Raw genomic sequence first — 139,720 nt, forward strand, 5'->3', positions numbered from 1 at the left:
AGGAGGCACTCAGCGAGGCTCGCAGCGGCAGCGCCCACGCCCGGGGGTGACCGAGGCCCGCGCCTCCGGCCAGCTGAGCCCAGCTGCGGCCCCGCCCCCGCCCCCAGCTTGGCCCCGCCCCCCGCGCGCCGCGGTTGGCTGCAGCTCGCGGCCGCCGATTGGCCGGCGCGGCCCCGGCGCGGGCCCCGATTGGCTGTGACGCGCGGCCGGGCGCGGCCCCCGGCGCCGGGCGGTCATTGGGCGGCGTGATCTCGCCGCGCGCCGCGGCCCCGCCGCCGCTGCCCGAGCGCCCCGGGCGGGCCGCAGACTGACCATGGCGGGCACCGAAGAGCTGCCGGTTCGCCTGGCGGAGCTCGACGAGGACGAGGCGGCGGCCTCCCGGCGCGGGGACACGCAGCACGCCGGGGCCCGCGAGCTGGCCGCGCTCTACTCCCCAGGTAGGTCGGGCCCCGCGGCCCGCGGCCTGCTGCCGCGGCCGGCGACCCGGGCCCTGGACGCAAGCTCCGCCCTCGGGCCCATGCAGACCCCCAGCCCCGGCATCTGGCGGGCAGGCTGCGCCCGGATTCCGGGGCCCTCCCCGGCCGTCCCCGGCCCTCCCCAGCCCCGGGAGAGAGGAGCTGCCGCCCGGCGCGCCCCGCGTGCCCCGCGTCTGCTGTCCCAGCCCAGGGCGCCGGCGGCCGAGAGCGGCTCCGGATGCAGAGTCTGCCCCCCGAGGCCCGCGCCAGGACAGCCCGCAGCTGCAGCCCTGACCGGCGGGCTTGTCCTGCCTCCCCGGCCGCGACGGGGTCTTCCCCCCGGGTCTGGCACCTTCGGCCCCGAACTCCCTCTACCGCAGTTGAGGGGCCCGCTGCTGCCTTCTCCCAAAGCTCCATAGCTTCGGGGGCCACCGGATCCCCGGGTCCCCAGGCCCTATCCCCTCCCTGAGAAGACCTCATCCAGGAATCTGGGGGGGGCGGGGCGCATAGTTCTGGGCCTGACACCCGCCCCCGCCGCAGGCCCCAGCTCCAGCCCCGGCCCCGCCCGGTGCGCGCAGGTCAGCAACTGGCCAGCCCTCGGGGAGGCGCAGCCTTGGCACTGCCCGCAGGCCACAGTGTGGACCCTCGCTCGCGGCTCGCCCCCCCCCCCCCGCACTCCCTCCTCCTGCTCCTCCTACCGTGTTCCAGCCTGCCGGGCTGCCCCCGCACGACTCCCACTGAGCCCCGGATTCTCCTGGCTTTGGGGGGCCGGGATCCCCCTGCCCCCGTGTGTGCCATCGCACGGGCCTCGCGTGTCCCACGTGCCAGTATCTGCCGTGGGCTCCCCACCCACCGAGGGCGGTGGTCTGGGTCTGAGGGCCGCCTCTTCCTGAACAGCTGTCCGTGGCCCCTCACTCTCTGCCTTTGAACCTTCGCTCTCCAGGGACCTTTCCAGCCCTGCAGTTGCAGGCTCTGTATGCGTCTTTTAAAACTGATCCTGGGTGCCTGCTCCCCCTGCCAGTGCCCGCTGCCAGTTCTGTGGACTTGGAACCTTCTGCTGACCATGTCGTGGGTTGGGTGGGCATGTTGACTGCCCCCAGCTGTGTGGCGGGGGCCAAGCCCCCTCCACTCTCTGAACCTCGGTTTCCTCCCCTCTGAAATGGGCACAGGTGTTTCCCCTCGGCATTGGGGAAATTTGTGGGTGGGTACAAAGGGTACTCCCTATTGTTGACCCAGTGACCTGAACTTAGCCGTGTGCTGAGTTGCCTTACCTCTCTGGCCTCAGACTCCCCATCTGGGAATGGCAGGTAAGGACTAAAACCTTTCGTGCCCAGCTCTGCCTACCGTCCTGTGCAGGTTCCCTGCGGCCCCAGGGGCCTGTCTCCCCACCCTGCCCTGCTGGCCTCCGGCCTGGCCCTGGCTTCCCAGGGGCCTGACTCAAGCCTCCTGGTGCCCCAGACCTGCGGCCACACTGCTTTGTGGCTCCTGCGTCCTTGGGGAGTACCTGGCCTCTCTGGGCCTGCCCTGTGTGGCCTCCCTTCCAGCTGCTGTGCGGGGTTCTGGGTCACAGTGGCAAATGAGACAGAGGCTGGAACTGATGTTTTAGAGGAGAGACAGGCAGTAACCCCACTAAACAAGTGCTATGAGGAAACCTGACAGTAGGGAAGTGAAATGTTGGGGGAAGCATGCATGACAGTTTGGGCATGGGGGGCAGGGAGGACCTCACACAGCAGGTAACATCTCAGCAGAGGCCAAAGGTGGTGGCGCCGAGGGATGGTTGAGCAAGGATCCACCCAGGCGAGAAGCCGTGGCATAGGCAAAGGCCCTGGGGTGCCAGTGAGCCTGGCGTGTTTGGGGCAGTAGGAGGCTGGGGTGGCGTGAGCGGGGGCAGAGTGGGAGAAGTTCTTGGGTTCCAGGAGTGAATTCTTGCAATTCCTGGGGCCCTAGTTTGGCACCCTAACAGCTGACAGCAGTGGTTGACATTTATTGAGTGCTGAGTAAGTGCTGGGCATCTTCCCCCCATACTCTTATTTCATCCTCAGTACGGCATTCTCCCTACTTGGCTCTATTTTTCCCCCTAAGCAACTGTCACCTTCTAGCACATTGCAGAATTTATTTTCTATTGTTTATTGTCAGTTCCTCGGCTCCATGAGGCAGAGATTGTTTTGTTTGTTTTTTAATGTTTTTATTGAGAAATATTCACATACATACGGTCCATTCACAATATGCAGTCAGTGGCTCACAATATCATCACATGGCTGTGTATTCATCAAAGTAGTCATTTTTAGAACTTTATATCACTCCAGAAAAAGAAATAAAAAGAAAGAAAAATCCCATACATCTCATGCCCTTACCCCTCCCGCTCACTGACCACTAGTATTACAATATATCCAATTTTTTTTTACCCCTTACCCCCCCCAATTTATTAATCACTTTTTGTCATTTTTTCACTTATCTGTCCATACCCTGGATAAAGAGAGTGCCGGCCACAAGGATTTCACAATCACATGGTCATGTTGTAAAAGCTCAATAGTTATACAATTGTCTTCAAGGAACATGGCTCCTGGAACACAGCTCAATAGTTTCAGGTACTTCCCTCCAGCCTCTCCAATACACCATAAACTAAAAAGAGATATTTATATAATGCATTAACCTCCAGGATAGCTTCTCGACTGTTTGACATCTCTCAGCCACTGGACACTTTATTTTGCCTCATTCTCCTTTTGGTCAAGAAGGCTTTCTCAATCTTTAATGCTGGGTCCCGGCTCATCCCTGGGAGTTCTGTCCCATGTTGCCAGGGAGATTTACACCCCTGGGAGCCATGTCCCACGTAGCAGGAGGGCAGCGTGTTCACCTGCCAAGTTGGCTTAGAGATAGAGGCCACATCTGAGCAACAAAAGAGGTTCTCTGAGGGTGACCTTTAGGCATAATTATAAGTAGACTTGGCTTCTCCTCTGAAGGAATAAGTTTCATAGGGGCAAACTCCAAGATTGAGGGCTCAGCCTATAGCCGTGGTTGTTCCCAACTGCTTGTGAGAATATCAGAAATTCCCCAGGTGGGAAATTGAGTATTTCATGAAGAAGAGATTTTGCCTGTTTTTCTCACCACTGTGTCTCCAGCACCTAGAACAGGTCCTGTCATACAGTACTTGCTCAGTAAATATCTGTTGAATGAGTACAGTGGAAAAGGGTCTGAAATTATAGTGATGCTCTTTTTTGCAGTCAGTCTTGTTGTTTGGGGCCTGCATTGATGTGTATGGGGCGGGGGGATCTTAAACGTTCTACACACGGGGGTCGTGAAGGAACCCTTAGGACTGAGGACAGGTCATGGCAGGCATGGGGCCGGGCACAGGTGGACGGGGAGTTTTCTCATATTAACTCATCTAACAGAGAAGGACACCAAGGCCCCTCCCAGCCCCTCGTCGCCAGCCCCTGCCTGCATCCATCCTGACACTGTCACTGCCAGGATCAGGCCGGCATCTGTCCAGTGCTCACCAGGAAGGGCAGCAGGGCCAGGGCCACGTGGTACATGGTGCCCATCTTAGTTAGGACATTTCCTGGAGCATAGAGAGGTACCTGGCCGCAGTCACCCAGCCTGTCAGCAGGATGGCCAGGGCTGGCCCCTGGCGAGGGTGGGCCAGGTTCCTTGTCAGTCACTGCCCTGGGGGTGCTGCAGGAGGGGACAGCGGCTCTGAATGGGGGCAGCATGTGAAGGTCCAGCGGCAGAGGTCAGGGAACAGGAGAGGAGGGGATTGTGGGGAGGGAGAGGAGGGTCCCGGGGACTGTGGGGGGCCACACAGCCAGCTCTGCTCCAGTTCTGCGGCAGTGCCCCCCCCCTTCCCACCCCCACCGAGTGCCTGGGTTGGTGGTTGCCTGCCTTGGCCTTCAGTCTTGCCAGCGGGTAGCGGGTGCTGGTGAGGGGCACTGACCTCCCACCTGCCCCTGGTGCAGGGATGGAGCCTGAGGGGTCCTGGAGCCGGTTGCCCACCTACCCTGGCCAGCCATGGATGCCCCCTGCATGGGGAAGGCAGAGGGCGTTAAGGGTGCTGGGCTGGGGTCCCAGCCTGGACTCCCCAACCGAACCTGGCTTCAGAGCCCCCCATGGCCCAGCCACCATCTAGACCTTCCTGGCCAGGCCTGGTCCCCACACGCTGGGCCTGCCCCAGCCCGTCCCCTTGCCCGGACTTCCCTGTCTCACGTCCCACTGGGTCATGTTCTTTCTTTTCTGTCTCTCCTTATCTCCCTCAGTGTCTCACTGTCTCTGTTTGCACCTGGGTTTTTCTCTCCCTCTGCCTCGCTGTTATTTCTCCTCTATGGTCTCTTTTATCTCTGTCTCCCTTTGTCTCTGTTTCTCCTCCTCTCTCTAATTCCTGCTTCCCTCGTCTCCGTTTGTCTGTCTCTGACTCTCTCTGGCCCCTGCACTCACTACCCCCACCCCCCCAGACCCCCCTAGGCTGAGCCCCGGTTCCCCTAGGGGCCTTTGGCTGCAGGGGGAGGTCCTGGGCCTAATGCCTTTGGCTGTGTCCTCAGAGGAGCCCAGAGACCAGAGACCTGAGGCCTGGACTGGCCTCCGCACCCCTGTGATCCCTGTGACCCCAGAGTGCCCCAGGCCACCAGGGGCTGTCACCCTGCAGCGCAGCCCAGGAGTGACCTCTCCCCTCCAAGATCCCCTGGCCGAGGGCAGCCCTGGTGCTGGGCCTCATGCGATGCCCTCCTTGGGCCGCGGTCTGCCCATCCTAGAGAGACCATCTGGCCTCCCGACCCCACAGAGCTGAGCCGTGACTTTGGGCAGAGCGCATCACCTCCAGGGAGTGGGCCCATGGCCGCCCGCTAAGTCTGTGTGAGGGGTGTGGACCCTGCGCGGCCCTGCTTGGAGGACGCCCCTCGGTCAGCACAAGAACCCGGAGAGGAGCTGAGTGAGATGGACTCCATCTGAGGAGCATCCTCCCGGGTGGGGTGAACTGCCGTCTCTGGAGGCAGGACCAGTCCCGACTGTGAGCCCCCGGCCCAGACACGCAGCTCTGCCTCTCATTGCCACACCTCGGTTTCCTTGTCTGGGCACCGGGTTTCCTCCTCACGGGCTACGAACCAGGTGAGCGCTCGGGCCTTGGGCAGGAAATCTTGGATGGCCTAGTAGTCGCACCAGGCTGCCTTCCGGGGGCCCCTAGCACCCCTTGTTCTCAGGGGAGCCAGGAATTGGATGTGGTTTTAAACTGTGGCTCACTGTTAAAATCTGAGAGCAGAGCCTGCCCAAGGGAGCCAGTGTGCACTTCTGTGGGCGCCGGCGCTGCCTGCATGTTGGTCCTGGGCTGGGTGGTGGGCAGCGGGCTGCGGCTGTGGGGAGGGCTCGCCTGCCTCCTGCCGCTGCCCCTCCCCGCCCGCCCAGCAGCCTCCGGGCTTTGTGCCTCTGGCCTCAGGACCTGGCCACAACCGGAAGCAGAAAGGGGAAGGCCTGGTGACCTGGCAGGGGCTGTTGGGGTGGAAGGGCAGCATGGCTCACAATAGGCCCCTGCGCGGGAGCAGACAGCAGAGGCTCAGTCCAGAGCCCCCTCTGTGCATCAGAGTCCCTGCCGGCCCTGAGGTTAGGGCCGAGCCTGCAGCACTGCTGCCCTCCGCGGCTCGGTCCCTTTGTGGGCAAGGGGGCAGCGGGCAGTGTTGTGGTTCAGGGTAGGGTGGGGAGCAGCCTCCTATGTCTGCAGCTGCTGCCACCACCTGGACAAAACCTTCTCCCTCTCTGGGCCTCAGTTTCCCTATCGGGAAAAATGGGGACCCCGGTATTTCCTTTCCGAAGTGCTCTGATGAAGGGCGCCCAGAGATGAAGCCCAGGGTTGGTTTCTGTGGGGCTGTGATTGGGAATTCTTCTGTCACTCCACAAACATTACTTGAGCACCAACTGTGTACCAGGCCTCTGGTGAGTGAGCCTGATGTGTTTGGCACCCCTGCTCTCACTTTGGGGCAGCAGGAGGTAGACGTGACACAGGCAGTGACAGGCGTGTGGAAGGGGTCGGAGGAGGCACCCTGGACAGCTGCTTGGGAGTGGGCGTGTCCAGGTGGGGGTGTGCAGGAGAGGGGTCAGTGCGCAAGGCTCGGGCTGTGCATGGCGGACCCAGCACCCACCACGCCCTGGAGCCGGGAGAGGAGGCCCCTCGGTCAGCCTCAGTCTTGGGGGTGGCCGGGCTGCACTGTTTAAGATGAAACCCGGCTCCTGACCCGAGTCATCGAAGCAGTAAAGTGGTGGGAAAGGGCCCCGAGGCAGCAGGTCAGGTTGGGCAAGAGCAGGCCCTCAGAGCCAGACCCTCTGCCGTGGGATCCTGGTCTGTTACCGACTAGTTCCTTGACCCTCAGTTTTCTCATCTGCAAAAGGGGGATGGCATCACTGGCACCTAGTCACGTGCTCAGTAGGTGTAAAGACAATGCCGTTAAAGTGTCTTCCCTGCTGTTGGGACCAGCTGCCTGGCAAGTGGCATTCCCAGGGCCCAGACCCAGGGGAGACCTGCTCGAGCAGCACCCACATGGTGCTTTTATTTCCTTTAATTTTAATTTAAAATGTAGAAAGAACAAAATTGTAATATGGTGGTACATTTATAGATTCTAAATTCAAGAGAGTAAGTGAAAAGCCAGTCTCGACTTTATAGTCTTTTTCTTTTTTTTTTTTTTCCTTTTTAACCTAAGTGGCTGTAATTTGGCATTTGGCCTTTGTGCTTACCCGGATCTCTGACCATCCCTCCATATCCACACATAGGCAGCTGCAGAGATGGGCTGGATCATAACTAATTTGGCCGATCCCCCTGCGATGGACACCTAGGTTGCTTCCATTGCTTCGACACCTCAGACATAGCTGCAGTGAATAAGCTTGTCTGTCTTCTCTGTGCTTACTACAGATGTGAGTCCACATCTAAACAGATTGCACAACCAAACCCAGACTTCTGACTTCTCTTGAGAATCTGCAGGTGTGGCCTCCATGGCCCTCGCTCCCCGCCAGGCAAAGCAGCTGGAACACAGGGGCGCCTGCAGCAGGGAGCCCCCTGCCCCGGCCTTGCCTAGCTCACTCTTGGTCACCTGCCCAGCCCCTGGAGAGCTGAGGCCCTCTGTCTGCCCCTTGCAGAGGCCTGAAGTGGGGCCCAGGCCCTGCCTCTCCTGAATTCCTGACTCAGCCCTGAGCCCTGACAGGCCTGACGCCCTAGGATGAAAGGCTGTTTCATAGCTCCAACCTCAGATGATTACCCAGGAAAGGCAACAGGTGAGACCATGAAAGATTGAGATGAAAAAAAGAACCTTATGAAAGTTCCCCAAGTGTCTGCAGGGAGAGCCCAAAGGGGCCGACAGAGTCTGATCCTGTCTGCAAAGATTTGGGTCCTCCCGGCTGGGCCCACGGGCTGCTGACCTGGCCAGTTACCACAGCCCCACCTGGAGGACCAGCACTTGCTCCACCCCTGCACTCCCTGTCTTGGAGTATTATATAGTTTTTGAGCAAGGGGCCTGCGTTTTCGTTTTGCAGGACCTGCGCATTCTGTAGCTGGTCCTGGGTGTGTGGCCTTGGGCAGGCCCCTTCCCTTCTCAGACCTCCGGGACCTCAGTATGAAATGGGTGGGTGGACTCCCCTCCCCCCCTCTCCCCCCTCTTCCTGCCCCTCCCCTCCCCCCTCTCCCCCTCTCCCCCTCCACTCTCCCCCAACGAGTCTGATGTGGAAGGTTGTAGGCCTGGCCTACGCACTGGCGCTGCAGACTCGACCGTGGCCCACGTGCCATCGAGGGCCCCAGCTCTGCCCACTCCAGCCCCCAGACCCTGCCCCACCACCCTGCACTGACCTCTCACCTCCTCCCTGCAGGCAAGCGTGTCCAGGAGTGGTGCTGTGTGGTCTTGTGCTTCGGCCTCATCACCTACAACTTCGTCCACCTCCTGCTGCTGGCCTGCTGGGAGCACACACCCCTCGTCATGCTGGGCGTCAGTGAGTGCCCGCCACCCCGCCGCCTGCCTCGGTTCCTGTAGTGGCTAAGGCTGGTGTCTGTACAACGCTGGTGGCTACTTGTGCATGTGTGCATATGCATGTATGTATGCATATTTGTGCTTGCACAGGTGTATCTGTGCTTGTACGTGTGTGTATCTGCTTGCACATGTGTATGGGCGTGGGCGTATCTGTGCTTGCTTGGTGTGTGCTTGCAGGGTGATGACGTGGGAACCCTGCCTCCCTGAATCATTCGGTGGTACTGACAGAAAGGACAGTTTCAGTCATTTGGACCCAAACCTGGACAGTGTCCTCAGTTTCTCTTTTCCTCATATTCCAAATCGCTCCTCAGCAAACTGGTGACTCTGCTTTCAAAATGCATCCAGAATCCAACCTCTTTTCCCTGCCTCCAGCATCCGAGGCAGGTCTAGCCACCATCCTGTGCCCTGGAGCTGGTGCAGGGGCTTCCTCTAGGGGCCTAGCCTCCACCCTCCACCCTCCTGTCCAGCTGTCCATCCTCCATATGCAGCCATTCTTCCAAGTCAGGCCACATCGCGCCCCTGCTCGGGCCCCCCTTGCTAAAGCGGATACCGAGCAGTGGGCTGGCTCAGACATCAGGTTGAGGGGCGCGCAGTTTTGAAGCTGGGAGAAGTGCGGACGAGGCACCATTGAGGAGATGCTTCTCCTGAAGACACGTGCTGGGCTGCTGCAGGCCTGGCCGCGGTCACCTGGCAGTGCGTGCAGCCCTCTCTCCTCTGTTCCCGTGACGTCCATCTTCTTGCTTCCTGTGCCTTATCTGTCTGACTTTCAGTCTTATAAAGGAGTCCAGTGATGGGCTTAAGGCCCCCTTCATTCTGCTGACCACACCATAACTGAAGGAACCTTACAAAAAAACCTTGCTGACAAGGGGCCACGCCCACAGGAGTGGGTGGGCTTTAAGGACACGTTTTTCTGGGCATACATAGCTCCAAACCACCACGGCCCATGAGGTCCTACACGGTCTGGCCCCTGCTTCCCCTCAGACCTTACCTCCTTCCACTCCTCCCTGGCTCACCTCTCACCCACCACCCTGGTGTCCTTGCTGTCTCCAGCACATGCTGTGGGTATAGTCCCACCTCAGGGCCTGTGCATACATCTTCTCTCTACCTGGGAAGTTCTTCCTGCAGACAAGCACCTGGTTCCCTCCCTCATCCCATTTTCCTCAAAGGTCACCTCCTCAGGGAAGCCCTCCTGATTGCCCTCAAAAGACAGCAGTGCAGTCCTGCACTCTCCCTTAGCCCTGCTTTGCTCTGCAGTGCATTCCTTCCTGTATTGCCTGTCTCCTCCACTCTGTCAGCTCCCTGGGGCAGACATTTTCATCTTGTTTTGTTCACTGCTGTGTCCCCAGCACCAAGCACAAGGCCTGGCACATAGTAAGTGCTTAGTGAACATTTTTCAAATTGGCAAATGAATGAATGAGCTACAGTCTATGAGAACTACTGAGTGCCAGTCCAGATGAGGAAACTGAGTCTAGGGGAGAGGAAGGAAGTGACACACTCCGAATCACCCCTCACGCCAGAGTACAGTGCAGTGTCTCCGCCCCCAGGCCTAGGGTGACTCAGTTTCCTTCCCCTCTGCTCCCACCTGCCCTCCCTGTCCTGGGCTCCCTGGCTAAGGCGCAGCGGTGCCCTCCACCCGCCCAGCCCTCCCTGGGGGTTCAGCCCCACAGTCTCTGTAAAGCCTCTGGCCGCCTGAGCTGTCTGCAGGCTGCGGAGCCAGCTGCAGGGTAGTGGGCATGTGCTGGGGGCTGGACCGGCTGGAGGGGACAGAGGTGACCTCCGTGGTGCCGGTCCAGGGCGGGAGGGCAGACAGGGGCCTTGGGGCCTCATCTGCGGTGGACGCGGGCAGGTCTGCAGCCCTCACTCAGTCCCGGCCTGCTTCCTGGCTGTGTGGCCTTGGGCAAGTGTCATTGCATCTCTGAACCCTGTTTCCCATGCCTGTAGAGTGAGGGTGCTGCAGCACCTGCCTCCTGGGCCGTGGCAAGAGCAAACGCAGGTGACGTGTACGTGCCAAGTGCCCAGGGGCTACTGGATAGTGGAGAGGGGACGCTATCGCCAGGCCACCGTGGTTCCTTTCACAGCGGGTACTGTGAGCACCTGTGTGTGCTGCGCCCTGTGCTGTGAATGCTCTGCTCCCCTTGGCAGCCCCCAAGGAGGGTCCAGCTACCATTCTGTGAGGCTAGTGGTGCCCGTAGCCCTCAAGCAGAATCTGGGGTCACAGGTCTGGTTCTGCCTGGCTTCCAGCCAGCAACTCCCCACCAGGGGCAGTTAAGGGTTGAGGAGCGGGGTGGGGGCGTAGGAGCATCCAGACCCTGCTGCTTCCTGGGTGGGGTCTGAGCCTCCAGCCCCCAGCCCAGGAGATCCTGCCTGTGGCCTCAGGTACCCTCCTCCACACCTTTGCCACTGGGCTGATAAGAACTGGCAGTTTCCTGATAGTGGTGTTTGCATAGTCCCTAATCCATTTCAGTAACTACTCTGATTTGTGTGTCAACTCTCAGGGCTCAGGGCGCAGTGCCAGCTGGCAGAGCCCTTTCCTTGCCCGCCACCCCCTCCCACAGGCTCCATGCCCCAGTGAAGGCGAGTCCTGAGAGGTGCCCACTGGATAAATGCAGACACACATGACACACTGCTGAGAAGGGACAGCAGGGAAGGTGTCTGCAAGAAGGTGACCCCTGAAGAGAGGAGGGAAGAAGCCACAGATACGGCGGGAGGTGGGGGTAGGGGTGGGCCCAGGCATGTACAAAGGCCCTGTGGCTGGAGAAAATGGACCAGAGGAAAGAACGGCTGGTGGCAATGCAGAGAGGCAGTGGGGGCAGACTCTGGGCCTTGCGGCCATGGTCTGGACTTGGGGTTTGAGCCTTCGTGCCCCAGTAGTCAGATATTTCTCACAAAGCTGACGTCACCTGATGGGGGCAAGGAGGGGCTGGCAGGGGTGACTGCAGCAATCCCGCTGGCCAGGGTAGGCCGGGCGTGGTGAAAATTGTCACATTCTGGGGGCACGCTGAAGCATGGGCCACCAGCGTGTGCTGCCGGCCTGGATGTGGGGTGGGGGGCAGCGGAGCTGCGATCCTAGGCACTTGGTGACAGGAAGACACGATAGAACTGGAGGGGTGCAGGAGGGGCAGGCTTGAGAGGAGGTGGGTGACTCGCCTGCTAGGGCACCCAGAGATGGTGCCCAGGGAGTTGGAGTTGTGAGGAGTCAGGAGCAACCGGCGGAGGTGGCAGCCCTTCGGTTTGGGTGTAGAGACCAGGCCTGAGGCCCTGAGGCTGACCGGTGCCCAGGGGCTGAGTGTGCTGGTGCTGCCTGCTGGGGCGACAAGAAGAGCCTGCAGAGAAGCTGAGGCAGACACCGCAGAGGTGGGGTGGACCGTGGGGCTCGCGGGGCTGGGGGAGGCTGTGTTCCCCGAGGCCTGTGGGACAGCGGGGGCAGCCCCAGGTCTGGCCACATGGAAGTCGTTAGTGACCTTGACGAGGACAGTGTCACAGTGAGTGGGCGAGTGGGCAACAGATGCTCTGCGTGCGCTCCGCCCGGGAATATGGCGGAGGGATGGTGCCCTGCTGCGTGCGCTCCGCCCGGGGAGAGCGGAGGGTGGGCAGGCGGAGGGGCCTCCGCCGGCAGAGGGGCCCGGGGTGGGCACAGCGGGCCAAGGGGCCGAGCCTGGTGGCCCTGGCGTGTGCTGAGTCCCCCTGCACCTTTCTCCCTGAGGCCTGGTGTGCAGCCACGACAGTCCCCACACACCGAGCCCGCAGCTGTCCTGGCCTCTGGGCCCCTTTAACATCCAGCCCCTTCCTGAGAGCCGGGGCACTCATCCTGCTAACGCAGGTCCCAGGGGCAGGATGGAGGCCTCCTGGCAGCCTACCTGGGCCTGTTAGGGCCCACGCCCACGGGTAGGAGCGAGGGTTTTCAGGGCCCATAGCTGGACTTGAACCCAGAGCTCGGCCTCGCAGTGTCTGCTTCTGTGTGGCAGCCCCTCCCCAGCCCCACACCCGCCGTCCAGGAGGCCAGTGTCCAGGCAAGTCCCCGCCCGCACGGGTGACCAGGCTGCAGCTGCCCCAGGAGACACCACGCCAGCCTCTGCCCCGGAACCAGGACAAAGGAGCTCTGTCTGCGTCCCCACCCCCACCCCCTGCCCCTGGCAGCAGGCCTGGCCGCAGCCTGGAGCTGCACTCTGGAGCCACCCTCACAGGCCCGCCAGGCCCTTTCTCCCCACCTCACCCAGTGCCTGGCCCCGGTCCAGAGCACCCACCCCAGCAGGTGACAAGGCTGGGCACAGACCGGGGCAGGGGGGGTGACCTTAACCCCTCAGGCGACCACACTGGACCCTTACGGTGTCCCGGGGACCGCACGGGGCCTGTGGCTGCACCCACCCCTCCGTGACCGCCTGCAGCAGCTCTGCCTGGTTGGGTCCCCTGAGGGCCACAGTGGTGCTCTGCGGTCACTCGTCACCCTCGGCCTCGCCCCTGCAGCCCGTGACTGTGGTGGACCTTACCTCTGAGTCCGTTTCCTCTGGAAGGACGCCACGCAGAGGGACCTGCTAAAGGCTGTGGCTTAATTGAGAGTTCCCCGGCTCTTCCTTGGTGTCCCTCCAGGGTCCAGGGCAAGTTGCCTTTGGCCGTCCTGTGGCCCTGGGCTCCGCTGGACAGTGGCTGTCCCTTGAGTGTCCCTTGTTTCTGGTGGCCACGGCTGTGGGGCTTGGGGTGGGTGCCCTGTAGCTGCCTCACTGTTGGGGTACACCTGTGTTCTCATGACCAGTTCAGGGGGGCAGTGCCGCTCTTGTCACATTCTCGGGGCTGCTGTCGCGCCAGGTCACTGTCGGCGTTGCCTGTGTGAGAGTAAGAAGGAGTGGGCAGCTGGGTCACGTGGCTTCTGTGCGACTCCAGAAGCCAAGCAAAAGAAGCCACACTCAGAAGAGCACATGCTATATGGACCTTGTATGTGGAGTTCTGGAGTAGGTGAAGCTCATTCATAGTGACAGAATGGATCGTATGTTCTGGAGCAGGGCTGGGGAGGCGGGGGCCTGGAAATGTTCTAGAGCAGGGCTGGGGAGGCGGGGGCCTGGAAATGTTCTAGAGCAGGGGTTGGCAAACTGGAGTCTGAGGACCAAAAATACTTGTAAACAAAGCATGTGTCCTGTCTGTGTCCGCTTTTGTGCTATAATGCTGACTTGAATAGTTTCTGCAGAGATCATGTCTCATAGAGCCCGGAATATTTACTAACTGACCCTTTAAAAAGTTTGCTGGTCTCCGTATCCTACACAGGTGTAGAATCTGTCTTGACTGGGGCAGGGGATAAACAGGTGTGTCCACATGCAGATGGCACCGCCTGCTCACTTCAGCTGATTCCTTTGCCATCCTCGATACCCGATCACAATGTAAAGTGCACCGAGATTGGGGAGGTGACCAGGCTTGAGCAAGTCTCTCTGAGTGCCCAGTTCTCTGGGAGCAGGGAATCCAGGACTCTGAGCCCCCGTGGTCTCCAGTCACTTCTCATCTGTAGAGGGCCCAGCGTGGGCAAAGGGCTTGCTCCGGGTCACACGGCAGGAAGGTGGGGAGGGGGCTCCCAGCTCGCCATCTGGCTCCTGGTCTTCTCAGGAGATACAAGGCAGTGTGTGCACAGCATCCCATGGTATGCAGCAGGTGCTCTCTTAATGCTCCCGGGACATACTGACATACACTAAAGGGTGTGAAAGGGTGCCGGTTTGGGGGCAGGTAGGTAGATGCACTGTCGTGCTGTGCAAGTGTGGCTGCTGCAGGGTGACGAGTGCTAAGAGGAAGCACCTGCCGGGAGCCAGCATTAGCCAGGGCTGGGGGTGGGTGACGTGTGCCCTGAGCTAGAAGGCCTGAATGTGCAGGTGCTTGCAGGTGGCTGGGCCCCCGCCCTCACCCACTCTGGCTGCTCCCACACCTGGCACCTAGAGGACAGGTGCTGTGGGGCCTGGGCAGGGGCGCGTGCGCTCAGCTCAGCATCAGCTGCACCCGTCCGCAGGGACCCAGGCACTCCCCTTGCCTCCGCTCAAGAGCCCAGCTCCCCAGGAGCATCCAGGGCCTTCTTTTATGGTTTCTGCAGCACCCTGAGACCCTGGCCCCTGTCACCCAGCCACTGAGGACCTCAGCAGGATACAGAGAGCCCTTTGGTGGCCCAGAGTTCACGCAGGGAAACTGAGTCTGGGGGAGGGGAAGGGGCTTGCTAGTGGCAGGCCTTGCTCAGGCGGCCTTTGTCCTCTACCCTGGGCAGCCCTGGGGCTGGGCGCACAGTAGGTCCTTGCTGCTGTTGCTGCTGCTGTGGTCAGTTAAGGAGTGAATAGTCAGGCCGCTGGAATGGGTCCTGTGGGCTTACTCTGCGCCAGGTGCGGTACTTGGTGTTCTCCTTTCGTTGAGCACATTGCTTCCTGGACCCCTACTGTGTGCCAGAAGCGGGGGGGGGGGGGGGTTATACAGCCACAAACAGCAGCCCAAACTCCTTCTCCTTGCAGAGCTGAGAGCTGACACCCTTGTCTGGGGAGGGGAGTTTGGAGAAAAATGAAGGGGAGGAAATAGGAGCTGCGGTGGGGGTCACAGGGGCTGCCGTTGGAGAGCAGGTGCCAGGGAAGGACCTGCGGGAAGACACGAGGGACTGAGCTGTGCGCACGGGATGGCAGATGCAGAGCCCCCGACACGTGGGGGTGAGCCCATGGGGGAGAGTGACAGAAGACGCAGTGGGGGTCAGCCTTAGGCAGCCCGTGCACCGCTCTGCCTCAGTTTCCCCGTGTGTCCCACGGGGACGGTGCATCCTGGTGGGTTAGGTTTGGACCCCAAGACTGTTGGGCAGCCCGGCCCTGCCGCGTGGTGGCTATGTGGCCTGAGCCCAGGTGTTTCTGCACTTGCGGCCTGCATCTGCGTGGGGAGTGGGAGTAGAGCCGCCTTCCTGACGCAGGTGAGACCGAGCCGTCAGGCCTGTGTCCGGCACTGAGAAACCGCCCTGTAAATGGGAACCACTGTTTCTTTTGCTTGTTTGTTTTTTCTCCTTTACTCTGTTAATATGGTGAATTATACTGATTTTTAAAAAATATTTTTATTTAAGAAAACAAGCAATAATCTTAGAATACCACAAACAGGTATCTCCGCTTAACCACAGGCATATTTAAATAAAATATCTAATCATTGTCAAACGCCTGTTTATACAATATGCTTCATAAACCAATTTAAAGCTAGGAAGGAAAAAAATCTATAAATATAGATATCATAATTACTTAAACTCTAAATATTAAACAGTATCTTAAATACCATTTGATTAACTATCAAAACTGAGTGCATGGGTGGGCCACGGTGGCTCAGTGGCAGGGTTCTCACCCTGCCATGCTGGAGACTAGGTTCGATTCCCAGTGCCTGCCCATGCAAAAAAATAAAAACTGAGTGCATTCTCGAAATGTCAAGTGAAAAGTTATTATAAATATCAACTTTGCTATAGTAGTGAGCTGTTACTAAATATTTTCAAATTTTTGATTTCAGGAATTTATTTTATCTAATAATACTCTAACTGCCTATAGTTTTTTAAACCATTTTTTAGTTGTAAAATATAATATGTGTATGTATATACCACATTTTGTTTATCCACTTGTCTGTTGATGGGCACCTGGATTGTTTCCATCTCTTGGCAATTGTAAATAGTGTCGCTGTGAACATGGGTGTGCAAATGTCTGTTCATGTCACTGCCCTCAACTCTCCTGGGTATATACACCGAGTATTGGTATTGCTGGGTCATAGGGCAACTCGATATTTAGTTTTCTGAGGAATCGCCAAACCGACTTCCACAGCGGCTGCACCATTACACATTCCCACCAACAGTGGATAAATGTTCCAATTTCTCCACATCCTCTCCAACATTTAGAGTTTCCTGTTTGTTTAATAGCAGCCGTTCCTATAGGTGTGAGGTGACATCTCCCTTATAGCCCGTGAAGATGAGCAGCTGTTCACGTGCTTTTAGCCATCTGTGTTTGCTCTTCAGAAAAATCCCTGTTCATCTCCTCTGCCCATTTTATATTGGGTTTTTGTTCTTTTGTTGGTGAGCTGTATAATTTCTTTATGGACACAGGATATCAATCCTTTATCTGATACATGGTTTCCAAATATTTTCTCCCATTGAGTTGGCTGCCTCTTGACCTTTCTAACAAAGTCCTTTGAGGCACAGAAGCTTTGATCTTAAGGAGTTCCCATTGGTCTATCTTTTTGTTCACAGTTTGTGCCTTAGGTGTCAAGTTTAAGAAGCCACCTCCTATTACTAGACCTTGAAGATGTTTCCTACATTTTTTTCTAGTAATTTTATGGTACTGGCTCTAACATTTAGGTTTTTAATCCATTTTTAATTAATTTGTATATAGGATGTAAGGTAGGGGTGCTCTTTCATTCTTTAGGCTATTGAAATCCAGTTCTCCCATGCCCATTTATTGAAAAGACTATACTCTCAGTTCAGTGGATTTCGTGGCCTTATCAATAATCAAATGTCCATAAATTTGGTGGCCAATCTCTGAACTCTCGATTTTGTTCCCCTGTTCAGTCATTCTGTCTTTGTGTCAGTACCATGCTGTTTGACCACTGTGACTTTACAGTCAGGAAGTGATACACCTCCCAGTTCACTCTTCTTTTTCAGGATATCTTTAGCTACTCGGGGTCTCTTTCCCTTCCATATAAATTTGAGAAGCAGCATTTCCAAGTCTTCAAAGTAGGTTCTTGGGATTTTTATTGGTATTGCATTGTATCTGAAGATCAGTTTGGGTAGGATTGACATCTTCATGATATTGTACCCTCCTTTCCATGAGCATGGAATCTTTCCATCTATTTAGGTCATTTTTAATTTCTTTTAGCAGTGTTTTATAATTTTCTGTGTATAATTCCTTGACATGCCTGGTGAGGCTTATTCCTAGATAGCTAATTCTTCTGCTCACTGTTCTGAATGCAACTTTTTCCTTAGTTGTCACCTCAGATAGGTCATCGTTTGTATATAGAGCATTCCTGATTCCTGTACATTAATCTTGTATCCCGCCACTGTGCTGACTTGGTTTATTAGCTCAAGTAGCTTTGTTGTAGATTTATTTCTCAGGGTTTTCTAAGTATAGGATCATGTCAACTGCAAATAATCAAAGTTTTACTTCTTCCTTTCCTATCTGGATGCCTTTTATTCCTTTCTCTTATCTAATTGCTCCAGCGAGTACTTCCAGTACAGTGTTGAATAATAGTGGTGACGGTGGGCACCCACATCTTGTCCTCAGTCTCAAGGGGAATGCTTTCAGTTTCACTGTGAAGTATGATGCTAGCTGTGGGTTTTTCATGTATGCCCGTTATGACATTGAGAAAGAGTCCTTCAATTCCTAACTTTTAAAGTGTTTTTACCACGAAAGAATACTGAATTTTGTTGAATGCTTTTTCAGCATCAGTTGTTATGATCATGTGATTTTTCCCTTTCAATTTGTTAACATGCTTTATTACATTGATTTTCTTATGTTGAACCACCCGTGCATTCCTGGTATAAATCCCACTTGGTTGTGATGTGTAATTCTTTTTATTTGGTATTGGATATGATTTGCTAGTATTTTGTAAGGATTTTCACATCTGTGTTCATTAGGGAGATTGGTCTGTAGTTTTCTTTTCTTGTATCACCTTTATCTGATTTTGGTATTAGAGTAATGTTAGCTTCATAAAATGAGCTAGGTAGTGTTCCTTTTTCCTCAATTTTTGGAAATTGGCATTAGTTCTTTGGAAATGTTTGATAAAATTCTCCTGTGAAGTCTTCTGGTCCTGTGCCTTTTCTCTGGGGAAAGATTTTTTGACAACTGATTGGATCTTGTTATTTGTAATTGGTTTGCTGAGATCTTCTGTTTCTTCTCAAGTCGGTATAGGTAATTCATGTGTTTCTAGGAATTTTCATCTACATTGTCTAGTTTGTTGGCATATAGTTGTTCGTAATATTCTCATGATTTTTACAATTTCTTCATGATCTGTGGTAATGACCCCCCTCTCATTTCTGATTTTATTTGTGTTCTCTCTGATTTTTTCTTCATTAGCCTAGCTAAGGAGCCATCAATTTTATTGATTTTCTCAAATAACCAACTTTTAGTTTTGTTGCTTCTTTCTATTTTTTATTGTTCTCCAGTTTGTTTATTTCTGCTTTAGTCTTTATTATTTCTCTTCTTTATCTTCTTTGGGGTTAGTTTCCTGTTTTTTCTCTAAATTCTCCAGGTAAGCAGTTAAATCCTCAAGTTTTGCTCATTCTAGTTTTTTGATACAGACATTTAGAGCAATAAATTTCCCTCTCAGTAGAGCTTTTGCCACATCCCATAAGTTTTGATATGTTGTATTGTCATTTTCATTTGTCTCCAGGTATTTACTGATTTCTCCAGCAATTTCTTCCTTAATCCCCTGATTATTTAAGAGTATGTTGTTTAATCTCCATTTATTTGTGAAAGCTCTGGTTCTTTGGGGATTATTAATGTCCAACTTTATTCTGTTATGATCAGAGAAAGTGCTTTGGATAATTTCATTCTTACTGAATTTTTAGAGACCCAGTTTGTGCCCCAGCATATGAGCTGTCCTGGGGAACGTTCCATGTGTGAGAGAAGAGTGTGTGTCCTGGTGTTCGGGGATCTAATTATCACGACATATCTATTAGAGCTAATCCATTTACCCTGTTGTTCAGATTCTCTGTTTCCTTGTTGATCCTGTGTGGGTGTTCTGTCTTCAGAGGAGAGTGGTGTAATGGAGTCTCCACTGTACTGGTGATTTGTCTGTAGCTCCCTTCAGTTTTTCCAGTATGTGCCTCATGTACGTTGGAGCTCTTTGATTGGGAGCATACACGTTTGTGATTATTTCTTCCTGGTGAATTGTCCCTTTTATTAATATGTAGTGTCCTTCTTTGTCTCTTATGACAGCTTTACATTTAAAGTCTGTTTTGTTTTGTCTGGCATTAGCATAGCTACTCCTGCTTTCTTTTGTTTACAACTTACTAAGAAGATCTCTTTCCATCCTTTCACTTCCAGTCTGTGTCCTTGAGTCTAAGCTGTGTCTCTTGTAAACAGCATATAAATGGATGAGGTTTTTCATCCATTCTACCAGTCTGTATCTTTCAATTGATGAGTTTAGTCCACTAACATGCAAAGTAATTACTGTAAAAGCAGTTCTTGTCCTTTAGTTTTTGTCAGATCTGTATATGATTTTCCTTCTCTCCTTTCTTTAAATTACCTTTCCTCATATTCTTCAATTCCGTGCCCTTCTCCAGACCTCCCTCTCCTGTCTTTTATACCAGCCGACAGGGCTCCCTTTTAGTATTCTTGTAGGGCTAGCCTCTTGTTCACCATTCTCTCAATCTTTCTTTATCTTTGAGGATTTTAGTCTCTCCCTCCACTTGGAAGGATAGCTCGGCTAGAGGAAGACTTTTTTTTTTTTTTTTAATTAAAAAATAAACAAAATAAAACAACATACATAATCAGTAATTCACAATATCATCACTTAGTTGCATATTCATCATTTCTTAGAACATTTGCATTAATTCAGAAAAAGAAACAAAAAGACAATAGAAAAAGAAATAAAACGAACACAGGAAAGAAAAAAAAAAAGATTATACCTATCATACCCCTTACCCCTTGCCTTCATTGATCACCAGCATTTCAAACTAAATTTATTTCAACATTTGTTCCCCCTATTATTTATTTTTATTCCATATGTTCTACTCATCTGCTGACAAGGTATATAAAAGGAGCATCAGACACAAGGTTTTTACAATCACACAGTCACATTGTGACAGCTGTAGCATTATTCAATCATCCTCAAGAAACATGGCTACTGGAACACAGCTCTACATTTTCAGGCAGTTCCCTCCAGCCTCTCCATTACATCTTGAATAACAAGATGATATCTACTTGATGCATAAGAATAACCTCCAGGATAACCTCTCAACTCTGTTTGGAATCTCTCAGCCATTGACACTTTGTCTCATTTCCCTCTTCCCCCTTTTGGTCAAGAAGGTTTTCTCAATCCCTTGATGCTGAGTCTCAGCTCATTCTAGGGTTTTTCTCAATCCCTTGATGCTGAGTCTCAGCTCATTCCAAGATCTCTGTCCCACGTTGCCAGGAAGGTCCACACCCCTGGGAGTCATGTCCCACTTAGAGAGGGGTAGGGTGGTGAGACTGCTCGTTGTGTTGGCTGGAAAGAGGGGCCACATCTGAGCAACAAAAGAGGCTCTCTTGGGGGTGACTCTTAGGCCCAAATTTTAAGTAGACTTGACCTATTCTTTGCAGGGTTAAGTTTCATGTGAAGAAACCCCAAGACTGGGGGCTCTGCCTATAGTTTTGGTTGTCCACACTGTTTGTGAGAATATCAAGAATTCAACTTGGGGAAGTTGAATTTCTCCCCATTCTCACCACTCCCCGAAGGGGGCTTTGAAGATACTTTTCCACTCACTGATCGAATCACTCTGGGATTCATCGGGGCATCACTCTGGACAAACCAACAAAATCTCAGGTCCTACCTGAGATTCCAAGTACTTATGGCGTTCAATCAAACTATCTACATAAGTTATATTAGGAAATGCACTAGTCAAAATATAAATTTTGTAACAAATAAACATTTTTTACTTTAGTCTCACACAGAAGGTGACATTTTAAAATATTAATACCATCTATTTTCAGTACCCTGCAATAATGACATTCCTTTGTTCTTCCTCATGCAAAAACATTTTTAAAATTGTACCTTGTACATTTCACTATGGAGGAAGAATTCTTGGCTGGAAGCCTTTCTCCTTCAGGATCTTGAATACATCACACCACTGCCTTCTTCCCTCCGTGGTGCCTGCTGACCGTCTGAGGTCGGTCTTGCGTGTCTCCCCTCGTGTGCAGTGACCGCTTTTCTCATGCTGCCGTCGGGACTTGGTTTCTCTTCAGCACCTGACGGTCTGATTAGCAGGTGCCTGCAAGTGGGCCTGCTCGGAGTTATTCTATTTGCAGTTCGCTCGGCCTCCTTGAAGTGCATGTTCATGTCTTTCATAAGGGTTTGGGAGTTTTCTCCAACTGTATCTTCAAGTAACTTTCCCAACCCTTTATCTGCTCTTCTCCTTCTGGGACACCAGTGATTCTTACATTTGTGTGCCTCTCGTCGTTCATCGTTTCCCTAAGGTCCAGTTGCATTTTTCCATCATTCTTGCCATTTGTTCTTTTGTTCGCCCTAGTTCAGCTGTTCTGTCTTCTAGCTCGCTTCTTCTTCCTTCTGCTTCTTTGGATCTGCTATCGGGTGTCTCCAGTATATTTTTAATTTGGTCTACTGTATCTTTCATTTCTGTGAGATCTGCCATTTTTCTGTTTAACCTAATGAATTCTTTATGGTCTTCTAGTGTCTTTTTTGTTTTTCTCTTGTGTCTTCTTGCTATCCTTTATTTCTTTATAAATATTCTTGAGCAGTTGTTCCATGTTCTGTGCCCTCTCTGGAATTTTGATTTGGTCACTTGGGTGGCCATTTCTGCTTGGATCTTCATGTGTGATTTTCTGTTGTGTTTGAGGCGTTTGATTATATCAATGTGGTTGTTTTGCAAGTTGGTTTCCTTCACTGTCTAAAGTTCTGTATTTACTTGGTTTTTGCTGAATGTTTCCTTTTGCACTTTGTTGGTTATTCTCCACTAAATTAAGGTCTGGATCTTATGTTGGGGATAAAATCCAACTTAAGGGTCTATTAGAAGATAGGGTGGGTGCACAGGTACTGCAGTGGCAGAATTGCTGCCCTCCACGGGGAGACCCAAGCCTGACTCCCAACCGTGCGCACGCACACAAACACACATGCACACACACAGAGGACAAAGAAAAGAAGCGACAATAATAATGTAATAAAAACATGAAACACAAAAACAAGAACAACAAAATACACCTCAACAGATGTAGGCCCCAGAATCAAAAGGAGACATCCCAGGATATATACTGGGAGTGAAGTCAAGCTCGTGTCCCCCAAAGGGAGAGAAAATTTAAGGGAAAAATAGTAATACTAATAATACAAGTAAATGAAATGGGGTAATATGTGAAATAAAAAATAGAAAATAAAGAATAAAATGTAGTTATACTAAATGTCTATAAAACAAAAATTAAAGGTGTAGGCAGATAAAAAACTGAAGTCCTGCCTGCACTGAGCCCTGCCCCCCAGCAGGCGGTGACCGCGAGGCTCCTCCTCCCACAGGCCCCCCCTCCCGTCTCGTGCAGCCAACTTGCGCTCAGTGCCTCTGGCCAGCAGGCGGCGCACCCGAGTCTCCTCCTCTCAGCCCCGCCCCTCCTGGCTGAGGCCACCGCAGGTCGCGTGCTCAGCAGGGGGGCTGCTCTGCCCTGGGCTGGGGTGTGGGGTGGGGGGTGTGTTGGCCCGTCTCTGCCAGGGGCACTGGGCAGCTGACCAGCGCCTGGGGGATCACCTGATCCACAGCACCTGTGGGCCAGCTGTTCCTGCACCAGCCTGGTCCTCACTCCCTGCCCACTCCATCCCCCCCTCCCCGAGGCTGGGCCCCCTGGTGGATGATCAGCCCACCTCCGGTCTCCCCACGGGTGCTGTGCACTACGCAGGGAGGTTCCCTTGCCGGCAGCTGGTCAGCTCCCTCCCATCTCCACCTCCAGGTGTACCGCAGCCCACCCAGGGGACCCGGGCCACCGATCCCCTCGCTCTCCCTGTCCGATCCTGCCAATGCCCTCCCCCCCAAAACTGCCTAAAGACCCTCCTGGTTTACTCACAACCCCAGACCACAGTCCCCGTCACTTTCTCCCTGAGCCCTGTCTTGTTTCAGGGAGCAGGACTGAACTCCACTCCGCTCTGTCCTCTTCCTGGAAGTCTCACCACTGTTTCTTTTTTAATCATTTTCATTCCTGTATTACAAGAGGAAGCTGGAGCCAGAGAGCTTAAGTCACCTGCCCACTGTCAAACAGCTCATGCGTGACAGAGCTGGAATTTGAACCCAGACCCGACAACACTTGACCTCTGCATTATACTGACCCCACACACGAGTGAGGTGTTGGGGCCTGTGAGGGGACCCAGGAACCAGCACTCCACTGCCCCTCCAGTTTAGAACCAGCTGAGAACAGACAAGGAAAGGGGGCCGAATGATCACACTTACTGCTGATGAAAGCCAGGTCTGGAGTCTGGCTTCTCTCTGGAGGTGGTCACTTCTGGACACCAAGATCAGAGGGACAACCATTTCCATCCAGTCCCTGGCAGCCCCAGAGCTGCCCCAGTGTTGGGGACTGGAGAGGAGGGTGAACTGGTGGGCAGGCCCCACCGAGCTGAGCTGGCCCGTTTATTCTCTCCAGACCCCAAGGGGATGTGCCTGCATCTCCTGGGATAGAGTATGAAGAGGGGCAGGCTGAGGTCAGGAGTCCCCTTACAGGGAAGGAAATGTCTCCAGTAGAGAAGAGGTACCCGTAGGGAGTGGATGAGCGAGTGAGTGAGGCACTCCACGAATGAGCAACTCCCCAATCACAGGCCAGGGTGGCAGGGGCCTTCCACGTGCCCCCACCCCCACTCACCCTCTTCCTGCCCACAGTTACAGGGGCTTTCGTTGCTGACTTCCTGTCTGGCCTGGTGCACTGGGCTGCCGACACCTGGGGCTCTGTGGAGCTGCCCATCGTGGGGAAGGTGCGTATGTCGACCCACCCCCTGACCTCGGGTGACCCTATTCCTCTCTGAGGATTCTCCCTGTTTGAAAGGTGGGACCATCATCCCAGCTCACCCTACTCCCGAGATCGGAATGGGAATCCCCCAGGATTCTCCAGAAGCAAAAGCATCCAACCTGGGTGATAGAGAGATTTGGCATGTGCCTGTCTCTCCAGAAGCCCTGGAATGGGGGGGTCAGGTCTTGCTCTCTGCCTCCCGGCTTCTCCTCACCGTTTAATTAATTGTATTTTATCTTGTATTGCTCAGACTTTTTTGGGTTGTGGCAGAAAATCCAGTGTAAACTGGCTTAGTCAACAAGGGAATTGACTCAGGGAGATTGAAATTCAGGCCTGGCCTGATCCCAGTAGACTTGCCTCCATGCCTGGCCCCACCCGCCCGAGACCTCCACCCACCCAGTCAGCCACTCCAGGGGAAAGAGAACTCTCTCCTGTCGTTACAGCCCAAGTGCCAGGGCTCATCCCTATTGCCCACAGCCGGGTCATAAGGGCAGAAGGCCCCAGCTGGCCAGGCCTCAGTCACCCATTCACCCCTCAGCTGGGCTGGGGTCAGCAGGCAGGCCCTGCTGTGCTGCAAGGAGACTGTCCCTGAGCCCCCCAGCCCCTGGGGAGACCAAGGTCCTGAAGGGCCCCTGGCGAGGTCCTCACCGCCCATCCCCTGCTACAGCCACCAGACCCTGATGGTGGTGTGGGGTCGGGACCATGGCAGTGGCTCAGGAGCCCCAAGTGACCCCCAGCCCACTCCCGCTGCAGGCGTTCATCCGGCCCTTCCGGGAGCATCACCTTGACCCCACGGCCATCACACGACACGACTTCATCGAGACCAACGGGGACAACTGCCTGGTGACACTGCTGCCGCTGCTCAACATGGCCTACAAGTTCCGCACCCAGAGCCCTGGTGAGGCGGGGGTGGCGGGGCCCTGGGGACAGGCGCCTTGGGTTTCACAGAAATTTCATTTCATATAGATTGAGCCTATTTAACATAGATGTCCAGTTTCTCTTAAATCCCTTCTGGCCACTCTAGGTCCCTGCTCTCACCTGGCTTTACTGGCCTGAGCTGAGCTGCCCTCCAGGGACCGCAGCCCCGCACTCCCCGCCGCCCCCCACCCAGCCTGCCTGGCCTTGAGGCCGAGGCTCTGGACTCGGTCCCAATTGCAACCTTGGCCCTGCCTGTTTTGGAGGGGGGTGTCCTCACAACTAGGCACTTTATCTCTGCACCCATCTGTGAGTCCTTCCTTTGTGCCAGATGCTTTCTAGCAGCTGGACACCTCGTGGGGGTGGGTATGATGGGCGTCTGTCCTGCAGCCTAGAGCCAGTAGCTGCTGAAGCTGCCCGGAGCAGAACCCTGGCTCCAGCTGCAGGTTTCAGTGCTGCGGCCCCAGGCCAGGCTGACACGGACCCCACCCCATAGCCAGACCCTGCTCTTCCCCTCCCCTCCCCGGCCTGCTCCCCGCCACTCCATCAAACATCTGTCCTGAAGGGAGACCCCCTTGGTACATCGTGCATGTGTACTCCACTCAGGCTCTGCTTCTGGCAGACAGCATTCCTGATTTGCCAGTGAGAAACTGAGCCTCCAGAGAGGCAGTGTCACGAGCCCAGTGCACACAGCTGGTGCCCAGCCCCATCCTTAGCCATGACTTGTGCTTCGCCCACTGTCTGCCTGCCGAGCAGAAGGGGATCTGGAGGCCTTGAGGGGGTCGCAGCTTGCTTGGGGCACGTGACGTGGAGGCTGGGCGCTGGGTGCTGCCCGGGGCAGGGGCGAGCAGGTGAAGTCCCACCCCATCTCATGGCGGCACCGGCCTGTCCCCTCCCTGCAGAAGCCCTCAGGCAGCTGTACCCCTGGGAGTGCTTCGTCTTCTGCCTCGTCATCTTCGGCACCTTCACCAACCAGATCCACAAGTGGTCGCACACGTACTTTGGGCTGCCGCGCTGGGTCACCATCCTGCAGGACTGGCACATCATCCTGCCGCGCAGGCACCACCGCATCCACCATGTCTCGCCTCACGAGACCTACTTCTGCATCACCACAGGTGTGGCCACGGGCTGGCATGGGATGGGCAGCTCCCGCCCGCGCAGCTTCCTCAGGGTCAAGAGGGCAGAGAGCGGTCACAGAAGGAAGCTGCCGCCCTTGCCTTCCTGGAAGGCTGTGCCAGCATTTCCTGCATGCTGGCTGCTCTAGGTGCCGAGGCCGCAGCGGTAGACAACCCCCAAACACACTCGCCCTGCTCTGGGAACCCGTGATTCCACCCAGCGGTGTGCTCGATCACCTGCTGTGTGCCCGATCACCTGCTGTGTGCCAGCACAGCTCTGGGCTTAGGATACAGCTGTGCACAGGACAGGCAAAAGCCCCTATTCCTGTGGTGCTCACTTTCTAGTGGGGAAGAAAATGGAGAAAAGCTCATCGGTGGAGCAAACTGCCATGGAGAAGACAGCAGGGAAAGGGAGGAGAGAGTGGAAGGGGTTCACCCTTTTAAATAGCGTGGTCAGGGAAGGCCTCACTGGGCAGAGACCTGAAGGAGGTGAGGGAGAGTCAGGCAGCTCTCTGCAGGGAGAACATTCCAGCAGTGTGGACAGTGGTACAAAAGCCCTGAGGCCAGAACACACATGCGTCAGGTGATGAGGTGCAAGGCCAGTGTGGCTGGAGGAAAGGGAGTGAAGAAGTAGAGCTGACAAAGTCCAGGTGTGACAAATACAGCAGAAGAAAACAAAGCAGGGTGAGGGCCAGACAGCGGAGTGTCAGGAGCAGCTGTTTATATAAGGTCAGAAATCAGAAAGAAATGTGGGCAGGGCCCTGCAGATAAATGGGGACTGATCTGTCCAGGCACTGGGGGGGCAGCAAGTGCAAAGGTCTTGGGGCAGGAACCTGCCTGGCACAGCCTTGGCCAGTAAGGACACCCGTGTGCCAGTGGCAGTGACTGGGCCAGGGCCAAGCTGTGAAAAGGTGAGCAGGTACTCCAGGGCCAGCTGATTTCTTCCAAGGTTAAGTATGATGGAGGTGCTGTCCAGTCAGACTTAAGCTCTGAGTATCAGTTCCTCTGTGTGGGCGTTTAGGAAACCCACCTAAACCTGCATGTCACTTTCCTCATCCACAAAATGGGCAGTAGCTCCCTTCTCACATCCTCCCTTCACAGGTTGTGGGGGAATGGCAAGATGGCAAATGCAAGTGCTTCGTTTGTAGTGAGCACTTGGTGAGTTCAGTGCTTTTTTTTTTTTCCCCAAGTCTTTCTGGAGGCAGAGCTGGGAGGCACAAAAAAAAAAGATTCTGCATATCCTGAAGTCCTACTCCTAGAAGGGGTTAGAATTTAGGCTACTTAGGACATTGGTTAACCAGTCAGGGAGGACTGGGTTCAAACCCTGGTTTGGCCACCCAGCAAGTGCAAGACTCTGCTCTGAGCCTCAGTTTTCTCATGTGGAAAATGGGGCTGATACTAGCATCTGCCTCGTGGTGGGGGTGGGGTTTTAATATGGGTTAAATACGATTGTTGGCTCTATTTATTGAACACCTACTATGTGCCAGGCACTGTTCCAGGCACCAGGATAAGGCGGTGAAACAACAGTGGTGCTCCCACCCATATGTTGTGTTGGGTGTCAGCGAGGGCAGCAGAGTGAATGGAAATGGTTACAGGTTACGATAAAGGCCATAAGAAAATAAGAGTGCAGAAATTGGGGGTGCCTCAGTAAGTTAAACAGAACTACCATATAACCCGGCAATTCCACTCCTAGATACAAACCCAAAGAAATTGAAAACAGGGACTCACACAGATATGTGCACACAATGGTCACAGCAGCATGTTTCATAACAGCCAAAAGGTGGAAACAACCCAAGTGTCCATCAGTGGCTGAATAGATAAACAGATGTAGCCTATATCAACAATGGAATACTCTTCAGCCGTAAAAAGGAATGAATTTTGGATACATATGACGGTGTGGGTGAATCTTGAAATTAAAAATTAAGTAAAATAAGTCAGACACAAAAGAACCAATGCTGTATGATCCCACTTATATAAATTAACTAGACTAAGCAAATTCAGAGACAGAAAATAGATTATAGAGGTGACAGGTTGGCAGGAGGGGGAATGACGATTTGTGCATAATGGGTAGTTTCTGTTGGGGGTGATGAGAAAGCTTTGGTGATGGTGGCACCACCTGTGAATGCCACTGAATTGTACAATTAAATAGTCAAAAAGGGAAGTTTGTGTTCTATATATTTTATCACAGTACCATCATAATGAATGAATGAGCGAATGTGACATGACAGGCCTCCCATCACTTAAGGGTGCAACTTAGACAGGTGGCCGGGATGGCATCCCACATAGAAAGTGAATGCCTAGGGATGAAGGCATGTCTCGGAGCAGCCCTGAGCCTGCTGGTGGGGGGGCCCCACCCCCAGATTCATTGGTCGGGTCCCCATGCACCCATTCTGCAGGCCTGCTCCCCTTCGACCCCAACCCGGCCACGGCCAGCTTCTCGCCAGTCCCCTTGACTGCCACCCCGTTCTCCTGCAGGCTGGCTCAACTACCCTCTCGAGAAGATTGGCTTCTGGCGGCGCCTCGAGGACATCATCCAGGGCTTGACGGGCGAGAAGCCTCGGGCAGACGACATGAAGTGGGCTCAGAAGATCAAATAACCCCTCTGAGCCTGCCACCTCCTTGCCCGCCTTCCCCAGCCCTTGAAACCGAAGCCATCTGCCAAATCCCAGCATCCTTACTGCTGCTCCCTCCAGGTGGAGAGCTGCCTCCTGGGCTGGGCCTGGGGACCCCCATCCTGCCCCTCGTGATACAGAATACTTGAGCCACTGATTTTCCAGTTCCTTTTTTCATTTTCTTCCCTCTGCCCCTCCCCAGCCACTTGAGCTGCTGTCTGCCAAGCCTCTGAGTCTGCAGGAAAGGAGCCTCGCCCTGCCACCCACCCCTTGGGCAAAATGGAAGCTTGCCCATTCCCTGTACCCCTGCTGTCCACTGCCCCAGCAGGCAGTCCTTCGGCGTGGCTGGTGTTGGAGCCTCTGAATCATGTCCCTCTGTTCTGGAGGGTCTGGAGAGCCCTCCACATAGTGGGGTGCCTGCAGAGGGCCCGGGCGGCTAGATGGCCCTTCTTTGCCTCCATCTCAGCCTGTCAGCTCAGCAAGGGCTCCAGGGCCAGTGGCCAGCAGAGGCCGGGTCTCCTGCCCAAGCCTGGACCCCCCTGCTCCCTGCCCGTCTGCCCACATGGTTCCAGCCCCTGCTGATGCTTCCAACCTGAGGACACCCTTACAGGGCACAGCCCCTGCCAGGGCACTTAAGCATTTGTAAGGGAAGAGTCTCCCCTCTGGCCAGGGGTGTCAGGAAAGGAAGAAGAGTGAGGCTTTTTTGATTTGGTTTTTTTTTTTCAAAGGTGCTTGCTTGTTTAATGTAAATAGAAAGCCTTAATATCTTTTCGGTATCATGGAGTAATATTTTAATGTCATGTTTTGGATGTAATAATATATTTATAACAAAGCAGCAAGAGTCTACCTAACCTCAGCTGCCTTGTGGTGTTTCAGGTTGGCCCTAGTGGGGATGGGGTCGGTGAAGGAGCCCAAGCCGAGGTCCCACCCCAGTGCACTCCGGGCACCCCTACCCGCCCCTGTGCAGGGTTCAGGAGGGGGCTCTGGCCACTTGAGACATTAAATTGATGTTGATACCTGCTTCAAACACTTCCAGAGGGGACTCCACTTTGGTGGGGGAGGCCTTCGCACAGGAGCTTGTGATGATGAGACTAGTGAAGTCCAGTCCCTGTCCGTCAGTTTGCTCAGCAAATGTACACTGGCCGCTCACGTGTGCCAGGCTCTGGTCTGGATGTGGGAGTCCGGCAGTGAACAAAGCACAAGGATCTGCCCTGGGGGAGGCTGACCTGTGGGGAGAGAGAAACAATAAACTAAATAAATGCACCTGAAAAGTCAGATGGTGATTTGTAAAGAAAATCAAATAGAATGGAACCACCTCAGAAAAGCAGGCTGAGGGCTGCTGTAGCAGACTGGTCAGGGAGGACCTCTCCTAGGAGGTGACATTTGGGCTAAGACCGGGAGGAGAAAGAGATTGGGCCAGCAGGGGAAAGGACTCTGATAAGAGGCTGGTGCAGATCCGACACTGGAGCAAGCCTGGGGACTTGAGAGATGGCCAGGCAGTCAGTGTGGCTAGAACAGCAAGGGGCACATGGGAGGAAATGAGTTTGGAAAAGTAAGGGCTTGTTTTCTAGAACCTCTGGGCTGGGGGGAGTGGGCGGGGCCACTGACAATCACTGAACCTAATCTTAGGCATCTATTACGTTTTGGCTGAAATAGTGATTCAGTAGTGAACATGGACATATCACAATCGCATCTGGTCTGGGCTAGATCATTTCTGCAATATTAGGAAAAAAAAGCTTGTTGGGGGCAAGGAAATGATAAAAACTTTCAATCACTGATAAAACTTTCTTTTAGTGTGGCCTATAAACATTTTCCTTAAAGTTTGTCAACCACTTGATTTGACAATTTTAAGATTTGTAAATAATATAAGCAGAGGTCAGTAGCTAAAATGATTTTATTAGTTTGTGTAACTGAAAAGTCCAAAGGTGGTTGTGCCCTAAGTTTTGGCAGGACTCAGAGCTCATTCACATGATCAGCAGAGCTCGGTCTGACTAGCTTTGCTTTTCAGTTTTCTAAACTGAGACTCAGCATTGGACTGTGCGGCTATCTCAGTGGAAGGAGTCTTCCCTCCCCACAGCTGCCGCAAAAGTCTCAGAACAACCTCTCATTGGCTTGGATTGGGCCTTCTGCCTATCTCTGAACAATCACCCTGACCAGGGGGTGGGGCAATCTGATGGGCCAGGCTTCAGCCGTCCACTCCTGGTGGTGCCTGAGGATGGGATCAGCCCTTCCCAAGCCACGTGGCTGAGGGGAGGGAGGGATGGCTCCCAAAAGAAAAATGGAAGTGCAGTTTCCAAAAGAAGTCCGTGGAGGATGGAGCAGACAGCCACACTTTTCAGAGGCACCCATTTCCTGCCCCCAAGCCCTGCCCCAGGGGATCCTCTGGCCAATGTCATGCCAGTTCCTCTGGAGCCAGGGAGAAAGCTCAGGCCCAGAGAAGTATTGTGACTTGCCCAAGGTCCCGCAGCTAGTGACAGCAGAGCCTCAAACCTGAATTTCAGCATCTCTAGTCCTGAGACCCATGGGCTGGAAAAATACTTTACAAAACTGGAAGGAGGTGTTAAGTCCCTAGCAGGCAAGGGAAAATGCTACTACCAACTGAACAGGTACCATGTTCTGAGAGCTCCAAGGGCCACGGCGCAGCAGCTCCCACCGCAGCTCTGAGAGGTGGGAATTAGACCTGTTTGCAGATGGGGAAACTGAGGCACTGAGCAGTCACATAACACGCCCAGGATCAAACATCTGGTAGTGGCAGAGCGGGGATGTGAGCCCAGGGCTGACCTAGAGCCCCTGCATTCTAACATTTGCGCCACCACACCCATGGAGAAGGTGGGGTGACTGATGTCGACTCTGAGGGAACAGCACATGTGGGCTGAGAAATGGCAGCTGAGCTGGGGACTGGCATGGCCTGGGACATCAGTCCCCAACTGGCAACTGCTGCAGAAATCAGGATTTTAAAAATAGTGGCTCCATTTATAAAACATACTGTGGACAAAACCCATGCTGGTTGGCCTGGTTTTAGGTGGGTTTGTGCTGCTGTCTGTTGGTAAGCGGGGCAAACAGCTGGTTTCCAGCTCCACTGGGACTATCATGCAACCCCCTGGTGCCCCACTCTTCCTTAAAGGGGGTCTGGGCACATGCCCCAGGAAATGTGCCCCCACTTTAACCCCTAACCCCCTTCTGATAAACCTGAAAATTTCAAGCATCCATTTTAAACATTATCTTGTGATTAGCAGGCATAAGGTAAAGAATAAGAATCAAACGATACAAAAGGGTCTGGGGCAGGGGCCAGCCAACTATGGCCAGTGCAGCAAATCTGGCCCATCTGTTTTTCTCTGGCCCACAAGCATTTTAAAATGCTTGAAAAACAGAGACGATTCCCTGACACATGAAGAGCACATGAAATTAAAATTTCAGTGTATCTGTCAATAAGGTTTTACTGGCGCATAGCAATGCCCATTCCCATTTGCGTGGTCAGTGACAGAGCTGAGCAGTGGCAGCGGAGACCCAGGGGCCTGTGAAGCCTAGCACATTTACCATCTGGCCCAGTACAGAAAAGGTGCGAGAGTGAAGAGCAGGTTTCTCTTGCACCCATGTTCCCAAGCTCCCTGTCCCCTTCCCCAGAGGCCATGATTGCAACAAGACCTGGCAAGTTCCCTTTATAGAGACACAGACACGTCTCTCTGACCCTCCCCAACTCTGACAGAAAAGGTAGGATGTTATACATACAGTTCTGTATCTTGCCCCTTTTCTTTTCATATAATATATTTTGGAGATAGTTTTCTATCAATCGTCAGAAAAGCCTTCCTTATTCTTTTTAACAGCTGCATAGCATTCCAACATTGGGATGGACCATCAATTTTTAATCGGTTCAGGGCTGATTCCTAACAATGAATTGCTGATCAAAGGTGTGTGTTTTAAACTTTGATACCTCCTTCCCAATCCTCTTCTACAAGGGTTGTGCCAATTTATACTCTCACAACAACTTTTGAGAGTGCCTGTTACCTCACACCCTTGCCAACAGAGTACATTATCGAATGTTCTGTTCTCTGCCAATCTGATAGGTGGTTTTAATTTGCATTTCTCTTAGCGAATTACAGGGAATCTAAGATATCATCCATTGTAAGATGCATCCTGATTCCAGAGATGTTTGAATGTAAAACTTAGATTCAATGAAATACAATACGTAGAATGAGATTGGGTGTGTCTTATCATGAGCTTAAAAGGCATTTGGATCTCTATCTCAAATCCCAGCTCTGCCACTTATAAACTGTGTTACTTTGGCAAGTTACTTATCCTGTTTGTGCCTCAGTTTCCTTATCTGTAAAATAGGGATAATAATGGTACCTACCTCATAGGATTGTTGTGAAGATAAAATGAATTAATATGTACAAAATACTATGTGCCTAGAACATAGTAAATGCTCAATAAATGTTTGCTATGATTATTGCTTTCTTTTGGGTTCATTTTTTTCTTGACAAAAATGCAAGAGCTCTTTATAAATGAAGGAAACTCATCCGTTTTGTCATTCTCCTGCCCTGTATCCCTAGTTTTTATTCCCTTTTTTCCTGACCATAAAAGTACAAAATTCAAACATTACAGAAATAAATTGTATAGGAAGAAGAAAACAGAAACAAACCAGATAGCACCATGACCCCTACCCATCCACTCCTAACCCTTTTAGGTAGCATATTTTAGCAACTACGTAAAGGATCTACCTTTATATAAAATATCTACACATCGCACATGAAAATCACAATTGTGCCTAATGCTGTAGTGCATGGCTCACGTGGGGTCCATGGGTCCATGTATGTGTCAAAACAGCACCAGCCAATGTGTCATGCCCACTGTCAACCACAGACTCCTCCCAGGGATTCTATGATCCATTTTCTGGTGGTCTGTGGCCCTTCCTGTCAACAATTTGTCAGCTTTACTTTCAATAGTTTTTATTATACAGGCTATAGCAGGAGGGTTTTTTTTTTCCCTTAACTATAAGTAAAAGTACAGCCATAACATTATAGGATGCAGTCCACACCTTGCTACCCAAAGTATGGTCTGTCAATCGGAGAGGCATCCCCTGGGGGATTGTTACAAATGCCGAATCCCAGTGCCATCCCTGGAAGTCGGACATCAGATTCCGCATGTGGCTGTTCAAAGCTGTATGTACCCCAGAAAAAAAATGTTCTTAAATTTAATCCATTCCTGTGTGTGAACCTGTTCTAAGTGAGGTTACTTAACTAAAGTGTGATCTGCCTCACTCAGGATGGGTTTAATCCTATCCTGGAGTCCTTTACACAAGAATGAAATACAGACAGAGAAAGCCACGGAAGCAAGAAGCTGAAATCAAGGAAACCTGAAGGAGAAGGGAGAGCCCAGGAGATGCCACCCTGTGCCTTGCCATGTGACAGAGAAGCCAAGGATTGCTAGCAGCCGGTCTTCAGGAAGAAAGCAACATCTTGAGGATGCCTTGATTTGAACATTTTTCCTGGCCTCAAATCTGAACAAACATATTTCCACTGTTTAACACAGCCGTTTCCTGTTTGCTTTAAGCAGCCTACGAAACTAAAACAGCATTTCAGCAAGATCTCTAGTAATCAGAGTTTGAGAAGCATTGCTTTAAAAATTAAGATATAGATCTTATAAACTATATTGAATATTATGTAGACTACAAATACAAATATGTTGAAAGGTTTTACATTTTGAATATACTTTTTCAAACGCCTTTCGTAGCCTGGGCGTTTTCCTACCTTTTTGAGATTAGAGTTTTTGAATGAACACCATGGAACAATCCAGGTAAATTTACATCTCTTGGCTGGACTCCTGCACCAGCTTCTTGAATCTGTTAAGTGTACTTTTTGCTGTCAGTAACAGAGACCTACCTCTAAGAACAGCTAAAGCAACAGTTGTTATTTCATGTCTTAAGAAGTCTGTAGGTAGGTAGTCTCAGGATTCCTTCAGTAGCTCATACCATCCAGGACCTAACTCTCGCCATCCTTCTGTGCTGGCATCTTTGGTGTGCTAGCTTTTTTGGCATTAGGCATGTGCATCAGCATCGTACCATGGCTGCCACAGCTCTGACCATCACAACCTCATATGGTCATTAGAAGGAAAAGGGACAAAAAGGCTCTCTCCCTAGCTAGTATTAAGGGGAGAGAAACTTTCTAAACATCCCCCTCCCTGGCTAATTGGCCAGAACAGGGACACAGGCACACCACTGGACAAATCACTGGCAAAAGGAAACAGCAGTCCCCATGACTGGCTTGACCAAATCATGATTCACACCTAGCATCACACCCGTTTCTGAGCAATACTAGGTTTGGCAGCCAACAGCGTCTGTCACACCTCCCCTCCAGAGTGCCCCATCCGTCTCCTTGAGACAGCCAGGCTGCACTTTCTAAAAATGCAAACCTGCCCATGTCCTGCTTAAAACCTCTGACGTCCACCTGCCTCACAGGGAAAACGGCAGGTAGGACAGGGTTAAGGGACATGAGTTCTAACCTGATTTTACCCCCTTTCTTTGTTGTGTGACCCTAGGAGAGGCATTTAACTCGCCCCAACCTCAGTTTCCTCGCCTGAAAAACGGAGACTAACGTCTTTATAGTGACTTTGCAACGGTCACTGAGGATAAAACAAAAGGAGGCTAAAAGGCGCTAATACTCACATAGCCCCTACTCCGTGCGGGCACTTCCTAAATCCCTCAGTTCTAGTGATGTCTCACTCATCCCAGCAACCCGATAAAGCAGGGCTCTTGCCCCAGCCGCTGGCGCCACGAGCGCTGACGCTGAGCGGGGCCGAGCGGAGCCGGGCGGGGCCGCGGGCGGATGCGGGGTTGGGCCGTGGGGGGTGCGGGGTGGGGCCGCAGGGGCCTGCCGCCGAGCGCAGGGGGAGGGCCGGGCGGGGTGCCGGCCGGGAGCAGCCGCGGGCGGGTGCGGGCCGGCCGGGCGGGGCACCACAACCCCCAGCGTGCGCCGGCCAGCACCCGGGGAGGCCTCTTCCGCGTGGGCTGGTCGCTACTCCAGGCAGGCTCGTGGGGTTCCGGGGCAACACTTCGCTTTACTGTCAGTTTACCGCACGAAAAGGCGGATACTATTGTCCCCCTTTTCAGAAGGCGGAACCGAAGTCAGGACAGGTAAGTCCCACAGCAGAGCGCGCGGCGGGGGAGGGCTGCCCCGCGGCCATTTCCCTCCAGAAGACGCTACCACGACCCAGAGTCCAGCGCAGGGATCTCCTCCAGGCAGCCCCGCGATACACGGATGAACGTCAGGGCGCATCACGCGTGGCCCTCAGAGAGCCGATTATAGCTTAGACCTGGCTAGAGAGACCAGGGCAGGCTCCCTGCGGCCGTGCGGCGCCCGCGTTCCTGAGACAGAGAGGGGACGGCACAGGCAGGGGCCCTAAGGAGGGAGGGGCACGTCGGGGTCCAGGTTTCGAGAAGCCCACAGCAGCTCTGGGATGCGGACAGGGCCGCCAGGGCCTCGCGGGCAGCTTGGCCGTCCAAGCTGATCCACGCCGGAGCTGGTGGACTCTGCAAGGTTCCAACAGGCCCCTTTCCTCCTGATGACTGTCCCTGCTGGACGATTAAGTCCATGGTTCCTCAGTTTGGAGGTCTGCATTTTACCCAGGAGAAACGGGGAGCCACTGAGGCTTTAGAAGGGTGTTTTGAGCAGATCTGTCATGGAGAACGGCCCGTGGGGGCAAGAGCGGAAGCCTCTGCGGCCATCAAATCAGAGACAAGGGCCGCCTGCCCCGAGTGGGAGAAGGGGATGGAGTTGAGAGACGCTTCCGAGGCATTCCTGTCAGAACAAGGCGGTGCAGGGGCGCGCCTGGCCAGCGCTTCCAGCTTCTCTGCCCCCCCCCCCCGTCCTTCGTCTCCCGGGTTTAAGATGCGGACCTTGAGCCCGTCCCTTCTCCCCTGTCAGTCCAGTCTTCAGATCCGGATAAGAGCCCATGGGACTCTTGGATTTAACTTGTGTCCAGGCCTTTGCTGTTTCCTCTACCCCTTCTCACCTGCAGGTTCGGATGAAACGCGACCGCCTCTGGGGGCCCTCCGTGACCACCCCTGCCGCCCCTTCTCTGATTTACTCTCCTTTCGATCATAGCCATGATAAGAAAAAATGTCCTTTCCTATTTAGTTGTCTCTCTGTGGATCTCCTCTGACTAGAACGTAAGCCTTTAAGAGCGGGAACTTACTTCTTCAGGGATGTTCGTCCACCCCGGTGCCTGGCACAGCGCCTGGTACACAGTAGGTGCTTACTAACTATGTCTGAAGGCGTGGATGGGCGACTGCTTTCCCTGCCCGCTCCATGCCCCTTCAAGCCGGCCGCGGCCAGCAGCGGCTGTGGGTGCGACCCTCCGCGCGCCTGGCGCTGTCACAGAACCCGGCGACGCGGCCGCTGGAGGCCCTGACAGACCGGGAAAGCCCGGGTGACCGGGGCTGGATTCTGACGCGTTCCCTCTCGAGTCCCAGCACCCTAGCCCTTCTCACCAAGCACCTCGGTGCCTCTCTCGCACCGCGCCCGGAGGGACTCCTCTCCTCGGGTAATTCCTCTCTCAAAACGGAAAGTAAAAACCGTCCCGACAACCCGGCGCAGGGTGCGCGGAGTGGGCCTCAGCGACGGCGTCTGCGCATGCGCGCGCGGTTGCGCATGCGGACCCGGGCCGGGCGGGGGGTGAAGAAGGGGCCGGCCTTCGAGCGACAGCGACGCAAGATGGCAGCCACCACGGGCTCGGGTGAGCGGGGGCGCCGGGCCGCAGCCGCCGGGGCGCGGGGTCGGGCCGGGAACCCGGGACTCACAAAGACCCTTGCAGCCAGGCCAGGGCACTTGCGCTGCCTCCGTCCTCTGGGCGCTGAGGCGGCAACCAGGGCGACCCTACGAGGGAGGCGGAGCAGGCGGTGGCCGGAAGCACGGGCGGGGGCCTGAGGGGCCTGTGGGCGGCGCGGCAAGGCCCAGAGGCTCCCCCGGGCGGCCTGTGGGTCCCTCTGGGAGGAAGGGCCGGGCCCAGCGGCGCTGCTGAGAAACCGGAGTAGGCCGGGGTGAGCCCTGAGGGCACAGCTGGGAAAGCTGGGACTGGCGGCGCCTTGGGAGAGCTCGAGGGGGGTTCTCTAGAGGATGAGCATGCACCCCCAACGCGGCAGGAGCGCCCGACTGGGTGCTGGGAGCCCGGGTGACGAGGGGGCCGTGGGATATTGGTTTTGAGGAGACATCAGAGAAGCCCATCAGGATGGATGGGAGGAGGAAACGGATCTTGAGGGGATGCCTGAGAGGACCGCCCCCATGGGTTAAGGGGCTCCAGTCGGTTTTGGGGATGGGGTTGGCTGAGGAAATCTGCGTGTTGATTAGAAAGGAGGAAGCCAGGGGTCGCTACTTTGGGAGGAGAATAAGGGTATCTCCACAGGATGAGTGAAGGGGAAAATGGAGTCAGATTCCAGAGGGATCTTGTCGGGGTGACTGATAGTGAAATGACCCCATCATTACCAGGCACTTATTCAAAGGGACAGATGGGTTCCTCCGAGTTAGATTTTAGAAGGCAAGCTCTGAATTGGGCAGTTCCTGGAAGCCTCCGATGTTGGGTGAGGGGAACAGGGTGGAAACTAGGGGTGTCTGTGGGAGGGGGAGGGGATCAAGTGAGGGAAGCCCCTCGCAACGGGTAAGAGTGGGAAGAGGTCAGGTTGCAGAGATGTTTCAGAGAAGAAAAATCTCCTCTTTGATTGGACGGTGGGAACATACCTTAGAAGTGCCTGTTTTGCAGAGATTGCCTGCACCTCACTCCCTTCCACCTCTGGATATTGGAGATACATATGTATGTTCAGATGGGAAGTTTCTCAATGGCTGGAGGTGGAAGTTGAGGGGGAGAAACAGATGAAATAGGAGCACCAGGGTAGTTGTTTGGATAAGAAAGGCTGAGCAAACCCCCACTTCTGAATGGACAGCAGAAACAGGGAGTTTTGGGGGGAGGCAGGGGCGGGGGGGGGGGGTCTCCTTCCAGTCTCTAGATAGGTCGAGGGAGACAACACTTATTTTGATACTCAGTTCCCCGTGATGGACCAGAGGCTCAAACTCCAAAAGGTGTGTTTCAGGATTAACACTCTACAGGTTGGACATCAGGGGGTGGGCTCAGCTGGCCTTTGCGGGGGGGTGGGGGGGGCAAGGCGGTGGGTGGAGATTGGCTAGGGGTGATGGCTGATGAAACCAGAGAATCAGATTGGGGAAGAGCAGAGTTTGGGGGAGACAGAGTGTTCCTCTTTTGGTAAGGACAGCAGGCTTGGCCAAGTTCTCCCAGACGGGATGAAGATGGGTAGCCCCTGATGGATGAGGCAGACCCGACCACACTGGAGAAGAGAGTTCGATGCCTGCAGGGACACCAACTTAAAATCCCCAGGCTGTTTAAGGCCACGGTGTTGGGTGAGGGTTGGTGACCAACGAGGAACTGAGTGTGGGCAGCCCGTATTTCTAGGGTGTTGCTCTTCTCTGAAGGTCATCAAGTACCCCAAGAAGCCATCCTATTGTGATTGTTAGGGTGAGGAATTGGAGGTCTGACAAAAGTGATCCACCACAGCCTGCCTTTGACACTCAAAGCAGTGGGTCTGTTTGGAGGATATAGAGACTTCACATTCCTTTCCTAGGCTTTTTTTTTTTTTTTAAGTTTGAACAGTGCTGAGTTAATTCATTTGCTGAGACACTGCCGCAGACACTCCCAGAAGATAGAGGCTGAGTCAGGCCAGTCTTCTGTGGGAAACTTCTCATCAGAAAAACACCCCTGCCAGGTTGCTAGGAACTAGGGGATGGTAGGGCTTATGGCAGCCAGCGTTATGGCGGTATTGCAGCTCAGCCTTCGAGACTGGCTTCCTACAATCCGGTTTAACAGCTTCTTAATTCTGACTTCTTGAGGCCCTACCAATTGAAGAGTGCTTCGTAAATGCTGTAAAGCATTCTCAGTGTCAAGCTAGTGGAATATAAGAGCATTTGGTGTGATTTAAGATAACAGAACAGACTTTAAGGTATCCTAAAATGGACTTTCCAAAACTCCTTTGTTTATTCAACAAGTATTTACTGAGGTCCTTTTATGTCCCATTGCAAGTAATGACAAGATGGATATGGGCCCTGTCCTTGAGTTGCTTCTGTTCTAGTGGGGGAGAAAGGCTTTAAGGGGGAAATAAATAAGATGGTTTCAGATAGCAGTGAGTGCTATAAAGGAGATTGTGTGGTATGATGGCAAACATCTGGAGAAGTTGTTAGGGAATGCTTCTCTGATAAGGTGGAGTTCGAACTAAGGCAGTGATTGAAGGAGTGAACCCTCAGACTGTGCCACAGGCAGGAGAGGAAGTGAGTGCAAAGCCTCTGTGGTAGGAATGAGCTTGGCATGTTGGAAGAACAGGATAAAAGTGTAATATACAAGGGAGGCTTGTTAAGGAGATGAGTTGGAGAGTATATGGCTTTGGATTTTATTGAATACAAGGGGAAGGCATTGAACAGTGCCTTTGAATAGCCATTGAACAATATGAAGCAGGCATTCAGTAAATATTTCGTGAATGAATGAATAAATGAGAGAATGGGAGTCCTAAAAAGCAGAGTTACAAGATCTGACCTGTGCCCTTAGGCAGAGAAAAGAGTACTAAGTGCTAAGAGTGGAAGCAGAAAGATCACAGTTGGGTAAAACCCACTATAAATGAATATAGAGGCCTCTCTGCTTTCAATTATGGCCAAGGGCTCTGAGGCCTTCCTTTAGTCATGTTTAGAACAAGCCCCTTGATTAATTTCTGCCCTGGGTGCCAGGAAACTGCCATGAAGCCTTTGTGTTCCTGTAAGGGCTGCACTTAGTTTTTATGGTCGTGGCTTTCAGCCCTTGGCTACATCACCTTCCCCACCTCCCTTAGATGTGCATTGTGTGATATCTGCATAGCGCCAGAGGGTGGACCGATGAAATGCCCACTAGAATATCTCAGGATGCCAGTACTGTCACAGGTGACCTCCTCCTACCTTGGCCTGGATTGCAGGACTTCAAACAGTGGCCCTGGCTGCCAGATCCTTCCTCTCAGCCAACATCCCACAGACTTCCCTAATAGTTAAACAGAAAGCAAATCCCAGATGCGTAAGCTCTGTCTGGAAAGGGTTTTAAATTTGCGTACAACAGAGTGGACTCATATACACACGTTCAGCTTTATTTCCATGTGGACAATAAAGGTAAAGTAGACTTCCCTTCCATTGAAGATGTTCCCCAGAGAAAGCTAGAGATGGGAGATGAGAAACTATAGTCCTTTAATTTGTCTAAGTTCCCACCTGTCTCCCATATGCCTTGCCTCGCTGACTGTATTGTAGTTAAGTGCCTTTTGTAAACATGGGCCCTGCGTTCTAGAAAACTGCCTCTTATGGTGCTGTTATGAAACAGCAGTCTGCTCCAGTGATGGAGGGGAACTGGCTTTGTTGGGCTAATGCAACCTAGTGTACTCCTAAGGGATTGCCAAGTAATATTGATAATCATGATTTTCTCCTTTGAATTAACTTTAAACCCACCTTCTTCTCCCCATGGCATTTCCTATCCCTTACTCTCTTTCACTTGAATTGTAGCTCTATAGTAATTTGATAAAAGTAGAACATAAAATGAGAAGTCAGAAATCCACTGTTTAATTCTGAAAGTCCATAGTGAAGTGCAAAGCAGCACATTTGGTGAAGTAAACATTTTGATACTATTATTTTATATTACATATAATGCTTTAGTGTTTTTCTAGTACGTTGACTTACATACATTTCATCTCATCTAACTCTCCATAACCCAGTGAGCTGACATCACAGTGTTACTGAAGGGAGAGCCAAAAGCTGGTGAGTGCCTCAGGAGTGGTGACATTCAGACTAGGGCCCAGGTGTTTTGTTTTGTTTTTATTTTATTTTAACATTTGTTCCCCCTATTATTTATCTTTATTCCATATGTTCTACTCGTCTTTTGACAAGGTACTTAAAAGGAGCATCAGACATCAGGTTTTCACAACCACACAATCACACTGTGAAAGCTATATTATTATACAATCATCAAGAAACACGGCTACTGGAACACAGCTCCACATTTTCAGGCAGTTCCCTCCAGCCTCTCCATTTCATTCCCTCCAGCCTCTCCACTACATTCCCTCCAGCCTCTCCACTACAGGGCCCAGGTGTTTTGACTCCAGTTTCTCCCTGACAGGCGGCAATCCCTTAGGCCTGGATTTTGCCATATGCTCTTCCCTAGGTCTTTGAGCATTTGGTCTTAGGGAGGGGAAGGAAGTAAATGAGAAGCACCTGCCACCTCTTGCAGGCACCCTTTTCCTAGCACCCCGGGTTGTTGTTGATCCCCTTTTGGATAATGCACTGTTCAACACGAATAAGGTCTATTTCTAAGGAAGTTTTCATTTATGCCTTATGTAGATTAACATGTACATTGAGCTTGGGGTTCCTTCATGTCTTGTACAGAGATGATCCTTGTGGTTATTTACATGCAACCCCTTCAAACTCCTTGATAAACTACACTTAAAGGGGCTTACTATATGCTAGATGCTGTGTTAAATGCATTATCTCATTCTTCATATTTGAGACAGGTATAAATTGTTGAAAGTAAGGAAACTGAGGCTCAAAGAGAAGTGGCTTGCCTGAGGATCAGAGCGAGTGAGTTGCAGAGCCAGGGTGCAGAACCATGCCAGTTTTGCTCCAGAATACTTGCTTTTGGCCATTCTTTCAGCCCCTGTTGCCTATTCTCCAGACTATGCATCTCAAGTTTTTCAGCTGTTGGCATGTCTATTAATACATCTGTCTTGGTTGAAGAGGAGTTGGTTTACTCATGAGTAGATAGTAATAATGACCCTTAAGTAGGATTATTTCCCTCATTCCCACATCTACCCCATCAAAAGTCCAGTGTGTGTACCCCCAAAATATATGCCACATCCTCCTCTTCATCTCTATCCATTGTTGTCACCCTAATCTAGTCCAGAACCACCCTCCTCTTGCTTGGAAGGCTGCAAAAGCCTGCTGATTGGTTTTCCTGCTTCTAGTCGTGACCTTTTCCAAACTAATCTCCATGTAGCAGACAGAATGATCTTCTACAGATGGAACACAGAAATTCCCCTGCAGAAAGCTCTTCCAGTCTCTTTTCCATGGCCCCTACCCACCCCGGACCTGCTGTGCAGTCACGTAGACCACGGTACGTGCTTTCCCCATCCTGGGCGTGCTCTGCCCAGAGATCTTCATGTGCCTAGCGGGTTCTTGTCTTTCGGGCCTCAGCTGCTGAGAAAGTCAGGCCTTCTCTGACCACCCAGTTCAGCCTAGTCTCCTCTCTGCCACATCTCCCTATTTGGTTCTCTTCAAAACATTTATCAGGGCGGGCCACAGTGGCTCAGCAGGCAGTTCTTGCCCACCATGCGGAGACCTGGGTTCGAATCCCAGTGCCTGCCCATGTGAAAAAAAGTTTTATCTTTAAAAAAACAAACAAAATAAACACCTAGTTCTACCTGAAAATGTATTTGCTTCCTTGCAAACAAGTGTCTTTCTATTGGGGCTGGATTCTGTTTTGTTCTCTGCTGTATCTCTAGCACCCCACACCTGACATATAGTAGATGCTCAATAAGTATTTGTTGAATGTTGGGATGAGTTAATCCAGAGTCCCACAATTTATTTAGCCAAATACAGAAATTTAAGGTATATGGAGAAACAAAGTATCTGTTAGGGTAAAAGCCTAGCTGTTCAAAGAGGGAAGTTCTTACCCTGATAAGTTGGTATTTATAGAGGTAGTTTAAGGCAGAATTAACTGTCTCCTACCTCAGCTATCCGGGCACACTCCTCATATCTTGTTTTTTTCCTCCATCCTGGTGAGAGAAAATCTAGTTCTTGGCCTTGGTCACTGACCCTAACAATATAGGAACTCAGGGTCTTGTATTCTGTCACCAGCTGTTTGTTATACTGTCTGGATCTGAAAAGAATGACTTTTTGCCACGTGGTTTTCAAACTAGCATATATCAGAATCACTTCCCGGGCTTGTTAGATTACTGGAGCTTGCCCTCCGAGTTTCAGATGCAGTAGGTCTGAGGTGGGCCTGAGAATTGACGTTTCTCACAAGTTCTGAGGTACCGCTAGTACTGCGCAGGTCTGGGCACCACACTCGGTCGCCCACTGCCCTCAGGTACAAGAGCAAAGCTGCTCGTCTCGGCGGCACTAACCACACCTAGGCAGCCAGACTATTCTTGCTGCTTGCCCCGGAATAAAAGTTCACTGCTCCTGACTTTATATCCAATTTCCAGGAACCTCACATCCCGGCACATCATTTTACAGACCTCTTTATTTTAAAAAGTGGGAGCAGCACCAGATTCCTAGCTCTGTTTACTGTCTTCCCTGAGTGGGCAACCAAACCAATTTTAACTAGCAGCTTTTTTTTCAGGAGAGCCATGTGAGATTCTGCCATTTTAAATAAAGACCAGCATGAGGCCAGGCGTTTCCACAATTGGCATCTGTAATAGCTACTGCTTGTGGCCATGATTATCTAAAAACGATGTTTTAAAAGATTTCAAAATCCTTTTTGTACCGCAAATATTTTAATATGTTGCTGTGCTTCAGATTATTATATTAAATACTTTACTGTGACATGGTGTAAAACCCTATCAGATATTCATGCTTTTCCAACTTGGTTGTCATCTTTTCTTTGTAATATCCTGGAGCTGCTGACTTTCCAGTTTTTATTTAACCAAGAGAATAACTGGCTGACTTTTGATACTGACACAGATCCAGGAAAAATCTTTCTGGAAAGAAGAATCCTGAAGTAGCAAGAACAAATATTTTCTTTTAAAAAGCCTTGGACTCCTATGATATTTTAGCATCTTGGTGAAGGTATCTTAGTACTTTCTTAGTTAACATTTTAACAGTTACAGCCTACTTAGTTGTACTTATCTTTTGATGTGGATTTTCCGAGAACACTTTCTCTTAGAGAGCCTGTAGTTCTCATGGTTTTGCGAGATGATCAAGAGCCTGTTTTTGTATCCTCCATATTGTCGCTTGAAGTTGTTTCTCCAGCTGCCCTTTAGGTGTAAGATTCACACAGAAATATTGTTTTAAATTTTAGGCTGATTCAGTGGATTAAAATACATAGGAATAAAATATATGCTCGAACACTTTTGGATTTTTTTCTAATCTTGCTACACTTCTGTTCTTTGGCATATCTGGGTTTGATTTTTAAATATATTCACTGAAGTGTTCTGTTTGTATTAGTGAATCATGATTTTGAGCTTATGCTCTCCATTTGGGATAGAGTGAAGTCCTTATTTGTGACTGATAGGCCTACAAGATCTGCAGGCTCTCTCAACTCCACCAGTATTTGGATTCATATCCCTGGTGTAGCCCCAGAAGTTCTAGAACTAGGGTGTGCTCATGCCATCTGGAGTTAAGTCATCTTTTGCTTTGTAAGAAATATTGACGTGTAAGCATTGTATGCAGTTTATAAATGGTTTTGGATATTTGTAACATGCTTTCATACACATTCATGAAATTATTTTATAGTGAAGAATCCTTTTACTTGCATAGTTTGGGTGAGAAACTTGTTTTTCTTCAGTTAAAAAAAAATTTTTTCCTAAAAGCCTCAATTACATTTAATGAAAAATAAATAAAATTGTTACCCAATCTTAATTATTTCAAAATAAAAAAATTATTTCAAAAAAAATTTAGTTCCCTCAAATGTATGGTATCAGTGCCCAATATCTTGGTCACAATAGAGTTTACAATAGGAAAGGAAGGGATACTGCTGCTTCTTCAATGGGGAAACATCTGTTGAGTACCATTGTATGCCAAGCAGGGCAACATACAAGATTCTGGGGAGGCAGGATTGAATGAGTCATGACCCTGATTGTGATGCTGGGAGAGTGAATAAAACACTTAAAAAAAAAAAAAAAAAAAAAAGGAAGGAAAGTAAAGAAAAAGTACAGTACTGACATTGTGTTGGGGTAAAGTTAAGAGGACTTCTGCAGACTGCCTAGCTTCTAATTAAGATTTCTATTTCTTAAGATCATTATATTTAAATTTTAAATGATAACTTTTCTTGGGCTATTTAAAATCCATTCTAAGCTCTTTGATAATTTTTATATTAGACTCCCTTTTGATAATGCTGTGAATGTTTCCCTGCTGTATTTTCATAAATAAACCAGGGTTAGAATTGTGTGACATTGAGGATTTTTCATTCTGAAATAACATCCTTAGCTAATTCCCACCCATTCATTCATTCAATGAGCATTTAAGTGTATATTCTAGGAAAGCACTCTTTGAGACATTGGAGATTCAGTAGTGAACAAACGGTTGAAGTTTTACTCTCATGAATCTTATGTTCAGAGAAAGACAGACAATAAATTAATGGAAGTGGATATATGTAAAATGTCCAGTAGTGATGAGTGCCATGAAGAAAAAACAAGAAGAAGGAATGGGGGCATTAATGGGCTGTTCAGTTTTAGGTAGGGAAATCAGGGAAGGCCTTTTTGAAGAGGTGTCTTGAGAAAGGAGTTTTCCTTAGGTGAGGGATAGGGGAGCCAGCCATTCCTAGCACTGAGAGAATTTTAGGGTGAGGAAACAGCAAGTGCAGAGGCAGAAAGGAAGTAAGGCTATCTACTCGGGAACTTAAGGGCAAGAATGGCTGAAGAAATGTGGAAACAAGGGGAAGAGTTGGAAGAAATGATGTTAGAGAAGCAGGTGGGGTTAGGCATAGTTAAGGAGTTTGGATGTATTCAGGTTGCAATGAGGAAGCCTGTGGAGGGCTTTGATTAGGGGAATGATGGAATTTAGTTAACTTTAAAAGAATCACTGTGGAGAACAGACTGAGATCAGGTAGACTGAGGAGCCAGTTAGGAAGATGAGGTGGCATGGACTATAGAGATATTGGAAATGGTGACAAGTGACCATATTTGAAATATATTTGAAAATGGGTTGGATATGGGAGTAAGGGAAAAATTCTTACCGTGACTCCAAGATTTTGGCCAGAACAATCTGGTAAATGTGTCAAATACTGAGATTGAGGTGTGAGTAGTCAGTATTTGTTTTTTGTTTTTAATATCTTTATTGTCAAACCTTAGCAAACAAACATACAAACATCTATACATGCTGTAAAATCAGTGGCTCACAGTATCATTGCACAGTTGTATATTCATCACCATGATCATTTTTTTTTTAACATTTGCATCACTCCAGCAAAAGAAATAAAAAACTCATACATACCATACCCATTACCCCTCCCTCTCATTGACCACTGGTATTTCAATCTACTCAATTTATTTTAACCTTTGTTCCTCCTATTATTCATTTTTATCCGTATTTTTTACTTAATCTGTCCATACTCTTGATAAAAAGAGCATCAGACACAAGGTTTTCACAATCATATAGTCACATTGTGATAGCTGTATCATTTATATTTGTTTTTTGAAGAGGAGTGCAGGGGAATTCAGTCCTGGAGGTGTTAGGTCAGAGAGGCCTATTAGGCATATAAATTCGATGTCCAGGAGATGGTTAATTGGAGAGGGTAGGTCTGGAAGTACCAACTGGAGTGTCATCAGTTTTTTTGCAGCCTTCATCTGGGGAGTGGAGATAGAGAAAAGTAGAGGTTGGAGGCCTGTCAGCCTATGTTTGGATGTCCTGAAAGTGAGGCTAAGCAACTTGTGAGGTAGGAAGAGAACCTGAGGGTGAGGGAAGCAAGAATTAAAGACTAGGGTGCACAGGTGGCTCAGTGGTAGACTGGTGCCTGCCATGCAGGAGACCTGGGTTCAATGCCTGCTCATTCACCTAAAAAAAAGAATTGAAAGAGAATGATCAGGTGCTGCTGCAAGCTCCAGGAACTTGGGGTGGGGGCTGAGAATTAACCTTAGGATTTGGCTAGAAGCTGCTGCTTAGGCCTCCCAAGGAGGTGACAGGTGTCTTGAGTTTGGGTAAGTGACTAAGTAGAAAAGCCTGGAGGAGATAGGAGTTAGTTAGGTAAAGGCTTTCAGACAAAGAGTCTAGACCACCCTTTTGGGTTTTGTCTCCAAGAAGAAACAAACAAATGAGGTAGCAGGGGATGAAATAAACAAAACTCCAAATGAGTTTTGGAGGTTCTGTTTTATTTTATGCTGGAAAACACAATGTGCTGATGGAAATGTGTCAGTAGAAAAAGCTTACTATGAGCCAGGAATTGTACAGAGTTCTTTGCAGGTTTCATCTCTTTTCTTCTTGCCACTATAGAGAACAGTAAATCCCTGATTTACTGAGGTGCAAGGTAACTTGCACAGTCACCCAGCTAGAATGTTGTGGAGCCAAAACGTGGTCTGTGCTCTTAATCCTCTACTGAAAGTTTGTCATTTTCCCAAAAGTGTGTTCTCATTCTTCTTTGTGGGAGATGACTGTTTACCCCGACCTGCTTTTTAAAATACAGTGGCAGACCATGTGTCTTCAAGTTCTGTGATTCTGTGTTTATGGCATCCAAAGATCATTTATGGGAATATACACATGGCAGGAAACAAGAGTTGACTTTGGTTTATTTTTTATAAAATGAATTTGCACTACCTTTTTATCCTTCTTTGCTTATTTTTTTTTCAACAAATATTTATCTAAAGCCTTCTGTGTGCCGCCAGTTGTTTCACTGTCACATTGTAAACTTGGGGACTGCCACCACCATTGTGCAAATTAATGTCTCCCTTACATTTCTTAACATTCTACTACTTCCCACTCTCCAGGCCTATAAGAAGTTTGCTGACAGAGGTTCTGTCACAGTATTTACCCTAAGCAACTGCATCTGATCTTACATCCTGAGATGTTGGGAGCAGCTCTTCCCTAGCCTAGACCCAGCCCTTCCAGTCCATTCTGAGTATTACCAAAGAGACTTGCTTGTGTTTCTCTCATCTGCTTCCTATTGTGGAGCACTTTGCAGCTCTCCCCACTGATTACTGGCAGGGTCAAGTTTCGCCCCTCTTAGTAAGGTGATTCCTCCTCTAATTGCCAGGCCTGTCCTCAACTTCCCAGCCATAACCTGCCTCTCAACCAGTCAGACCCCACCACTGCAAGGAGGTGGTTGTGCCAGCAGAGAAGCATGCCCTCTGCCTCTTTCTGTCTCAGCCATGCAATCTTACTGTGACTTGCTCAGATCATAGTTGTCTCCCAAAGCTTTCTCTGCCTGCTACATTATTTTCTTATGGGGGAAGTGAAATAATGATTAAGAAAATGTTTTGTACCTGAACAGGGGTAAGTTCAAATCTGAGCATCCCCCTTCAAGCTGTGTGACTTAAGGTGAATGTCCTAACCTCTTTTAGCCTCAGTTTTCTCTTGTATGGAAGCCATAATATCCTACTCTGAATGGACAGGCACAATGAGACAAAGCAACATTGTTTTCTTCCTTTCCTGAGATTCTGAAATAAATGGCAGAGGGGGGAGGACAGGATTGGGAGACCTATGGGATTCCCAGAAGCCCTTGAAATTGTGTGTAAAATTTGACAGGGCTGCATTTGTCTGGGAAACAAAATCTTTAGCTCTCATCAAATTTCAGAGGGTTTCATGACCACCATCCCCTCCAAAGGTTAAAAAACATTGTCACATGGGAGGTTACATTTCATTCATATCTTTTGATACTGTTTTGTTTCATTGAATTTTATATGTGTATTTCTTGCTTCCACAGTGAGATTTTATACTCTGATAGCATATGACCCCTATAGTGTCTAACGTAATGCTGGATAAGTATTGGGTAATTATTGCATTGAAAGAAGAGGTCTTTGTGCATATATGTTACTGATGAATTTATGTATAGGGAAATTTTGACAGTTGGGTAAAAAGCCTAGCAAGCTTGTAAAAATTACAGTTCTAAAGTATGTAGATTTTTTTTTCCTTGTAAATTTGGAATCCTAGGCTGAGCTCAACTTTATGCATATTAAATATGGGCCCCAGAAGGACCTTACCATAAAATTTATGTTCTTAAGCACAATAGAATTGATGATACCAGCTCACTAGGTAGTAATTGACCACTTCTTTTTGAACATCAGAAAAGATTAAGTGCGCATCTCCACAATTTGTGATTTTTTTTTTTTTTATAATTCCTGATTTCTGCTAGCGGGTATTACCGCCCCCACCCCACCCCCAACCTTTGCTTTTAATCAGTTTTTGAGGAAAAATAAGCTTGTGGCTTAGAAATAATGAATTAAAAATTAAGTCTCCTTATCCAGACAGTTTATAGATAAATTGTCCAGACAGTTTGTAGATAAATTCTTCAAGATGAAGTTAAATAAAGGCTAACAGAGTAATTAAGCACCCAATGCCAGATCAGTACAATGTTTACCAATATTTACTTACTCTCTGACAAAAGAAAGGCTTTAAATATTCTTTGAACTAGACCCTAGAGTATCAGGGCTGAAAGGATTTTTTGAAGGCAAATGGAGAACCCTAAATGTTGCAGAATGATGGTCCGTGACCTGGTTCTGGCCTTCAGACGTCTGACCAGAACACAGAGTGATTACCCCGCTCTTAACACTCACTCTCGTAAGCTGGGCATTAAAGAAGTTTACAAAACCATGCCACACTTCTTGCTACTTTTCTGTTGTTCTTTGGAAAATCTGCTTATTTGACAAAACACTTCATTTCTCTTAACATGTGATGATTTATTGTTAGTTTTAGATAAATTGATAACTTTTTTAAATCACTTAAAACTATTTTCTAATTTGGTAACTACCAATAGCCATAACTCACATAAGCAAAGACTGTTTGCATTCTTCAGTAATTTTTTAAGAGTATAAAGATATAAAGGAGTCTTGAGACCAAAAACTTTTGAGAACTGTTCAAATGGAAAAAATGCTTATTATAATTATTGTAATATTATTGTAGAACCAGGATAATACCTGCCACATGAGAGTAGCCCACTTTTTATCTTGCCAAAAAGAGCAAGTCAACATAAAGGTCACACACGCAAGTCCCACTCAGTAATGGGCTTGGCTGTGGGAGCCATTATACTTTGACCCTTGTTCACCTGACAGTCTGAATATTGAAATACATGGGTCATTTAAAGTTGGTCACTTAGGAAATACTATTAAATGAGATTCCCAGTCTTGGAGCATCTTTGGTTCTTATTAAGATGAGGTGTCATATGACTAAAGCCCAGAAGAAGTAACTGAGCGTGACTTATAGATGTCTGGGGGAAGAGTGCTCTAGGGTGAGGAAACAGTGCAGAGGCCCTGAGGTGTGGGCCTTAGTGCAGAGTATGTTTGACATAGTGCCTCTAGGTTTTTTTAGTTTTGTTAAGCAAATAATATGGAGTCATGGTAAAAGAAAACAGAAAATATAGAAAAGGAAAAAAAATCACCTCTAGTTTTGATATCCAGAGATAGTCTTTCTAGCTTTCTTAAGCTCTCACTTGCTGTCTCTAAATGAATATCTTAAATATTCATCAGCTTTCCTGTCAGTATGAGCCTGTACTTTGGTATTAATTGTTATTAGTGCAAGCTAATAAATTAGCAATATTAATGCATACTGATTTTTTTTAAGTCAAATTAGTTGGGATTATTAAAGATTTAGATTTAACTCTTTCTGTATAAAAGTCATCGTGTAGGGTGGGCCACGGTGGCTCAGCAGGCAGAGTTCTCGCCTGCTGTGCCAGAGACGCGGGTTCGATTCCTGGTGCCTGCCCAAGCAAAAAAAAGTCATCATGTTGTCTGCTTTTCCCCTCAGTTTTTGTATTTGTTAGAGAGGCTTAACCCAATATAGTGGGAGAATCCAGTTGGCTGTTCTATGGATAAAACAATGAGTATTTCCGAATGAGTCATTCAAGTATGCCATCGGATTTTTGCCGTTCCCTTTCAAGTGCCATCTATGCTTTTATTTACTTTCTCTTCAATCAACTTAATCCTTTGCGTAAATTTTATTTTTAAAGAAAACTTTTATCATTTTTGCAAATGGGAAGTTAGTATATTCCTTGCCCTAAGTAAGTTATTCTTAAAAATATATAAATAAAATGATAATTTAAATAAATAAATAATAACTGTAAAATAAAGTGTTTACTCATGTATCACGTAAAGTCAAGTACCACTGGCAACTCCATTCTTCCAGTTGCTGGAAGCCACAACTCTTTCTCTCTCATTTCACAGCCAGACTGGAAGCAAATCTTGTCAACTCAGAACTCCCAAATATCTAGAATTGTGCCATTTCTCACCACCTTTGCTGCTGTTACCCTGGTCCAAGCCAGGATTATCTGTTGTCTGGTGTTGCATTAGCCTCTGAACTGCTTCTGTCCTTGCTCTCGTCAGTGTATTCCTCACGCAGTTGTTGAGGGGTCCTGTTAAAAAAAAGTCAGATTGTGCCACGCCTCTTCAAAACTTCAGTGGCTTCTCGTGTCACTCAGCACCAGCTGGAGTCCTTAATCTTCTCCTTTTCAGTTTAGTTTATCAAAATACTTCAATTTTGCTGCTGGACCTAGGATTATTGTTTCACTACCAGCTTGCACCTGTTTGTCAACATACTGGAATGCATGAACCAAATATGGTGTCTCAGCTGCCAACCTGCCCACAGGAAGGTCATACAGAGTAGTCTGCCTTAGGATTCCTTTGTCATCAGTAATGAAGAGGCCTCTAAGAGTGGGGTCTGAGTCCTCTAGATGCATGCCAGAGCCCTTTGAGATCTAATTGGTCAAATCTGAGCCTGGAATCCTTATTGGTCCAAGTCTTCCTTGTTTTTGAGGGCTATTAATCCAGGCCAAATGGGCAAACTGAATCAACAAGTATGGTACCACTCCCATGTTCATAGATCTGAATTCTTCAGTTCTAAAACCAAAAGCAATGATTTCAGTTGGATGCACAAGTGTAAAATCAGATGAATAGAAATAAAAAAGCCAGGTATTTTCCATGATAATCAGTTAAATTGCATTCCTCAAATTCTCTGTTTATCACAATGTTCCTTCCCAGTAAGGTGCTTATTTGGAAATCTTGGCTTTGCTGAAGCGTAGGGGGTGGTTGTCAGCAGTACCTGGGATACCTCCCTGTGTCCACCCATATAGGAGTGGCATTCCTTCTCGCAGGTCCAGGGCTGTTGCTCTGCCTTCAAAGTCCTGGACCACAGCAGGAACAGCGGCAGTGGCAACAGCAGCCTTCAGCTCTTACCCAGGGCTGGGGTCATTGTGGCTAGTGCCAGCAGTGGCTCTTCCACGTCCGCACAAATGCAGACGCTTGTTCCTTAGCACGAGTGTGGCTTCTCCCACTGCCGGGCAGCAACTGCTCCTTCCTGGTTTTTGATACTCTAGTGAAGGGCCTACCTTCGGACCTTTGTACTTTCTATTCTTGCTGCCTGGAAGACTGTTTCTCCTCTCCCCATCCCATGTTCCCTCACTTTCAGGTCTTTAATCAGGGTACCAGATCTCAACAGACTTTCCTTGATCATTCCATTTGAAATGTAGCCCTTCCCCTCCCTGCCCAGTACTTCTGGTTCCAGAACACCATTATCTGCCATGCTGTATAATTTACATATTTCTTTTGTTGATTATGTCTCCACTAGAATGTCAGCTGTGTGAGGGCGGGCATTTTTGTTTTGCTTCCTATATGTTCCCCTGTGCCTGGAAAAGTACCTTACATGTAGTAGGTGCTCAGATGTTTGTTCCAGTTGAATTATTGGCGGCATGTGTCCCACACTTTACTGAGATAGACAGGGAACGCCTCCCACAGTCTTGGGTCCCTGCAGTGGGCCACATGGTATTTGCCGCTTGCCTCGTCTGGCCAGCTGGGGCTCAGCATTCAAGGCAAAGGGAGCTTTTATTGTGTCTGGATTCTGAGTTTCTTTTAGAGAAAATGGTCCAAATTCCAGGGAATGATGGGGGTGTGGAAGGGGAGGCAGAGATGCTGTATGCCCAAACACTGAAAGAAAGGTGGCCTTCCTGGCCTCCCACAGCCTTATCCCCTGTCTGGTCCCAGGGCTTAGGGTCTTCTCGGGAGGACACCCAGGCATGGCTCAGGCCTCCACCAGTACTCAATGCCATGGCCTGGGCCTGTGAGAGGAATTCATATTGTTGCTATTGAGAGCTGCTTGCTAGGTTTGTGGATTTTTGAAAACAGGTAAATCAGGGCACCGTCCCCTCTTTTAGCTTTTTCACCAGTTAAGGGAGAAACTATGGCTTAAATAATTGGAAAATTAACTGTGTACTAAGAATTTATCCTTGAAGTAAATTTTATCCCTTAGCACCTTCAGCTGACTCTTGGTTGAGAAGAGAACACAATTTTTATTTGATGCATCTAGGGCATCTAGTCCTCCTAAAGTAGTCGGAAAGTTGTTTTAATAAATGAGCAAACCCTTAACCTCAGAAAAGCATAATAAGAACAAAACAAAAGAAGTAGGCTCTTCTCTTCCAAGGCATATTGTTAACAGATGGTATTGGTAGTGTTCATCTCAAACTAGTGAACCAAATTAATCAACATTTAGAAATGTAAAGTTTGTCAAAACTTTGAAAAAGCATGGATGTAGGGCTGGGGTATCTTTCTAGGTTTGCTGATCCAGCACTGGTTTAGTCATGCACCTGAACAGTACCATGCACCCCCTCCACTGGTTGTTCTGTTTGTTCCAGATAGCTTTGTAAGCAGCAAGTTTGAGGTGCCACAAGTTTCAGCAGTTTATTTGCATGTTAGCATCTTTATTCCCAAGTAGTGATAATGAGCAGCTAGCTTTAGGTTTACAAGTTCCCCTGGAGTTGCTAGTATCTTGAATTTCTTTCCATTTATTTTAGGAGTAAAAGTCCCTCGCAATTTCCGACTGTTGGAAGAACTCGAAGAAGGCCAGAAAGGAGTAGGAGATGGCACAGTTAGCTGGGGTCTAGAAGATGACGAAGACATGACACTTACGAGATGGACAGGGATGATAATTGGGCCTCCAAGAGTAAGCGTCGAGCTACGGCTATAAATGTCAATGTCTTAAATTCACTGTGCCTTCTTTTAAAAAAAATATTAGCCTTATCATGGAGAAAGCTCACCAGTGGTATATTTTCTGAAATGTGGCTATTCTTTTTTGACCAGTTTCAGTTTATATATTTGAACATCCTGTGATGCTCTTTAATCCCTCTAAATGGTAAGCGAAAACCTGTTTAGACTCAATAGTGTAAATTTACATGACAATATAGACAGTAAGGTCTAAGGTAATAGCACTCTCAGGTGTAATTTAGAACAAATTTGTGGGCTTATCAAATAACAGTGCTCCAAGTTTAACCAGCGTTCCTGAAGACAGTCTCTAAGTGGACTTTGGAAAGCCTTCCGAGTTGTGGTTTTTATTCACCCTTTCCCAGTTCTGCTGTGCACCTCTAGCCGAATTCTTTGGGCCATTTGGCAAAGGTTTATTGCCTGCCTGGTTAGCACCCGTCTGTTCCAGGCCTGGTTAGGCCCAGAGGCCTTTGCAAAGAAGACCAAAAGAACGGGGTTGTTGGGAAAGGTGGCCTCTGGTTTAGAGCTCTGTGATTTATGAGAGTTCTCAGTCTGCAGAATGCTACCCACATTTTTTTTTGTCATAATAGTAAACCCTCAAAAAAAGCTATTTAATTCTCCCAGGAACCCATTATGAGGTACTAATACTGTGTTATTTCATGCCATTTAACAAATAAGGAAACAGGCTCAGAGAACTGAAGTCCCTTGTCCAAAGTCACATAGCTGATAATTCCCTAACCAGGTCTGCCTGAATCCAGCCCTGTGCTCTTAACCGCTGGCTACACGGCCTCCCTCTTTGGAGTTTCCACTTGTTGCAGTTATGGAATTACCCAGAGTGTTAAGTGGTAACTTGTTATAGGAGTCAAGAAATATATTCCCTTAAGGGGATTCCTTTCAGACAAGCAGTAGATATTTTATCTTTCCTGCTGCTGCTTGTGCTTAACGCTGTGGTGTTCATTCATTCTTTTCACTTCTGTGTGTGAGGGAAATGGCCCTGCTGAACCAGGAAGAGGGTCGTGCTCAAGTATTCAGACAATCTAATGTTCATCTTAGACTGTCGTTGACACTCACGGCTAATGACAGGCTTTGCCATTTAATGTTTCTTGAGTCATTTGGTGACCCCTTAGCTTTGTGGTGATGGTGGTTTATATGTATTTAATCTGTTTTCACTCTGTTTTGTTTTGTTTTTTTGTCCTCCCTGAAACCAGGACTTTCTATCTGTTAAATACTGGGGAAAGCCCAATCTAGAAATCCTGTTGCTCCATGGAAATAATTTCCTTTGTTGTCTCAGAAAGTCCATTGTATGCTAATGCTCCTTTACTGTATTTCTCCTAAGAATAGTTCCTCTTTCTTGAGGGTAGGAATTATCCTCCCCTCCTCAAAGCACCTGAAAAGGGCTCACAATACTATCAATCCAGTAGATTTGTTGATTAATTTACTGATTTTCAGATTCTAACAAACTATTTCTAACAAATATTTCAACAGAACCATCTGTTGAAATATTCTCTTCTACCTGAAACACTTGGATTTACCCTGAATTTCAGTTTATCTCTTTCCAAGGGCATTAATTTTTAATGAGTAGCTACAATATGCCAGGTGCTTTCCATATGCACTTCTTTTTATTTTAAAATAACTGCTTTATTGAGATATAATTCACACACCGTATAATTCTCCCTTTTAAAAAGGTATTCACTTTAGTGGTTTTTAGTTAATATATTCAGAATTGTGAAACTGTCACCACTATTTAATTTCAGAACATTTGCATCACCCCAAAAAGAAATCCCATACCTATCACAGTCACTCCCCACTTCTACCTCCCCCAGCCCCTGGCAGTCACTACCCCACTTTCTGTCTCTATGGATCTGCCTATTCTGCACATTTCATATAAATGAAGTCATACACCATGTGGTCTTTTCTAGTTGTCTTTTTCACTCAGCATAATGTTTTCAAAGTTTGTCCATTTTATACCACGGATTAGAACTTCATTCCCTTTTAAGTCCAGTAACTCCATTGTATTTATATGTATACACCACATTTTGTTTATTCACTCATCAGTTGATGGTCATTTGAACAGTTCCCACTTCTTGACCAGTATAACTAATGCTGCTGTAGACATTTGTGTACAGGTTTTTGTATGGACATACATTTTCAGTTCTCTTAGGTATATACTTAGGAGTGGAATTTTTTATCACTTTTTAAGAAAAGGAAGCCCTCAAAACGTAAAAGCAGAGCATCCCAGGTGCCCCTTGCAAAATTCTGACGAGTGTCTGGTTGTCTACAGCTTTTGACATGGAATATTTCTGCTTTGCCCATATTAGTGCTAACCAATAGTGAGGTTATAGAGCAGGGTGTGTCAGCCTTGGCACTGTTGAGATAATTGTCTGTTGTGAGAGGCTGTCCTGTGCTTTGTAGGATGTTGACAGAATCCTTGGCCTCTACTTACTAGATGCCAGTAGCAAACAGCCCCTGCGCCTCCCGATTGTGACCACCAAAAATAGCTCCCTGCAGGCGGGAGCAGGCCAGGCAGAATGGGTCCAGGTGAGAGGGACTCAGGACTTGGGTTCTCCAAAACAGCACTTTTGTGTGTGAGCCAGAGCTGGGTGTGTCCTACACATGCCCCCAATCCTATAGCTCACTAAAAAGAGCAGGACATAACTGCAAGGATGTGTGACATTAAAGGAAAGTGATCCTTTCCCCAAGTCTTTGTAATCTCCAGAGAATGAAAACTGGTAAGTTGGCATGTGATGTGTTTCTCCTAGCTTTTGCTGGATACACAAATATATAAACTTTTTAACAAAAATAAGATTTTGTTTTATACAATGTTTTGCCTCTTTCATTTGATAGAGGGTAGAGTGCGTATTGACTTACCTCTTTTTAAAAAGCTTTACATTATATGACTGTATGAATATGTTCTCATAGAAACTTTCAAATAGACAGTTTATAAAGGAAGAAGCCTATTTAGTTCCCCTTAACTCTTTGTATCAGTCACGAAAAGAGAAACTATACTAGATATTTCAACAGAAGTCATTTATATAGTGAGTTGATCAAGTAAGTGTTAGATTGAAAAAGCAAAAAGGCCCATTGAGGGCGTAGGGAACAGTAGCCCCACCCGCACCCCGGGTGGGGGGGCTGGGAATGGTGAGAGCTTCAGAACCAGCGCTCAGAGGAGAGGGTGCCAACCCCTGCTGCTGTTCGGCTGGGCACCGTGAGGCTGACTGGGAAACTGCTGAAAGATGCTGGACACTGAGACCAGCTGCTTGACCGGGAGGAGGGCCTGGTGCTGGGTGATGCTGAAAGAACAGTAAGCAAATGGGAAGAGTAAGTGCCTCCTTTCTCCTTTTTATTTTGTGCTAGGATTATGTGCTTAGCTTGACAATTTTATCTTTTGGTTGTAGAATTAAAAAAATGAACAGTTCACATTGCCTAGATAAGGGGGCTGTGTCTGCCTCAGAAGGAGGCCACAACTAGTGGGAGGAAGGGGGTCTCTTTGTAGAAAGGACAGTTGCAGCAGACAAAAAAGCAAAACTTCAGCTGTTGTAAGTTCAGATGTACGTAGAAGGCTGCCTGTGGATGCCCAGTGGTCAAAGGAGCGGAGTTGCTGGTTATTAACGCCAAAGCCAACTTTATGTACTCTGCCATGGGGGCTGGGGCTGCGCTTTTCCTTTGTCATCTAACTTCCTGTTAGATTTCACCAATGGGGACACAGAAGAGAGGCCGAAAGGCAGGAGGAAGGGGGAAGGGGCTTGCTCCTTCCTGCGTGACTATCGTTCCTCATGGGCCCTGCATCCTGGCTTCACCGGCGTCTTTTGGCTCCCAGCCGCTGCCGCCTGGTGCTCCCTGGGGAGATAGCTGCAGCCGCCGTCACTGCCCCTTCTGGGAGGTCTGGGGCCAACTGCGGGCGCCCCTTCTTCTGTGCCTCCAGGCTCAATAGATCTGATCAACTCCACCTTGTTCTTTTCGTTCTCCCAGCCTTACTAGTTACTTCCCTGCTTCCCGCAGTTATTACCTCTGTTAACTCGGGTTCCATTTTTGCTTTTTTTAGGCCTCTGACACCCGTTTAACCAATTTCCTATATTAAATTCTGTTAAAATACCTGGTGTGGGTTCTTTATTCCTGACCTATACCTAACTGCCATATCCCGCGCTCCTTAGAGTATAGCGACAGTTTGGTGTCTCCTCCCACACCTCTTTCTGGGCCTGTCTACATCCTGAGCCATTAGGATCTTTGCAGGCCCTGCTCTCACTTTTTTTGAGGGCCTGCCCTTCATTCTAACATAGCATGTGGCCATATTGCACATTAAATTTGGTTTTTATATAACTGCATGATATTTGAATTGAGTAATGGTTGACCATTTGACCTAATATACCTTTTTATGTATTAATTTAGATTTTGTAATTTTCTTTGCACATTTTTGTACCCAGTATCTTTTTGCTTTTTTGCATCTCTTTTTTTTTCTTTTTTTAACATGGGCAGGCACTGGGAATCGAACCCAGGTCTCCAGCATGGCAGGTGAGAACTCTGCCAGTGAGCCACTGTGGCCCATCTCATAATGTATTTTTAAAATAAACTTTGTTTTAGAATACTTTTAGATTTACAGAAAAGTCACAAATACAGAGATTTCTATGCCCAGAAATCCATGCTAGAAATGCCCCTTATTTCATAACCCCTATCATTAACATTTTACATTAGAAAATGTTATTATACCTTTGCTGCAACTAATCAATACCAATACATTATTATTATTAACTAAGGTCCTTACTTTTTCAGATGGTTTTGGTTTTTACCTTAGGTCCTTTTTCTGTTTCAGGATTTCATCCAAGATACTGTATTACATTTAGTCATCATATCTCCTTAGGCTCCTCTTGGCTGTGACAGTTTCTCACACTGTCCTTGTTTTTGATGACCATAACAGTTTTGAGGGGCCCAGGTCCGGTATTTTGTGGGAGGTCTCTCTGTTGGGGGTTGTCTGATGTTTTTCTCATGATTAAATTGGAGTTATTTCATTTGTTTTTGAGGCCCAGGAAAAGCTTGTGCTTTCTAGGCCCTGCATAGTCAAATGCATAAAACAGTCTATTCATGTAAATGTGCCCAGAGTTGGAGGAAGGTGTCCATTCATCTTTATAGATGTGGGATAGGTTGTATATATTCTGCAACTTGCTGGCTTGCCCAGGAGCTGTCTAACCTTCTTTCCCTGTGTCTGTGTGTGTATTTGTGTGTGTTTGTGTAGTGGGGCTTAACGTTTGGAAAGACTACAAGGTACCTGATTATATGGCTGGCCCACATTTATTTACTTAGTTCCTTGCAGTAGACATTTAGATCGTTTACAATTGTTTTTGCTTTTGCAGACAATGTTTCATGTTGCTGTGTATAAACATGAGTCTGTCTTTAGGATGTTCCTAGAAATGGACTTGCTGGTCTGAGCGTTTCTTAGGTACTGCCAAATTGCCCCACAAAGTTTATGCCACATCAACAAAGTGGAAAGTGTTTCGTGTTTAATAATGAATCTTAAGAACAGCTTTTCTCACAGAAACAGAATGTTCAAGCCATTCTCCTTCAGTCACGTTTCCTTTCTTTGCTGAAACCTTTTTAACAGTTCCCTGGAGTCCTCAGGAACAAATTCTACAAAAAGGAAATCTTGCTTTGGGCTTTTAAATGACCGTTCAGGTGTTTTTCTGATCACTTGACCTGAGGCCTTTCTTACTGTTTCAGTAAAATTGCCAGTTAACATCAGTGGTAAAAATTCTCAGTATTTCTTTTTTTGTTGTTTAAGAACTTAGTCATAGCATAGATGTTTTAAAATTAGATTTCATGGTGTCAAGAGTACTGTTAAAATTCAGTCTAAGGTAGGGTGTGAGGGTAGTTTAGTGGTAGAATCTGCACCTGCCATGCTGGAGGTCCGGGTTCGATTCCTGGTCCATGCACTCCCCAAAAAACAAACAAGCAAAGCAAACAAAAATTCAACATATGGTGCTGCAATACAGGATATTCACGTGGAAAAGTAATGAAATGTGACCCTGTCATACAGCACATAAAGAAAGAAATTCAGTCTAAGGAGCCGTCATGGTCCTACTACTGAACTGCCCGCCTTCTTACCCAAGCTGACGCTGCTGCTGATAGAGTCATCAGTGGGGTCTGAGCAGCGCAGATAAGCCACAAAGTGTCCCCGCAGGTGTGCTTCAGAGCCTCCCAACTGTGGTATTGAAGATTTTCAGACTTTTATTCTGGTAACCACTGTGAGCTTATATCCTGAAAAGTAGGAATTATATTATGCCTGGTGTTTTGGGTTTTTTGTTTGTTTGTTTTTAATTTTTTTTATTTTTAAATTTTTTTTAAATATGACAACAAACACAAAACATTCTTAATATATCATTCCGTTCTACATATGTAATCAGTAATTCGCAATATCATCACATAGTTGCATATTCATCATCATGACCATTTCTTAGAACATCTGCATCAATTCAGAAGAAGCAATAAAAAGAAAACAGAAAAAAATTCATACGTACCATACCCCTTACCCATCCCATTCACTGATCACCAGCATTTCAATCTACTAAATTTATTTTAACCTTTGTTCCCCCTATTATTTATTTATTTTTAATCCATATGTTTTACTTGTCCATCAGTAAGGTAGACAGAAGCAGCATCAGACACAAGGCTCTCACAACCACACAGTCCCACTGCGACAGCCATATCATCATACAATTATCCTCAAGAACCGTGGTCACCAGAGCACAGCTCCACATTCTCAGGCAGTTCCCTCCAGCCTCTCCACTACATCTTGACTAACAAGGTGATATCTGCTTGATAGCCTCCAGGGTAACCTCTCGACTCTGTTTGGAATCTCTCAGCCACTGATACTTTGTCTCATTTCACTCTTCCCCCTTTTGGTCCAGAAGGTTTTCTCAGTCCCCTGATGCTGAGTCTCAACTCATTCTAGGATTTCTGTCCCACGTTGCCAGGAAGGTCCTCACCCCTGGGAGTCAGGTCCCACGTAGAGAGGGGGAGGGCAGTGAGTTTGCTTGCTGTGTCCCAGAGAGACTGCTGCTGCTAGGTTTTAACTAACTGGGTTAACTAACTGGGCAGTGCTACTTCTGGAGAATAGAGGAGGAGCAGCTTGAGGGAGGGTAGAAATTCAGAATTACATTTCACTCTCCTTATAGTTTGGGATCCTGTTAAGTAAAAAGACCTGAAAAGGCTTCTGTGGGCATTTATGAGTATATATTCCAACTCTGTTGGGGACAGGCCAGGTTTAAAATGTTTTCAAGGGTTGAAATCACTTCCTCTGCTACTTATTCCCCCAAAGGCCACTAGGGGTCGCTCCCTGCCCTGGAGCAGTTACTTGTGCAGCACCAGATTCCTTTGCTGAAGAAGGAACACTGATGCCTGAGAGGGGACCCCATAAGTGGGTAGCCCCTGCCCTCCGGGGGCGGCCTCTCTAGTGGGGAGACGGCACCTTTGAATGTTGTCTTCAGACAGACAAGTGATCATCTGGTGTCAGGACAGGTCCTGGGTAGGTGAGGGCAGGTACTCCAGACCAAAGGAACAGCTTGTGCTGCTCAGCAGGTAGAAGTTACGGTGAAGAGTTCATTGCTTGTGGGGATTGGATTTTCCCTGTGTTTCTCTAATGGGCAGAGCTGGTGTTTAGGAAGCACTGTGTTTTTTTTCCCTATACAGGCCTGGTATCCTTGGCCTCCACCTTACCCACTAATATCAGTAATCTCAGGTCATCATGACTATCACCCCCACCCCTCCGAGAAAAAGGCTGCATGCTGGGGTGGCACACCCTAGTTGGGCTCCTTGGTGTGGTGAAGTGGGGAAGGAGCTGTCATGCCTGCACTTCCAGCCCCAACCTCAGGTATAATTTTGAGGTTCTATAAAGAGTTAAGCAATTGTCTGTTCCATGTTTTGCACATCGTGGTATTTAATACATTGGCTGATGTTCACGGCATGAGTGGGCGTTTTGCGTGGCTTCCTAGAATAAAGAAGCCTCTTCCACACCATTCCCAAGAGTAGGACAGTCTGCAAAGTGGAGAAATTAACATAAGAGCAAATACATCTGACTGGACTTTATAATACTAGTTTAAAACTTCAGTGCTACTTGCTTTCATTTTTCTGCCCTCTTTTAATTCCCCCAAGGTCTAGAAGTGTAGGACTAGTTACTGCTAACTTACCAAATAACACATTTATAAAATGGAAGCAGATGCGCCAGTTCTGCTGTCAGGAGTAAATGGGGGTTGCAGGAATTTCACCTTTTTGAATTGTTTTTAATTGGGAGTCCAAACATTGCCTAACATCTGTACCCTTTTATTTTTTTTCAGACAATTTATGAAAACCGAATATACAGCCTTAAAATAGAATGTGGACCTAAATACCCAGAAGCACCCCCCTTTGTAAGATTTGTAACAAAAATTAATATGAATGGAGTTAATAGTTCTAATGGAGTGGTAAGTGTTTTCTTCTGCTTCCACTTGCTCCTTGGGGTTGAGAACTGCTTTGTACTTTAATATCAGGCACTTTGGGCCTGAGTCCTTAAGTCCCTTGGTTATTTAATGATAAAATCAAACCGCAGTACATTTGTGTGCATACTGGGGACATGGGCGCCCATGAGGTAGGGGTGAGGAAGCGGACACACAGAAGCTGAAGGATCTTGCCCAGGGTCGCACAGCTAATGACTGCTAGTCACCTGTACCTCCTCAGCCTGATTTATGAACCACCGATACAAATGTTTTTCCTTTTAATGCCCCTACTTTTTACATTATTTTTCACTACCGTAAGTGGAAAGCCATATCACTAGTAAGTGTCACATATTACTTCGTATGTTCCCTGTCAGGGGGTTTGAGCTTGAGGCCTGCTCTTGTTCATAAGGAGATCAGCAAGTGCTTGAGGAGTGTTAAGCACATGTTAGCATCATGCTGAGCCTTATTCTTTGAGGTATTCAGAAGACTTGGAGGAAAATTGAAAATGGCAAAGCCTTGTCACTTCGTATTCAGTGGCATTTAATGCTTTTTCTGAGTTCCAACTGAAATGCTGAACCCAGTGCTTTAGGAAACATGCACTAACCTGAGAGCATACAGCTTGGTGTCAGGCCTGTCACCTGCTGCCCTGCATGTCTCAGAGTAAGGAAAGGCCAGGCCTTGCAGTGGTGGTGGCAGTTCTGGTGGCAGGTGATTGTTAAAGAGCCAGGTTGAGTCTCACCAAGTGCCAGGGCCATTTCATAACTTCCTTCTCCCAAACTGGTTTAGGGCACAAAAAGGGAAAAACAGAAAGTCCAGAGGCAGGGACTTGTCCAGGTGTTCTGCTTGTCAGATATCAGTTGTGTGATCAGCATCTTCACAGCTTGAAAAATGCGTTTTACTCAAATTTATTCTGCAACTTAACCCCAGCCTACAGCTAATCTTTTTTCTGAGAGCCTGACAAAACTTGTGTTTGCCTTTTTTGTAGGTGGACCCAAGAGCCATATCCGTGCTAGCAAAATGGCAGAATTCATATAGCATCAAAGTTGTCCTGCAAGAGCTTCGGCGCCTAATGATGTCTAAAGAAAATATGAAACTCCCTCAGCCGCCTGAAGGACAGTGTTACAGCAATTAATCAAAAAGAAAAACCACAGGCCCTCCCCCCACCCCCATTCGATTTAAGCAGTCTTCATTTTCCACAGTAGTAAATTTTCTAGATACGTCTTGTAGACCTCAAAATACTGGAAAGGAAGCTCCCATTCAAAGGCATTTTATCTTAAGATACTGTAAATGATACTAATTTTTGTCCATTTGAAATATATAAGTTGTGCTATAACAAATCATACTGTCAAGTGTAACCACTGTCCATGTAGGTGAACTTCTGGGATCAAGAAAGTGTATTTAAATCGGCTCCCATCGTCACTGGTGGGGCACATCTAACTCAACTGTGAAGAGACACATCACACAATCACCTTGCTGCTGATTCCATGGCCTGGGGTCTCTGCCTTCTCCCCCTTCCTTCCTCCTTCCTTCTCTCCCTCCAACAGCCCTCCAGATTGGGGTGGCTTATGAGACTAGATGTGAAGGTTTCAGGTTGCAGCCTGTGGGACTACTGCTGGGTGTTTGTGGGTGCTTCGTCTGCACCCCCCCGGTTTCTTTTCTAAGTCTTAAATGACTACCCCATTCCAAGCCATCACCCTTTCCCCACTCTCACTACCACCCTTGGCCGAAGAATAGATTGTAATCCCCCTACCCCCAACTCTGCTCCCCTCTGAAATTGGCCTTTGGTGAGGAATTCTTTCAGGGCTTTCCCCATATCCCCCCCCCCCCCCCTTAATCAAGGGGTGCTGCTTTTTCCTTCCTCCTCCTGACGTCCCTGCCTTCATCCACTGCTTTCCATGACACTTCCTTGCTTTGGCCAGAAGCCATCAGGTAAGGTTGGAAAGCCTCTGACCTCCCTCATTTAGTTTTGGAACCACATTTCTTTACTCTCCACCAGCCTGGGAAATGAAAATTGGGTCCTCAGCCCTGCCGCCCTCTGCTGTCATCATCAGCTGATGCATTTTTTTAGCTCAGGTTTTGATATGGTGAAAAGAGCCGTCACCAGGGTTACTCAGACCTGCCAGCTCTCAGAGTCCTTGGTGGTTAGCCTCGGAGAAAGGCCACACGAAGACTCCTGTAAGCACACACAAACCCTCGGAATGAATTGTGTTCTTTCCTTGTAATTGCTTTTGCTTTTAAAAATTGAAAAGTTTTAAACAGGGCTCTCATTTGGTTTTCCTTGTAATCCATTTGAGTCTAGTTTGGAATCTGACAACTGGAACAAAAAGAGCCTTGAATTCGGTGCGTACTTTGGTTTTGGTGCTGCTGCCTCACGACCCTCAGCAGGGATTCGGGAAGGACTGGGTGTGCACAGCAGACCCCTGAAATTGGCGGGCTTGACTTTCTGACAAATCGCTGCATTCTCCCACCCACTTTTCTGTTCAGGACCACTATATGCTAAAATGTGGATGCGTACCGAAATAAAAGCAAATTCATTGTGTACTAAAGTTTTTTTTTTTTAATAATTTAGTATTTGTGTAAAACCACCTTTCAGAACACCATATATCAAGTCTGAAAAGTAATTGATGTTTCCATTAATCTTTTTCTGGGGAAAACCTTAGTTATGAGGATTTAATATCCTGTAAGTAAAGTTTAACAGTATTCCATAAGCAGCCTTTTTACTGTCAGACCATTGCCTGATTTTAATATAATAAAAAAAAAAAGTGTGCATTACTATTTGAGAGGCTGTGCTCTTCTTCCTCGGGACACATCCTTTTAGGCACAGTTTAATGTTCGGGATGCTTTGGGATTCAAATTGTCCTAAAGCAGGGGTCAGTGAACTTTTTCTGTAAAAGGCCAAAATTAGTGAATATTTAGATTTTGTGGGCAAAGAGGCAATATTAAGGATTTTAGTAAGTACTTAATAAGAAAAAATTTTTCCAGAAATTTTTTTTATTGGTGAAATTGTAATAAGTGAGTATAATCTTTCCTGTAATATAGGCCTACTAGTAAGAATTGCATTTTTTTTTTTTAGGGGGTAACATTTTGCTTAATTGGGGCTCAGGGTTAAGTGTTGTCTAAGTCATTTGCACATGTTCATCTGTAAAAATCCTTCTTTCAGGGAGCAGGTGGTGGGACAGAGTTGGCATATGGACCATAGTTTCCTAACCCCTGTCCTTAAGGATTATAAAGAAAAAAGGGGTGTCCCTTTGGTTTAAGCTGGTAAGTCTAGAGGCCATTTATCAGCTGGATTTAGTGACCTGTTGAGAGAAAAGCCATCCTGAATTTCTTATATTTGAAATAAGAATTTTGATCTGACGGTTGATAACTTGTCTGCCAGCACCTGCTGTGTGTGAGGAGTGGAAAGGTGCTGTGCGCAGTTTCCCCAGGATCTGAACTTCCCGCTGTGGCCCCAGCCAGCAGCCACGTAGCCTGCATGGCCTGTGGCCAGAGTTAGGTGATGGGGCCACACCAGCCATGGAGCTCAGATATCAGAAGAGCTGGAAAAGGCCCTGCTCTTCCGTGTGAGCCACTCTCGAGAAAGCTTGTCGGAATTTCCACCAGCTGGTCTCTAAGTCTTCTAGAGGGAACTGCTCCCTTTCACTTCCTCCAGAAGGGGGCTAGTCGGGGACATTTTCCATCCTCAGTCAGCTCTCCCAAGAGAGGGAGGGCAGGTGAGGGTCTAAAACTATCTCACCTAATGCCGAGTGCCCTGCAGAGGGAACTTAGCCCAGACACGCTGCGTGGGCCTGGGCTCCTGGAGGCGTTAGCACTCAGAGCCCTCTGGTGGCAGCGATGAATCAATGCTCTGAGGTTACTGTGCCCCACTTGGGTTTGCTCTTGGCCACAGCGGGGTAGGGAGGGTTGGGTTGATGTGTGGTCTAGAGCTTATGGGGGAAGTGCAGGCCTCATTTGAAGCAGCAGAGAAGCTCTGCTGAGACCTGAGAGACGCAGGAAGTGCCTAGGCCAGGTGACTTCCTTGAGTCACACCTCCAACCCCCAGCCCCTGCCAGGTTTTCTGCTCCTGAGAAGAAACTTCTTCCACTGATGTTTTATAGAACTTAGGGGTGAGGGCGGAGCAGTATGACCTGAAGGAGTTGGGGGAGGCAGTGTGTGTAGAAAGCATCTGACTGACCAGCCCCAAACAGGCCATGGGTCTCCAGTGCCCTATGGCCTCTGACCACCCTGAGCTGCATCTCTGCCCAAGAAACTTCCGGGGCCCTTTGGTTGGGGTGCCACTCACTGCCATCTGTAATTGGGATGCTGCCAGTGGTGTGGGAGGTGTCGCAAATGGGACAGCCCCTGCTCAGTGTCCCCCCAGTGGGTGGAGGCCTGCCTGGCCTCGTGTCCTGCTCCCCAGGGAGCCCCAGGATGGGGGAGGACAGGGAGGGAGGTGGCTAGGAGGCAAGGTCCCTCTTTTAAAACAGTTAATGTGCCCCGTGTGCCTTGCAGGCAAGGCTGAGCTGGAGAGCCCATTTTTCTTTTAAACGGGAATACGTGACATAGAAAGTCCTTCAGACAGCAGGAAGGACACGTGTGGAAGGGGAGGGTCCCTCGGGCTCCTGACCCACTTCTCCGTGGCACCAGGATCTCCCCAGTCTTGAGGCCCCACAAGACCTCCCGACCCTCCCCGCCGGCTCCCTCTCCTTCCACCCCCCTTTCAGTTTTTACCCTCGTGGGAACGGGGCCTCCACTGGGCTCGGCTCAGACATTTGCTCCCTCAGTTTAGCTTCTTGGGGCTGCCCTGAGCTCCCCGTGCAGCACCCAGTGGGGCCAGGCCTTCCCCCCTGCCCACAGCCAGGAGCAGCCGGACCCAAAGGTGGGCTTCTCGACCCACAGACAGGGGGCGGGGGGTCTCTCTGACATTTCCAAGTTGCCACCCCACCAGCAGCAGAAGTCAGAGCTGGCCTCTCCTTGCCTTCCTGGATCATCAGACTTTCCGCCTGCCACCTGCAAGCTGAATATGGCATTTCATAGTTCTTGTGTGTAGTCCCTTGTGTGTGAAGTTTGGTATTTCATGTTTAAGAGTCACGGTTTTTCCTTTCAACTATTTCCTTTGCTCATTTCTGTTACTTTAAAAATAAATATATTTTGAAGGATCAAGAAACAGCTTTTTTATGGCCTGGTGGGGCCTGCTGGTCAGTGGCCATCAAATGATCCCGAAAAGTCTTGCTTGGTTCTTGGGTAGGTGCAAGTGATAGCCTCAGGTGGGGAACTCCTCCCTTGTGGTCAGCGGGGGACATTTCCAGTCCCTCCCTCAGGAGACCAGAAAGCTGCCTCTGCCCCTTAGGGCCCCGTGGAGGAGTCACTGTTGGAAACTCAGCACAGGGCTGGTGGGTGGCTTTCAGCCCCTGCCCGTGGCCTACAGGGTGATGGGCAAGGTTTTTCCCTGTTGGTGTCTCTGGTGTGTAAAGGGAGATAAGGAGGTCTGCTGCCAGGTGACAGTGCTTTGAAAAATGCAAACCTCACGCAAACAAGTGGCTACTGCAGGCGAGGACAGTAAAGCCCCTACTTTGAAGCGCCAGTTCTCAGCACCACCCCAGGCCCAGGCCCTCGCCTCCCTGGACTCCTGCCTTGCCCTCCCTGCAGCAGCCCATTCTCCACGCACAGCCAGAGCTAGCCTGTTAAGCTAGCAGTCTCCCTCTCGCCTCAGGGTCTTTGCACGTGCTGTTCCCGTCGTCACTCTTCTGAGAAAGGCCCTCCCTCACCTCCGGCTGCAGGAGCCTCCCCCAGGCCTCTTCTCTTCATGCCACCGGGTTTTGTTCATGGCCGTCACTAAGGTCTAACAGTCTTATTATTGGTTAGTTGATTTTTCTTGTCCTTCAATGGAACCAGGCCTTGTGCAGGCGGGCACCCCATCTGAGAGAAGGGCTTGGCAGTGCGTCAGAGCATGCTGGGGGAGCTAGAGGATGACCCCAGAGCTTGCCTGGCCCTCTGCAGTGCCACTAAGGGGCCACAGCAGTCGCATGATGCACTGTCCACGGGGCTGAGGATTGGAGCCGCGGATCTCTGCTTGGCTGGGGATGGCCTGTGCCCCTGGATGCTCAAGGGTTGCCGACAGAATCCTGAAAGTGCAATGGCAGGGATGAGGCTGGAAGTCACATTCCTTCTTCAGGACAAGATAGTGGCCATTCAATCCCTCAACCTGGCCTTGGGGCTGTCACATCTTGGGGACCCCAGAGGCAGTTTCAGGTGGCAGGGAGTTGAGGTGGCAGGCCTAAGGACACTGCTTTTTAAAATAGTACACCAGCCCACTCCGCTCAGTCCAAGATACTGTCTAATCCAGGATGGGATATGGGTCGGCCAGGTATGTCAGTGATGAGGTTCCTTTTTAAAACACATTTAAAGTAAAAAACAAAAAAATACCAACAATCCAAAAGCAAATGCCAAGTAAATAATAATATAAGCAGGACCCAGATATGGGAAAAGAAAAAAAAACCCACACATGCATTGGGGTTTGGGTGCACGACTGAACTTGGGGAACCGGCTCAACAAACATGTTGAACACATATTTGAGACTGGGTGAGCGGCAGGGAAGGTACAAGTTGTGTGAACATGCACCCTCACCTACTCGCTGTGTTGGGATCACAGGGCAGGCCAGCTCCAGCTCTCCGGCCAACCTGCTGTGTGGCCCTAGGCAGGCCCTTGGCCTCTCTGTGCCTTCAGCACCCCCTCCCCAGGGCTGGTCTGGGATATGTGAGTTTCACACGGTGCGGGGTGTGTCAGTGCGCTGGGATGGATGCAGCTCCCCGTGTGCACCTGTCCTTGGTCGTGTCCACGTTCTGCCAAAAAATCTCCCCAAGGTGTTCCCTTGGCTAAGGTGGGTCAGGGGGCTCTAATAGGGTCACTGTGAAAGGGGGGAGGAGAGGGAAGCATGGCCAGCAGCGAGGAGCAGGAAGTCAACCTCTCGGACCTTGGAAGGGGAAGACAGGAGAAGACGCCACCACGTGCATCACTGCGTAAGGGAGAAGGTCCCAGAGGACCCCCAAAGGACCCCCAAAGAGCTCCCGCGGCCAGAAGGTGCCCTGGAGGAAGACAGCCTGCCAGTCCCTGAGAGCACGAACCAGTGCCCGCCTGACCTTAAGCCAGCTCGCCGCCGCATGGCACGTGCCAACGGCTGCCACTAACGCACTGGACAGAACGGGAAGGCGAGGCTCCGGGACCGCGCAGCCTGCGCTCCCGCCCGGCGCCGGCAGAGGGCGCGCTGCACACGGGCCGGCGCTGGGGACGCGGGAGGGGGCCCCGAGGTCCCACGGCCCGAGCGTGCTGCTGGGGCCCGGGATGCAGGCATCGCAAACTCGGGGCTCGAGGGCCTGGTAGGCGCCGCGGCCCGAGACGCCGATCAGCAGGTGGCCGCCATCCGCCTGGGAGGCATGAGCTCCGGGAGGCCCAGCCTTACCCATGTTCCCGAAGGCGGGACGTAGGGACTTAGGGGCATGTCTCAGTTGTAGTAGTACAAGGGGCAGTCAGGCCGCTTTGCACCTCGGCGCCCTGCTGTAACCCTCCCTTCGAAGATGGCGTTTTAAAACAGAACTGCCCCCGGCTCCCACCTACCCACCCCCTCCTTCCGGCTTCAGGCGTCACCTCCTCCAGGCAGCCTCCTGCATCCCCTAGCCCGAGCTCCCACCCGTCCATTCACTCACTTCCCGGTCCTGGGTTGGGGCCCAGCAGCGAGCCAACAACCCCCGCCCACTCGCTCCCCGGAGGCGCTCAGACCCCGAAGTAATGCAGAGGGTTATTATCAGGCCCCAAATAAAGGACTGGGGGGGGCACTGCCGGGCAGGGAGGTTGCCCCAAATGTGCGGAGTTGCTGACGTGCTCAGCGCGCCGGGCACAGGGGAGAGCCACAGCCAGGGCCTGGGGGTGGGGTCGGTGCTACGTGAGGCGCCCCAGGCTATGTGCGTATGCGCGGGGGTTGACGCGGGGGTGGCCAGAGTGGACGCGGGACGGGGAGTGGACACGGGGATTGGGGGGTGGACGCGAGGTGGGGGGAGTGGACGCGGGGCCGGGGGGAATGGACGTGGTGGGGGAGTGGACGCGTGGGCGGCGGGGGGTGGATTCAGGGGCGTGGGACCCTGGGCCACAACGCCTGGCGGGCAGAAAGTCCCCAGAGCCCCAGGGCTGTCCGCAGGTGGAGGAGTTCTGTCGGGATGAAGTGAGACTTCCTCCACGCACGGACGGCACCCAGGAAGAGGACGTGTCAGTCTGTCCGTCTGGCGCGTGCTTTCAGCAAGCCTCAGTGAGCACGCCTGAGCCGGCGCGGGGAGCGGCGGCGGGTCGGAGAGGTCACCTGCCGGCATTGCAGGCGCGGGGACAGGCAGCAGAGGGAAAGACAGCCGGTTCACCCCAGCTGGCCGGTGCGGTGAGGAGAGAGGCGCTGGGACCGCTGGTGCAGGATGAGTTCCTCCCGCGGGCAACGGGGATGAGGTGCAGGGGCCCCAGGGTGGACACGCGCCTGGACTGTGAAGGACAGCGACGAGTGGCAGGGACCAAGAGCGGGAAGCGAGGTGGGTGCAGGGGGGCAGACCGCATGGTTCTTGGGAGGCCGCTGTGGTGGGGACGTGGGGGCGACTTCCTCATGGGTGGCGGAAAGCGGTGGAGTGTCAGACTCAGCGGCTGGGCTGGGATGTCCTTATGGTCCGTAGCCGGCTCCCTGGGGCTGGGCTCCCAGCGGCTCTAGGAGGGGCAGTGGGTGCCATCGGCAGCCCCCTCTGCAGAGCCAGGTGCCCCCGCCAGGATCTGGGCGATGGGACTGGGTGCTGCCTGGCACGGGGTTCCTGGAGCAGCACCGCACCCCACCCGGGCATGTCCGCAGCCAGCCCTGCCCCTCCCACCCTCCCGTGGCCCTGCCCTGAGCCGAGGGTCCTCAGATGTAATTATTTTTCTTCCCAGGTCATTCAGGCCAGAAGCCTGGACTGTGCACTTCTGGCCCGCTGCCCCCACTGCGACCCTGGCCTGGGCCCTACGCACTTGACACTGCAAAAAGAAAGCCAGCCCTGCCCCTGCTCGCCTCGCGCCTTGCTGGGCCCTGCTCGGGAATCTGACACTAAACACCAGGACCCACGGCTGCCCCCTGGGCACACGCCCCCAACAGAACAGCTGACCCAGCCTGGCATCCAGGGAGCACCCACTCCTCGGTTCACGGGGTCCCTCACAATCGCAGATCGCCCCAGAGCCTCCCGGCTGTGCTGGGTCAGGGTGCCCCCACTCCTCCAGACTCGTGTTCAGGGGTCTGCCATAGGCAAGGGATGAGTGGACGGGGGGGGGGGGGGGGGGGTACAGACAGCAGGCAACTTACACAGACGCTGAATGGGGGCAAGTGCTGTGGAGGGAAGCAAGTCAGGGGAGGGGCTGAGGAGCTGGGTGGGGCCACGTCAGAGAAAGGAATGTGCAGGCAGGAGGGGAGGTGAGTTGGGCGGACATCTGGGAGAGAGTTCCAGGCAGAGCTAACGGCCAGTGCAAATGCCCTGGGGCAGTCGGGAGGCCCAGGTGGCTGAGGCAGAGTGAGGCCTGGATCATGGGGCCTGCTAAAGCCTCGACTTCTTATCTGAGGCGGGGCCAGTGTGACTTGTTTTTCACAGGGCCTGAGGCAGGCGTGGGAGAGGAGGCGAAGGTGGGTGGGTGGGTGCTGGACCCCTATTTCCTTGGTTCTACACTGCACATTTTCCACAACATAGTCTCTGAAATCCTACTCCATGGCCTCTCGGAGTCAAAGCAATAGGGATGTTCGGGCCTCGCTGGGGGGTGGATGTAGGGGAGCGGTGAGGACGGCCTGAGCTGCCTCATCCTGAGCCAGGGAAGCTGGAAGGAGCTGGGGGCTAGGGTCCGTCTGGGGCGGGGTGAGTGTGTAAACTGCGATGCCGGAGAGACCCCCAAGCGGGGATTCAGGCGGGCTAGAGGGTTCAGCACTCAGTGGACGTTGAGCAGGGCTGGGGACAGACAGGAGAGTGTCTTGCGTGGAAGAGGAGGCCCAAGGCTGAGCTCCCCAGGGACAGGTGTGGATTAAAGAAGGGATCCAACCCTGGGCTGGCTCATAAGGCCTTCCATTGGATGTGCAAAGACAGGACCCAGCACCCAGCACCAAGGACCATCACTGCCCAGCACCCAGGACGCAGGATCTAGCATCCAGGTCCCAGCACCCAGGACCACCAGTGCCTGGCACCCAGGATTGTCAGTGCCCAGCGCCCAAGACCCAGGACTGTCAGCACCCAGGCCCCAGAACCCAGGACTCAGGATCCAGTACCCAGGACCCAGGACCATTAGCACCCAGCACCCAGGACCCAGCACGCATTGTCTAGCACCAGGTCTGGCAGTGCCCAGAGCTTTCCCTCTGGGCCCCCAGGAGGTGAGGTGACTCAGGGTCTATGACTTACAGTCAGGACTGAACAAGAACTGTCTGTGTGTTGGGCAGGTTCCAAAACTAATGCAGACTCGTACTGCAACCCGCGCAGCAGGGACTCTATCCAGCCCATTTCAATGAAGAGTTGCTGAGGCTTAAAGACTTCCCAGAAAGCCTGCCAACAGCCGGTCCCAGGGCCCCTGCTGACCAGAAGGGGTGTGGGTCAAGGACCCTGGGGCTCAGAGGGGTCACTTTGCCCACCAACAGCTGGTCAGGGGCAGCTCGGGCCTTGGCCCAGGTCCTGGTGACTGCTGGTGGTTGTACTCAGCTCTGGGCTGCACATCACAGTGGCTGCCGCAGGCCTGGCCCCAGGACCCTGGAGGTGGGTTCAGGGGTCCTTGTGCGCATGCATACGTGTGTATCAGTACTTCTACAGGCATGTGTGCATGCAGGCACGTGTATGCATCTGTGTGTCTACAGGCATGTGTATGTATGCGAGCGTGTGAATTGGTGCGTCTACAGGCATGTGCGTGTGTGTGAGTGTGTGCATTGGTGCATCTACAGGCATGTGTGCAGGCATGTGTATGCATCGGTGCATCTACAAATGTGTGTGGTGTGCGTGTGCATCGGTGCATCTACAGGACTGTATGCATGTGTGCATGTGCATTGGTGCATGTACAGGTGTGTGCACACAGGCACGCATGTGCATAAGTGTGTCTCAGGTGTGTGTCACACACTGTGTAAGATGTGGGCTCTGGGCTCAGATCCCACCCGAGCCCCTGACAGCGCCGCAGCAGAGTGGGATCCTGCCCTCGGGGTGGGCTCTCTCCCGGGTGCCCTGTCTCTGCCCCGGCCAGCAGCCCCCATGCCGCCCTCATGTGCACAGTGAGTGCTCAGGGGGCCGCAGTGGGTAGTGGGCGCAGGGCCTCTTGCTCAGGCCCCAGGGCAGCCCAGCCCTCCCTCCTCCTTTCCCGCCTCCCCCGTCCCATCCTTCTGTGCCTAGCATGTCTGGGTGCCCCCCCCACCCTCTGGAGCCCTGGGGCAGGGGAGACCCGGAGACCAGGAGCAACTGGGGGCCTGACCCGGAGTCCCTGGGTGACCCCACGACCCCAGCCAGCAGCCACACCTGGGATTTTTGGGGTTGGACCTGACCCTGGCCACGCTCTGAGCCTCAGTTTCCCCGTCTGTTCAGCCAGTTTAATGATAAGACTATGGCCCACTCATCAGCCATGCACTGGCCTGAAGGTGGGGTCAGGTCAGGGACCCCCTGCAGAGAAAGGGGGACCCAGCTCCAGGATGTGGTCATGAGACAGCCTGGCTCCCACTCAAGTGCCCGTGGCCGCAGGCCAGGGTCAGGTGGTCAGGTGGCCCCTGGAGGCACCGTGGGGTGGCAGCCGCCCAGCTGTGAGGTCCTCAGCGCAGAAGTGCAGCGGCCAGCCGGTCTGAGTCAGCTCCCGGCTCACCCCTATGGGGCCCTCCCAAAGCCGCTCACCTCCCCTCTCCCCTACCCTAGAAGATGACGTAGCCCAATCAGTAAATGTGCAGGACTCCCCCTGTCCTTTTTATGGGAAAGTCAGGGCATGCAGCCAAACGCCCACCTGGGTTCCAAGGTGTGCCTGCGTGTGAGCCCAGACAGGACGGGCAAGGACACCAGGAGCCCAGAAGTTCCCAGCCAGGGCAGCTCTGTCCCCGCTCCTGGGCAGTTGGGGCCATCGCAACCCTCAGGCGTAGGGTGGTCAGGGCAGGGGTGCACCGAATCCCTGCAGTCTGCAGGGTGGCGCCTGCCAAGCCTGGGCGGGCCTTGGCGCTCCTCCCCTCTGCTTTTCCTGTTTCCCAAAGGGAAATGAGGTACGGTGAGGAGTGCACAGCAGACCCACTGGGTGCAAATCCCAGCCCGCTGTCCTGACCTCTCTGATCATCTTTCTCGGCTGTGGCCTGGGGACGGGTGGGGCACGTGAGGGCCACCTCGCATGAGACAAGGAGTCAACTGACACCACGGGCCCGAGGTCTCACTAGTAACGCTGCAAGGGGCGGGGCCAGCAGCTCACTAAGTCACTGACACCCTTTGAGGAAGGGACAGTCATTACCCTCTCTTAATGGATGGGAACGCTGAGCACAGAGAGGTTAGGCATCTGGCCCAACGTCACACAGCAAGTGTCAGCACAGGGGCCGGAGCCCACGCTTCGGGGGCCCTCCAGCCGCCTGGGTGGAGCACATTGTTCTCAGCTGGGGTCCCCACTCATCTTCTCTAAAACCTGGGAGGACTGAGATCGTTGCTGAAATAGCAGGTGCCGGTGTAGCGGCTGCTCCCCCTGCCCTGGCCCCACACCCTGTGGGTCCCCCGTTTGTGGCAGTTTCCCAGGGAGGTATCTGGGAGGCCCCCCTGCTGCGAGCTGACATCGGCGCCCCCTGTCCGGGGCCCTGCTGTGACTTGGGTCACTTTATGGCGTGAGCTCCGAACCATGGGCTGAGGGTGTTAGAGGCTCCTGGGGCCCAGGGCTGCTGGCGGCCACTGGCAGCCAAGGCGGGCCACTTAGGGAGAAACCCAGGCAGGAAAGCACATCTCCCATGGGTGCTGGAGAGCAGGGCGCAGCTGCCAACGCGAGTCCAGCCCCGGCCTTCACCCCCTGCACACGCCACAAAGCCAGGGACCCCGTTTACAAATCAGAGCTGGGATTCGAGCTCCTTCCCCTGCGTCCTCCCCTCCTGGCCTCCAGGGCTGCAGGGCGAGGCACCCAGGGCAGACAGGTGGGGGACTTCCCTCCGATTGCCAGCAATGGGATGCAGAAGGCATCTGGGATTTGGGGACGAACATTGGCTGCGGCTGGTCCAAAAGGTGTCAGGAGGGGAGAAGCCCCCCAAGTGCCCTGGGTGCCCAAGCTGGGTGTGCACAGGGGTTCCTGGGGGATGGGCCTTGGCCAGGCCAGACCACCGCGACTGCCCCTCCCGGCCGCCCTTCCCTGGCCCGGCCACCTCCAGCTCCCCCCACGCCGCTGCCAGAGCAAGCACCCCAAAATGCAAGCTGGCCAGGTCCCAGCCAGGGTCCGTGGCGCCCTGGGGTCCGAGGGCCAAGGGCAAACTGCTTGCAGCAGCCAGCCCCAAGCCCTGCAGAGCCTGCGTTCCACGCACTCACTCACCCTTTCCTTCATATCCTTACTGAGCACCTACTGTGTGCTCCAGGCGCAGGGACAGATGGGTGAATGAGGAGGTGGGGAGGGGGCGGGCTCTACCCTCCTGGAGTTCCAGTCCCGGGGGTGGGGGGCGGGCTGGGGATGGCCAGAAAACAGAAGGCGACAGAAATGATGGTTTCATGAGACCCCAGCGGGGTCCCCTGGGAAGCGTCCCCCAGGGTGTGCGAGGCCCCACTTACCCCCGCAGCCACCCCTCACCCCACAGGCGCCTCCTCTGTGCTCCTAAGACCCCTGAGCTTCCATCCGGCCTCAGGAACTGCTGAGGTTGTGTTTTTTTCTTACCTGGACATTCTGTTTTACTGATTTACAAAAGGAAAGCTTTCCATAATAAAACGAAAGCATAGGAAGTGCCTAGACAGTCCCCCTTCCCTAAATCCACTCCCTTGGCAGGGAGACGTGCTCAGCACAGTCACTGGTATACAGTAGATGCTCTATAAATGCTTGGATACATGAGTGGCCAATGCTGGCCCAGGGGACAGGGAGATGGTTAAGCCATTGCCCCTGGTCCCAGGAATTCAGAGTCTTTCTGCCACCCAGCCCCAGAGCTGGGCATACAGGCAGTGCTCAATAAATGCTGGCAGTGGCTAGGGGGTTGCTCCTAGAGCTCTCTCCGTCTTTGCTGCTGTCTCTGCTAGGGTGCTGGACCCCCCTGGTGCAGTCAGGTGTGCTGGACCCTCAGGGCTGGTCCTGTGGGATGGCCGGACCTGGGAACCTCCAATCCTCTGGCCCCGGGACCTGCTACTGCTTGCCGGCCTCCACCTCTTGAATCTGGTTCAGCTTTCTGTGGCAGCCCCGTCTTCTGCCGCCAGCTGCTGTCCACATATGGGAACTTGGGGGGCCACTGGTCAATCCATGAGCATTTATTGAGCACCACTGTGTGCTGGGGGCCACACTGTGGGCACAGCAGTGAATATAGCAGGCCTGCCCCTCCTTTTTGGAGCTTCTGCTCCATTTGGGGTGCCCACAAAGGCACCTCAGTAAAGTGCCAGGGGTGGGGTGGGGCGAGGGGCAGGGAGAGAAACAAGGCAGAGAGGACTCAGGGAGTGCAGGGGCAGGGAGATACCAAACAGGGAGTCTGGGAGCCTCACGGAGGAGGTGCCCTTCGTGCAGAGATGACCACAAGGTAAGGAAGGGGAAGGAAAGCTTCCAGGCTGGGCACAAGAGGGAAGGGCTTGCCCGAGGTGGTGGGGGTGCCTTCCAGGTCCACAACGGCAGAGGTGGACGGAGGAGGCTGTGTTGCTGGAGCAGAGGGAGTGCCGGGGACAGTGAAAGCAGGTGAAGGCAGGGGCCGGGGTCATCCATAGGGCCAGGTGGGCAGTCGGGAGTCTTGGGCTTCTCTCTGAGGGAGGCGGGAGCCACGGAGAGTCCTAGTAGAGGGAGGCCGTGATCTGATGTGAGCCTAACACAGGCTCTCAGCCTCGGTGCTGCTGGTGCTTGGGCTGTTCGGGGCACTGCAGGGTGTGGCGCTGCACCGCTGGTGTGCTAGATGCCAGGAGCAGCCCCTGCCCCTAGTTGTGACAATCCAAAACGTCTCCTGACGAATGTTCCCTGGGGAAGGACATGTTAGGGTCCCTCTAGCTGCTTGTGGCCAAGAGACTGTCGGGGAGCAATATTTGAAGCCAGGAGCTCCCCACAGCTTCTAGCCTGAGGCCCTGGGAGGACGGTGGCCGAAGCCTGAGCTGGTCCATGGGGTGGGCGTGGGAAGGCCCAAAGGGGGTGGAGCTGGTCTGTGCAGGAGGTTTAGAGATCGTCGGGGCCAGTGGACTGCAGGAATGAAATATCTGCCTTCACTGTGGGGTGCAGTCCACCAGAAAATCCTGGGCCTGGCTGCCCAGCCGGCAGAGAGGCACCTGCCGGCGATCAAAGCCTCCCTTATGAAGCCACCTGGCCCCTGGGACCTCATTTCACCTTACAGCAGCCTTGGAGCCCAGCACCGTTGGAAGCCCCAGGAAGAGAAGAGGATGCAGGGTTCAGAGAGGTTGAGTAACTTGCCTGAGGTCAGACAGCAACCTGGGTGTGGGGAGGCAGAGGGGAGACCAGGCAGCTCATCCGGGCCCAAGCCCTGGTCTGAGCCCTGGTCTGTGTCCAGTCCCCGGTACTGTGTGTGTGTGTGCACGTGCGTGCATGCGTGTGTGTGCACGTGCATGTGTGCATGTGTGTGCACGTGCATGTGGGGGGGGAGCAGGGGCTTATCTTCTAACTTAAGGAGTTCCTGAACCTTCTGAGGTTTCTTTAATGGCCATGTTTCTCTTTTGCACTCAGAAAGAAACACAGACACAAAAGGGTTTTTTTTAATGGGAGACGCCTTGTGAAGCTGCCCCCATTTATTCCTATAAGTGGCCAACGGTCCTGCACCTCAGGTCCCGTATCAGCTGCAGGGCTGGATGTGAACTCCTGGAAAACAGAAACTAGGCAGGGGCTCCCAGGAGAGCAAATCCACCTACCCTGCAGCTCTGCGTCTAAGAAGGATCACCAGAGTCTAGAAAATACTCACTCGAGACCCTAAAGACGTACATGGAGCAGCCTCCTCAGAGAGCTCCGTAAATGTCCACCCCCAGGGGAGCTGCAGAGTGGAATACTACACGGCTGTGAAAAGGGACAAGGGGCTTTCTGCACGGATGCCGAGAGGGCTCTGGAATATGTGATTGAGGGAAAACAGACCAGCGCTGGACAATGCATGTTTGGGTACTATTTGTCAAATTTAAAAAAGAAAAAGAAAAACCAGGAAAGTGAATACTGTGGATTTGCTTGTGGGTTCTCAGACCATCTCTGGTAAGACACACGTTAACGGGTGGGGCTGAGTCTTTGCTTTTTCTTTCCCTCTTTTTCAGGTGTTATTTATTTTTATGGAATAGTTCAGGTCAACAAAGAAAGCACAGAGAATGTCATATCCCCACCACCCAGCCTCAGAGGGAAAACCTCAGGTAAACAGCCAGCCCCCGCGAGGCCCCCCCAGCTCCAACCACCAGCTCCTGCAGCTCATCCCACGAAGGTCTCCGCTCTGGCGACTCACTTTGCACCCCTTGAATTTTGTCACGTTTTGCATTTTTCTTCTGCACAGGCTACCTTTCCCCTGTGGAATGTAGAGAAATAAATAAACCCGTTTTTTTCTGGCATTGTCGCCCCTCCCGATGGCTCCCGGGCGGGCCCCCTCGCCTGGAGCCTGGGGGACCCCGAGAACGCGGGGCTACACAGCAGGTGCGGCGCTGGGCAAAGTCCCCCTCGCGGCGCCCCCTGGGCGCACAGCTGCTTCTGGTGAAGGCCGCGGGGCCGGCCGGCTGGAGCCAGCGCACATCTGGAGGCCAGCATGGGCCCTGGGGAGGCCCGCCGGGCGGCCCTGCTCGCCACAAGGCTCCTTTCTTCTCGGACCGGACTGAGGCCGCCGCGAACATTCCTCTCGGGCACAGGGCAGAACTGCCGCTGACCCGGCAGCTGACCCCGAATTTGGAATCTGAAGCCAGGCCCCGGGCGGCGTGGCGGGGGCCCTTGGGAACGCACCCATGGTGCCGGGCCCAGCTCGTCGCGGCTTCTCCGCTGTCCCGGGTGGGTACCGGGGTTGAGATGCGGGCCCCAGAGCCGGAAGCCCTGGGTTCAAGTCCCAGCTCCAGCTGTGTGACCTTGGGCAAGGTGCTCCCCTCTCTGAACCTCTGCTGCCTCATCTGTAGAGAGGGAATAATACCAGCTCCTCCTCGGGGGCTCCCTGGACCTTAAGGAAGTTACGACACACGGATTCGGTGCCTGGCCCGCGAGTGCTCCCTACTGCAACGGCTCATGAGCTTTCCTGTGCCTGCGCTGACACTGGGTGAAAGGCAGGGCTCCGACTCCCAGGGAGCTGCAGGGAGGGCGGGGGCCCTAAGAGCAGACGACCCATCCTGCGTCTGCCCAGCCTGCCCGAGGGCCCCCAGCAGGTGCGGGGGTCAGTGGGGATGCCGCATCTCTCCCTGGGGGATAACCAAGGGCACCAGCCCAGGTGGCTGCAGGCCTGGGAACTCAGCTTCTGTTCCAGAACACAGGTTCTAGGGCTGGAGAAGCTCCTTGGGTAGGCTCCTGTCGCCAGAAGGCAGTGCTGGGACAAAGCCCGCTCTGCCCTGTCCAAGGCCAGGGTGGGGGGGTCTCCTCACATCCTGCTGCCTCCCTGAGCGCCTCTTTCCATATCAGAGAGGTGATGGCATCTGGCCCCATGGGGAGCTGGGGAGACCCCGAGGGAACGGCCAGGGCAAGGGCACAGGCCCTGGGCCCAAGGAAAGGTCTGATGGAGCCTATAAGCCAGAAGGGCTTCCTGGAGGAGGCAGTACCCTCTCACATGGGAGAAGCAGGAAGAGGGAAAGGGAGAGGGCACAGGGGGCACTTGGCATGTGTGGGCAGCCTAGCACCAGGCACTTTGCGTGAGCCACACTGGAGAAGCTTCCAGCACTCCCGGGTGGCTGGGATTCCACCCGTGCCCATTTACAGGTGAGGAAACTGAGGCCCAAAGAGCAGAAATCATTTATTCACTCAGTAAATACCAAAGCCAGCATTTGAATCCAGGAAGCAATAATTCCTCCCTCCCTGCCTGCCATCCTCTCCAGTGTCCACTGGGCCCCCACCTTGTGCTGGGGTCACACAGACGAAGCAAGTGCACCCCTCACATCTCTAAGCACCATCCACCTTGAATCGTCCCTTCCCCCTGCTGGGCCTCAGTTTCCCTCCTCTGATAACGGGTTCAACCTCTAGGGCGGCCTCTGGCGCAGCGTCCCTGCTGCCCGCCCAGGCTGGGGGGTCCTCCACCTGCCGCCCCCTCGCCCCTGCCCCGTGAACCTGCAGCCAGGCTGGAGCCGGCCCCATCTGGGGCGCCGCTGTTTATGGAGCCAGGCGGGCGGCCTGGCCCTGACCCGGCCAATCTGGAAGCGATTAGCTGCCGGGCTGGGGAGCGGGTGGACTGTTCGTCAGCCGGCACCCCCGGACCCCCCGCTGCCGGAGCCGAGACCGCCCTGGGGTCTCTGAGGAACCCCTTTTCTTGCAGGGCACGGGGGCTGGACCTGCTCCAAGCCTGGAGCTCCGAAATCCGGCCGTGGCGAGTCGGGCCACCCAGAGGCGGGGGGGGGGGGGGGGGGGGGGGGGGGAGGCAGCTCTGCGCGTCCCTCCTGAGACATCCTGGTGTGTTCGGTTTTGAATATACACTCAGGAAAACCCAACCCAAACGCCCCCAACAGCACCAGCAGGTCCAGAGGGAAAATGAGCGTCCCTCCCCTGCTCCCCCCACTCCCCCGCCCTACCCCTCCCTGCTCCCCCCCCCTCGCCCCCTCGGCCTTTCCCTGTCACTCCTACTCCCCGCCCCAGACGCTGCCGCCCTCCCCCTGTTCCTTCTGAGATAGTGTGAGTGTCCACACATGGCCATCCAGTTCTCTGCCTCCTCTCCCCCGCAGCCCGCCTTCCGTTCTGTCCTGCCCCTCCTCTCCTCCCCGGGCTGACCTAAGGGTGCTGGTGGCACTGACAGCAGCAGCAAAGCTTTCAGGGCCTGCCACGTGGGCACTATTCTAAATCCTAAACGCTTTATGGGAATTGGTTCCCTAACCACAGGGATCTGGGATCCCACCAGGAGGTTCTGGTGTCATTGTCATCACCCCCATTTGTTGGATGGGGAAACTGAGGCACAGAGCTTTGCCGGCACCTGCCAGTGCATGGCAGAGCCAGGGTTCCAGCGCCTCCTGCCGCCCCCAAGGCCACATCCTCCTGACTGCACAGGTGGATCCCAACGGGATGTTTCCATCTGGGGCTGGACCCCCACTTCCAGCCTCGACCCTCCAATCCATACCCCAGGCCACAGCCAGGGTGAGCCCTATAAAAACCGAGAGGAGACCCCTCCCAGCCCATACCCTCACTGTGCCCAGGGCCCACCCCCCGCCCCCCACTCCCCTTCACCAGCAGGCAGCAGCTCCTCACTAGGCACTGCTCCCTCCCCACCCTCCTCCTAACTTCTGATCTGAGTTCGAAGCTGCTTCTGCCCGGTTCATCCATTTCTGTAGCCTCAGGGCTGAAGGCCTGGCACACAGTGGGTGCCTGGATGGATGGGTGGATGAATGAATGAATGAATGAATGCATCTGTGGGGAGCAGGCTTGACCTCCTTGGAAGGTGAGCAGCCCTGAGGACAGTGGGGTCCTGGGCTAGCACTGGAGGACAGGAGAGGGGGGCAGCTGGGAGAGGAGGGAACAGCTGGGGTTGTAAAGCACCTATTGCGTGCCAGACCCTCTTGCATTTCCAAGGCAAGACCCACCAAAGGGTAAGGAAACGAGTTCCCTACTCACTGCACAGCCCGTCCTGCTCTCCACCCCCCCAAGCCAGACCCGAGCAGCCCGGCCGGCCGGGGTGACAGCAGAGAGCCCTGCACAGCCCTGTGGGAAATGGACCGCAGGGTCCGGGGCTCGCGGGCAGCAGCTGGGGGACCGGCACCCGGAGGGAGTGCTTTGTGTAGGCCGTGCTCCCGACACAAGTGCTGTCTGTACCCTGTTGGGTGTGTCGCCCGCGCTTACGTGGTGTTTACTGTGTGCCGGGCCCCCAGCCACGAAGATGAGCTCATTTCCTTCCCCACGACCCTCCGCCGGAGGAACTCAGTGTCCCCCTGTGACAGATGAGGAAACCGAGGCTCAGAGAAGACCAGCGAATTGCCCCAGGACACGCAGTGGCGCCGCCGGGAAGGCCCCCCTCACCCCGCCTCCCCGGCCGCAGTGACGCAGCTGGGCTGGGCTTGGGCAACCCGGGCGCCCGCAGTTGCGCCAGGCGCGGGCGTCTGCCGCCGAGGGGTCCTGGGAACCGGGCCTGCCCCGCCCGCGACTCTCCGCCCGGAGCCCCCGGGGCCCGGAGCCCACGCAGCCGCCGCGCCTCCCCGCGGAGCCTTCCCGCCGGACGCCGCGGGCGCCTCCACCGGCCGGGAAGTCAAACCCTGACGGCAGCGTGGGGTCTGTGGCCGCGGGGCGTCTACGGCGCGTGGGGTCCGCGGCGCTTGGGGTCTGTGGCCGCTTGGGGTTCGTGGCCGCGTGGGGTCCGCGGCGCGTGGGGTCCGCGGCGTTTGGGGTCTGCGCCCACATGGGCCCAGGAGTAGCCTAGAGCTGGTGCTTGGGACTGACGCGGGAACTGCACCTCCTTCCTGCCCCGGTTGGGCCCGCCCGCCCTCCTCATCCCCTCCCTCCTCCCTCCCTCCCCCTCTCTCCTTCCCTCCCCCTCCCTCGTCTCCTCCCTCCTCTCCCTTCTTTCCTTCTGCAGATGGCTCTTAAGCCTCTGCTGTAACTACAACACTTCCCAGGCACAGGCTGGTGCTGGGAACACAGCCGTGAAAGAAACCAAGGTCCTGTCTCCCGAGAGGGCTGGTCAACAGGCGATCCCACAGCTACCGGGTGGAGGAGGAAGGAGGGGGTGGGGGGGGCGGGGGGGTAGTGCAGGAGGGGAGGCCAAGGAGCTGAGCCACTGGCTCTGGGGGTCGGGGCCACCCAGGGGAGGGGCGTGGACCTGTGGCAGCGCCTTTATCCAGGTCGGGCGGCCACGCCTGTGTCCCCTTGTGATAGTCAGCGCTTCCAGGGACCTCCTGAGGGACAGGGCAGAGAAAGCTGGTGACGAGAGGAGAAAGCCCAGCACTGGCCCGTGGGGGGCCGGCAGGCTCTCTGAGGAAGGGGGCAGCTGGGGCTCGGGCAGGGAAGCTGTCCTTCTCCTCAGAAGCCTCCTGGCCCTTCCTGACCTCAGCTTGCGCCTCTGCAGAGAGGTGGTGCTCCCTCCGCCTTCCAGGCAGGAATGCTGGAAAATTCTCTGCGAGCAGAACAAGGTCTGGGAAAGCCACTCGAGGTCCATCCTCCAGGGTGGACCTGACTTTCCCTGTCTTCCCCGCTCACCCTGTCCACACAGGCCCGGCACAGGTGTTCAGGCCCATCTCCACAGCCACACAAGCCCCAGTGTCCTGGCCTGTGCAGTGGGACGCGCCGATGGGCCGGTGAGGAAGGGAAAACCCTGTGCCCACTCCTTGGCCCTCTGAGGACCCCCGGGTCTTCCTGCATCACCCTTGCAGGGCCGGGCCCAGGGGGATTGAACAGGCTCCTCAAGTCTTTGAGTCAGATGGGGGTCCTGAGGCAACAGCTTCCCTTACAGCTGAGGGAAACTGAGGCACGATAACTACAACAGCAATTTTTATAAAAACTAACTTTATTTAGGAATGATTTTTAAATTTCAGAAAAGTTGCCTGAGTAAGAAGAGTATAAAAGACCTCCCCACAGTTCCTTAACCAGACTCAGACCAGCTCGTGCTCCCTTGTATTTCCTCTCCTGGGTGTAGCTGGGAGAGGAGGCAGGCCCAACTCAGAACCGATCTGGGGGCAGAAGATGCAGCCTCACCCAGGACCGAGGTCTATGGAATAAATTATTGCAAGAGGGAGGGGTCCGGTGTCTTTCCACCCTAAATGGCCCCCAGGGCAGCTCAGAGAAGTCCCAGTCTCCAGCCCACCCCAGCAATCCAGAATTTACTCTGATTCATTCTTTCATTCAGTCAGTCAACAGGAAACGTAACACAGATGACACAAGGCCAAATGGATTCCTTTGAACAATAAATGTAAATGGGTTAAATGAGCCTAGTGAAAAACAAAGACTCTTTTATTAGATCAAAAATGGAGATTCCTTCATGTAGTCATTAGACAAACCTTCATAAGGTCCTGTTTCAGGTTGAGATGAGCATGAGGCAAGGTGAGAGGCCCCGGCATCAGTTTCACGTGCATGGACGTGGACCAGACACGGGGGCAAAGTTCTGAGCAATGCCGTGGGGAGAGGGCTGGGAGGAAAACATGAGGAGGTTATGAGCAGGAGGTGAGTGGGCTGGAGGGCCTTGTTTCAGATGACGGGTCTGCAAAGCCCTCTCAAGAGAGGTACGGCTCTTTCAAGTTAAGGCTCAAGTAATTTAAGGAGCTGGGTGAGAAGAAATCAGGACCAAGTTTTAGAGCCTCTAACTTCAACCCAGTGTGAAACTGTTCCTCTTAGTTGGGTAAATGAAGAGAGAGAGAGAAGGAGAGAGGGTGAGAGAGAGCGAGGGGGAGAGAGGAAGAATGAGAGAGGGAGAAAAGGAGAGAAAGGGGGAGGGGTACAGAGAGAGAGAGAGGAGAGGGGGGAGAAGTTGGGGGGAGAAAGAGAGAGACCCTCTGTTCTCAGGGTCCAGCAGGACGCTCAGTGCAGAGCCAGCCCCTCTCCCCTTCCCTGGGGGCTGCGGCATCCGAGGGGGCCCAGAGCAGAGGCAGTGCCCACCCAGCAGGGCCCCGCTTCCCCCCAGCAGACAGCCTGCTGGCTGAGCCCCAGAGTTCCTCTCCCCCCAACCCTGCACCGGCTGCCGGGTGCTTCGGCTGTCTGGAGCTTCCAGGAGGCCCAGTCTCCCAGGCGTGTAAGAAGCCCCTGGGCCTGGCTGTGGGGAGAGGCGAGCACCCCCACACACACACAAGGCATGGCTCCCTAAGTGCTCTCCAAGACACAGGGATGACATTGGAGAAGGGAACGATGGGGAGAGAGGTCATGAGGGGGGGCAGGACGGCAGGGACAGGTGGCAGCAGATACAGGGCAGAGGCTGTGCCAGCGCCGAGGAGGGCGAGACGTCTGAGAGCACCCTGTCATGTGAGCTGAGGGTCAGCGACCGGCCCTCGCCCTCCCAGGGCCCGCGCCTGCCTTTTAGGTTGTGTCGCCTCCCCATTTCGCAGGAGAGAAATCTGAACTCAGAGAGGGAGAGTCACCTGCCTAAGGCCACACAGCCAGCAAGTGGCAGTGCTGGGGTTTGAACTTACTGGAATGTGCCGGCTTGGTGCTGTGTGGAGAGGCCTTGGGTGGGGCTGCACGTCCACTGGGGAACCCCTGCCTTCCACACCACGGGTCTCTGTCTGCGAAATGGCCTGTGGGATCAGTGCCAGGACCTAGGACCCCATTTGACAGAGGGGAAACTGAGGCTCAGCGAGGGAAGGCTTGTCTAAGGTTGCAGTGAACAAGACAAGAGCCTGAGGCATCCACCATGGGTCCCTGAGGGGTGAGCTCCCCAGCAGGGGTGGGGTGGGAGGGAGCCCTGGCCCTGCCTGGCTGCATGGGAGGTGGGGGGCCCTGGTCTGAGTTATTTCTGGAGGGGGAGAGCACGGGACATCTCGTCTCCCCCTCATCCCACTGGGGCTACTCCCCGAGTCGAGTCCTGCCCAGGCAAACAGGCAATCCCAGGCAGCTCCCATCCCCACCCCAGCGCCACTGCCCCCAGCAAAGGCCCGGCCTCAGTGGGTCCTGGCAGCACCCTCCCCTCTTGGCTCGGCTGTGTGTCCCCAGGTTGCTGACGGTCCTTCTCTGAGGTCTACCTCCCTGTTCCGTAAGATGGGGGACAGCGCACGCGGGAAGGCTGGCCTTGCGGAAGGATCACCGCCGCCCTCTGGGGCTGATGCCTCGACTCTCCTCGGACTCGGGACCCTCTAGTCTCGCTGTGCCTCAGTTTCCCTGTCTGTGGAAGAGGCTGAGCTGCGATGCTGGATGAGCCTTGGCAGTTGCAGGGACTGAGGACGGGAGAAGGGACACCAGGCGAGGCGGGGCAGGCACGGTCCCCAGCAGGGAGCGGGAGGGGGGCATCAGCTGGTTCCGGGTGGCCCGGATGCAGGTCTGGGGCCTGGAGAGCGTGCCCTCCCGGGTCTTTACTCCTGGAGGGAGGCCGGGAAACGGGCTGCAGCTCCTCTCCCTGAGCCCTCACAGGCCCCTGTCCTGTGCAGATACCGCCAAGGCGGGCCTCGGGGGGGTCGCAGGGTTGCCAAGGCTCTCTCTCCTGCCTCCCTGTCCCACGGGCCTCAGCCTGGAGGGCGTTGCATCAGTCTCTCCGGGGGTGGGGGGCCGGGCCCCGTTTCCCCTCACCAGCCTGCCTCCGCCCTGCCCCGTGGAAAAGGAGCCCCTGGCTGGAGCGGGCACCACAGTCCTCGCTGCCCCCCACAGTTCTCCACATTGGGCCAGTCCGGCGCTGGGGATGAGCTGGGGACAGAAACCCCCGTGGGGGTGGGCAGCGAGCGGCCGCGGTGGCCTTTCCCAAGGGAGGGGGGCAGGGAGCAAAGAACCTGCATGGGGCTTGGGGTGGAGGGCTGGGTGCGGCCAGGGCACGTGGGACGCGCGAGGAAGCGGGTCTGTGGTCAGAGGCTGCCCTCGCCCTCAGTGGGTTGGGCAGATGAGGGGACAGAAGCTGGGGGGACCCCTGAGACATGGGTCACTGGGATTGGACCTCAGTCCCCCTACCCCCAGCCCTGGAAACCCTCCCCTGGGGGTCCCTCTGTGCCCAGACTTGCCCTGGAGCAGAGGAGGGGCCTGGACCCCCCAAACCCCGCCTTCCCGGGCCACAGCTTCCTCCCAGCACGCCTAGTGTCACTGCCCTTAACTTAGAGAATTGATAAATCACCGTTATAAATTACATAAATGAAATCACCCCCCCTCTAGGGCTGAGACCAGGGTCTCAGCTGCGTGAGCCCCCCCGGCCCTCGCGTGCAGAGGACCAGCCACCCCCTCGGGAGACTGGAGGTGCCTCCAAGGCCCGGACAGGCCGGGGCTGCCACTGGCCCCACAGGGACCCCAAAGCAAGTCTGCTGGCAGCTGGGCGGCCCCTCGTGGCCTGGGGTCTCGGGCCTGCAGGAAGTGGCCGGCCGGGACTGCCGCTTTGATCTGCTTTACGAGCCGTGGCTGTTTATAGCTGGGCCCTGGGCCTGGGCCCCGTCGCCAGCACTCGGGATATTGGCTGTCCCAGGGGGGCCACCACAGTCTGTGGCCGGGGTCTCGGCCCCACGCCCTGGGCCTCACCGCCGGGAGCAGGGCCAGGCCGGACCGTCCCCTCCGCAGTCCTTGGCCAGGGCAGGTGCCAGCTGCGTCCCACCCGGGGCCCGGCACTCCTGGTCACCTTCTCAGAGGCCCCCTCGGCCGCCCCCACCGCAGCCCCGACTCCCTCCTCCTCCACTGCCGGGTCACATCCCAGCGTCTCCTCCTTCCCTGGGACACAGCCTTTGTCTCTCCCACCCACTCCCACGCCCCAGCACCCAGCGAGGGCCTGGTGCCCTGCAGGCACTCAATAAATGTTTCTTAAGTGGAAACAGGAGGCCCTTTCGGTCCCAGGGGAGGGGTGGGAGCTGTGGCTACCCAAGGCCCCAGAGCTTTTCCCCAAGCCCCCGCGAGACCCTGCCCCACACCAGTGCCCGAGTGGAGAGACCTGTCAGAGGGGATTTCCAGCCCACTTTGCAGATGGGGAAACCAAGGCTCGCCCTCCACCAGAAGGGGCAGAGCAGGCTCCCAGCCCAGGTCTGGCCCAGACCCGGGGGCTGCCACCCCCAGCCCCCTCCGGGGCCTCACTAATGCCGCTGGTGGTCCCTGAAAGTAGTGAGTGGTGGGGAGGGGGTAGGTCCCGACCAGCCAGGCTGGTGCCAGGGCATGCCTGGGGGCCACGACCCCCGGAGCTATGCTGAGGGACTGCAGAGGACACTTGCTCCCACATCTGCCCCTGCCTCCCCTCCCCCTTCAGCCTGCCTGCCCCTGCCTCCCCTCCCCCCTTCAGTCCACCTGCCCCTGCCTCCCCTCCCCCATTCAGCCCACCTGCCCCTGCCTCCCCTCCCCCATTCAGCCCACCTGCCCCTGCCTCCCCTCCCCCCTTCAGCCCACCTGCCCCTGCCTTCCCTCCCCCATTCAGCCGTGCGACTCCCCAACACCCGCAGGCCACAATGAACTATTTTGTCTTCAGAGACCCCAGGACGCCCTCCACCCCCTGGGCTCCTGGGGGTGCTCTGGACCCTGGGCAGGTGCAGTGCCCACTCCTGCCTGGAGAGGGAGCAGCGGGAGCCTCCCAGCCTGTTCCCTGCACGGTCACCACTGGCCCCAACCAGCTGGGGGCTGCAGGCATGGGGCGGGGGCTGGGGTGGGCGCGTGGGGCACCTGCTGGGGGCCACCTTGTTCCTGCTTTCATGGAATTCTCCAGGCTTCCCAGCCACCTGGGGCAGTTGCTCTGACCCTGACTGATTCTACCTAAGGCGATGGAGGCTCAGAGAGGGTAGGGCACTTGCCCAAGGCCACGGAGGAAGCAGGATTCAAATGCAAGTTCGTGTGTCTGTCCTGTTCCTCAACTTGTCTGTCCTTGGGCTGTGTCCATCACTACAGCCTTTGGTGAAAACCTACTGTGTGGCAGGCATCTAGGTGGGCCCAAGTTCATGCAAGAGATACGATCTGAGCACCTACTAGGCAGCAAGCCTGTGCAAGGTTGTACCCAGGCCACACCATGAATGAGACAGCCCCTTGCCCACACGGAGCTGACCTTCTAATGGGGAGAGAGAAGAAACAAGCTAAGAAAGAAAGCAAAGGGTCATTTCAACTGCGATAAGGGCAATCAAGAAATCCGAGCAGGTGATGAAATCGAGGGGCGTTGGCGCGAGGCTGGGGCGCGGGACTCTCCGAGGCGCTGGACCTGCAGGTGCAAAGGCTCTGCGGAGGGCGGGTGCCTGGTGTGGCTGAGGAACGGCGGAGCAGAGCCGGGCAGCAAGCAGCAGGAGGTCCAAGAGGGGACAGGGGCAGCCCACAGAGCCCGGAGGCGGGGTTGGGGGTGGGGAGCTGCTGACTTCCCAGAATAGGCAGGGCCTCTGCTTTCTCTTCTCAAAACTAGGGTCAAGCTCCCAGCTGCTCCCAGGATTGTGAAAAGGCCACTGGCCTCTGGAGAAGGCGGGTGCTGCCATCCTGGTGATATGGGGTACACTTCCCCTCCTGTCCTCCTCCTGTGCTCTCCCTCCCATCTCAGGTCAGGCGGAGGACGGTGCTCGGACCTGCAGGAGCTGGAAGTGCCACGGTCCTGGGTGATTCACTCTGCAAACTTCAATTTCCCCATCCACAAAATGGGCACAAGCCCTGTCCTCCACTGTGCAGGGCAGGAGCTGAGATTTCGGGGAGGGTGATAGGCACCCAGCAGGCGCTATGTGGATAGGGCGGGATACGGTGGGGCGTTGCTTAACCCAGCAGAAGCTCAAACCTGCTGGGTGGTCTATGAGTGCAGACCCCGTCTCAGCCCATCTCCTGCTGTCCCCTTGGTCACCTGTCCAGCCACACTGGCCTCGCGGCTCTTCCTTAAACACCCCGGCACCCGCCTACCTCGGGTCTCTGCACTTGCTTCGACAATCTCCCGACCCCAGTCACCTGCATGGGCCCCCTCACCTCCTTCGGGTCTCCACCTGTTCTAGTTTGCTAGCTGCTGGAATGCAGTATACCAGAAACGGAATGACTTTTAAAAAGGGGAATTTAATAAGTTGCTAGTTACAGTTCCAAGGCTGAGAAAATGTTGCAATTAAAGCAAGTCTATAGAAACGTCCAAACAGGAAAGACAGCTTGGTTGAAGAAGGCTGATGAAGTTCAAGGTTTCTCTCTCAGCTGGAAAGACACAGCATCATCTGCTAGCTTCCTCTCCAGCTCCCCAGGAGGTGTTTTCCTTCTTCATCTCCAAAGGTCGCGGGCTGATGGACTCTGTGGTTCTCTCGGCCTCTGGCTTGGCTCGGCTCTGCTGTGGCTTTCTCGTCGTTCTCAAAAGAAACTCTCTACTTCATGGTTCTGCAGCGTTCTGAAGTTTTCTCCAAAATACTTCTTCTTTTATAGGATTCCAGTAAACTAATTAAGACCCACCTGGAATGGGCAAAGACCCGCCTCCACCTAATCCAGTTTAACACCCACTCTTGATTGAGTCACCTCTCCAAGGAGGTGATCTGATTAACATTTCCAGCATACAGTGCTGAATAGGGATTAGAAGAAACCATTACTCCCACGAGGCTGATTGGGATTAGAACATGGCTTTCCTAGGGTACATAAACCTTTTCAAACCAGCACACCCACCCACATGCCCACCTTCTCGGTGACACGCCCCCAGTCACCTCCCGCCTCTCTCCCCTTCAGCTCTGTTCTGCGATCCGCTCTTGCCGCTATCTGATGTGGGTCCTCTGTTTGTTGCTATCTCCCCATGAGTTCCTGGGGCTCAGGGGTCTTGTTTTATTCAAAGTTGTGGCTCCATGGGAGTGAAAATGGCACAGCCACTGCAGAAAACAGCTTGGCATTTCCCAAAAAGTTCAACACCGAGAACAACATATGGCCTGGCACTCCTGCTTCTGGATACACACCCAAAGGCTTGAAAGTGGTGACTCGGATGCTTGCACACCAAGATCACAGCTGCATCATCCACAGTAGCCATGGAAGGGCCCACGGGGACGAGGGACGAGCAGGCGGCACGTGCACATGGTGGCGTGTCATTCATCCCTAATGGAACAGAGTTCTGAGACGCGCTACGATAGAGCTCGTCCTTGACCACGCGACGCTCTGCCAAGCGAGCCAGGCACAGGAGGCCAGACACCACGTGAGCCGCTGACATGAAATACCTGGAGCTAGCAAGATTGTGGAGAAAAAAGTAGATTAGGTGTTCTCAGGAAATGGGGGACGTGTTGCTTGGTGGGAGTAGAGTATAAATTTTGAAAATTTTTAAATAAAATTAATTTTTTTTAAAGTAGTAACTCCAGCCCCCAGAACAGCACCTAACACATAGTAGATGCCCAATAAATAGCTGTTGAATGGACAAATGAACAAACACAACAGGACAGAAAGGCATGGAAGGCCCTGGAACAGACCTGAACACACAACAGGACAGCCCAGGGAAAGGACTTGGCACCCTGCCACTGCCCAACACAACGCAGCAGAGCCAGCTGACCCTTCAACAGACCTGGATGTGATGGCCGAACCCCCTGAGCGCCATCGGGCAGGGCTGGGGGTTCTCCCCCAACCCCACCAGGGGCTTTTCACTGACCCCCGCCCCACTCCTGCCCAGCCGGCCAGGCCAGGGGTGGTCTCTGGCATGGGGGCACTGACTCCTGTCTGGGGTGATTCCTGCTGAGTCACCGGCCACAGCTCTGGCCCGGAACGCAGGGCCCTGGTTACGCCAGGGTGGGGGCGCGAGGGCAGGGGGCCAGGATACTAAGTCTGCTGTGGGCTGGGGTGGGGGCGCTGGCCACAGGCTGCCTCTTGCCCTCACTGGCGGCCTCCCAGGGCTGGCTGGTGCAGACAGGTCCCCAACATGACCCAGCCAGATCCCTGGCTCCTGGGTAGGCTGATGGTTAGGAAAACCAGGGGGAAGGAGAGAAGACTCAGCGCCCCCCAGGGAGGCCCCCCCAAGGCAGACAACAGTGAGAAGCAGAGTCCCGCCAGGATGGCCTCCGAGCTGGCCTTGGGGTGGGGCCCTGGTCCGAGGCAGAGGCATGGTTGGGGGACCCTGCCTATCTGTCGGGCTGGGGGCCTGATCGCCGTACATCCTCGTGGGGGCCTCCCTCTCGCTGCCCCTTACCCCAGTTCTCTCCCTGGATGAGCCCACCTCACGGCTCCATCTGGGCCAAGCCCCCTGCCCGGCTCACCCGGCCTACTGCAGGGCTCATGGGGCCTCTGAACCCCTCCGGTCCCTTCCTCAGCCTGGAAGGTCTTACGAAAGCTGAATTCAGCCTCCTTCCTCCTCTGCCCACCCCCGGGGCCTCCCACCCCACTTAGCAAAGGGCAAACCCTCGTCCTGGCCTGACCTCAGCTGCCCTCCTCCCTGACCTCAGCTGCCTTCCTGCTGTGACCTCCTCTCCCCTCCCCCGCCCCTGGCTGCTCCTGACCATGCCAGGCACACCCTGGCCTCAGGGTGTTTGCACTTGCTGTTCCCTCTACCTGGACTCTCTCTCCCGATGCCTGCCTGGTTCCCTCTAACCCACACTCATTGGTTGTGTGTCTGTCTGCACGAGGACAGGATGGGCTGCCCCAGCCACAGTATCCTCCCCTGAGCCTAGAGCTACGTCTGGCTCAGCACCTTTGGGGTAAATAAATGAAGGAAAGGAGGAGCAAGAAGAGCGGGATGGGAATTAGGACAGGCTTTAAAGCTCAGGTGGTCAGGGAGGGCTTCCCTGAGGAGGCGACATTTAAGCTCAAAGGTTGAGGAAGAGCCAGTCCCGGAAAGACTGTGTCCGGCAGAGGAGACGCAAACGCCCTGAGGCTGGGGCCTCAGACAGAGACCAGGAAGCCAGGGGCCCAGTGCAGGGGGTGGGGGGCTGGGGGTGCTGCTGTAACCCAGGGGTTTCCAGGACTGTCACTCTGAGGTCCCAAGCTCCCGGCATGCTCATGGAACTCCCGATGGATGGCATTCTGTCTGTCCTGCCCAGTCGAGGCCGCATCTGCGACCCACCCCCCACCCCCCACCCCCCCACCCCACCCCGCCCCCTCTCCCGCCTGGCGCTGCAGCAACGGGAAACTGTGACTCAGGAGTCTGGTGTCCCGGCTCCCTCCCCCCGCGTCCGGAGGCCAGATCGCAGCCAGCCTTGGCGGTCACGACAGCCCCCCCCACCCAGCCCCAGGGCAGAGGCGCCCTCCCTGCATGCGGCCACCTCTCGCGGCCTCTCGCTGGCGCAGCAGCCTCTGGGCTGCACCCTGAGCCCTGGGACCCCCCAGCCACTGGTCGGGTCATCCCCACCTTCCAGGGGAGAAAACTGGGGCCCAGAGAGGCCCTGACCCTCGCGGTGGTCACACAGCAGAACCGGCACCCTGCGATGTGGCGTGGCCAGCAGCGGGGGGCCCCTTTGGCAAGTCCGGGGCTGCAGGCTGGGTGCGGTCGAGGCTCGGCCGGTGGAGACAGACGCCTCGCCGCCCCAGCGCCTCCCAGCAGGCGGGGCAGACCTGGCCTTGGGCGGACACCCCAGCCCAGAGCTGGAGTCTTTCTTCGCTCCCTGCCCCCCAGTCTACGCACATCCCTCCAAACAGCCAAGCCAAGAGCCTGGAAGGAAAATGCTCAGAAAGGAGACACAGGGTCTTCCTGGGGTCTGCGCCCTGCCCCGCCCCCCACTTTTCTGGGTCTGCACCTCCCGCCCAGCGGCCAGACCGGCCAAAGGTATCTGCAGAACCCAGATGCTGCCCAGCCCTCCCTTACGGGGACACGTGGGGCCCGGAGTGTGGTTCTATGCCTGGGGAGCCCCGGCTCAGCCCCTTCTCGGCTCCTCACCTCCTGCGCCTCAGTTTCCCCATCTGGACCGCGGGCTTGTGCTGGCGCCACTTCCCAGGCTCCTGGGGTGGACCGTCACCTGGCACATGGCCAGCGCCCGGGGAGCGCCCCCTGCATCTATTGGCATCTGCACCCCTGAGCTGCCCAGCACTCGGCAGAAGCTGTCACCCCTGGGTACCCGGACTAAGAGTCTTGAGGGGGGCCTCACCCCTCACCGTCCCCCGAGGCTAGGTCCCATTTGTGTTCCCTGGCATCCACCAAACAGACCCAGTTGTTGTCACTTCTGGCTCCAACGCTGGTGGCTGCGGACTGCGCCGTGCCCCCCAGGCTGCGCCGTGACCCCCAGGGCTGAGCTGTGCCCCCCAGGGCTGCGCCGTGCCCCCCCCAGAGCTGAGCCGTGACTGGGTGCCGGCCCTCCTGCCTGCCCCATCACCTGCTGCCCTCCGAGCTCCTCTGGGGAGAAGCTTCTTGGGGCCCCTCCCTCCCTAACACCATCCCACCCCACTGGAGTGCAGGACTCAGGGCCGGGGGGGGGGGGGGGTCCCGTTTCGGAAAAGCATCATCACGCTATGCACAGGGACGGCAGCCGCGGGCCCCTCATTCCATCCCTAAAGCCCCCTGCAAGGGGGATTTGCTTCTCCCCTTGGCACCGATCTACAGGTGGTGGGGCTCAGGGTGCTGAGGCAGTGCCCCAAAGCCACACCACCAGACGGGCACCAACAGGGACTGGAACCCGCACAGATGAATGCCACGACGGCAGCTCGCAGTGCGGGCAGCCTCGCTCCCTGTGGGGGCTCCAGGGCACCAACTCCCTGGGGGTGGGAATCCAGGGGCTCCAACTTCATCGCCGCTTACTGACGTGGCCTTGGCCGCTTCCCGAGCCTCCGTTTTCCCATCTGCAGAATGGGGCCAAGGCAGGGCCCCCCTCCCCGTTAGCCTGCCGTGTGGCTCCCACACGACCACGGGGGCTTTAGAAGGAGCTTAGCAGGGCTCTGTCCCCACAGGCGCCATGAAGAGAATGAACTGGCAGAAATGTCTTCTCAAAGCTCCAAGGAACAGCTGAAGGAGTTCAGACACAGAAAGAGGGCCGAACGAAGAAAAAGGCTACTTACAAGAGGCAGGGTGGTATATGGGAACTCTATTTTCTGCATCACTTTTCTATAAACTTACAATTTCTCTAATTAATATATACGTTTTATACATGTTTTATATGGATTGTATATTTGGAAGCAGCAGGAGCTGGCCCCAGCTACCCCTCCCCCCCACCCCCCCACCCCAGCTTGGCTGAGCCAGCCAGGCTCCCAGGACCACTCCCAGATCCCACCCTGGCTCTGGGACCACTGCTGGAGCAGGACGTGGGCTTGGTGTGTCTGGGGGTGCCTGGGGGACTCACTGTCCCACACCCACCCTATAAGCAGGAGGCAGCTGCCTGAGCTCTCCTACAGGACACTGCAGCAAAGCTGTGCAGTGGCTGCTGGGACGTGGATTGCTGGCTGCAAGACATGCAGTGCAGCGCCCAGACTGAGGAAAGTTTCCCAGGGAAGAGGGGCATTTTTAACTGTAAATGGGGGGACTTTCAGGGCCACAGGTGCATGTCCCAGAAAAGACACAGGCTCGGAAGGGATGAGGGAGATCCCATGCTGTGGCCTGGAGCTGTCCTCAAGATCACTGTATGGATGACCTTGAAAAAGAGGCTCCCACAGGTCAATCTTCTCACACTGGGAAAGGTGTTTTCTTTTTATTCCTCTCCTCCTCCTCCTTTTTCTTCTTCTATGTATCAGCTTCTGGCAATCAGGGACAGCTCTGCCATACTAGCTGGACACAAACTTAAGGAACAGACGCCTAGGAGTCTAAATTCCAGTGATGACACAATATATCATCAAAATGTCAGGCTTCAAGAAAAGGTTTCCAACATACAAAGAAACAGGAAGCGAAAAGATTAAAGCATCAAACCATTACCAAGGAAGAACAAACCTGGGACATACCAGACAATTTTTTAAAAAACGTTTTTTATATTGAAAAGTAACTTATATACCAAGCAGAGAGAGAATAAAGCAAAGAAAGAATAAAGCAATAATTTTCAAAGCACATTTCAACAAGTAGTTACAGAACCGGTCCCAGAGTTTATCAGGGGCTACCACTCCACCATCTCAGATTTTTCCCTCTAGCTGCTCCAAAACACTGGAGGCCAGAAGGAATATTAATAGAGTGATTCAGCTGCCATATTACTTTGTTAAATCCCATTATCTCTTATACCTCCTGCTTCTGCTTTGTTCCTTCTTCCAATCTAGAGGGACCTTTGGGCAATGACCATTCTGACTTTTTCGTATTGAGAAGGGGTGTCACACTAAAGGACAGGGGGGTGTGATTAACTGATGCTACTGGAGAGCCTGGCCCCTCTGGGTTTCAGGATTTATCTGACCTAGGAGCCTTCTGGGAATTATATGTTCCAGGAAGGCAAACCTAGTGCATGAAACCTTTATAGAGTCTCAGTTTGAGCCCTGGGTGTCCTTAAGAGTCAGCAGGAGTGATGTGGGTTGGGGGTTAGCAAACCAGGGCAATCAGCGCTGTCTCACTGAAGCTTGTGTAAGACGCCTCCAGAGCAGCCTCTTGACTCCATTTACTCTCTCTTGGCCACTGATGCCTTATTTTATTACACTTCTTTTCCCCCTTTTGGTCAGGAAGGCGTCAGACAAAGACTTTCAATTCTCAGCCCTTGCACTTTACCCCTCTTCCCACTGAAAAAATATTCAGTGAATGGTGAGGCAGTAACAGCACATGGAAAAAGGATGAAATGTGACCCCCTACATATAGCACACACACACAAAAAAAAAGGTCGCAAATAAGCTCAAACAGCTAAAGGAAAACATGGACAAAGAACTAAAAGAAATCAGGAAAATGGTAGATGACCACTAAGAAAATACCAATAGAGAGAATGGAAATTACGAAAAGGATCCAAGCAGAGCTGAAGATCACGGAAAAAGAAATGAAAAACTCCCTCAAAGGGTTCAACAGCAGACTGGAGCCAGTGAGGAAAGAATCAGTGAAGGTGAAATAAAGCAAGTGAAATCATTCCATGTGGGGAGCAGAAAGAAGAAAGAATGAAGAAATGTGAACGAGCCTGAGGAGACCGTGGGACCCCACCACCATCCTCCCACGCAGGAGAGCGAGAGAAAGGGGCAGGGGGAACAGTCGAAGAACTAACAGCGAAGAACTTCCCAATTTAACGTAAGACAGGAATATATACATCTAAGACACTCAGCAAACTCCAAACAGGATAAACTTGAACAGACCCACACCAGCCATGGCGTATTATAATCAGACTGTCAAATGCCAAAGATAAAGAGGATTCTGAAGGCCTCGGAGAGAAGCAGCAGATCACACACAAGGAGCTTCGACAAGGTTAAATGTGATTTCTCGTGGGAAAGCACGGATACAGAAAGGCTGCGTGATGACATATGGAAAGGGCTGAAACCAAAAAAGAATTCTATGTCCAGCATAAGTGTTTTTCAAAAATGAGGGAGAGATTAAGACATTCCCAAATAAACAAAAGCTGGGGATGTCCACCAGCCCTGCAGGAGATGCTGAAAGGGGGCTCTGCAGGCTGACAGAAGAGAACAGCAGACACGAGAGCCAAGGCACATGAAGAAATGAAGGTCTCCAAAGAGGAGGATGACACGGGCAAATACGGATGCCAGTTTATAACTATAGTATTTTTGGTTTATAACTCCAGCGTTTACTTCCCACAGGATTAAAAAGCAAATGCATAAACAGGCAATGTATAGCGAGAACCACAAAAAGGTTCTTGAGGCACATAAGGACAGAGTTTGCATATACTATTGAAGTTAAGCTGAATGAGATTTAGGATGTTAAATTTAAGCCCCATGGCAAAGACCAAGAAAATATTGGAGCATATGCAAGCTCATAGAGACCGGAATTAGAGCATCAGCTGCCGGGGCGGGGGCGGGGCGGGAGGTATTGGCTTCTGCTCCTGGAGGGGGAAGCGCTAGTAATGGAAGGGGTGAGGGCTGCACGCTGCGACTGAGAAGGACCCCATGGAATGGTGTGCTTGGGGTGGGGGGGTGAGATGGGAAAGTCTGGGGTCTATATATGTTCCCACAATTAGAAAAAGAACGAAAGAGAGGGAAAGGGAAAGGAGGGAGGGCAACCAAGAGACAGTGACAATTAGACGCAGTACATGATCCTGGATGCAACCCAGCAGAGAAGAAGAAAAGGCTCAAAGGGACATTACTGACACATATATAAAAATTGGGATATAGACTGTAAGCTTTATATCAATGTAAAATGTCTTGAGCTTGATAACTGTACTTAACCGGGGTACATATGAACAGCCTTGCTCTTAGGACATGTACATGGCAGTGTAAAGTGTTACGATGCATGCAACCTACACGCAGATGTTGAGAAAACAGATTGACAGACAGACTGACAGATAGACAGGAAAGGTAAAGCAGGGGGCTGATTGCCAGGGTCATCAGGGGAGGCTTCTCCACGGAGGTGACACCGGAGCACAGCTGAAGGCAGTGAGGGAGGATCCAAGAGCACGTCTAAGCATGGCCTGCACAGCCCTGGGTGACCCCGCCTGCCCACCTCCCCTCAGCTCCACCAGGGCCCCACCCCCACCCCATTCGCTGCACCCAGCACCACCTTCCCCACAGGCACCCAGAGCTGCTCCTCACGCCTCTGCACTTGCTTTGCCATGAGCACTGTTCCCCACCTCCCCTGGAGCAGCTCCTTCTCACCACTCTGCTCCAACGCCACCTCCTCAGAGAGGCCCTCCTGGACTGCCCTATCTCAGGGGGCCCCCACAGCCATGCTCCTTCACCTCACCTGTACTTTCATCCTAGCACTTCTCTTGCACAGCGTCCACCATAAGACAGTTACGACAGGTCTGTCTGTCCAGCCAGGCTCGGGGCAGCCGCCCTGGGGATGGGGTCGGGAGATGTAGGTAAGCGGCGAGTGTTCAGCAGAGACCAGCACTGCCGGCGCCCAGCTCACTGGGAGCACAGGCCATGTCTAGTCATCAACCTCCAGGCTCCCCTGGGTACCTGCTGTGTGCTCTGTGCTCCTGTTTGGCCCTCCAGACAGTCAGGGAAACAGGAGCATGCCAGGAAAGCAAGTGCGGAGGGGAGAGGAGGCTAAACCAGCGAACACAGACACAGCGCTGACGTGGTGCTTGGGCTTGCCCCGGCGTTGCCTCATTTAATGTCCCTGTCGATTGTCAGGGAAGGATGGGCATCATCCCCATCACTGGACAAGCCTGAGGACTGGCACTTGCTTCACTCTCTCCACACTCAGGGACAATGAACAATTGAACAATTAAAAGAGCACTGCTAAGTGAGTCCTCTCCCAGACCTCCGCTCCCCTGCCCCCCCAGCCCTCTTTCCACCAGTAGGTACTGAGCCCACCCTGTGCCAGGCACCCAGACCACAGCAGTGAATTGAACAAAGCTGCAACTTGATACAGTACTAATTAAGAGTGAGTTAAGAGCACAGGTGCCTGCATTCAAATCCCAGCTCTGCCACCTACCAGCTGTGTGACCTGGAGCAACTAAGTAACTTGGCCACTCTGAGCCTCAGTTTTCTCTTCTGAAAAACGAGCAATAATTAGAGTACCCACCTGGTGCTGTCATGAGGATCCAATACTTCATTTCACAGAAAGCACTGAGCATAGAGCCCCGTGTATTGTTCACGCTCACTGCATGTCAGGCATTTTCATTTTTATCTCCATTCCCATTTCTCAGCTGAGTAAACTGAGCCTGTGAGCTGTTAACGGCATTTGCCCAAGGCATCAGCTAGTTGACTGGAACTGGAACTCAAATGTCCATAGGGCTGAGAAAAGCCTGTTTTTTGGGGTCCCCATGGCCCGGTCGCTTCCAGCTCCCCACCTCCACCACCCCAACTGTTAGCCTCGGTTTTTGAGGCTCCACACAGCCCCAGACACCTGACTCTCCACTTCCCCACAGGCTAGTCCAATGACAGCTGCCCCGGAATCTCCACTGGCCCTGCTCAGATGCAGCCGGTACACGTGTCGGTGCAGAGCCCTGGAATCTGCATTTTAGGGGGAGTCCTCACTGGGGACCGCTCCACTAGACGAGGCACAGGCTGGGCTGTGATGGAGGCCACCCGGCAGGGCGAGGGCAGTACCAGGGCAGGTGCGGCGGCCAGGAAAAGCGTGTTTCCTTTCAGACAGCAGCGGGGCTGGGGAAGAAGGACAAAAAGGATGAGGGAAAGAGGGAAAGAAAGAAGGAAGGGAGAAGGGGGTAGGAAAGGAGGGACCGAGGGAGAGAGAGAGAGAGAGAGAAGAAAGAAGGAAAGAAATAAAAAGAAGAACAAACGAAGGAAAGAATTCTCATCTGGCCCAAGCCTGCCCAAGCTGAGTCTGGAGCCAGACCACAAGGCTCTCATCTTCTCCCCTGATTTTTCTGCCAGAGGCAGGAAGCATTCCCCTGGGGAAGGCCGGAAATAGCTAAGCTACAAGCCGAGGCTGGGCGAGGGGGTTCCAGGCCACACAGAGGGATTTACACCCGGAGGCTCTGCAGAGTCCGGGGGTCAGGGGCACAGGCACTGGCGCCCGTCTGCCTGGCTTCACATCCCAGTTCTGCCCCTTCCTGGTGGGAAGGCCCTGGAAAACCCTGGAGCCTCTCTGGCTCAGTTTCTCCAGGTACACAAATGCATCCCGAGGACTCCCCTCTCCGTTTCCCACTCGCAGTCGGGCCCCTCCCGCTTCCAGCAGCAGAAGGAAAGCGCCGCGCTCCCACCCTCACGCTCGCTCCCGCGGCCAAAGTCCCAGGCTTGGCTCTCATTGGCCGAGAGGGTACAGCACTCTGATTGGTCCATCCTGGGTCCCATGCCCCACCCACCCCAGGGATGGGGTTGGCTCCGCCCAAAGCACATGGGCCTTGGGCCTGGGGTGCAGGTGGATGTTGGGGGTCGGCCAGGGGCGGGGGCGGGGCCCCAGGGTTAGGGCAGCCGTCTTCCTTACTGATCTGCGTGGGCCTCCCGCCAGCCCGGGGAACAAAGGCGCCTTGGGGTGGAGGGCTGGGGGCAGGGGTGTGGTGGGCTGGAGCGGGCGGCGTCGGGGTGGGGTGGGTGCTAGGCGCGGTGGCCTGGGGGGGCTGCCTTCCCCCGCCTGAGCCCGCCCGTCCACGGCTGCCCCTCTCTGACCTGAGTTCACGCCGATGCTGGGAGGGGAAGGGTCGCCCCGTTTCCTCAGGGCAGGCTGGGCGGGCCCCCACCCAGGGCGCAGTGGTCACGCAGCAGGGAGGCCCAGCTGGAGCCTGGACCCCGCGCACCCCGTCCACTCGCGGCCTGGATGGCGGGGCGGCGCCCACCCGCGGGCCGGGACCTGGTCTCAGCCCACGGCGGGCCCCGGCTGCGCCTTTATCGGGCTCTGATAAGGAACAAAAGCGCGCGGGGCTGAGGCTCCCCGCAGACCGGGGGGGGGGGGGGGGGGGGGGCGGCGGCGGGAGGACAGTGTCCCGGCGCCCCGCAGGCGGCCTTCGGAGGCCCAGGCCTGCCTCCGGCTCAGCCCTCGGCTGCCGGGCGCCCTGGGTGCGGACAAGCGCCTTCTAACCCGGACAGGCCTGGCAGGCCCCGGTGAGCGGGCAGCGCAGCACGGAGCTCTGCAGAGCAGAAACTGCAGCACAGAGAAGTGACTTGCACGAGGCCCCACAACCAGGAGGTGGCGAAGCAGGGACTGGAGCCCCACGGGTCTGACTCCGGTGCCCCCCGCTTGGCCACTGCCTAGTGCCCGGCCCAAGGCTTGCCCTTGAGTCCTGGCCAGCCTTTCGGAGTTCAAGTTCAACTTGAGTCGGGAAACAGGGTGGGCCCAAACTTCCCCACACCCCATCCGGAACAACCACTCTGTTGGGACTCTGCTGGGGAAACTGAGGCATGAGGTGGGGTTTGTGCCACCCCCAAGATCACAGAGCCCTCAAGGCAGCTCTGGACTGTCCAGGACAGAGTCCCACCTGGCCAGGCCTCTCTCACACACATTCTCTCACACACACACACACACACACACACACACACACACACACACACACACACACACACACACACACACACACACACACACACACACACACACACACACACACACACACACACACACACACACACACACCAGCCAGGGCAGGGGCTGCTCGCCTCTGCTAATGCTAACTCCTGCTGGCTCCAGGCTGGCTGCGGGACATTTGTTACTGTGTCAGATCCAATCGCCTGGTGGGGGCGGGTGGGGGCTCTGGAGGGAGGAGGGCGCCCCCCGCCCCATATGGCCTCCGTCTGCTTCCCAGTGCCGCCGGCAGGGGTGTGAAGTTTATGTGGTGGGAGCCGATGGGGACAGGGCCACACACACTCACGGCCACCTGTGCACACACACCAGCCCACCACCTCATACACCATAATCTCACACTCACAACACACTTGAGACATCCAGCTCACACTCGCACACCAAGCCACCCCCTAAAGGTGCTCCTCCAAATACACCCATGTTCTTACACACTCACACACCAGAGACCCCAACTCACACCAGCAACTTCTACCCCAAACCCTGACACCCACACAAACTAATCACTCCCATTAAGTACACCCGCTCCCTAGAGACTCCACACCCACTGACATAAACACGCACACCCCTGCCCCAGTACACACTCACACCTACACTCGCACACTCTCACCCAGATGACACACAAATCATGACCTGCCAGGTCTCGGAGAGGTCACTGGTGGAGGGCCCTGGCCTCCCCTCCTGGGAACTCCAGCTCACCCACCTCACCCACATACCCCAAACCTGGGAGCTGCTCCCAAGGCATCCTGCCTCCTGGTTCCCTCCCAGAGGGCAAGAGCCAGAGGGGGCTGCCCCAGAGGAGGGCTCGGCCCAGGTTACCAGGGAGCCAAGGGCACAGCCAGCCGGCTTAAACCGAGGCCTCGGACTCGCATGGCACCTCTCTGAAGCGCCCCAAGCTCCTCCCCGTCTAGCACACCTCCCCTGGATGCCTGCACCACCCCAGTGGGACCTGCCACCCACACGGGGCTCCCAACCCTTGATCTCTGGGGCCCCGGGGTGGAACTCAGGGACTCAGGAAAAAGAGAGACATCTTGATTTTCACTGACCTCGGACTGGGCTTTGGCATTTCCTGCCTTCCAGGCAGCGTGGGAAGCAGATCTCAGCAGCGGGAGCCTGGCTGTGCCTCTGTCACCCAGAAATCACGGGTCTTTCCATGCCCCTTACACGGCTGCAGAAAAAAGGTTTATCCTTTCCACAACCTCAAAATGTCCCTGATTGGGGTGCACGGGTGGTTCAGTGGTAGAATTCTTGCCTGCCATGCGGGAGGCCCGGGTTCGATTCCTAGCCCGTGCACCTCCCCCCCCAAACCAAAAAAACAATTCAACAAATGGTGCTGCAACAACGCGATCCTCACGTGGCTAAAGAATGAAATGTGACCCCCGCCATACAGCATACAAAAGAAAAATGTTGCTGATTATTAGACCTGCTGCCAGATCTTGTTATTAACTGGCATTAACAAAGAAGCACAACTGGGACATATCAACCATTTGCTTATTAATAACACTAATTCTGTAGAATTGATTTTCTTTAATCCTATATACTTTAATTTATAAGTTTAAATCTAAATGCTATCTAAATGTATAAACATAGAAGGGGTTCATAGCACAAAAGCAAGTGCTACGTGATTGCCTGTTTTCCCTTTATTACACCTTTTTATGGTGGGGGGCTGTAGGGTGGGATACTGAGCCCAGGCTTACACAGCTCCAAATGGTGGAGCCAGGCTTGATCCCACAGGCTGGCTCCCCCTTGACCTCTAAGCTATCCTTCCTGTCTGTGGGCACCTAGGACCCTTGCCCTGCCCCCAGGAAGACGATCCTAGGGTCTAGGAGGCTCCACCATTCATATCACCCAACCAGGGCCCCTGGGAACCTGCGGGCCAGCCCAGGGTGGATCCAGCCGGCTTCCTCGGCCAGAAGGGAGCCAAAGCTGCAGGTTTACAACGTGTGAGAGTGTGAGATTCCTCACCAGGCAGAGCAGGCTCCTGCTCCCAGGCCTGCCTCCCCAGCTGGGTTCTGTGGCCCATGAAAATGTGCTTCCCTCTGCAGGGACCCGAGAGGGGGAACGGTGGCGGTCCTGGAGCACTCTGTCCCCTGAGCCCCTGGTCACCTGTCCCTCTGCCTGTCCATTCCTCAAACCTTTGCTGCCTGCGACTCAGGCACTGTGTCCCCTACAATCCAGAAACTGAGTCATCAGGGAGAAAGGGAGGGCTTCTTCATCCTCCACTACCGGTTTTGTCATTCGTTTATTCATTCATTCCTCCTTCATGCATTTATTGAGCACCTATCATGCACCCAGCTGGGAGCAGAGGCTGCAGCTATGAGTCTCCACGTTCACTGAGCTCACAGGCCCAAGGAAGCAAGGGAACAAATAAGTTTATAATATAACAAAGAAAAATAAATGAGGGGTATGGGCAGAGAGAAAGGTCGAGAGTCTGTTTTAGAAACATGGTCTGGGCTGGCCTCTCTGAAGAGGTGACCTTTGAATAGGCCTAGAGGAAGTGGGGCTATGGAGTAGGGAACAGTGTTCCAGCCCGAGGGAAGAGCAAATGCAAAGACCTGCTGTCCGGCTCTGCTGAGGTCTCCTTTTTGCCTTCTGAGTTACATCTCTGACCAGCCCTCCATGGGGACCACCTGCTGTCCCACCCTCAGGCTTATTCCAGCGAGAAGTCACCTCACCCTTGTGTGACCATTTGATTCCCCCTGCTGCCCCCCTGGCCTGGAAGCCCCTTCCCCCAGCACCTGGTAAGGTGTCTGGTACATCCCCATTTGACAGATGAGAAAACTGAGGCCCCAAGACGCACTGTGGCTGGCTCAAGTCTCAGGATGGCAGCCCTGGCTGGACACACTGTCTGACCCCAGGCCCTGAGCCTGTACCCTTGTCCTGACCGCTGCACAGGACTGTTGCCAGGTCCTGGCTGTCAGCCTCAATTGTGGCTGATGCCGCCAGGCGGTCACACCTCTTGAGTAGGTTTGTGCTGCTTCCTCTGCGCTGGGCACTGAGCAGGGCTGCACCCTTGAACTCAATTCATGTCCCCTCCCCACCGCCCCAGGGCGGGTGGCAGGTCTCACCTAACAGGCGAGCAAGTCGAGGCACAGGGATGTGGGACGCGTTGGAGGGCAGAAACAGCAGGGCCTGTGCTGGAGCGCCCTGCACCCTCCGCGCTGGACCGCCCTGGGGGCGTGGCCCTGGGGGCGTGAGGCGGCTGGGGGGAGGGGGACGCACGGGGAGGGCGGGGGCGGGCGCAGCTGAGCGGTTCTCGCCAGGCCCCGGCGCCCTCCCGCCCCCTGTGCGCGCTGCTGGCGGCCCCTCGTTAAGGCGCCTCGCCTTCCACCTCCGAAATTTTCCACGCAGGGTTAGGCTGGCGACGCGATGTCTGCGGGCCCCATAAAGGCCGCCGTGTGCTGCATTCGTCTCGCTGGGGGCGGCAGGGGAGGGGGCTGGGGAGGGGCAGGGGCTGCACCGCGGGGGCCTCTGCTGCTCCTTGCAGTCTGGAGAATTCCAGATTCATGAACGCAAATTAAAAAAAAAAAAAAAAGGAAAAGCTAACCAAAACCCAGCAGGCATTTATTGAGCCTTATTAAAACTGCCAGGAGAGTGTCGGAACCAGCAGGCCTGGAGCCCTCCTGGCAAAGCTTAGCTGGGAAAGGCCCCGTTTTGCAGGAGAGAAGGGAGTCTCCAGAAGTTGAAATTAGTTGCCCAAATCACACAGGACTGGGGGACACTGATAACGAGACTGGCACAGCTGGGCTTCTCTAGGCAGCACCTACTGTGTGCCAGGCCCCGTCCTAAGGACAAGGTGAGCAGAACACAAAACTGCTGCTGACATTCCAGTTGGGGAGCCAGCCATTGACAAATAAACACCTAAAATAAAGAGTCAGGTAGTGGTGGGTGCTGTGGGGGAATACAGCAGGGGAGAGGACTGGAGGTGAGGGGGTGAGCAGAGTGGGGAGGGCATGAAATGGTTCATGGGTGGCCAGGTTAGGTCTCTTTGAAGGTTGGAGAGATGTGGACATCTAAAGAAGGTGTTCTAGCAGCAGCGGCAGCTGTGCAAAGGCCCTGAGGCAGCTGCCTGCTTAGCTGTGATCTCTTGATCATTTACTGTGGACACCTCTCACAGGTGTCCACACTCTCTGTGAGTCCAGGGATCTGTAGCCTTCCCTTTTCCAACTGAGACAGCTGAGGCTCAGAGAGGCTCAGAGGCCTGCTCGAGGTGCCACAGCAGGCAGGTAGCTGAGCTGGGGTTTGAACAGGGGTCTCTGGCTCTCAAACGGCACTTGATGTGGAGGACCCAACCCACAGGGCCTGGTGGGAGGAGCTGGGGACAGAAGGGAGGGAAGAAGGGGTGGCAGCTAGCTTCAGCCTGCACCCGTTGGCCACGGGCTCCTCCTGGGGACTCATCTCTATGCAGAGACCTGCAATAAAAATTCTAACTTCCCCAAGTTGAATTCTTGATATTCTCACAAGCAGTGTGGACAACCAAAGCTATAGGCAGAGCCCCCAATCTTGGGATTTGTTCATATGAAACTTAACCCTGCAAAGGATAGGTCAAGCCTACTTAAAATTTAGACCTAAGAGTCATCCCCAAGAGAGCCTCTTTTGTTGCTCAGATGTGGCCCCTCTCTCTAGCAGTCTCACCACCCTCCCCCTCTCTACGTGGGACATGACTCCCAGGGGTGTGGACCTTCCTGGCAACATGGGACAGAGATTTTGGAATGAATGGAGACTCAGCATCAAGGAATTGAGAAAAACACTAGAATGAGCTGAGACTTAGCATCATGGGATTGAGAAAACCTTCTCAACCAAAAGGGGGAAGAGAGAAATGAGACAAAGTGTCAATGGCTGAGAGATTCCAAACAGAGTCGAGAGGTTATCCTGGAGGTTATTCTTATGCATTAAGTAGATATCATCTTGTTATTCAAGATGTAATGGAGAGGCTGGAGGGAACTGCCTGAAAATGTAGAGCTGTTTTCCCAGTAGCCATGTTTCTTGAGGATGACTGAATAATGATACAGCTTTCACAATGTGACTGTGTGATTGTGAAAACCTTGTGTCTGATGCTCCTTTTATCTACCTTGTCAACAAAGGAGTAGAACATATGGAATAAAAATAAATAATAGGGGGGACAAATGCTAAAATAAATTTAGTTTAAATGCTAGTGATCAATGAAAGCAAGGGGTAAGGGGTATGGTAGGTATAATCTTTTTTTTTTTTTCTTTCCTGTGTTCGTTTAATTTCTTTTTCTATTGTCTTTTTATTTCTTTTTCTGAATTAATGCAAATGTTCTAAGAAATGATGAGTATGCAACTAAGTGATGATATTGTGAATTACTGATTATACATATTGTTTTATTTTTGTTTCTTTATTTTTTAATTAATAAATCAATTAAAAAAAATTCTACCCTGTGCCGAGCCTCCCACGCATTCCTGTGCCCATCCTTCCATGACCTGCTGGCGGTGGGCAGCTGGGATGCAGAGGAGAGCCTCTCTTCCCAGGGCATGCCGCCAGGGAGTGGCAGAGCTGGGCTTTGAACCCGCACCCTTGCACTCTAAACCACATCTGGGCAGCTGCTGCAAAGAAAATGAACAACCTGGTGGTCAGCGTTCCCAGCGTATTGTGTGGGAAAACTCACTTGCCCCGAGGAGAGAGCTACTTTGCTGTGTCCCCATTAGACAATTGAGGTCCCTGAGGCTCTATGGGGTGCAATAAAGGGGGGAGGTAAAATGTGCTGCTTGGCTAGACCCCCTTTTTCCTTCCACATCCCCAGCGTCGCCCGGCAGCATCTGTAGCCAGAAACTGAAGCGTGGGAGAAACACAAAGCCCCCTAAACCTCACCAAGACCAGTGACTAGCGCAACAGAAAAGGGGGCAGAGGATGGGACGGAAAAGAGATCCCCGCAGATGAGGGAAACACTACCTGCAAAACCCATATTTGATACAGGACTTGTACCCAGAATATATAAAGCACGTCCAAACTTTGAGAAAGTGAGAAAAGTTAAGAAATGGAGACAAACTTTGACTAGACACGTCACCAGTGAAGAGATCCGGAGAGCAATTTCCGTATCGCCTTTTTATTCTGGATACAAGCCCTAATTGTGTACATACGTGACCACTTACCAGGTTTTGTACTGTATGTGTTGCATTTACCATATGTCAGTTACATCTTGAGAAAGCTCTTGCACGCACATGCACACACTCGACCTACTAGAACGGCTAAAATAAAAACGAAAAAATTAAAACGGACACTGCCAGGCTCTGGCGACTGAGTGAAGCCACTGGAACGCCCCTTGCTGCTGTGGGAATGTGAGTGGGTGCAGCCGCCTGGAAAACCGCTTGACAGTTTCCCGTACAGTAAAACACATCCTTCCCACAGAGCCCGACAAGCCCACTCTTAGGTATTTACTCCAAATAAATGGAAACTTAAGTTCACACAAAAATCTGCATAGTGACTTTATTCATAACTGGGAAAAACTGGCAACAAACCCCGTGTCGACGGGCTGGGGAATGAATAAACAAACAGGGGCACGCACACAGCCGGGTCTGACTCAGCGCTAAAAGGAAGAAATTGTTACATCCTCCCCAAAGTGAGTAAATCCCACAGCGGAGCAGAAGAAGCCGATTTCCGTCGGAGCGGAATGCTCAGTGTTCTGTTTCTTGAGCTGGTGGCAAGGTGGTTCCCGCTGAGAAAAGTGGTGAGCTGCACACTTCTGCGGTGCACATATCTGGGGCGCTCCCATTGGAACGTCCCGACAACAAACAATTCAGACATTTCAAGAAAGAAAAAGGTGTCGTGTGGGTCTGTGCCCAGTCCCCAGGTCGGCTCCACAGAGGCCACCAGAAAGAGGCCAACACGGGTCTGCATGTATGCTTGAAAACGTTCTAGAAGGTCCTCAACTTAAGAGGAATTCTTTCCTGCCCCTTGAGCCTCTGTTTTTTAAATTGTTTTCTAAAAAGTCTGTCTCAGGACCGAGGGTCTCTGGAGTAAAGACAGGCGTGGGTTCAAAGCCCTGCTCACCACCCGTCTGCAAAGGGCTGACAGGAAGGCATCTGCCGAGGGCCGCTGTGAAAAGCCTCTGTCCTGGCCCCAGAACCATTTGCTAGGGCTTCAGCCAAGATCCTTGGCCAGTGAGTGAGAGTATTCAGCCTACCTTCCTCAAGCCTCTCCATGGCTCCCTATTACCTTCTCTCCAGTGAGTCATCCCCCACCTTCTTTACTTAATTCCACAAACATGTATTGAGTGCCTGCTGTGTGCCAGGCGCTGTACCAGGCACCGCTCTTGCCCTCTGGGAGCACACAGGGACAGGGCTTGCTGAGGAGGAGACGACGGGAGAGGGTGGTAGCGTGGGGCGGGAAGGGGGATGCAGAGTCCAGGGGTCTGTCTGTCCAGCGCTGGTGGCAGGGCCCAGAGGGTCTGATGGTGACCGCCGGGCAGGGTCCACTGGAAGTTGTTTGGAGATGGACTCCTCTGCTGTTCTCCCTGTCTCCTGTCCCGAGAACCCCGCTGTGGCAACTGGCACCGCCGTCCACCTCCCGGCCCTTCCCTGGCTCCAGCCTGAGGCCGGGACCCTTCTTCCCCCATCTCATCAGCCCATCCACAAGAGGGCTCTCCCCAGCCCCCCAACTCCCTAGCGGAAGCCACGGCCTGCAGGTGCCTCCTCTCTGTGCCCCCACTTCCTTTCGAGTCCCCTCAGTCTGTCCCTGACAGGCAGCCAGAGGGAAGTCATGCCAAGCCACACCTCTGCCTACACTCCCTGTGGCTTCCTTTGGTGATGTCCCACAATTTAGAACAGAATCCAAACCCCTGGCCCTGCCCTCGCCTCCCACCCCACTCCCTGCAGCTGTGGTGGCCACCTCGCCAAACACATTCCCACCGCAGGGCCTTTGCATTTGCTGTGCCTGGAACTTCTTCCTCGTGCTAGAGCCTCTGGGGCTGGCTAACACCCACCTCCCCACACCCCGGAGGCTCCTGGGGCCCCTGCACCCCTGTACTCCTGACTGAGCGGTGCCTCCCGGGCTGTCCCACTGCCACCCGCATTCCTTCAGGGATGCCCCGCCCCGCCCTGGGCTGGGCACTGCCAGGGAACAGGGACCTTCCTGTCTGTTCTCGGTCGCATCACAGTGCCAGTGATGGGGCGGGCACAGGCAGAGGCTCCGTGAGCACGTGCGGAGCGCAAGGGACAGCCTCGGTCGGGGCTCAGAGCCGCGGTCCCCGCCTTCCCCAGACGTGCCCCCCCCAGAAGGAGACACCCAGGTGGGAATCAGCACTAGAGACTCAGCACAGAGCCCCTGCTGGCAGAGGTCATCTCGGCCCTGGGACAGACCCCGATGCCCAAGCAGAGCATCCCTGACATGCAGGGGTCCCACTGCTAGGCATGTCACCAAGATGAATAAAACTCGCCAAATGTGGACTTTATACATGGCATGTTGTCACGTGTCAGTTACAGCTTGAGAGCTGTCACACGCACTCACACACATGCTCTCTGTGATCAGAATGACGAAAATATAAAGTGAAGCTTTAGAACAAGGGCCGACACGCGCAGGACTGGAGCCCTCACCCCTGCCTGCGCCGCAGCCGGGCTCCCCCCGCTTGGCTCAGTCCCCAAGGAGCGACTCAGCGAGCCCCTACACCACGGGCAAGCCCCAAAAACTGACACCGAGGGAGAGAAGCCGGTCACAAGAGGGACACGTGTGACTCCGCTCACATGACGTCTCTAGAACAGGCACATCCACTGAGGCAGCACGGGTGGGGCCCCTGCCCAGGCCGAGTTCCCGGAGGCCCATCTCCCCACAGCCCCCTGTATGCCCCCCCACCCTCCTGCACCCCCATACCTCCCCACAGACCCCTGTATACCCCTGCACCCTCCTGCACCCCCATACCCCCCCACAACCCCCCCTACGCCCCCACACCCTCCTGCACCCCCACACCCCCCACAGTATGCCCCTGCACCCTCCTGCACCCCCATACCCCCCCACAGCCCCCCCTACGCCCCCACACCCTCCTGCACCCCCACACCCCCCCACAGCCCCCCGTATGCCCCCACACCCTCCTGCACCCCCATACCTCCCCACAGACCCCTGTACGCCCCTGCACCCTCCTGTACCCCCACACCTCCCAATAGGCCCCCGTAAGCCCCCACACCCTTCTGCACCCCCATACCCCCCACAGTATGCCCCTGCACCCTCCTGCACCCCCATACCCCCCACAGCCCCCCCTACGCCCCCACACCCTCCTGCAGCCCCACACCCCCCCACAGCCCCCCGTATGCCCCACACCCTCCTGTACCCCCATACCCCCCACAGTACGCCCCTGCACCCTCCTGTACCCCCACACCTCCCAACAGGCCCCCGTAAGCCCCCACACCCTCCTGCACCCCCACACCCCCCCACAGCCCCCCGTATGCCCCCACACTCTCCTGCACCCTCACAACTCCCTACAGCTCCCCATATGCCCCCACACCCTCCTGCACCCCCCTACAGGCCCCCGTACACCCCCACACCCTCCTGTACCCCCACAACTCCCTACAGACCCCCATATGTCCCCACACCCTCCTGCACCCCCACACCCCCCCATAGGCCCCCATATGCCTCCCACCCTCCTGCACCCCCACACCCCCCCACAGCCCCCTGCATCCCCCACTCCCCACCTCCCCCACAACCTCCACAGCCCCCACACCTCCCCACAGCCCCCCAGACCCCCCAGGCCTCCCCGCACCCTCCTGCACCCTCCTACACCTCCCCCACTCCCCCACACCTGTTTGTTTTAAAGACACCCCACCCCAAGGGCAAAATAATAATAATAATGACGGTAATAAAAGAAGTCAGAGTTTGAAACACACTCACTGTGTGATGCTGGGCAAGTTTCTTAACCTCTCTGGGATTCGGCACCCTCTTTCTTGGTAGGCTGCTCGTTGCGGGGCACAGGCGCAGTGCCCCATGGGGGTGGCCCTGCTGAGCCTCCCCTGGGCGCACACAAACCCAACACCCTTCATTCAAAAAAGCGTTGCTGCCACTGCCTGCTGCACACATGGAGCCACCGGCCACTGGCTGAAAGCCACCCGTGGCAGCTGACGTCCCTGTGGAGGAGACAGAGGTGAACTAGAAGCGGTCAACACTGAAACTGAACAGTGACATATATGGCGTGCCAGACAAACTGCCGTGACAAGTGCTATGGAGAAAAAACAGCAGAAAAGGAGGCTGGAAAATGAAGGGGGTGGGAGGGGAGCAGCCTCTTGGGGAGGGACAGCTGAGCAGAGACCCCGTGAAAGGGCAGGGGGGTGGGCAGCAGCACAGTCGGCAGGGGGAGCAGCGGGCCAGGCGGAGGCCACAGCAAGTGCAAAGGCCCTGGGGAGGCAGCGTGGAGGAACAGCAGGGGCCGGTGGGCTGGAGGGAGTAAGGAGGTGGTTCAGGCCGGGGGCTGAGGCGAGGCCGTTCAATTTCCTGTGGGTGAGATGGGAACTAGGCATGCACTGGAAAGGGATTCATTTGTTTTTAATCTAGAAAGATGCAAACTGAGCTCTGGGCAGCCTCGCTGTTGGGGACAGTGGAGGCACCAGGATAAGGCAAGGCGATCTCTCATCACTACAGCCTCACATGCAAGCTTTTGATTTTTTAAATGAAAGGATAAATTCTCTGAGTTTTCCCATTCTAAATTCCCGAGGACCCCCACCCTCAGCGCACCCCCCATGCCAGCTCCAGAGACGCCCCTAAGTCGGCGCCGCGTCTCTAATGGGCTCCAGATGTGCCCAGAGGTGGCCTGGCCCCCAGCCCTGGTGAGTTTCCTGGAATCATGGTAAGGAGAAGCCTGGGGGGCGGGGGGGGGGCTCCCGGGCCAGTCTCTGCCACCCCTGCCCGGCCCCTGGACCCCACAGCTTGGCCACGGCGCCTCCCTCCAGTGGAAACCAACCAGCAAAGGGAAACAATGGTGGCGTGAGAGATTTAGAAGTCACCCTTGGGCACTCGTCATAGAAATCGTTGATTTAGGCAGAAATCATCAGTGGGGGCTGAAATTCACAGGTCGAAGTTTGAGGAGTAACAGGATATTCACATAGTCGCAAACTTGCTCCCCACAAGATTCTTACTAGGTACAAAGGGGGAAAAGAGGAAGTTTCTTGAGAAGTCTGGGGCAGTCGTCATTCTGGCCAAGCAGTCAGAGCTGGCGTCACCAGCAGCGGAACAAGCCGCCACCACGCGCCTCCCGCGCTAGGAGAGGTGACATGCACCTCCACGCTCCTTGCCCAGGGAGCATAACTTAGCCATCGGGAAAACCCAAACCGGGGGGCATTCTCCACCACCCAGCTAACCTCTACTCTTCAGGAAGGTCAAGGTCACGAAAGACAAAGAAAGGCTGCAGAGCTGACCCGGCACAAAAGCGACTGAAGGCCTTTGGTTAAGGCTAAATGCAACCGTGTGATCCTAGATCTCCAGTACCGCCACACCCCCCCCCACACCCCCCCCCCCCGCTCTGAGGCACTATGGAGGGCGTTATTGGGACCCCTGGAGAGACTCACTGTGACAGGTTAGATGATGGCACTGCTCCAAGGCTGCATTTCCCGGGGAGCACTATACTGGGGTCACGTGAGAGGATATCCCTGTTCTCGGGAGATGCATGCTTCCTATTGAGCGCTGCGCGGGCGCCGTCCGTCCGACCACCTCCTCTCCAACGGCTCAGGAGTGTTGTGTGTGCGGACAGAGAAGTCGCACCACAGCATGCCAACATCTGGGAAATCTGAGTGAAGGGGTCCAGTTTATTGTACTTTTCTTGCAACTTTTCCATCAGTTTGAAATTATTTCAAAATAAATAGTTTTTTAGAAAGTTTCCCTCATGCCCCATCCCCTGTGTCTATGCCCCTAGATTCTACCCCCGCCTCCCCTTAGGGGCCCACGGGTGTCAGTTATTTCACTGTGAGCCCATCAGGACTCCAGCGCAGCCACACACAAGATGATGTGTCCACGGTGTCCCCTGAATGTGCCCACGCTGTCCCCACAATAGGCCGCCCATCTACTCGTCATTAAATACTGTGTCTGGGGGGACACAGTGGACAGCGGTCCCCACGCTCCTGCCTTCGGGGGCCCCCCACGCGCCCGGCCCGGCACCAGCCACCTCCAATCCCTTGGCAGCTCACACAGCCCGTGCGGGGCGCTTCACGGAACAGCGTGGCCAGGGGTGTCCGCGCGAGGACCTGCACCTGGGAGCCTCATTCTTCTTTCCGGCCCCTGCCCACGTCCAACGTCCCCCCCCACTTAACGCCCCCAGCGACGTGCGCCCTCGCCCAGGGGATCCTAACCCATCCTAACCCATCCTAACCCATCCTAACCCATCCCACCGCCTGGACCTCGGCCTTCCGGGGCCCGCCCTTGTCTCTGCGCGGGCCCCCTCCCCGCGCGGCCCGCCCCTGCGTGACGCTCGCACCCCAACCCGCGCCTGGGCTGTGGTCCGAGCCCCGTGGCCCCGCGCCCTGCTGCCGGTCCCGCCTCCGCGCGCCGCCAGCAACCCGCTTTGCAGAGGCGGGACGGGCGGGTCCAGAGGACACCCGAGGGCCAGCCGCACCCACTCGCGGCGTGGCGGGGGGGGCGCACAGTAGGCCTGCAGCCGCGGGGCCCGGCCCTCCGTCCCGGCCCCAGCGCCCCCACTTCCCTTGGGGGGCCCGCCACAATTTGGCGATTGTTAGAGAACGTTTTTTTTTTTTTGGAAGGAAAGCTGCAAGTCATTAAGGGCTGCCCCCCGGCCTGCGGGTCACCGTTTCCTGTTTAGAAGAAAGAGTCATCTCTCGTCCCGAGCGCGCCCGCCCCCCGCCCCCGCCCCCGCCGCCCCCTCAGGAAACCGGCACCTTCTGCACCTTTTGTGCTCCGGACGCGCGGACCGACGCGCACTTCTCGCGGCCCCAGGCGGTCTCCAGAGGTGAGGTCACCCCGCCGGCCCAGGATGCAGCGGACCACCGCCCCCGCCCCGGAGCAGGAAGCCGAGCGACCCCTACCCTACCCTCTGCCCGGCCCGCGCCCTCGCGGCTCCAGCCAGTTTCCTCGCATCAAAGGCCATTTGGTACTCGGCAGCCGGGAGGTGTGGCTGGGGGCGGGGAGCAGACGAGGGGCTCGGAGGCCCGGACATGCTCCCCGCCCCGAGGACGAGGCGCAGGGACCCCGGCTTTCGTCCTCTGGCCCTGGGTAGCTTCGGCCGCCCAGAGAAGAACCGACAGCTACGGCGGGGGTGTGCAGGGAGCTTGCACACAGGCCACCAGTGTGGTCATGCTCCCGCACCCCCGTGCTTCTCAGAGGAAAAAACATTTGCACGAGATCCCAGCAGTCAAGCCCAGAGCTCAGAAGCCAAGCTAGCTTTCCCAAGAAGAGAGTTGCTCAGAAATATCTGCGTTCCACAAACTCCTGCCCCCATCCCTGCCTCCTAAAGGCCCTTTAAGGTACCCACCCCTCCATAAAACCAAGTAGAGATGTTTAAATATAAATTAACCACTTTATTGAATATCAATAAACTGTACATATAAACTAAAAAATGTCCCCTTAGTACAAAACGTTGCTCGCAATATAAATACCAGTGTACCTTAAAAAAATGTAAACATCGTCTTCCCAGGCCCACCTGTCGGGTCCCCAGAATAGATCCGGGAGACACACGGGTCAGGCGAAGTGCCCCACTTGGGCCCCTGACAAGTGACAGCAATTACTCACAGTCCCTTTTGAGAAGGTGTTAAATTGCCCGTGAAACAGGTGCCACCATGACAAACAGGAGGCCAAAATAGCTGCCCCGGCGGGGGCACGCGGGGTCCAGCGCCCACCCTATGGCCCCGGGGACACACCTGGGGGGGCACTGCATAGTTAGTCACACCTCACAGAGGGTGGTCTGAGGGTTCCTTGGTGGGGGAAGGAGCTGGGGTCCCCTGAGTGGGCTGGGTGCTTCCGGGCCAGTCTGCCAGTCTCTGTCCTGTAGGTCAAAGCAGCTGTATCCAAACCGCCATGGATACACAAACTCCGCAGAAGGGCCAACTCGGGAATATTCTGCAACAGTGGCTGCCAGGCGCCTCTGAGGCAAGCTGCCCTCCCGTCAGCCCAGATGTCCACGGAAAGGGCTTTCTCAGAGCCCACCAAGGCACCCAGAGCAGAGAAGCGAGAACTGGAAAATGGTCCTGGCTTGAGTGACCAGGAGCCAACGCAGCCAGAAGCAGGAAGCCCAGAAGGGAGCTCTGCAGCAATGAGAAGGATGCAGGAATCCTTCTTTGTGGAGCTGGGGGAGGCCACTGGGGGGGAGGGGGACTGGCAAGGTGAAGGGGGTCTCTGGGGTCAGCGAGGACCCCCCAAGCAGCCTGACTCCTCGTGCTTGTGGAGCAGGGACATGCGGGAGAAGGTCCGGGCACAGGTCTTGCACTGGTACTTCTTGACGTCCGAGTGGGTCTGGAGGTGCGCCCGCAGGTTGGAGCGGTCGGCGAAGGCGCGGCTGCAGTGGGAGCAGGAGAAGGGCTTCTCGCCTGGGGACAGAAAGGAGGAGCAAGTGAGGCTGACCCCTGAAAATCAGGCCATGAAACACCCAGTGTCCAAGGGCCGGGATTCAATTGGGAGTTCTGCTCTTTCCCACTGTGTGACCCTGGGTAAATTTTCCAGCTTCTCTGAGCCTCCAGTGGCCTCGTCTATAGAATGGGTGGTCATGCCCTGCTCATAGGACTTGTGATTGTGAGGAGGTAGGACACACATTTACACGCACCGTGCCTGCACTGGGAGGTGCTCTTACTATGTTATCTCATTCACTCCCTATCAGCATCCTGTCCTCCACACTTTGGAGCTGGTGAAACTGGAGCGCAGAGAGGTTAAGCAGCGTATGCTGGGAAACACAGCAGGAACCAAGCAGTCTGCCTCCAGAGCCCTTGATTTTAACTACCACAGATACTGCCTCTCAGACAAGGGAGGCTGCTGGTGGTGTCTTTTTTATCAGTCCTGGAGTCATTCTCTGATTTACTTTGTCTGGGTACAAAGATTAGGAGTCGGCCTTAGGAAGCCTCCCCACCCCCACCCCAGGCAGGTTCAGCCCCTCCTTGGGCTCTGTCAGGTGCCTGTGCGCCATGCTGGCGCCCTGCTGCCACCGCAGCTTTCCTCGTCTGTCCCCACTCAGACTGAGAGCCCCACAAGGGCAGGGGCCTCCCCTGAGTCCACTCCAAGTTCCCAGCGCCTGGCCCAGTGACCCCAAGAAGCCAGAGATCTGTTTCCATGCTGACACGCTTGAGAGCCTCCTCACAAGTGGCCAGCACATGGCTGTGCTGGGGAGGAGCCTCCCAGAGCCTGCACACAGCACTGGGTATGCAGTCAGTGCTTAATAAATGCTTCGCACATAAATAAATCTGTTCAATAAATCTCTCCCCAGGGAGCCTGACCCTTCAGTCACCAGACCATGCTGTTTGCCAGCTTTCCTAATTCTTGCCCCAACCAAGAAGACAGAGTTTACATCCTAAAGCATCTAGAGGGCTGGGTCTTATGGGCTTATTTTTTGAGGGGGAGGCAAAGAATGCAGCATTTTCCCAAACATGTCTGAGGGTTTGCTGACTGCATCTCCGTGGTGTGAGCCAAGTTCTTCTTCACTGGCACACTCCCTAGGAGGGGATGGGGTCCCGGACTAGCCCGGGGCACACAGAGCCCTCCCACCTACCTGGGGACCCTCAGGGCCCTGGTGGTGAGTGGTTAGAGCCTCTGGCTCCAGCTGCTCTCTTGGTTGACTTGGGACAGTGAATTTGCCTGTTTTGCCTCGATTTCCTCATCTGTAAGATGGGGGTTATAACGGCACCTCACTCTGGCTTCCAGTGCTGGATTTACTTAACCTTGCACATAGTTGGTGCCCAGTGGACACACCTTTACTTGTTACAAATAAGCTGAACAAAAGGGGATGGAGACCTTGAAAACGTGATTGGGGAGGGGGGTCTGTGTGCACAGGCGGAAGGCCCAGTCTTCCACCCCGCAGATCCCTGCCCCCCCAGACGCATTCAGGGTGCTCCGGGCGAGTGTGAAATCGGCACCGGACCGCAGGGACAAAGGCCGCCAAGGGGGGCACTGTACATGCGATACCCCCGGATTAAAGGGGCTGCCATGCCGTGGGCCAGCAGCTGCGGCCTGAACAGGTGCAGGGCACCGCTAGCCCATGCACCTGCTCCCGCCCCCCAACCCCCCCACCGGCCCACCATTGAGCACACAATGGGAGCCAGTGAGGGCAGCCATGGTGCGTGTCAACAGGGCTTTGTCTGAGGCGTGCCTTTACATTAAAATATATATATATATATATATCCACACAGGAGTGGGGAGAGAATGAGGGATATTGGGGGAGCATCCTGAGGGTTGCAACTCCCCCAAAATACAACCTCCATCAGCTGGGCAGGCAGTCTGGGGCCAGGAGAGAGACCAGGCAGTTGGGCTTTAATGTGTTTAACACTTCACATGTTAAAATGTGGGCAAGTCAAAAAAATGGGTGGCTGCAGTCTGCGGGCTTTGGAGGGTGGGGCCGCTCTGTAGGAGGGGGAATAATATAAAAATGCTGCAGAATGCCAGGCCCCACAGACATCCCCACCCCCCTCCGATCTGCACCACGCCTGCCAGCCACCAGGCCAGGAAACGGCCGAGTGTCCGGCCTGGCCAGCTTGACCCTGAGCTGATAGTCACGACCCTTGAACTTTCTCCCTCAACAGCTACTCTCCAATGAGCAACCCCAAACACCACCATTCGAGGTTAAAGATGGTGTGGCTATCTTCTCCCCATTTCCAGAAAGTTAAAGGAGAGAAGTGACCCTCTTCTGCAATTTGTTATCATGTTTTGAAACATCCACATACATAATTGCGTCTTCTACCAGGACAGATGTTCCCTGGTCTGAATGATAGGATTGAGTTAATCCACTCCAACCCGGGGGTGGGGAAAGTAGACCTGAGAACCACAATAAAGTGATTAACAAGCCACCCTATGGTATAATCCTCCCTGAAGCTCAGAGTGGTTAAGTAGCTTGCCTGAGGCCACACAGCAGGGAAGCAGAACAAACAACTACCATCTTAGTGAGTGTTTATCATACACCCAGCCCTGTATCAGGTGCTTATTGAATGCGCTCTCTCATTTAACCAGCACAGAATGAAGTGCTCTTAGCCTATTTTACAGATGAGGAAGGCAAGACTCAGGTGAAATACCAGCCTAAGGTTTAAAGAAGTTCCAAAGCAGGATTCAGAGCCAGGTGGGGGATCTGACACAATCCCTTCTGGCCAGGGGAAGGATGAACAGGCTGGGCCCCTTCACCCCTGTCTGCAAGGGCAGCAAGGTGCCGATTGTGCCTTTCCCACATCCAGCACCCCACCCCCACCCCGCCCCATGGCTGAGAACCAGACCACACACAGGAGGGGCTTGCAAAGTATCTCCTCGGCCCAGCGCCTGGCTGCTGGGTGAGTGCTGGCCGTTTTCTGCCAAACATTCCGAGAGGGACAGCCCAGCTCCTGAGCCCTTAACTAGAAGGCAGGAAACTCAGGGCCTCGTTCCCACCACCCTGAAGATGAGCACGGCAAGCCCGGGACTGCAAAGCGGGAGGAGGGGGCGGCGGAGGAAGCAGGCGGCGGAGGGAGCCGGCGCCGACCGCAGGGACTCACCGGTGTGGGTGCGGACGTGGCCCTGCAGCAGCCAGGGCCTGGAGAAGGCCTTCCCGCAGGTCGCGCACACGCAGGGCAGCGTGTGGCTGCGGATGTGCATCTTGAGGGCACCCAGACTGACGTACTCCTTGTCGCAGTACTTGCAGCTGAAGGCCTTGCGGGCCTGGGGGTCCTTGGCCGCGGGGGGTGCGGCCAGCGGCTTGGGCTGCCGGCCCAGGCCCGGGAAGGCCGCGTAGGCCTCGGCCTCCAGGGAAGATGCAGAGGCGGAAGAGAAGGACGAGGGAGTGGGCGACGCGGGGCTGGGGGGCTGCGAGCCCTTCCCACTGTCTTCGTCCGACAGGGAGGTCAGCTCTGGGGCCTCGGGGCCCTCGCGGGGCAGCGGACAGGCCCAGCCGACGGGCTGCGCGCGCGGGGCCAGGAGAGAGTCCCAGATGAGCGTGGGCAGGGAGGCCGCCGGGTTGAGGACCTCGGGGGGAGGGATGGCCGCCAGCAGGTGGGCCTGGTCATAGGGCTGCTGGAAGGTGAGCTCTGGGGACACAGAAGGGGACAGGAGCAGGCATTGGACCAGCGTCCAGGGGACCCACTCGGGGCTGGGCGGGGCTGGAGCTGGGTGAATAGTTACTGAATGAATAAAGGTGCAGAGAGGGTCCTGGCCGCCCACAGGTCCCCGCACCCCGTTGCCAGCTCTGCTCCCACTTCCATGCTAGGGTCCCAATTCCAGGAAGGGTCCCACTTCCCAGTCCCAACTCGACGGAAGTGCTCCCACGACCCCCTCCTGAGCTCTCCGAGCCCCCGGCCTGCGTGGGCCCTGCCGCTGCCCCTCCCCCAGTGCCAGGCCTGTCGGTAGTTTCTCCACCAAGTACCCCCACTCCAATTCTTTCCACCTGGGATTCCTCAAAGCCCCGGCCTGGTCCATCCTGGCACAGGCCCCCCTCTCACTTCTATATCCCGGGTCTCCTCCCTGCACCCCACTAAGGGGTCCCCTCAGCCCGATCCTTGCCCCCCTACTCCCAGCCCCCTGGCGCCTGTAGCCAGGACTCTCGTCCGGCCTGCTCCGGACCCCTATTCGCCCTTGTCCCCCTTCCTCAGGCGCAGCCCCCTGAGCGCCGCCCTCCCTGCGGGCCTCGGGACCCCCTCCGGACCCCCGGACCCCGGCCCTCGCCCCGGGACCCCTCGGGACCCCTTCCCCCGCTCACCTGGAGAGGAGTCGTGCAGCTCGCTGTAGTTGGGCCTCCGGCGGGAGAAGGCGGACTTCCTGACGAGGAAGGAGCGCGGCATGGTGGCCGAGGCTGCGGGCCGCCGAGTCGCGCGGGGTCGCGGAGCCCACCAGCCCCGAAGCCGCGCCGCTGCGCTCTAGCCCAGCCGCGCCTACAAGCTCGGAGTAAGTAGCCTCCGCGGGCAGGGCGGGGCCTGAGCGCCCACGCCCCTCGCCACCGCGCGCCAATCGGAGCGCGCCTTCGCGGAAGACCACGCCCCGGACAGGTGCGCGGAGGGCAGGCGGGGCTGGCGCCGCGTGGCCCTGGGGCGGGGCGGGGGCCTGGGGACGAGAAGGGTCCTGCGGTCCGCAGGGACCGCGAAACCCGCCTCCGCCTCGGGCTGGGGAGGGGCGGCCGTGGCCTTCGCCCCGCGGGCGCCTCGCCGGGTGCTTGGGAAGATCCGGGACTATGCCGCGGTCCCGGGGTCGATGCCCAGGCTTGCGGCGGAGCCCGGCGTTGGCCCGCTAGGTGCATTCGCTCCTTCGCTTAGCGCAAGTCTCCTGAGCGCCCGCGCGCGCCAGGGACCCAGATTCTGTTCTAAGAGTGGCCCACGGAGGGGGACAGACGAAGAAAACACGATTACAACGCAGAGGGTGGTGGGCTTTGAGGGGCGCGGGGGCTGACAGCCAAGAGGCCAGCCACCTGACGGGGGTTTGGGTGACTTCCCCGAGGAAGTGAAGACGTGCCAAGGGCTCAGAGTCAGTAAAGAGCCCGGCTCCCCGGGGAGGGGTGGGCAGGGCGGGAGGGGTCAAATCTGGCGGCTCTCTGGGCCTCCGGAACAGTTTGGACTTTGCCTCCAGGGCGCTGGGGAGCCACGGAAGAATTTCCCGCAGAGAAAAGACCTGTTTGGAGTTTCGATGAGAAAACTCACTCTGGGGCAGGTGGAAAAAGAAGTGGGGCGGGCAGGGCTGGGGCCCGGTGGGGCAGCTGGACCCTCATCCCTGAGGGCAGGGGCTGCCAGGCCAGGGTGGGGGCGGGGTGGCTCAGAGATGCTCGAGTTCCCCCAGGCCACACTCCACTGGCCCCCACCTATGGAGCCTCTGAAAAGCCCTGAGCCTCCCGCTTACCTGGGAGGCGGGCAGGGGCGGTGTGGGCTCCAGCAGCAGGTGGGCGGATGGCCGCGGGGAGCACAGCATGGTCTCTGCCCCGCCCTGAGGCCCCGTCCCTCCACCATAGCTATTTCATTCCACTCAGGACCCCCCCACCCATCCACAGGGAGCGGTGAGAGCACAGCCCTCCTGTGCATCTCACCTACAGGGAGAGTCAAAGTCCTCCACACACGGCTGTCTGACCCCTGCCCCTGCTGACCTTGTCCTGAGCGGCTGTACCCCGCCCCCATTCCCAGTGATTGCCCCCCCCACCTTTTCCTGTTCCTCCACCATCGCGGCCCTTTGCTACCGCGCGGCCTTGGCGCCCCACCCTACCCCTTCCCCAGCTTACAGCTCTCTTCCCCTAGGCTCCTTTCAACTTCACCAACTGCTCGTCCCCTTCAGTCCTGAGAGAAATGCAAATTACACCTCGGGGAGATTCCATTTCACACCCACCAGAAGGACAAGAAAGGAACAGTTTGGTCAACATCAAGTGTTGATGAGGATGTGAGGGCAGCAGGACTCCAGGCTGGCAGCAGGGTCCGGAGTACAGCCACTTTGAAAAAGTTTTACATCAACTAGTAACCTGCACAGGCGACTCTTCCTCCAGGAAGCTCCACTCCCAGGCAGATGCAGTCAGGGATTCCGAACCCTGGAAGCAGGTCAGATGCCCTTAAGGGATGTTCTAAAGCTCCCCGGTCTGGGCCCCACCCCAGAGACACTGACTTGATTAGTGTGGGGCGGGGTCTCCGGCGGCAGCAGTTTTGGGGGTGGTTCTGAGAGCAGCCAAGGGTGAGAACTGCAGCCCCTTGGGCTCTTCTGCAGGTACCCACCCCAGGAGAAGCCAGAGTGTCCCTCGTGCCCTTGTTCCCCGCAGAAAAAAACTGGCAACGACACAAATGCTTACCAAGAGTAGAATGGATGAATAACAGCTGGTACAGTCGGCCAGGGTACTATACACCAATGAAAAGGAACCACAGGGACTAATCTCAGAAGCGATGTTGAAGAAAAGAATTAAGCCATAAGCAAACACGTACAGTCAGTGGGTTTATGGAAGGTGCAGAAGCTGGTTAACTAAACCTTGTACTGTTTAGGGACCCAGGTAGAGGCGGTAAAACTAAAGAGCGAGGCAATGTTTCATACAGAAGCCTGAAGTGGGGCTGCCGGGGGGCGGGGGGAGAAGAGGCTCTGCCCGACGTTGGCATTTCTGATAATGTCTGCTGCCTAAGTGGGGGGCGGCACATGAGATCACTTATTCGTCTGTAAACTGTACACAGACCGTTTAAACCCTTCTGGGTAAGAGTAATATATTTAACACACCGCACTCAAGGGCGCCTTCTCTGATCATTTCAGCCAAAGACCCTGCGCCGCCCCTCCCTGCCGCCCTCCCCCTCCCCACCCCCGCCCCCTCCCCCCATCCCATCGCTAGCCTGCTCAATGATTGACTCCGCTGCGCTTCTCGGCCGCTGGGTCGCCCTGGGCAGTTTCCTAGCCTCTCCGAGCCTCAGTTCAACTGTCAAGTGGGGTGACCCCTAGCTCCTGGGACGCCGGGAGAGGCATCCCAATCCACAGCCTCCTCCCGCCCGGGCCGGGGAGGCTGAGGAGGGGGCGGGGTCTCGGCCAGACGTGGGACCGACCACCTGCTCCCTTCCGGGGCCACAGCGAGGCCCGGCGAGGAGCGAGGGGCCTTGGGCGGCCGCCCGGCAGGGAAGGCAAGGAGGCGCGTTTGATAGCGAGGTGTTAGGTCCGGAGGGTCTGGGCGGCCTCTGCGGTGGGCGCCGGAGCCCCCGAGGCACCCCCCGCTCCCCCCCCCCCCGCCCCCGCGGCCCGCTGTCGCCCTCTGCTGGCCACGGCGCCCCCTGTGCCCGCCGCTCCCGCTCCGCGTGGGACCGCCGAACCGCTGCTTTGGGGAGCGGTGTGGGGGGAGCCCCGTGACCCGGCACGGCCTCTGGGTGGAAGAGAGCGTCGGGCAGAAGAGAGTCCTCCAAGAAGTGAAAGGCCGAGCTAAACGTTGAGAATGACCCCAACCCCGCCGAAAAAGGAAGCCTCCCGCCACCTTCAGTTCTCTCCCGAAAGGCAGCTGCTTCTTACCAGCGTCTTACGTCACGTTCCAGACACGGCCTCTGTGTGGCCAGACGCATGTGTATACACAGCGGCACAGCCACATGCATCTCCTTTCTTTCTGGGACACAAATGGGACCCTGCCCTAGCCTGCACCTTGCCTCTTCCTTCCAAGGAAGTGTTCAGCATCTTGAATTTTTCCTGTGGAATAGGCATTATGCACACAGCCGCCCTAGTCCTTTTCAGAGCTGCAGATGTTTGCATTGTATGGATGATACCTTAGTCATAACATGGATTATACAATAATCACATAATTTTCAAGGGGATTCTTGATGGGCATTTGGATTAGCGTCCAACTTTTTGCCGGCACATACTGTGGTCTCCATGTCCATGAATGCCATAAGCAAACATCTCTGCACTCTGGTGTGTGGATACTCAATATAATTGTCCAAATGTCCTTCAAAAAAGTTAAATTATACTGCCACCAGCAGGGGATTGGAGGGTCTTTCTCAAAATCAGGCCAACACGGGACCACTTTTTTATCTTTGTGATAAGGGAGAGTGGGACGTCCTAGTTTTGATTTTCTACTGCAAAGCCTTTCTGTTTGTGTTGTGGACTCTCGGGGGGTGTCCTTTGATCCCTGAGTTGGTGAACTCCTTCACTGCTTGGAGACCTTTGTATGTCAGGCTAACTGACCCTGTTGATCGATCATCCCAGAGCAGATTAGATCAGTCAGAGTCTGACAGTTAGTCTTGATCTAGAAGACACTGTCTAAGGAAACTGAACTGAGGAGTCAAGGCTGACAGCCTGGCTCCTCCACATTCACCCTTGATTTAAAAAACAAAACCTCCTCAAGTGTCTCCTACTAGCCTGAAAACTGGCAGCAATTCAGCCTTCAGGGCCTGACCTAATGGGCCCTCCTGAAGGCATAAAAAGCCAAAACAAAGTCACCATCACAGGGTGGATTGCTTCCCCGGGAAGTTTCTAGATTAGGGTGTAGGTGTTGGGTGTAGCCCAGAGCAGAGAGCGCCAAAACAAGATGCACAAGCCTCTTCTGCTGCCATTTGCGGAACACCTGCTGCTTGCCACACCCCACATAGAAGTCTCACCATGAGGGTTCCTACAGCACCCCAAATGATATGTGATGCTTTTGCACCACAGTCAAGGCCCACCTGGCTACTGGTTGATCCATTTCAGTGCAGCCGCGATGCCCAGCTATGAAAAAGAAAGAGAAAGCTGTACATGTCACGGATCTATAATAATATCAAGATATTAAGTGATAAAAAGCAAGGTGCAGCCTAGTATTAGAGCGTTCTGCCATTTACATATAAAGATGGAGAAATATATAGATACTGCTTAGAGACAGGGAAACCGTTCAGGAGGGACACAGGAGAAACTGGCAACCATGGTTGCCTCTGAGGAGGAGAACTGGGTGGCTTTGGGGCAGAATGGCAGAAAGAGTCTTCACTGCATGCTCTTTCCCATACCTTGGTTGTTGTTGTTTTATCATTTGCAAATACTGACCTAATTAATTTTTTTAACAAAACTTTTATTTTCGTATATTTTTGAAATACAGTTTTATTGAGATACATTCACACACCATACAAACCTAATTAATTTTTAACAGGGTAGCAAAAGTTGTTCATCATAGGAGACTCGTTAAATATATAATGGAGCCATGAGTGGGATAATTTGCAGTGGTTAAAATGCCCGAAGCCCACGTCTTCGAACAGATTCTCCAGGGCCCCATCCACCTCCCAGGAAAAGCCCTGGGTGGAGCCCTGCCCATCCCCCGCCCCCACCTTCACCACTTGCTCCAGCCGCAGGGCCTTTGCACGTGACTCCTCAACTCCAGATGCTCACTTCCTCATCGCCTTGCAGAGTCTTTGCTGGACCCATTTCACTCCCCACCCCGAGACTGTTGTAGTCTTCACCCTCTCCCTGCTTGATTCCCTCCACCCCCACCCACAGCACTTCTCACAACCCGACTGGTCATGCGTTTTACTTATTTGGTTAACTGCCCTTGAACCAGCTACAGCTGTGGCCCAGCTGTGGATGGCTTTTACAGATGAACATGTGCAGGTGATTGGGTTGTAGCGGACTCTGACCCGGACCCCAGGTAAGTGAAATGCCACCCTCCCCACCCCAGCCCCAGAGTTCTGTTCTTCTCATTAGTAGACTGACATTACAAAAAACTCTATTATTATTGTATTTTTAATTTTTGTCAAAAATCAGTGGAAATTTGCTTTCTCTCGTTATATAAATACCTCCATAACAGCCTTGCTTTTGCCTCATGCCCTGCAAAGCTTAAATGTTCACTCTCCACCCTCAACAGTCAGCTCCAAGCCTGCAGATCACCACTGTGACCTCAGCACCTAGGACGGGTCTGGTTTATAGCAGGTGCTCAATAAATAAGGCTGAATGAATGAACTATTGAACAAAATAATTAACTACATTAAAATATATAAAGAAATATATGTAATTGATAAATAAAATATAAAACTAAAGTGAAAAAGGTCAGGTGGACAGATATCCAATAGGATGCCTTTTGTAGAGAAGTAAATTAGTGCCCCTTTGGTCCAGGCTGCCCTGAAAAGAGACCCAAGAGCCTGGTTGCCTCCGGGGAGGGGAGAGAAGCAGAGCTAAGGCAGACGCTTATTCTTCCCAGACCTCTTTTGAAGGATAGAATGTTTTATTCTGCATGCGTTATTACCGTTTGAAAATAGCTCTTTTTGTGGAAGACAGGTCCTTAGAGCTCCGCACGAATCTGAACCAGAGTCGGGGGGGGATGCTCGGGAGGCGGGAAAATGAGAGCGAACTATTTTGTTTGCTTGCGGTCAGCTCTTAGTTTGGGACGCAAAATAACCTCCGAAGCCCTGCGCGCGGCCCGCGGGAGGCGCCTGGCTCGGAGTTCAGCTCCTCTCCCCCTTGCTCGCCGCTCCAGCCCCGCTGTCTCCCTCCGGTGGCGGGTGGGGGTGCGGAGGCTCCGGACTCGGGGCCTCTCAGAGATGCTGGGACTGCCTGCAATGATGTAAATCAAAAATGTTCCAATGGGCTTTAGAAGGCTGCCGTCTATTTTAGATGTTTGTATTTAACCTACTCCATCGGCCCATGCGCACAAGTTACACAGAGCAGAGCCTGGATGCGGGGTGCCCCAGGCCCCTCCCTGGGGCTCATTTCCTCAACCGTCACCAGCCTTCTTGAACCAAGGTATCTTTCCATGGATGCCTTAGATTGGACATTTCTATAGACTTACTTTAACTGGGACATTGTCTTGGCCTTAGAACTGTAAACTAGCAACTTATTAAATTCCCCTTTTAAATGCCATTCTGTTTCTAGTATACTGCATTCCAGCAGTTAGCAGACTAGAACAACCTCTTTCCTTTTCACCCAGTAACTCGACATACGAAACAATCCAACATGCCCAGCTGGAATTGTCTGTAATAGTTAAACTGGTGACAACCCAAATACTCATCAATAAATAAAGTATGCGCCATCCTCATAAGGAAGCATCACGTAGCCACTAAAAATAATACCACAGGGAAATGGAGAGATGAAGTATATCCATGGTACTCCATCGGATATACTATGGAGTGAAAAACGCGGGTTATGCACAGCAAGGAAAGCATCTGCCCATTTTAGGTTCAGCAACAACGGAAACCGTGGTGTCCCAGAGACGTGTAAGAGCTCCACAGCGGCCTGGAAGGGTCTTCCTGGTTAGCCGGCCAGGAGTTACTGGTTTCCCCTTTAGAATTTTCCACCCTGCCCACCTTGCATTGTTAAGCTATCTTTTAAACGAAGAACATTTTTTAACATTGTGCATTTTTGCTTTCTCATTTTGCATTTATTCTATTCCCTTTATCTCTACACATTCACATACATACACATTTTCTTCTGAACCATTTGAAAGTAAATGGGAGATGTCACAGTCCTTTGCCCCTCAACTCTTCAACATGCATCTCCTAAAAAAAAGGACTGTCTCTTATGTGGCCATGATTTGATTATCAAAATCAGGAAATCTAATACTGATACTGAACTCGCAGTCCACATTAAATGTTGCAACTGGCTCAGTAGCATCCTTCATAGCCACCTCACCCCCCCACCGCTCCAGATTCAGTCCAGGGTCACACAGCCTGCAGTCAGTGTCCCTACCTTTTCAGAGTCCTTTAACCTGGACCAGTTCCTCACCTTTTCCTGGTCTCACTATGACCTTGACATTCTGGAAGGTTCTGGGCTCCTTGGGAGACTGTCCTGTGTTTTGGGTTTGCCTGGTGTTTCCTCATGCACATCCCACGAGCCTCTCCCTGGTGTGCCCCACGTCTGATGACACAGACTAATCATTTGGTTAGGATGGCACCTCCTGGCTTCTCCAGCTCAAAGTCATTATTTTCCCTTTGTAAATAACCGGGGAGGTGGTTTGAGAAAATGTATCTCGTGCTAGCAAGTTTTACAATCAGAAAAGGTACTGCTATTTCCTGTTTTCAAAGTCCTGCAACCTGTAAGAATTAAGTTTGGCCACCTGGTTCTAACAGTTGCCCAAGGCCCTGCCCTACGCACAGTCCCGGGTCGTTTCAGCAGATCCTCTTACTTGATAGAAAGATTTCCCAAGCTAGCCTAAGGATGGATTGTGTCTGAGGCCCGTTTCAAAAGATGCAGGTTCCCAGGGACATCCAGACCTACAGATCAGAATCTCCAAAGGACAGGCCCGAGAATCTATTTTTTTTAGCAATTCGTATCTTCAGAGCAGTTCGGAAGCCCCTTGCTTACTGCTGGTGTCAGTCATCAGACCTGGCCTGGATGATTGGGGCCTGGGGTGGGGTGCCCTGGGATGTCCCAGGGATGCATGAGACAAAGTCGTCTCATTGGAGGCTCAAATGGTAGAGCACTGATTTTGTGCCAATTTCTGGTTCTAATGCTTTACATGGGTTATTTCACAACTCTATGAGAAAGACACCTTTATTAACCCCATTTTTACAGATGAGGAAACTGAGGCACAAAGAGCTCAGAATTTGTCCTACATCCCAGGCAGTGAGAGCAGATGCTGGGAAGAGGAGCTTCCTTGCAGGCTGTGCTGAGGACTGTGCCTCTGATCACAGCTCTGCAAAGTCCTTTAGTCCCACACTTCCTGGCTTAGGCAAATGACTCTCCTCTCTGGCCTCCAGGCTAGGGAAGGGGATTCAGTTGGACTGACCTTCCTGCAGTAATCTCCAGCGCCTGGCGGTGACCACTGAAGAACTGAAAGAGGGAGAGTTAAATTACTTGAGGGCTGACTCGGCATCAGGAACTAGAGACGAAAACTGTCATCAGTGTTGTTTTGGTCAAGAAGGTTTTCTCAATCCCGTGATGCCGGGTTCTGTAAAATCAGATCATCTCACTGGAGATGTGACTTAATCATGAGTGGTTGTTAAACTGGATTAGGTGACGACATGTCTCCACCCATTTGGGTGGGTCTTGATAAGTTTCTCGAGTCCTATAGACAAGGAAACATTTTGGAGAATGAGAGATTTGGAGACAGCAGAGAATGCCGCAGAACTATGAAGCAGAGTCCACCAGCCAGCTGCCTTTGGAGATGAAGAAGGAAAACACCTCCCGGGGAACTTCATAAAACAGGAAGCCAGGAGAGGAAGCTAACAGATGACGCCAAGCTCACCATGTGCCCTTCCAGCCGAGAGAGAAACCGTGACCATGTTTGCCATGTGCCTTCTCACTTGAGAGAGAAACCCTGAACTTCACCAGCCTTCTTAAACCAAGGTATCTTTCCCTGGATGATTGAGATTGGACATTTCTATAGACTTGTTTAATTGGGACATTTTCTCAGCCTTGGAACTATAAACTAGCAACTTACTAAATTCCCCTTTTTAAAAGCTGTTCCGTTTCTGGTATATTACGTTCCAGCAGCTAGCAAACTAGAACAATGGTTCTGTGGGAGCAAGATACTTGACATTTTGATTTTGATTTAGACAGCCAGACTGCAACTGGGAAAGCAAAGGCAGCAGGTACTAAATAGTCCAGACTGCAAGTGCACAGTCCTTCGGGGGGTGGTGGGTATGACTCACATGATGGGCAGCAGGAAGACCCGTAAGGTTGGCACACGGAGAGAACAAGTGTTGTTTGGAGCTGGGGTGGATGCGGGAGGCTAGGGACACACACCCAGGGCCTTGCTGGTCATGGTGAATGGTTAGGATTTTAATCTGAAGATCATTACTGGAGCCACTGAAGGGTTTTAAAGGCAATAATAAGGCTTGGATTTTTGGACAGTTGTTCTGATTTCTTGGTGTAGATTGGATTGCAGTTGGGCTAGAAAGCAATGGAGAGGCCAGGTAGAAAGTTATGACAATAATTCAGGTGAGGTAATACTGCTTTGTAAGACGCTGGTGACAGAGGTGTGGGAAAAACACAAACATATCCACCTAGAGACTAAAATCAACATGACCTGGTAATACGGGGGTGTGGAGGTAGACAAAGGGCTAAAAGATGACGCTCAGGTTAATTCACGAGCAACTGGTGCCATCTGTGGGGATAAAGACCCCTAGCATGTAGCCTGGGGAGTCAAAGGACAGGACGAGGGGTTCACTTGAGCCATGTAGAACTGGAGATGCCCTCAGGTCACCTGGGTGGAAATGTCCTTGAGGAAGTGGGCTTGGAGCCCCGGACAGCTACCTGGCCTAGAACCTCTGACCTGGGTCCACTGACACACGGACAGTAGTGAGGAGCAAGGAAGGGGTGGTAAGCGGGTAACATCTGCACAGGGAGAGGGTGTAGGGTGAGTACAAGAGCCTAGCACAGGGTCCTGAGGATACCAACAGTTAAGAGAAGGGAACTCGGAGGACACTGCCAAGGAAACAAAGGAATGTGGTAGAGAAGTAGGAAGAGAAACCAGGACGGTGCTGCAATAGAAAAGCCCACAGAAGCAACTAATTCTGAAAGGAGGGAGGGATCAAGAAAAATAAACATACTGAAGAACAAGTTAGATAAGAACTAATGTATTTGCTGAGTTTAGTGGCATGTCTTGTCTTCGATGATGAAATCAGTTTTAGGGCTGGGAACTGGGGATTGCCAAAAGCAGGCTAGAGCAGTTTCAAGAGTAAAACTGGGAAATTAAGGTAGTGAATGGTGTCAACTAGCTCAAGGTCATGGCTGTGAGCATAGAGGAAACCTGTGGGTTAGTAGTTAGAAGTGGGAGAAACCTAGACATGTTCAAGTGCTGTTTGGAAAGAGCCAGTAGAGACAGTCAAGTCACAGGAGAGAGTGGGAGAAGGCACAGGCGGAGAAAGGAGAAAAGGCCTAGATGCTACTAGAAGCCTTTTGACTTTTGGCTTCTAATTTCTTTATGAAGTTGGAGGTAATTTATTTATTTAAAAGCTACAGCTTAGTAATCCTTTACCATGAAGACTTACCAGTTTGTTTGATTAGTATCTGAATCTCCAGTGCCTAGAACAGTATTGATACACAAGAGTACTCACTAAATACTATGCATGCCTGAATAAAGGGAAGAGTGCATTTTACCAGTGGAAGTTAAAAAAGCTTTTTGACCAAATTGCAGATAAATCTACAGATGTCTATTTTAAATTACATATATATTGAAAACAAATGTACAATACTTCTTTGCCCACTCACACATTTTTAAGAAACTGTTTTATCCACAAGCATCTCTGACGTGAAGAGTACCTGACGTCATCAGAGCCACCTAACGGGGCTGCAGGGCACAGCCTTTTTCATTTCTGGAAGTTGCGGGACGGCTGGCACCTGATGTGTCTGTGCCTGAAGCCAGTACCTGCAGTCACACCCCCAGCCACAAGTGCCCAATCATAAAATGTCTGATTCCCCCCCCAGTTGCTCCCCTTGGAGCCTTCTCCCTGACTCAGAAAGTGACCTGTTCTCCTAGTCATTTGGGCCCCAAACCCAGCAACCTTTCACACCTGAAATAAATACCTGACCGAACAGACCCCATCAACCCCCGCCCCCCACGACCACACAGCTCCAAGCTACCAGTTGTGTGGCTGCCACCTCCCTGGTCTGCGTCCACTCTGTCCTTCCAGTGCCCTTCCCACCCAGCCAGAGGACCCTATTTACACCTTAGCTAGACCATGCCACTCAGACTCCCGCAATGTTCCTTTCTCACCGAGAGGTACCCAAGCCACGTACTTGGGACCACCTTCAAGACCCTGCATGGTGTGCCTCCCACAGACACCCGTCACTCACTCTCTCCCCGTCCTGGCCCTACTGGCCTCCTCCTTGCTGCACTTCAAGCGCAGCACACGTGCTCCCATCTTAGGGCCTCTGAGCTTAGCTCCTTCTGCTGGCTGGGGATGCTCTTTCCCTACCTTGTCAACGGGCCTGTCCCCTCATCTGATTCAGGTCTTAGTTCTAATGTCATTTTCTTCATTTATTTTGCTATGACAAGGGATTTCAAGAACAGCCCCAGTGTGTCAGACCTTAAGAAAACAAAGGCGCAAAACTGCGACTTCCTGACATGGACTAAAAGTCCAGGACTCAGCTGATATTTAGGCAAAGGTGACCTGTACAGACGTGGGGAAAAGACTCCCAGGTTTCTGGCTTGCACAGCTACCAGTATCATCCATTGCCAAAGCGAATGATACAGAAAATGGAGGGGCCTGGGGGGAAGAGACTGGAGATGCTGAGCTCAGCTTTGGCCACATTAAATCGAAGCTTCCACTGGGCTCAGGATAGGCACTGAAAAGCCCAGATGTGCACAGGGTCCCACCCACACCTAGCGTGTATAATGCAGCAGGCATCCAGCTAGGGTTTTGCAGACGTTGCTCCTTAAATCCTACCATCCTTGAGGCAGGTTCTATTTCCCCATTTTATAGGAGGGAAATATTCAGGACACAGCCGGGGGCAGAGCACCGAACTTAATTGCATCCAGGACCTGAAACCTTAACTTGTGGAACCCATTTACTATGTCTCAGGGCTGCTGCTACGTCATCTGCTATGCTTTACTTTATGGGGCACTTTTACTTCCTGTCTCTTTCGACCCTCCTGTGAGAAGTGAAAACTGTGCTCCTTTTGCAGAGCTACAGGCTCAGCAAGATCCAACTGGTAAAGTGTCAGAGCTATAAGAAGTCAGCGTGGCTCAAGTGACAAACATGGACCTTCCTCAGAAAGAGCAGGAGCCAGCCAGAGGTGCCCCAGGCTCAGACATTAGCAAAAGGTGTTGAAAGAAAACAGTCACTACAGCTTACCTGTTGGATAAATTATGAAATTTATTTATATTTCACCTTTTAAAAGCCAGAACATAACAAATTTCACTTTCTGGAAAATCATCTTATTAGAAATACATGAAGTGCACTTAGCCCAGGAAGGAAAGCCAAGTTCCCTGGGGGGCCAGGGAGATGGGCACGCTCTGACCAGCTCCCTCAAAGGAAGGTTTTGTCAAACCGCCCTCCGAACTTCTCCAAAGACAATCTCAACTCAGAGTTTTGGGTGAACTTTCTCCAGAAATTACCGTGAAGAACTTGACCTTAACATCTGGGTCCTCCCAAGCAACAGCACATCAGAAAAACATATTTCCCCAAACGGGCCCAGGCTGGAGGACAGCAGCGCTTGGCCCAAGACCCTCCACCATCTGCAGCCTCGGCCACTGCCTAGAAACATTCCTGTATTTAAACGATGTTGCACATGAAAAAAACAGATTCTCATACACCTTCCGGTTGATTATAGATTCTGCTTTTCCCACAGGTAGGCCAACAGTTTTATAGCCTTACATTTATTAATATTTGTGAAATATCTTTAACTTCAAGTGTCTCAATCTGTTATCCGAGCAAGCTTCCAGAAACCCACTGCTGTTAACAACTGCTCATCAGGAGATGCGCTCTGCGTTCTGAATATCTGTCTCATGTGAGACAACTGGGTGTGATATCAGATTTCCTATAATCTCTTTCTGCATTTAGAAGGGAGGTTTCAAACTCATTTACAGGTTGAAATCAGGTTCAAGGATACCACCTGTGACAGAAAAACAACGCTAAATTTAACCTAAGATACCAAACAGAAAATAAAAGAACCAGTATCCACTGGAGTCTCCACAATCCTTCCTTCTTATTCACGCGAGGTCTCCTCTTCATACTTCAAGGACAAGAACGTAAGCAAGCCCCAAATAAAGAGGTATAATGGACCTTCAAGAGTACCACATTAGTTTGAAAATCAGAACCAAAAAGCTATGGCCCTTCTGCTGTTTAGCTAAACCTCCTCCCCACTTATGGATATACAGTTCTTTAAACTTTTCTAACCTAGAAACACCTACTTTCACTAAAAATATATGGTTACACCTTATCCTAAAAAGGCACCATGCAGGCATTTAGGACTGAACCAGTTAATCTCAAGGGTGTGCAGGGGTAGCAGGAAAATATCACCAATCAAAACTTCCAGCATCAGACCCTGCTAACCTGGAACATTCACCCCAAAAGGACTTGTGAAGCGCACCCCAGGATGGTAACCCAGCGCTGCCAATGGCCGCCAGCAAGAAGCGCCACAGCATACTGGGAGATTCACCATGGCGCCGCTCTGGAGCGCACACCTCCTAGGGACGAGAGAGGAGGCGAGTGTCTCACTTGTGCTATTCATGACCCAGAAAAGAGCTCGGCTGGCTTGAAGGGCCTGAGAGAGGAGCATCGGGTGGGAAGGACAAGTGCAAAACAAGAATAGGTGGAGAAGTCAGATTCTCTTCCAGAAGTAGCTCTAGGAAGTAACTGAGGACCAAAAAAAAAAAAAAAAAAAAGACTAGACCATGTGCCAAGAAAGGTTAACAGTAGGGGAAGACAGCTTTGGCTAGGGCCCAAGGGAAAAAAAGAGGGCTCTGAGCTGGGAACCCTATTCCCCGTTCTTAATGCCACAGGTCCATCCCACGTCTGTTGTACATTTGAAGTGTGTGAGTCAGATGTTTCACGCTTTAAGAGTAATGGAAGCTCTGGAATATGAGATGGACAGCAGAGACTCTGCTCACTGATCGATGATGGAGCGCTGCAACACCTGATTCATCATGTCCTCTTCGTCCACATCGTAATCCTAAGGGCGAAACACAGACCGGTCAGCCTGGGCCGCGCGCCTGCAGAGACACCCTTTCAGCGGGAGAGGGACGACGGCGTGGTGACGCACTGTGGAGGGGCTGCCAGGGACCAGATCCCAACTCCCCCACAGGCTATGCTAGCCATGTAACTCTGCAAATCAATTACTCTCTCGGTGCCTCTGCTGTCTCATTCTTAAAGTGAAAATAATGACAGTCCCTCAATCAGAGATTGGAAGGCCCAGCCGCAAATGTATGACACTTACAGCCAGGCAGAGACCAAGAGCCCAGCATGTTTCAATTCAGCTCATCAGCAGAGGAACGCATGCTCAGACACACTTGGCTGAAGTGTCATTTCTGAGAGGGTGGTTTGGTGCCCAACTAAGACTGGGCTTTTTAGGACCGTAAGATACAACCATGAAACTAGCCTTTTAAATTTTAACAAGGCAAAATTATCTATTTAAGCACTTTCCTGAATTAAACTCATCTTTACAGCATTAACAGAAAGGACAGCTGCTCTGAAGCCTAAATTTCAGGCATTCTGTTGGGCTGAGAATACACTTTATGACAGTTTAGGAAAGATCTGTGCTTCCCTTCTCCGGTCTTGGAATTTGGTCAGAGACCAAGTACTACTCTACATCCTAGCCTGACCCCTATGTATGTAAACAAAAGGTTTACTTCAAGCAGTTGGCCAGATTTATTTATCACTATAATGCCAAGCCAACAGTATATCCCTTTAAAACCACCTAGCTTGAAGGCGAAAGTGACAAATCTGAAGACCAAATTTGCTTAGTGGATGTACAACCGAAATACTTCTTAAAACATTAAAATCGGTGACACTTCACATGAAGTATATGCATTTCTGGCTCCTTGGGAGGCGGGAGTGAGGGGACTGCAATTCTCTGCCTGTATTTCAGCTGGAGTTGACTGGAGCTAGCCTCACTGCTCCCGTCCCATGTGGCTCATGAATATAAGTCCCATGGCTGCCATGCCACGGACTGGGAGCCAATCACATCAGAGGATGAGGCTCAACAATGGGGCCCACAGCTCCCCACATAAGAGAAGTGAGAGTTGTACTGCACCCCAGAGAGAGATCAGAGCCTGGGCTCCAGACTCACCACAAAAGTGTCGTAAGAAAACTGGTGCCGGCGCTGGATGTGCTCTATGAAGTTAGCGCTGCGGTAGTTGGGGTCTCCCCAGGGCATCGAGGCACATATAGGACAAACCTTTCAACAAAGAAGGGAGGTCTTAGGCACCCAACGTCCAGGCTGACATCGGTCTCTATGGCCTGCACGTGGCCTCCTTTCTTCCAGGACACCTTACCTCATATACCAGCTGGAGCCTGGTCACTCCTTCCCAAGTATATCAGCATCCCAGACAATACTGCAAGTCCCCGCTCGAGTCAAATGACACGTGGGGGCAGGCAAAGGCTTAAATCATGATGACCCTTTCTGGTTTCCCTACTGTGGTCAGAAAAGTGTGTCAGCCCAGGGTGGGGCACAGGATGTAGTCTTCCAACCCAGCATCTAAGGTGATCCAAAGGCATGAAGAGAAGAGCCATGTTCCAGATAAGCCAAGTCCCAAGGAAGTAAAACAGCCTAATGGGCTAATCTGACAAAGTCGAGCGGGATAAAAGGTTGATTTGCACTTTGAAGGTTGGGAGGTATTGAAAAGGCAAAGAGGGTTCTAGGTAGAAAGAACATAAAAGGCTGCACCAGGAGGGAGGTAGCGTGAAAACAGTTCCATTTTGCAATGAAGAAATGGTTAAATAATGGAACAACCATGTAGGATGATGGGGTGGAAGCCAGACTCCAGACGAGATAAAGGAGAGACAGAAAAAAACAGCAGCAGCTAAAAAACCTACAAAAAACCTTTCAGGGGGAAAAGAAACAAGGCTACCTAAAGAACCTCCTGGAGTGAATGTTTCTCTACCAATTAGACACGGAAGACTCGGGCATGTCTGAAGGAACAGGAAGACAAGCAGAAGTACAGAGAAAAGCTGAAGGTGAGAGGAGAAAGCAGGTGGGTGAGGTCTTGGGCGCAGGGAATAACGCGGGACATTTACTGAGCTCTTACTCTGTGCTAGGCCCCAGGCCTGGTCTTTTAAAGATCTGAGAACTCAGGTAGACAAGAGTTAGATTTGGAAAGGAGGCTTCTTCCTTGACACAAAGGGGGAACGACAAGGACAGGAAATCAGAACTATAAATTCAAGTGCCAAAGGAGCTGGCCGTTCTGGGAAATGACTACAGCAGGCTGGTTGGTACAAGGACATGCGTTCCATTTACTGGAGCAGTGCTTACTTGAGCCAGTCAGCTCTTCCTAGAACTTCTAGTTTTTCAGGTGTAGAGCACCAAGATTTAGAAATCTGATTTTTAAGGTAAGAGAAAGTAGTATGTGTTTGGGCCAGACATATCTCACAGGCTACCTGTATGTGACTTAGGGGTGGACTGGAAAGCTCCTGAGATGAACAGAAGAGATAAAGAAGGAACACAGCTGATACTCTGAACTTCTTGTTAAAAGCAGGATTCAGTGTCATCTACAGGACAGGGTCAGTTAATGCCAGGAGCTTAATGAAAACAGACTGCCCAGTAAACCACTGGAGAGCAAACAAGGAACTACAAGGGTTGCCTAGTGGCAACAGAGGTGGGGGCCACGATGGGTCAAGCCAGTGCAGCCTGTACTGCGCGAGTGGGAAGAGCAAGGAGAGCTCTCACTCTCTGGACTCCGTCACAGGACAACGTGAAGAGGCCAGGGAGCCCAGGGTAAAAACCGGCTGCCCTGACCAGAATTTGGACTTGGCAAAAAGTTCATTACAGTCAGGAGAGTTATGGGGTATTCCTGAATTGGTCAGTTATATCTTTAAGATTTATGACAGGAAAACAATGGTACCAGGTCTATTAAAAAATTAGCACTAATTAGTACTTTTGTACCTTACAAAAGGTCAGGCAAACTCTAAAGCCTGTGCTCCACCTTTTAAAGCAATGAAGCTGAAGTCTGCCCATAAAACTAAATACACTGTTCAAGAGAAGAAGCCTGAGATAAATGGGTAATTTACCAAAACTGAAGAGGAAGTTCTATTAAGACCTAGTCTGTTAATTACATTAAGAAGGAAGGGTTAAATCAATCACTGAGATAAACCAAATCCATTCGATTTTTGAAAAAAGAAACTACATGCCAGTCTTTAATATTTAAATAAAATATCAACAGACTGATTAGCCCTTTCCTAATATTTTCCATCTCATTCCTCTTTCCCCACAACTAGGAGGAAGCTACTCTCAAAGGGAAAATGACAACTTCATGAAGGAGAACAAACTTGGTGGTTGCACATGTGACCCAAGTCAGCACTGTTAACCCCTAAGGCGGCTCACGTGGGACCTGGCGCTGACGCAGCATCCCTGCCAAAAAGGGCGAGACCTGAAACTAGTCATGAAGAATCAGATGAACCCACAGTGAAGGGCATTCTACAGAACTGATCTGTCCCCTCAAAAACGTCAAGGTCATGAAAGACCTTGAAGAAAGGCTAAGGACTAAAAAGACATGACAACCAAATAACACAATGGAGCCAAGATTTTGGGACTGGGGGACTGCTATGAGGGACATTATGACAACCATGAGAATTTGAACATGGATTCCACATTAAATTACATCAATGCTAAATTTCCTGAAGGTAATAATTATTACATACAAAACACATGGTTTTGTAAGAGAATGTCCTTCCTTGTTTTTAAGAAATAGAAACTGAAGTATTTAAGAACAGAGGGTCATGGTACCTGTAACTTATTTTCAAATGGTTCAGCAAAAAATATGTATGTATAGGGCATGGTAAAGCAAATACAGCAAAATGTTCATTTATGAATCTAGGTGAAAAGTACACAGGAGTTCTCTGTACTGATTCCTGCAATTCTTCTGTAAGTCTTACTTCTACATAATAAAAAGTAAA

At 53.1% G+C, this 139,720-nt stretch overlaps 4 protein-coding genes, 1 long non-coding RNA gene and 1 pseudogene across 28 annotated transcripts in view; 2 read left to right on the forward strand and 4 right to left on the reverse strand.

Moving 5' to 3' along the window:
* Positions 1-265: 265 nt before the first annotated feature.
* PEDS1 (plasmanylethanolamine desaturase 1) lies at positions 266-30,006 on the forward strand. Of its 4 annotated transcripts, none has more exons than XM_077166808.1 (6): positions 266-437; positions 8,283-8,402; positions 23,967-24,058; positions 24,847-24,991; positions 25,911-26,123; positions 28,599-30,006. In XM_077166808.1, exons 1-6 carry the CDS (start codon positions 314-316, stop codon positions 28,718-28,720), a joined length of 816 nt encoding a protein of 271 aa, XP_077022923.1. In that variant the 5' UTR covers positions 266-313; the 3' UTR covers positions 28,721-30,006. The 4 variants fall into 4 exon arrangements, with proteins under 4 accessions (XP_077022923.1, XP_077022949.1, XP_077022932.1 ...); XM_077166817.1 differs by lacking the exon at positions 266-437 and adding an exon at positions 7,422-7,694; XM_077166825.1 differs by lacking the exon at positions 266-437 and adding an exon at positions 8,023-8,041.
* LOC143688682 (uncharacterized) lies at positions 2,593-37,370 on the reverse strand. Of its 15 annotated transcripts, none has more exons than XR_013178238.1 (6): positions 37,221-37,370; positions 29,753-29,961; positions 12,928-13,260; positions 8,270-8,367; positions 7,161-7,242; positions 2,604-3,077 (listed from the first exon to the last, which is right to left on the reverse strand). It is a non-coding gene; the product is annotated as an uncharacterized LOC143688682 (long non-coding RNA). The 15 variants fall into 15 exon arrangements; XR_013178232.1 differs by having other exon boundaries at positions 7,161-7,292; positions 8,263-8,367; XR_013178229.1 differs by lacking the exon at positions 7,161-7,242 and having other exon boundaries at positions 2,593-4,468; positions 8,263-8,364.
* UBE2V1 (ubiquitin conjugating enzyme E2 V1) lies at positions 35,678-65,859 on the forward strand. Of its 4 annotated transcripts, none has more exons than XM_077166883.1 (4): positions 35,678-35,864; positions 54,434-54,582; positions 62,942-63,067; positions 64,065-65,859. In XM_077166883.1, the coding sequence occupies exons 2-4, from the start codon at positions 54,538-54,540 to the stop codon at positions 64,209-64,211; spliced, it is 318 nt and encodes a 105-aa protein (XP_077022998.1). In that variant the 5' UTR covers positions 35,678-35,864; positions 54,434-54,537; the 3' UTR covers positions 64,212-65,859. The 4 variants fall into 4 exon arrangements, with proteins under 4 accessions (XP_077022998.1, XP_077022973.1, XP_077022993.1 ...); XM_077166858.1 differs by lacking the exon at positions 35,678-35,864 and adding an exon at positions 37,355-37,465; XM_077166878.1 differs by lacking the exon at positions 35,678-35,864 and adding an exon at positions 37,664-37,769.
* On the reverse strand, positions 52,100-52,839 carry LOC143688664 (peroxiredoxin-4 pseudogene; annotated as a pseudogene).
* A 50,384-nt stretch (positions 65,860-116,243) lies between the features above and the next one.
* On the reverse strand, positions 116,244-121,710 carry SNAI1 (snail family transcriptional repressor 1). The gene is made up of 3 exons (XM_077159393.1): positions 121,552-121,710; positions 120,356-120,883; positions 116,244-117,223 (listed from the first exon to the last, which is right to left on the reverse strand). Exons 1-3 carry the CDS (start codon positions 121,631-121,633, stop codon positions 117,039-117,041), a joined length of 795 nt encoding a protein of 264 aa, XP_077015508.1. The 5' UTR covers positions 121,634-121,710; the 3' UTR covers positions 116,244-117,038.
* A 12,256-nt stretch (positions 121,711-133,966) lies between these two features.
* Positions 133,967-139,720, reverse strand: part of RNF114 (ring finger protein 114) — a 43,362-nt gene continuing 37,608 nt past the window's right edge. For all 4 annotated transcript variants that reach the window (XM_077166987.1, XM_077166975.1, XM_077166994.1 and 1 more), the window contains exons 5-6: positions 136,899-137,006; positions 133,967-135,782 (exon numbers count right to left, since the gene is read on the reverse strand). In XM_077166987.1, the coding sequence (XP_077023102.1) occupies positions 135,717-135,782; positions 136,899-137,006 (174 nt within the window). In that variant the 3' untranslated portion in view covers positions 133,967-135,716. The remainder of the gene's footprint in view (positions 135,783-136,898; positions 137,007-139,720) is intronic.

Source organism: Tamandua tetradactyla, chromosome 1 (genome assembly GCF_023851605.1).
Source record: "Tamandua tetradactyla isolate mTamTet1 chromosome 1, mTamTet1.pri, whole genome shotgun sequence".
NCBI lineage: Eukaryota > Metazoa > Chordata > Mammalia > Pilosa > Myrmecophagidae > Tamandua > Tamandua tetradactyla.

What these genes read in the sequence shown, in the direction of transcription:
- PEDS1 (XM_077166808.1), top strand. Translation starts at nt 314, where the DNA reads ATGGCGGGCACCGAAGAGCTGCCGGTTCGCCTGGCGGAGCTCGACGAG. An exon ending in GGCCGCGCTCTACTCCCCAG is followed by an intron (nt 438 to 8,282) that starts GTAGGTCGGGCC and finishes TCCTCCCTGCAG; the next exon opens with GCAAGCGTGTCCAGGAGTGG. An exon ending in AGCTGCCCATCGTGGGGAAG is followed by an intron (nt 24,059 to 24,846) that starts GTGCGTATGTCG and finishes CTCCCGCTGCAG; the next exon opens with GCGTTCATCCGGCCCTTCCG.
- UBE2V1 (XM_077166858.1), top strand. Translation starts at nt 37,363, where the DNA reads ATGCGCGCGCGGTTGCGCATGCGGACCCGGGCCGGGCGGGGGGTGAAG. An exon ending in GGCAGCCACCACGGGCTCGG is followed by an intron (nt 37,466 to 54,433) that starts GTGAGCGGGGGC and finishes CATTTATTTTAG; the next exon opens with GAGTAAAAGTCCCTCGCAAT. An exon ending in TGATAATTGGGCCTCCAAGA is followed by an intron (nt 54,583 to 62,941) that starts GTAAGCGTCGAG and finishes ATTTTTTTTCAG; the next exon opens with ACAATTTATGAAAACCGAAT.
- SNAI1 (XM_077159393.1), bottom strand. Translation starts at nt 121,633, where the DNA reads ATGCCGCGCTCCTTCCTCGTCAGGAAGTCCGCCTTCTCCCGCCGGAGG. An exon ending in GCTGCACGACTCCTCTCCAG is followed by an intron (nt 120,884 to 121,551) that starts GTGAGCGGGGGA and finishes CTGTGTCCCCAG; the next exon opens with AGCTCACCTTCCAGCAGCCC. An exon ending in CCACGTCCGCACCCACACCG is followed by an intron (nt 117,224 to 120,355) that starts GTGAGTCCCTGC and finishes TTCTGTCCCCAG; the next exon opens with GCGAGAAGCCCTTCTCCTGC.